A 131,328-nucleotide genomic window follows, 5' to 3' on the forward strand; every position below is an offset into this window, starting at 1 on the left:
ATAAATTACAGTTAAAACATACACAACAGTCATGAAAATATCATTTGGAACGGATATAAAAACAATTTTTGGTTGTTTGATTGGTTTTTATTCACCTAATAATCATAACAAATCGATGCGTTGAATTGCCATTGATACGATAGTCACATATAAAGATACACGAATTTTACTTGAAGTTTTAACTTGAAAATGAAATCAGTATATATATATATTTCAGTACGTACTCTCCGCATATTTGTAGCAGTTTTCCCAAGTCCATTTCGTCGGTATTTGTAGGTGACATCTTGTTTTCGTGAGACATTATAAAAAGCAGCCTTCTGTCTGAATCGTCGTGATGTTGTAACCATGCATAATTGTTTGCGAGATGGCGCGAGATTTTTGGCGTCATCTTAATTGTTATCGAGATATTGTGACGTCATTTGATTTTGAGATCCATATTCTTCATATTGTAAGTATTTTTAAAAAATGTTCCATTTAATATAGATTTTGAGTCTGATAAATATTTAAAGAACATAACTAAAGAAAGCAAATCAAAGATTATAAGACTCTTTTCTGTATGGGTATGTAGGATAGGGATATTCCACCCCGAGGGGTCACAAAATATGGTAAAACCCGAGGCTTGCCGAGGGTTTTTACCACATTTTGTGATCCTACAAACCCATATAGAAAAGAGTTTTTTTCTCTCATTTCTAATCTCATATTATCAAATATTTGCACTCACCTCGCGGTAGCCAGCACTGGACGCCGCCATTTTTCAGAATTCTATTTTTTTCTTGGGTTATATACATAAAAAAATGCTGAAATAGATTCTCCATCCCCGAATTTAGCAAACTAAGTTTGCGGTCGAAAACATAATATGGACTGTGAATGTAAATATCCAACGTCAGTGTTTAACTGTTTTTTCATATCAGAACATAGTAGTCGTTCGCCAAGAGTTACGTCCCCTTCACATCTCCGTCGTAACAGGCTTCCCATTAGAAAGATACGACATTTGGCATGTTTTTATTAAAGTTAAGGTACAAATGGTTGTTGCTACATCTATTACATTTCGTGACAACGACACAAGGATGTTTTATGCATGCTCCTGTAGTTATAATGAAAAGCAATCAAAGGAAACATCCGTAAAATTACTCGAGTTCATCTTGCAGCTTGCTGCTATTACAACGTGAAACACCATGGCGGACGAACGGGTTTCCCCAAGTTCAATATAGGTTGCTATAAATATTTATCCAATAAGCTATTACGCTCGATATGACGCATTAGGGATTTAATCCCATCTGTCAAATGAAATTGGTCAACAGAAAATCTATTTTAAGCCCGTAATTACCGGCATGACGATGCAGTGTTGATGCAAATAGACGCCTTCAGAAATAGTTCCGGGCCAAGGAAAAACGGACCAATGACAACAAAATTGAAACAGTAACTTTATTAACAACAATAAATTGACATTCCTTGTCAAATCAAGCATATATCAAAACTAGATATACATATATCCATTATCAAAAGCCATCACTCCACAACTATTTTTTTATTTAAAACGAAGTCATAAACACTTGCATATTTATATGTAGCCACAATGGCTTGTCTAGATAATTAAGATAATAAAAATAATTTCGAAAAGTCCCTGTGATTTTGCTACTTCTGGTTATTAATTTTGTAAATATGCTTTTTTTTCTCACATGATGTAAAAAATATTGCCCCATTAGGATATTCTGACAAGGTGAAGTTAACGACGCCATCAAAAGACCATGGCTGCAATAGTAATAATGGTATTGACTTATCTGCAAATAAATTGGCAACCATACAACTTAATGCTAGAATCACTGTAATTCCTCCACCAGTATGAGTGATTTACATTATTCTGATAGTGTAACAAACAAGCTCTGTCCCGTCAGTTTATCCTAATAGGGATCTATGAAGGTATAATGGAATGCTGAAAATATTCATATATTGAACAATCATTTTAATTTGTCACACGAAAAAAAAAAAAAAAAAAACAAGAGCCTGTTTCAGGTCACGAAATACGCCTGTGATTTTGTCTGACTATCACCTACACTATTTATGCTGTATATAATATATTGCATTTGTTTCAATGGTAATTGCGTAATACTTTGCAAAGTTATTGCACCGACATTGAAAAGGTTACAGACATTAATGGGCCGTAACTCTAAAAGTTGTGGATCAAAAATCATGGAAATCAAACTCAATCTAGCTTTGATTGTACTTAAGCTTGCAATGAAAGTTAAAAGAAATCTGTTAAGGCTTAATAAATTCCAAAATCGCTGGGACATTGAAATGTTTACGAACAGAGGGACATACGGACGGAAGATGGACGGATGGAAGACGAGAATACCATAATATGTCCTGTCATTTGACGGATGTATAAAATACATAAATATCAAACAAAAGAAAAGAAGTAAATAAATGTAAAGATCATAAATCTAAAATAATAAGCAAAATCACTTGAGGTACGCATATTGTGCATAAAAATACATTGAAAAATTAATTTAAGATTAGAAACAAGAGGCCCATGGGCCTTATCGGTCACCTTAGAATCAATCACTTCACAAGCAATGGTAAGAACTGACAGTATTTCTGATATTGATTTACATTTATTATTAACAGCTAATAGTTGTCTGCTGTTTAAAGAATTATAAAAAAATCATCACATGTTTTGTTTTTTATTTGTCTATTTCATTATATCTAGGAACATTTATCTTATAGTGATATAGTGACAGCTGTCAGTTGCTCACTTATTATGAGTCCATACTAGTTTATGGAGAAATTACTGAAATTAGCATGTCTATGTGTGCTTGATGATGAAGATAATGATGTTGACTGTGTCTAAGAATCTGCAGCATCCTTATGCATGGAAGTTAAAGTGTGTGAAGAAGCTGATAATGAGGATGAGTGATGCTGCTGTGTGATGCTGCTGATGTTGGTATATATGATGATGTTGAGGTGTGACGATGCTGATTTGGTATGTGATAATGCGGATGTGTAATGCTGCTGAAGTGTGATGATGCTAATGTTGATAGGTGACCATAATGATGCTGATGGTATGTGATGATGCTAATGTGTGACGAGGATGATGATTGTATATGATGACGTTGATGTCAGATGCTGATGTTGTTTGTATATGTAACAATGCTGGAGTGCTAGAATGGCTGCAAGTTATAAATATATGTTTAGAGTGATTGTGTTACATAGTGTCTATGATAGTTAAGATATAGTGTGCAACTCAAAATGCTGTGTGTTTAGTGGTGAAAATGATGCATGACTATACTCTGTAAGTGTGTGACGGTGGGAGTTATAGACTGATAGTATATATGAATCTATTTATTCCTCATGTGTTTTTCGATAAATAAAAAATAAACAAATATATATAAATAAATAAAAATAAAATTGATATTATCCCTGTTAATAATTAACATTTAAAATTACTTTTGCTAAATGATTCTCTTGGCATGTTTAAAAGGGTTAAAATTTCCCTTGCACCGGTTGCAGTGCGCTTCCATAAAATTCTACAACGATACTACGCGATCTCTAAAAACTACAGCTCAAGCACCATTTCATCAATTAAATAATATTAATATAATACAAAACTATTACTTACGCATAAGAACTCACCACAGTTCCCCTGTAAGCAATTTCTTTCCGTGAGGTGCGCGTAATACCCGCCATGCTTACATAAAAATAAAATCAAGTAGGAAAGCTCCGTGCGGGGAGGTAACTCTGCACGAACGTCAAAAATATTCTGATATGCTTCAAGCTGGCTGGGTCAAATACCCTGTCAAATATATCACCCAGAGACATGCGTACGCGTTCAAATATAGTGCCTTAAAACACGCAATAAAACAACACTTTTCTTTTTAATATTTACTATTGCTCAATGTATAATATATCATAAACACTTTTTACATCTTTGAACATGTTGGTCAAGTTATTAATACTACTTCACTGCCAATAGTAATCTTACAAATCTTACACATTTATGAATGGGATTCTTGCTTTGCTTGTGAGATGACGTCACTTACGTCACACATTTCGCGCCATACCGACAGAAGGAAAGTTAGTCACTGTCACATTCAATCACACGTTGACGACGGCGGAAAGGCTGAGTCCCAGGGTTGGTGATGTTGATATTTATAGAACAGTTTTGTTAATACGAGCCTGCAAACAATGACTCCAATCGACTATGCGTGTTTGTGGATGAAGCGGTTGACGAGGACATAGTCTATGAGTGCGCGGGAAAAAACTATGAATTACTCCGCGCGCGAGGCTTTAGTACACAGGCGCCTGTGTAATAAACGTCTATCATGACCATGTTTATTGCCCTGGACAGGCCTATCTGACACAAGTGGAAATGAGAGAAAGTATCATAATCCGGATATTTGATTACCGAATCTATAATTAAGATTGCCATCCGTAACCGGAAGTGAATACCCACGAAAACGTTTGAAGTGTGTTTCTCGAAAGATTCGACGATATACACGAACATTTTCACAGACAGACTTTAATCGTTTAACGTACATCTAATTATTTTTTAGGAGGTAAGGTAGTGAGATTATTCTTTTATATATTCACTCAGCGTGTTCATTAAAATACAGCTTTTTTAATTATCAAGTGACTTTCAAATCTCTTCCATCTTACTGTCTCCCTCGTTCGGAGAGATAGAGAAGGAGAGAGATATCAAACTCTGTTAGAGTTAAGTATATGTTGCTAAGTGATTTGCCATGTTTTGACAATATCTTCATTCAAGTAACTATCAATACCAAGAAGTAGTAACTGCAGGTCTAATGGGTTAAAATCATTTACTTTTCTGTATAGAATTACTGTCTGGTCCGGATAATTACAAGCGAAGAAGTGATGGTAAGTGTCTTCAATAGAATGTCAGCATTGGCAATGACGGTAATCTATTAAACTGGATCTGAAAAGGCCATTGTTTAAAGTACTAGAATTACTTCTAAGTCGGGCATGCAGTAGCTTGCCGTGTACCAATCAAATAATAAGTAACTAGTACGGGGGTTCGAATAAAAAAATTTAAAAACTGAATAAGTAACACTACGTCTAATTTCATGGTCATAAGGTGGTTCCAAAGTCAGATAATAGAAGGGAAAAAGATAAGTTCGTTAGTTGTAGTCGGATATTTGGCAAAACGTTTTGTGCATCGCGGAGGTTATTTTGTGAGTTTTCTGATACTAAAGGAGACAATAAAGAGGACACACAATTTTTTTTTGGCTGAAGCGTCGGTCTGATAGAGGTTCTAAACCACTTTCGATATAGACAGTTCTCTGCTTCTATATGCTGGTAAACCTGTAATAATTCGAACGGATTCTAACTGAAGTTTTTCCGGTTTGTCCGCGTCATGAGAGAACAACCACCCCAAACTTCACATCAATATTCTAATAATGAAAGTATGTATGGTTTATAGATTTTGATTAAAGATTGTCTATTCAACATGTATTTAAGTTTTGCGGAGAATACTAACCTGTTTTGATGCATTGTTACAAATATTTTCTATGTGTCGACACCATTTACAATTTTCGTCTAAAAATACTCCTAGACGCTTATGATCACAAGCAAAGTCAAGATTAACATTATTAAATTCAATGTTTGAAATAACTGACGCTTCCGTTTCAAGGGATTAAATTTAATGGGTCATTTTTCTGTCCAATTGTAAATTTTAAAGATCTTTATTAATTTTAGTTACTTTGGTCAAAATTGAAGTTCCGGAATAATAATGAAGTATCTCGTCGGTAAACAGTTTAGGGAGACTTTCGAACTTATCAGCTGTAGCGTTAATATATAACAGACAGTAATGGACCCAACACCGAGCCTTGTGGAACATATGCATTTATAGATTTAACGGAAGACGTACTATTTCCTACAAAGACTTATTGCTTTCTATTACTGATATATTTATTTAACCATTCCAGTAGTTTTTGACTGATACAATAATTTGCTAATCTTACATTCAGTCCCTTGAGCCACACACGATCGAACACTTTGGAATTTATAAAAAAACCCCAAAAAAACCATGTCAACGGCATTTTCCAATATTTTCGCACAATGTATGATATATTTCTTTAATTTGATGGACAGTAGAATGACCAGACTGGAAATTTAATTGGTATTTGTAAATTAATGAATTATCAAGTAAATAGTTATTTAGATATTTTACAACTAAATGTTAAAAAATTTTACCAAGAGCACTAAGTAGCACTGTAGGTCTGTAGTTACAAAATTCACGTTTATCCCCTTTTTTAAATAACGGCATTACTAGGGCTAAAATCTGTTTTTTCTGGTACATATAAGTACCAAAACCCTATATCCTGAAATTGTGTTGAAAGTAGTGAAATACCTCTAATTAACTATCAAAACATATTGTAACTGTATATATATGTATGTGCGTGTTGGTGTGTACGTGTGTAAATTTATGTAATTTATTGCTGTTTATATAGTTGTCTTTGTAAATCTTCATATTTGGAGGAAATAAAGATAATAATAATAATAGATTCTGTGGTACTTTTTAATATAATCTGACAAAGTGTATCACTACTTACGGCTTTGCTAGTATGTAATGATTTAAGAATGTCAGGAATGTCGTCTAATTGAAAAGGTATGTCTGTTAAAGTAGCGTCCGTCTTTAACTCTACTACTGGTATGTCAATGTCCATATCGTCAATAGTAGAGATGGAAACAAAGTCATCATTTCGAATATTGGCTTTACCGTCATCTGTCATTTCAAGATTACAAAATTGTTAAGAAGGGGAGGTATAGTATTGGTTGTGTCAGACGTGTTTAGTTATCTACGGACATTTTTCCAAACGTTTCTGGGGTTCGAATCAGAATAACGATATAAAATAACATATATGTCTGCATAGAAGTTTTCTTTAATACGTTTTAGATTATTAACATGTTTATGTCGTTTCCGGAATTTAGTCACATTGCCTGGAGAACGATTAATTTTAAATTATGAAGTGGTCTATTGCTAATTTCTCGTCGTAAGTCTGAATTGAACCAGGGCTTGTCATTCGGTCGAATTGTAACAGTTTTTGTCGGTATGCACTCCCCAGCAAAAACAAAGTATTTATCTTTAAAAATGTCACACATATCGTCAGGGAAATGCGTTGTTGAAAACAAATCTAACCAGTCATTATCGTCGAGTCTGTTGTTAAAAAATCAAACTTAGCTCCACTATAACGTGCTACTTTTCTTTCGTAATGGGAGAAGAAATTGTTAGCATGTTTCCTAAGTTATCATTCTCTTTAGAATTATCCAGTAAAAGTTGGACACAATATGATGTGAGAAGATCTCATTTAGCTGTGATATTATTCACTGAAGTTGTTCCCTGGATTGAGAATATCACTTACAGTTTTATCGACATTCTGAAATTGCCGACAAATTCACTTGAAGTTGAGAAAAAGTTGATCGAGTATGCCACACAGATCACTATTATCGTATTCCGCACTTCACATTTCGATGACGCATTTGAGCATGTCGTTATAATAAATGTCGATGTCGAACAGCTGCCTCTACTAGAAAGATGACCGCCATATCTAGGCTAAAGTCAGCATATTTATCATGACAACGACTAGGCAATTCATGAGTATATCGGGGATAAGATCCTGAAAAATATTCAATTAAAAAACCGCGTTACATAACCGTTATTTTAGAACTAGGGGACAGTATACTTGTTTTTCTATGAATCTATTGGAGATTGGATCATGCATTTTGGTTTTAACACGAGATTATTACTAGTACACGTATTCCCTATACGCCATGTAGTAGGTTTGTATGCAGCGTTACATGACTTCTTGGAGGAGGTCCAATCGTTTATAAACAGGATTTAATATGGCTGTAACAGTCCCGTGATTTTTCGGAGGAGGTCCAAACGGTTATAAACAGGATTTAATATGGCTATGTTGAACAAATGAAGACATTCTGGGGTCAATTTAAAAACATGTACGTGTGTTGTGTATTATTCCCTTGTAACAAATGTTGAGGAGGGAGTAAGTTCTCCTATGTATTGACGTAACATTTATCATTGTTAGAGCTCTAGCGGTTTCTATTTTGTTTTATCAAACATACTTATAACAGACCATAACATATAAAAAAAGTTCCAGTTTCAGACTGATAGGGTTAAGATCAATATCACATGTTTTCATGAAATCAGTGTCAGCAATCTACTGACTCCATTTTATATCAGGAATAGGAATATTGACATAACTTCACACACATGTATGGGACTATAAAATCTCAGATAGGTTTGGCTTTCATTGTTGCAAGGTCAGCATTACTTTTTTTGAATTTAGGGAAATCTGTCCGCATTGTAATGGCTTCATTCATGTGGGAATTTCGATCAAACTTCAGTCGTATAAGGAGCCAGAATATCACAGACAAGGTCGAGTTTTAGGATTGTAGTATCAAGGTCACCGTTACTACACTTCCTGTATTTTTCAGAATATCACCATTGAATATTGATCATACTTCAGACACTCGCCTATAGTGTTTACCGCGGATATGTCTAAATGGATCAACGAGAAAACACTTTGTATTGATTGCGATACCTTAGAATTTATTTATGTATTTTTAAGGTTACATTATCAAAATACGGTAGTCACGTGACCAAATTACAAAGAACAGTTGCGTTTTTGATGTTAATATTATCTCAGCATACTTAATATTAGGCTAATTCACTTGTCCAGAATTCAAAGCCAAACAATTTCTGTCATGTAATACTTTGTGAACGTCAAAGACAACGCCATCATTGTAGAAATAACTTGAGAATTACGAAATTAATTATGGACACACAACATAATCTTGTTTGTCTGTCACGGTTTTGGCAATTTTCTTGAGAAGAAATTTGTAGTCGCCATCTTGATACACATTGCTTTCGTAGGTCTGCAAAGCCTTGTCCTAAAAAGTAATACATCACACGTTGTACATGAAACACAAAACTGATAAAAAAAAAAACAACACATAACTAAGTGTTTACAGATATACTAAAAATGTCAATTTAAATTCAGTCATTTGACACCCCCTCCCTCTCGAATGACTGTTCTCATGAAGTTACTGAGTCCGAACGGTTCATGAACGATATCACAATATCTCAAGAATACCAGTAACATTGACGCTATACCTCAACCATCAATATATAGCAATATCTGACAAATTACATCAACACACAGCAATATCTGACAAATTACATCAACACACAGCAATATCTGACAAATTACATCAACTTCCAGCAATATCTGACAAATTACATCAACAAATTACATCAACACACAGCAATATCTGACAAATTACATCAACACACAGCAATATCTGACAAATTACATCAACACACAGCAATATCTGACAAATTACATCAACACACAGCAATATCTGACAAATTACATCAACACACAGCAATATCTGACAAATTACATCAACACACAGCAATATCTGACAAATTACATCAACACACAGCAATATCTGACAAATTACATCAACACACAGCAATATCAACACACAGCTGAAATTACATCAACACACAGCAATATCTGACAAATTACATCAACACACAGCAATATCTGACAAATTACATCAACACACAGCAATATCTGACAAATATATACACGTGTCAAAATATAGTTCCTTATGATAACCATACACATGTCTAAATCTAGTTCTATATGATAATCATACACGTGTCTAAATCAAGTTCCTTATGATAACCATACACATGTCTAAATCTAGTTCTATATGATAATCATACACGTGTCTAAATCAAGTTCCTTATGATAACCATACACTTGTCTAAATCAAGTTCCTTATGATAACCATACACTTGTCTAAATATAGTTCTATATGATAATCATACACATGTCTAAATCAAGTTCCTTATGATAACCATACACTTGTCTAAATCAAGTTCCTTATGATAACCATACACGTGTCAAAATATAATTCCTTATGATAACCATACACTTGTCTAAATCAAGTTCCTTATGATAACCATACACGTGTCAAAATATAATTCCTTATGATAACCATACACGTGTCTAAATCAAGTTCCTTATGATAACCATACACTTGTCTAAATCTAGTTCTATATGATAATCATACACGTGTCAACATCTAGTTCTATATGATAATCATACACGTGTCTAAATCAAGTTCCTTATGATAACCATACACATGTCTGAATATAGTTCCTTATGATAACCATACACATATCTAAATATAGTTCCTTATGATAACCATACACATGTCTAAATATAGTTCCTTATGATAACCATACACGTGTCTACATCTAGTTCCTTATGATAATCATACACTTGCTAAAATCCAAGATATTCTCAATAGAGTAAATCTTATGAAATTTCCGGTGTTAGAATAATTCAGTAGATAGTAACATCAGGTTTTTGGTCTAATTACCCGAAGGAAGTCGACTGCCGCAGGGATATGGATGTCCACTCTGTCCAACATCATCCGACATGTCCACGTCAGTATGGCAAACGGCTGTCAAACAGAGTAAGTAACCATGTTAGCCATGTTCCTATGGGATCCCTACACATTTTCTCGTACTTCATTCAAACTCTCTAGATCCTAATAGCCTTAAATATTAACAATGTTGTTGCTGGCAATATAACTTTTATTAGAAATTAACAAATTTTTGTAGAATGACCTTCCTATTCAATGAGTTTATCGTCTGCGTGTGCTTAAATCTCTTTTATCGGTGATATAATTAGTGATGTGTTTTGTTAGAACTTTACAAGTAAACATGCATTGTTGATAGCATTCATGTTTTACGCATCGGGTTGGTTTAGAGCAAGTTAGGTTGTAGGAGTGATGTTATGTCGTCACTGACCAAGAGAATACCTACCTTTTCTTGAGTTAGGTTGTACTGAGCGATGTTATAAAGTCACTGACGCAGACAATACATATCTTTTCCTGAGTCAAGTTGTACGGAGTAATGATGTGACGTCATTGACCTAGACAATATATACCTTGTCCTGAGTCAGGTTGTACGGAGTGATGTTATGACGTCATTGACCTAAACAATACATACCTTGTCCTGAGTCTGGCTGTACGGAGTGATGTTATGACGTCATTGACCTAGACAATACATACCTTGTCCTGAGTCAGGTTGTACGGAGTGATGTTATGACGTCATTGACCTAGACAATACATACCTTGTCCTGGGTCAGGTTGTACGGAGTGATGTTATGACGTCATTGACCTAGACAATACATACCTTGTCCTGAGTCAGGTTGTACGGAGTAATAATGTGACGTCTGAGGCAGGATGTCGCTAATGACCGGAAGACATCAAGCTGACGATGATCTACACATGGATGGTATAAGAATACTGCTGCTCCATGCTACAACAGATATACGATCTGTAGTTAGGACTACAACAGATATACAATCTGTAGTTAGGACTACAACAGATATACAGTCTGTAGTTAGGACTACAAGAGATATACAATCTGTAGTTAGGACTACAACAGGTATACGATCTGTAGTTAGGACTACAACAGATATACAATCTGTAGTTAGGACTACAACAGATATACGATCTGTAGTTAGGACTACAACAGATATACAATAGTTAGGACTACAACAGATATACAGTCTGTAGTTAGGACTACAACAGATATACAATAGTTAGGACTACAACAGATATACAATAGTTAGGACTACAACAGATATACAGTCTGTAGTTAGGACTACAACAGATATACAATAGTTAGGACTACAACAGATATACAGTCTGTAGTTAGGACTACAACAGATATACAATAGTTAGGACTACAACAGATATACAATAGTTAGGACTACAACAGATATACAATAGTTAGGACTACAACAGATATACAGTCTGTAGTTAGGACTACAACAGATATACAATAGTTAGGACTACAGCAGATATACAATAGTAAGGACTACAACAGATATACAGTCTGTAGTTAGGACTACAACAGATATACAATAGTTAGGACTACAACAGATATACAATAGTTAGGATATACAGATATATCTGTAGTTAGGACTACAACAGATATACAGTCTGTAGTTAGGACTACAACAGATATACGATCTGTAGTTAGGACTACAACAGATATACAATCTGTAGTTAGGACTACAACAGATATACAATCTGTAGTTAGGACTACAACAGATATACAATCTGTAGTTAGGACTACAACAGATATACAATTTGTAGTTAGGACTACAAGAGATATACAATAGTTAGGACTACAACAGATATACGATCTGTAGTTAGGACTACAACAGATATACAATCTGTAGTTAGGACTACAACAGATATACAATTTGTAGTTAGGACTACAACAGGTATACAATAGTTAGGACTACAACAGATATACAGTCTGTAGTTAGGACTACAACAGATATACAATCTGTAGTTAGGACTACAACAGATATACAGTCTGTAGTTAGGACTACAACAGATATACAGTCTGTAGTTAGGACTACAACAGATATACAGACTGTAGTTAGTACTACAACAGATATACAATAGTTAGGACTACAACAGATATACAATCTGTGGTTAGGACTACAACAGAGATATACAATAGGACTACAACTGTAGTTAGGACTACAACAGATATACAGTCTGTAGTTAGGACTACAACAGATATACAATCTGTAGTTAGGACTACAACAGATATACAATCTGTAGTTAGGACTACAACAGATATACAATAGTTAGGACTACAACAGATATACAATAGTTAGGACTACAACAGATATACAATCTGTAGTTAGGACTACAACAGATATACAATCTGTAGTTAGGACTACAACAGATATACAATCTGTAGTTAGGACTACAACAGATATAGTTAGGACTACAACAGATATACAATAGTTAGGACTGTAGTTAGGACTACAACAGATATATACAATAGTTAGGACTACAACAGATATACAGGACTACAACAGATATACAATAGTTAGGACTACAACAGATATGTAGTTAGGACTACAACAGATATACAGATATAAGTCTGTAGTTAGGACTACAACAGATATACAATAGTTAGGACTACAACAGATATACAATAGTTAGGACTACAACAGATATACAATAGTTAGGACTACAACAGATATACAATAGTTAGGACTACAACAGATATACGATCTGTAGTAAGGACTACAACAGATATACAATAGTTAGGACTACAACAGATATACAGTCTGTAGTTAGGACTACAACAGATATACAATAGTTAGGACTACAACAGATATACGATCTGTAGTTAGGACTACAACAGATATACAATAGTTAGGACTACAACAGATATACAATAGTTAGGACTACAACAGATATACAATAGTTAGGACTACAACAGATATACAGTCTGTAGTTAGGACTACAACAGATATACAGTCTGTAGTTAGGACTACAACAGATATACGATCTGTAGTTAGGACTACAACAGATATACAGTCTGTAGTTAGGACTACAACAGATATACAATAGTTAGGACTACAACAGATATACAGTCTGTAGTTAGGACTACAACAGATATACAATAGTTAGGACTACAACAGATATACAATAGTTAGGACTAGATATACATCTGTGGATATACAGTTAGGACTACAACAGATGGTTAGGACTACAACAGATATACAATAGTTAGGACTACAACAGATATACAGTCTGTAGTTAGGACTACAACAGATATACAATAGTTAGGACTACAACAGATATACTGTAGTTAGGACTGTAGTTAGGACTACAGATATACAATAGTTAGGACTACAACAGATATACAATAGTTAGGACTACAACAGATATACAATAGTTAGGACTACAACAGATATACGATATGTAGTTAGGACTACAACAGATATACAATAGTTAGGACTACAACAGATATACAATAGTTAGGACTACAACAGATATACAATAGTTAGGACTACAACAGATATACAATAGTTACTACAACAGATATACAGTCTGTAGTTAGGACTACAACAGATATACAATTTGTAGTTAGGACAACAGACAACTGTATAGGACTACAACAATATACATGTCTGTAGTTAGGACTACAACAGATATACGAGAGACTACAACAGATATACAATAGTAGATAGGACTACAACAGATATACAGTTGTAGTTAGGACTACAACAGATATACAAATTATATACAACAGATATAGAGGACTACAACAGATATACAGATATACAATAGTTAGGACTACAACAGATATACAGTCTGTAGTTAGGACTACAACAGATATACAGTCTGTAGTTAGGACTACAACAGATATACAATAGTTAGGACTACAACAGATATACAGTCTGTAGTTAGGACTACAACAGATATACAGTCTGTAGTTAGGACTACAACAGATATACAGACTGTAGTTAGTACTACAACAGATATACAATAGTTAGGACTACAACAGATATACGATCTGTAGTTAGGACTACAACAGATATACAATCTGTGGTTAGGACTACAACAGATATACAATAGTTAGGACTACAACAGATATACAATAGTTAGGACTACAACAGATATACAGTCTGTAGTTAGGACTACAACAGATATACAATAGTTAGGACTACAACAGATATACAATAGTAAGGACTACAACAGATATACAATAGTTAGGACTACAACAGATATACAGTCTGTAGTTAGGACTACAACAGATATACAATAGTTAGGACTACAACAGATATACAATAGTTAGGACTACAACAGATATACAATAGTTAGGACTACAACAGATATACAGTCTGTAGTTAGGACTACAACAGATATACAATAGTTAGGACTACAACAGATATACGATCTGTAGTTAGGACTACAACAGATATACGATATGTAGTTAGGACTACAACAGATATACAATAGTTAGGACTACAACAGGTATACAATAGTTAGGACTACAACAGATATACAGTCTGTAGTTAGGACTACAACAGATATACAATTTGTAGCAAGGACAACATTCAACTATGTGTCAACAATAAATCATGTTTTCCCACCAAAGTTACAACATCAGTAATCAATTTAACGAGAGAGCGTTTCATAGAAGACATTTGTAGTAAAGCACACACCTGTAAAAATACTAATATCCTGTGGCAAATTAGCTTGAAAGTTTGAAAAGTTTCATTTTTTAGGGAGAAATTCTGACTATCGACAAAATTATATCATAGATAGAAGTCAGACTTTGGAATTAATAAACAAGTCATTATATGTAATAGGGTATATATTTTAATTGTATGAGAAAAGTATTGGCACTATTTTTTTCAGACAGAAACCAAATTTTGCCTTTGTAACTGATATTTCAAACTTCGTTGTCACATATTACTAGGAGGTTTTTTGAAATTGATCCTAAGATGGTGTGTAATAGACTCACCTCTAGCGAATGTATCCACCGCTGAGGGGGTAAATAGTCATATTCTCCATACACTGGCCAGATAGGGCGATGGGCACCACTTAAAGACGAATTAGAAATATCACTTATCTTCATTGTTAAAAGCGCGTGCGTCCTATTCAGATACGTATTGCGCTCTGTGGAAATACTTCGGGATTATTAATTTTTATTTTTCAATTTTACACTATTACACTTTATATCTCTCATATCTCTCTTAAACAAACATTTCACTAGTTAAGACACAAGTAAGATATACCAAAATGTCCTTACACATGGGGGCTCTCATTCTCTTCACAAATCATATATACTAACTGTATGTTGCAGGCATAAACAAGTCACGTGCATAGATCAATCTAACATCTACAGACAATATTGGGTTTAACGTAACCCCTAAACAACATTGACATAACAGCCATTAACAGCAGCTGACACAGAGAATGTTGATAATTGCGAATATGATTTCCTGTCGGGTCAGTCATACAATGCAAGATTAAACACCTGCCAATTTATTGTTGTTGTTTTACCATTGTTATTCATAAGGAAAGTTTTTTAAAAATAAATGTTCCCCCACAACGAAATTCTAATTACAAATTTTATTGCTTCTCTGCCATTGTGTGCAATGTACGGAAGGAGGAATTCGGAGAGGAAACCCACACGGAGCAAAAGTAGAGAAATATCAAACAAGTGCGACGTGAGTCTTGACACCAGTGAAGAAAAAAAATCGGCTGCAACAGTTCAGAAATGATCTGAGAGCGACACCCCATCGAATAATGAACGCGGAATATCTAAAGTTCACAAAGAACTTGTTAGGAGAGCACTTAGATCGGCTTGAGACATCTAAACAGGAAGTTGATAAAAGCAGGAGAGCCTACATTCTAGGCTATTATACCAGAATCAAGTGATTAGAAGCCCCAGTAGTTCCTTCCTTCACAAACCACTTAATGATTATTTGTTCAACTTTTTAATCTAAAATATGGAATATCAGTCTATCTGAAGGACTAATCCTTTTGTCCAGACTTGAAAGTATTTTTTTTTAATTTCTCGCAGATTCTAAAAGTAATCAGATACTTTGATAATAGCTTTTAGTTAAAACGCGAAAAAGATGCAGCTACATGTCCCAGTTGATTCGATATTCCAGGCCTTGTTCCAACAAGGATTCAAGTGATACAGGTTGTAGATTATGTGGTAATTTTACGGTCTGATCACATTAGGGAAATAATATATTTCCTTGTATGATGTAAAGTTGGACATGTTTGGTGCTCGTTTAAGTGTCTGGTAGTGCCTTGGTTGTATGCCTTGTTTGTAGACCAAGTCGACGCTTGGAGTTTCCAAGTACATTATATATATATATTGAATAGCTTTTGAGTTTGATATGATTTACCACATAGACTGGACCTCGGTTTTAATCGACAACATTCAATTATTAAAACACATATACATCAACATAGAAATATAAGTTAAAGAACTCATTCAATATCTCCCGGACGGCAATAAACATGGCACTTTCTATAAGACGTAAAGCCAGTGTTATTAGAGTCTACAACCCTGGTAATCAATCATTATAATTCTAGACACTGGTATCCTGGCTCGTATTGCGGTTAACATTTTCGATGGACGACTTTGCCACAGTTTTGGCTCGTCCTTTCATTTCTTCGACTTTTGTAGATCAGACATGCTGGGTCCAGGATTTATGAACTCGGTTGGTTTTCAAGTGAATCAGTATTAGATTTTTGATACCGTCTTGTCTATGGGACCCAGATAAGCTGTGTAAATATATCTGCGTGTGATAAGTTCTATTTCATAAATGTTTACTGGGATGAGCTAATCTTGTGACGTATCTAGCTGATAGCCGGGGTTGAAACCCTGGATAGGGCGGACACAACGTTTATGGTTCTGGGAAGGTTGCCGTAAGGTTGTAGTTTCGGGTAATCTGAAATAGATCGTGTTACCTGTATAACTAGATTGTTTTAGTCGTGTTTTGTGACTCGGAACCATGACATCTTCCATTCTCCAGAGCAGGGTAATGAATAATCAAAATGTTGAAGAATTAGCCTGCTAGAAAAAGTGTGAAGACTTGCAAATCATTTTGGACGAAACTTCATTTGATCTCTCACTGTGTTCAGCTAAGCCAGTCAGTGTCTTTGTGTCAAGGTTGCAAAAATGGCTTATAGAACTGCGCTTAAAACAGGCTTGTAATGTTGGACCTAGTATAGTGGTCAAAATTTCTGGTGAATTACGACGGAGTTTCCATGATTTCGGAATGATCTCAACCAAATGGTTACATAGCGTCCGATGCCTGTTGGTTTGGACAACGTGGTTGGTGCTCTCTTACAGGTCAGTTTTTTATGCCGAGTTTTTTGTCAGATGTTGTGGATATCACTTAACATCACAACGAGTTAGAGCTGCTCATAGTAGTAGCAGTCAAAACATTGTGTCATATGATAAGAGGTAAAGATGTCTGATCCATTTGTGACCTTGAGGCATTAATAACAATCATTAATTCAGAAGTTACTAGGGCTAGCGTTGTGTTGAACTGTCTGAAACTTCTCGAGTGGTGAATTTGAGATTCGTGCTGTACATGACGTAGAACAGTGACTAGTCAACCCTCAGTATATCCGTTTTTGCATTATTAGTAGGTCACGTTAGAGTGATGACTGTTACGTCTGTCGCAAGTTATGAGCTGGTTCTCACTTCTAGAAGACGTAAAAACTCCAACAGAGGAGCCTCCCCGAAGGTACCTGTATTTGAAAACCCAGTAGGGGATCTTCATCACGTTCTGTCAAGTTTTTACTTGATTTCTGCGCCTGCACCGCTACAGTAGTTGTGTTTGTATGGGTCGTAAATCAAATACCCAACATCAGTGATAGTTTCGATGAGCGAAAATAGCTCTCGCGTGGGAACGTTGTACAACTCATTTACTTGTGCGGTAAAATGGGAGAGCTGTCAAGTTTCGGGAAAGAATTCTTTTTTTTATGTCTCTCATCTATTTCAGACCACCATCTCTGCCCATTTCCAGCCGTCCGCCATAAATGTAGGCGATTTCTGGCTGTTATTTCATCACATTCCTGCCTAAAAGTGTTCATGGTGGTGATCTCCCTTTGACATACATGGACTTTCAGGGGACCTTAAAGGCATATGCAAGAGTTGTTCCCAATGCGAAGTAATATACCTCCTATTCATTCCGTCGAGGGAGGTGGTTGCTCTTACAGCAGGTGTGCATAGTAACATGATTCATCTTCAGCGCGAATGACAATTAGACGCATATAAGTTTTACGTGGAGTTATCCTGGAACGACAGACTAACAAATTACAGGTAGAATGGGTCCTAGATCAAAACCTTTCTGAGGTGTTGATGGCAAATCGCGGAGTGACAGGATGATTTGTTGGCAAGAGTCCTGCTAATTGACTTGGCGTTTTTGTTTTTTGTGTCGAATTTTTTTTATATACGATATGAGCTATTCTCAATAGCTATATCTTATATTCTTATTGATCACTGGAGTCTCATGTAAATATTTCAATTAATAACTGTTTGCAATAGTGGAGATGATAACATTTGACATTCGGATATAATCATCAGAAAATTGTGTATTTATTTACATGTACTGAGCTGCCAACATGGTTATTTTGTTTCTAATAATGCCTTAAACACGTGATTTATGAAAAAATCACTGATACAGTAACAGCAGCTTAATGATTATGAGAGATGGGCTATACTACTCATTCATGGTTCATAAGCCTAATTTATTTTTCATGCCCAATATATTTGACAGTAGCTGTGGTTGACAGCAGTGTGTGCATCGTGCATGTATGCTAAAGTGGTGTGTAGTGTGAATACACTGTCACGTGTACGTTGTCATTGCCATCTGTTTAAATTGTAATATCTGTGTCCTATTGTCAGGTCAGTGTTATTTAAGTATACGAGAGTGCGATCAACTCATAAGCGTGTTTTCTGTTTTCCAGTTTCAACGCAGCGATGCTATAGGATAATATCAAAGTGTATTTATAATTGGTTTATTAGCTGGTTGACTGTTCCTATCTGTAGGCGTTGTCTCACCAACAAAAACACTGTTCTGCCGACGTGTGTATATATATTAACGTCAACTAGAGGAAAAGACAAGCAAGCGATTCCAAAAGAAACGGAAATAGAAAATGTAATATGATTTCGACGGAGCGGTTACAACAGCCACCTTGATAAGAGTTTCTGTACTAATGACCAATGAGATCGTAACCAGATTTCTCATAAGATTCCTTTTGACACTACAAAACCACATCACAGACCTTGACCAGACTGTTGGCGTTATGTGCACTAAAAACAAGAGTCTTGTTAAACGAGACTACTGAAGTTTGAATAGCCATCATTCCCGGTCATAATATATTATTTACACACAGCAAACTAAAGAGTCGGATCTAATTCGGGATAAAATATCGCAAATTTTGAAAAAATGGGATCCGAAATTGATATATTGATAAACAAATTCCATTCCTGTTATACTGAAGATTTCCAATATTCTGTGTTTTCCTACGAAGTTCTGTGATTTGTAAATTTCATAAGAATGCAGGCAAATTATTACAAGTACAATTGTGCTTGATTTCTGACTCTTTTATGTACATCCTCATTACATTAAAATGTTTATAAACGACTACCCAATACTTCATGTGTATCACATCCGTGTCTAGTCAACCAGCAAGTCGTAAAGATGGTAACGCGAATAACTGACCCCTCCATCTAAAAATTTACTTAACTTCAACCCGAAAACTCGATTCTTTGTATGATATCGTCCTCCTTATATTTCTTCTTTCTTTTTGACATATTTTTTCACGAAAAACGCGCTCAGTATAGTTCACAACCACACGTTTGTACCGACGTTCACCTGTCTTGGAAAAGAAATTTATCATAACAAGAGAACGAAGCCGTTGTTTCAGTTTAGAATCGGGCATGGTGGTGAACAGAGTGGAGAAATCCAATGTTCTTATGGAAGAATTGTTCTTAGTGAGTGTTGACGACTGGTGAAAATCCCTTTGACATGTTCTCGTTTCACCAATTCTCTTTCATAGTTAACATCTCAATTAACAGTCGGGGTTTCAAGATATTTAAGACCTTTCATGAACAGCGTAGCTTAACATTTTGGATAATGTTTAAATCACCAGTTATGATAAGTGGTAAAACAATACCAAGCTGACGGAGGAGTTTCTTAGGTCATCAACATTCAGTTGTTGCAGCGTTTGTTTATAGCAGTAACTCCCTACTTACAAACTCAACTTTCATAACTTGGCGAAAATCACGGCTTACTGTACGAACAGGTTTTAAAACCCTGGTTTATGCCACAACATTGATTTTGTGAAGTCTGTCACGTAGTGCTTCTGTCACAGTGAATCAGTCGCAGTTTAGTGCAATTTTGTATTTGTTATTCTTTTGGATAATTGAATAGAGACTTAAAGGACATAAAAATCGACAGTAAGTTAACAGAAATAACATGGCAATATCAAAATTTTGTCATGATATCGGCAGATCAGCTTTTTTTCATTGACATTGAGAAAAAAGACATTTAAGGAAGAAACCAAAGGTTTTGAAGACGCTTAATGTAAATCACTAAGTGAGTAGGTCAGGACAAAATCGTCACGTACACATGAAGAAGGTGGAGTATGTACTTACCTTGTCGGTATATCGTCTTTATAAACGATTACTTTGTCCATACACTGGTGAATAGGCTACAACGAAGAACATTGACTTATATAACAATTAACAGTAAGCCAAGCTCATCAACCTGGAACTCATCACATTTATATATATTACAAGCAAGTCGGGTAACTCAGAACGTTGACCAACGTACTTTAAGGGGAAATTCCAAGGTGCTCATGTCGGTTAATTATTCTCGGAAAGCTTAGAAACGGGCGTGTCTGTGCTGACGTGATTGTGTCGATGGACATTTTACCCTAACTGCTCTGGACTGAATGGTATGCGATGGGCTTCCTGTATGTTGTTCAGTGAGGTAGCCACCAGACACGACAAGGAAACCCCGCATCAAGTGAACCCTTGTGTTTCGCATGGCGATACACCAAACAACAAACTGGTTAACGATTTGATGGTCTGGCATTTAAAGTGTTTTTAATTAAATGTTTGTTTGCATCCTGGTGGGTTAAACAAACATGGGTTGAAGTGTACGAGTGTGACATACAAGACATCACTTGATAATGTTATATAGAACATAAATGAGATTTCTCTATCTTGGCTCTAATCTCTTGTGGTCGTCCTTCCGATAGTTACTTCAGTATAGCTTTACGTTTTAACTCATTGCTGTTAGATATTGATGTTTAGTTATTTTACTGTATACGCCTTAGTAGCTACCTTTACGTATTTATATATCTGGATACGGATTCGGAACACAAAAACAAATCCAAAAGTAACATTTATATAAACAGAACACAACACCAAACCAAAAGTAACATTTATATAAACAGAACACAACACCAATCCAAAAGTAACATTTATATAAACAGAACACAACACCAATCCAAAAGTAGCATTTATATAAACAGAACACAACACCAAACCAAAAGTAACATTTATATAAACAGAACACAACACCAAACCAAAAGTAACATTTATATAAACAGAACACAAAAACAAATCCAAAAGTAACATTTATATAAACAGAACACAAAACCAATCCAAAAGTAACATTTATATAAACAGAACACAAAACCAATCCAAAAGTAACATTTATATAAACAGAACACAAAACCAATCCAACAGTAACATTTATATAAACAGAACACAAAACCAATCCAAAAGTAACATTTATATAAACAGAACACAAAACCAATCCAAAAGTAGCATTTATATAAACATACCGCTAACAGTTTAAAGTTGGGTTTTGATGTTTTTTCATCTGCTTTGTTAGAAATGCCTTACCTATGTACATCACATTTCGATAATAAACAGCCACACAATGAATATTAGGTTTACACCTGAATACCAGCATGAAGCAAAACTATGATGAATTGAGAATTGTTCATTCGTCCAAACATATATTGTCTATCTGAACGCTATCTAAACATTGACCTTCAGATTGTCAATAGGAAAGCAATATGGGAGCCGCATAAATAGAATGACGTCCGTTAGGTATTTAGCTGGCACCCAAATTGCTTTCATATTGACAATCAATACATTCTGACCAACTTTCAATGGTTATAGTAACATTCCGGATATTATCTAAAACATTATTATGGTTTTTTTTTCTAATTTAAAAATATTTTTCTACCTGTATGTTTACATACTGGAAAAGCTATTTGAAAATCTTGATCAGCTGAATGATTAACGTCAAGCTATAATTTTCGTTATCGTAGGCGACGCGGAAAGCATGTATACATATTGTCAGCCATCTATACACCTGTGAATATACATAGGTACATACCCGGTGTGCTCGTTTGGTACAGATCGGCTCTGGTGTCTTGACATGAAAAGAAGGATGACTTGTTTATAATTCGTCCATTAGAAAACGACATACTTCAATATCTTACTAGAAACAAAACACAAATTCTGGTTATAGGTAATTAATAGATTTCTGATCCAAATGATGAAACGTATATATCTACCATGACTTGTAGGTGATATGTGACCTTGACATTGATGGTATTAACATCAGTTAATATAATAGTCTTACGTGTCTATTTACACGGTTATCAGCATCAGAATTTTAGAATTAACCAAGTATACAACAAAGCGTATTTATTTGAAATAGAAATTCTTATAACATAACCAGTAGAAGATTAGAGTGTGACGTTTCGGTGACTACACGGTCACCTTCATTAGACAAATGATCAGTGTGGAGGGTACTAGCAATGACTAACATAGTGCACAAGATGGTAAGAAATCGACCAGCTTTTTCGGCTGTGCTATAAACCGATGTACACTATGGTCGAAAATAGTGTGACGAGATGGTAAAAATATTATAGACCAAACAAATTACACAAGTTGGCAAAATGCACTGTAGTCAATTCGTCTACACTTTGTTTAACACTTGCGTTGTCACGGGCACCCTACGAATATTAGAAAAAAATGTGACTACAATCGAAGACAACAATATATATGAAAAACTCAAGAACATATCAAAACGTTTTCAAAAAATGTCTGGTGGCTACCTTATCTACAGTAAAGCATGAAAATAAAACCATCGAATCACAATATAGACATCTGTATCCCACTGCAGGGACACGCCTACAAAGAACGGAACCCATTACTGTCTAATGTGAACTATACTAACTCTATCGGTAACGTTGTCTCCTGTCATTAAAAGCAGACATTCTAGGACCCCGGTGGAAAAGTATGAATATCATCTCAAAAGCTAGAATGACGGTACGATCATGAATTCATTTCACACAATTTAGTGTTTCTTTTCACCGACTCACCCACTGACAATGCACTTGGTATCATTCGGAGCCGCCTAGAGCAAGACCGATCATGGCGAAAGAGCACCTATCTCCTATCTAAGACATCATGGATTTTTGCTTACAACAACATACTTTCCGTTCGAAATAACATTTATATGCAACGGTTTGGCACAGCCATGGCCAGACCAGTGTCTACGATTGTGGCCAACCTACACCAGAAGTTGAGTGTTGTACGAACTTTGCTCAAAAGATGTTAAACGACTGTCACCTCAGAATAAGACATGGAGCAAGAACAAAATCACATCCATAGTGACATAAAAACAAGTGGATACCCTGAATGAGAAATCCAGAAAATAAACAACAAATTTGATGAAAGATTAAACGATGAGACACAAAGGAAAATAACACAACGAAAGAACAAGTAGTCATCCCCTACATCAAAGGCATGTCAGAAGACATTCAAAAGATTTACCGTGGCCATGGCATTGCTACAGCCATGAGACCTTACAAGACTCCCCGAAATATCCTAGTCTGTCCTAAGGATTAAACAAAGAAAGAGAACTTCGCTGATACATATACAAGATTGGAAGCATTGTATATCGGATAAACAGGCAGGAGATTCGGGATCCGACTCGATAAACAACAAGAGAACGTGGAATCCGCAGAAGTCAAATTATTCACTAGATCAGAGCGAAAACATTCTCAATCCAAGACCAATAAATCGGCACTTACATATTATTCCACACAGCAAAATTACATCATCGACTTGGAAAATTCCAAAATAGTGACAGGGGAAATAACCGTTTTAGACGTCTGATTAAGAAAGTCATCTAGATGTCGCCACATGCCAGTATTAACAAGAGTACCGCAAAGCGGAACAAAATACGCCCGTGAATATCCAAAACAAAGAAGATAATTCAAGAATTACAGTCCTCCACCTGGTGTACTTTGATGGCAGTCAAAGGTCGAAAAAAGTAGGAGGAATTTATGAAACGATCCAAAGACGTTTTTATTTCACAGAGCCTTTGGCGAGGTAAAATGACAAATTTGAGGCGAGTTTCATAAATCTCACATCAAATGGAAACGAATATAAGATCCTTTTCATCACATGATCAAATATTCACTCAAATTTATCGTAAAAATATTGAGTGATTGAATACTTTTGGAATGGTTCTGTATATATCATCTAATAAACCTCCATTCAGAAAAATAAAATCATGTTATAGAGATTAAACCTACAAAAGTTCATAAACATCGGTTAGAGGAAATATTCAGACAAGATTTTTATATTTCATATCATGGTGATTAAGCATACAAACTTTCATAAAGATCGGCTGAAAAATATAGGAGGAGATCTCCGGACAAGATTTCTATAGTGAAACAAAAGGGACATAACTCTTATTCAAATCGTCTAATCAAAACTCCGTTCAGGAAAACACAATTTCATTTCGTGGTGATTAAGCCTATTAAGTTTCATAAAGATCGGCTGAAAAATGTAGGAGGTGATCTCCGAACAAGATTTCTATAGTGAAATAAACAAAGGGCCATAACTCTTGATCAAATCACCAAATCAAAACCCCGTTCGGGAAAACACAACTTCATATCATGGTAATTAAGCCTACCAAGTTTCATAAAGATCGGCTGAAAAATGTAGGAGGAGTTCTCCGGACAAATAAAAGTTTACGACGGGCATATAAAAAGGGACGAGGGGAGGGAGGCACAGGCTCTCGCACATCTATGAATACGTGTTTAAAAAAGCCTCGTCGAAATGTCTACCATACATTTCACCATCTTAGTTATTTATTTGTTTATAATCTTTTTATCATCTCGTCACACTATTTTCGACCATAATGTACCTAGGATTATAGTACAGCCGACTAAGTTGGTCGATTCCTTGCCTTCTCGTCACACTATTTTCGACCATAATGTACCTAGAATTATAGTACAGCCGACAAAGTTGGTCGATGCCTTACCTCCTCGTTTACTTTGTACGTAGTCAGAACAAATTCTGAACACAAATAATAATGCATCGTTTACTTACTTTGCAGGAAACACTTTTCAACGAGAATTTATCACGTCTCCAAAGCTTCTATCATGAAAAAACAGAAATAAGAGGAGATTATGTAAATGTCATCATCTAGTCAGCAATAAACACTAATGAAGGGACAATTAGTGAGATTAATGACGCATAATTCCCGTGATATATCTTGTAAGCGTTGTTATTTAAAAACTAATTTTCTACATTCCAATTTTAGGCCTTTTCACATAATAGTATTGCCCTGAAATGAGCTCGCTAAATGTTGCTTCTATATGGTCTTTTTTATCAATTATTGTAGGCGCTAAAACTCATCATTGAACCAACAATGATTGCACCAACTTAAGACAATGAGTCTCTTTTGTTTGTATCTGTAGTATACTTTTGCGCTTGTCTCTCATCTGTGTACAAGTTGTTTACCTTTACATTTAATAATTGAAAGTGTGGTTTTGTATTAATGTCAAATTTAGACACTTAGGTACTGACAGTGTGCTGTTTGCGTTAATGACCAATGATAATACTTACACATGTGGGTACTGACAATGTGCTATTTGTGTTTATGACCAATAATAATACTTACACACGTGGGTACCGGTAGTCTCTTGGTGTTGATGGTGTATACTTACACACGTGGGTACTGGTAGTCTGTTGGTGTTGACGGTGTATACTTACACACGTGGGTACTGGTAGTCTATTGGTGTTGATGGTGTATACTTACACACGTGGGTACTGGTAGTCTGTTGGTGTTTATGGTGTATACTTACACACATGGGTTCAGGTAGTCTCTTGGTGTTGACGGTGTATACTTACACACGTGGGTACTGGTAGTCTATTGGTATTGATGGTGTATAATTACACACGTGGGTACTGGTAGTCTGTTGGTGTTTATGGTGTATACTTACACACATGGGTACAGGTAGTCTCTTGGTGTTGACGGTGTATACTTACACACGTGGGTACTGGTAGTCTATTGGTGTTGATGGTGTATACTTACACACGTGGGTACTGGTAGTCTGTTGGTGTTTATGGTGTATACTTACACACATGGGTACAGGTAGTCTCTTGGTGTTGACGGTGTATACTTACACACGTGGGTACTGGTAGTCTGTTGGTGTTGATGGTGTATACTTACACACGTGGGTACTGGTAGTCTGTTGGTGTTTATGGTGTATACTTACACACATGGGTACTGGTAGTCTATTGGTGTTTATGGTGTATACTTACACACATGGGTACAGGTAGTCTATTGGTGTTTATGGTGTATACTTACACACGTGGGTACAGGTAGTCTCTTGGTGTTGACGGTGTATACTTACACACGTGGGTACTGGTAGTCTATTGGTGTTGATGGTGTATACTTACACACGTGGGTACTGGTAGTCTGTTTGACGGAGGACATTTACGTGTCATCTCACTCATCATTGATAGGTCAACGTCTATACGGTCCTTCAACAATATGCAAATGTTGTGGTCACGTGATACGGGATGAATTGCAAAAACTATTGTCCAATAAAGTCAATTCTTGACATATATTTTAGACTTTGATAAACATAAATATTTCCTAAGATTGAAATTGACATGATAGAAGTTAGTGTACGCCCAACGATATGTCAATTCATACATATCAGAATATGTAAAACCTCATTATTATAAACTTTATAAAATCAAAGTTGATCGACAAAAATGTCAAAATTTAGATGGGAAGGCATGTACTAGCACAATAATTCAACACATTTCGTAATTTTCATACATAGTGATAATTTCAGAAGAACGAGGGGAAATCAACACCTGGATTGAAAAGCTTCTCATCACATAGAGGGCTTGGCGTAATTAGGGAAGGAGAAACGAGTCCAACAGGGTTCAGTGCTCGGACCTTGCTTATTGGTGAATAATATAAAGAATTTGCCACGAGACATCAGATCACGTGTTAAGTTTAATTGTGACGTCACAGAAGTTTACCTTACACTATTATCAGACACTGACTAGGCCCATCTTCATGAACAGAAAGAAACATGGATGATGATGTAATGCCCTATCTATATATGATAAAAGAGAAGTTTAATCTCCTGTAATTACACTCTCCATGATATCTGCCAAATAACCTTGGGTCATCAGGCCACGTGACCTTAATAGGTGCTATACTCACAGTGTAGACATTATCTGAATTCTAAAAATCAGCAATGCATCTCCAAAGAAAATGTTTAAAAACTTTATTGTTAGACTACAATTGCAAAACAAGTTATCAGCTTATATTAATCACTCTTGTTGGTCCGGATGGAAACGGATTGGGTCTTACTGTGGGAGGAAACCGGAGTACCTGTGGAAACCTCATACCTTTACACGTCCGTTCCGGGAATCGAACCCAGGATAGCTAGGTGAAAGGCGAGTGCGTTACCACTGCTCCCCTAACACTCATGCTGACACGGAAATAAATTCAAACTCGAAAGTCAAAACTGAATTGAATTACCATTCTTCCTTTTGTGTCACCTTGTAAACTATGTATCAGAGGTGGTCCGAAAGTAGTTCCCGGTACATCGGAGAAACTAACGGTAGTGTTTTGCTTGAGATACATCTTGATATTCCAAAGCTGAGGTATGTACATTTTAATGACACCTTGTAACAAGAGAAAGTTTGTTTATAAATCGAGATGTAAATTGTCCTGATTCTGCGAGAGGAGGAGAGCCGTTTATATTTTTTTTCTGTTTTAGCTATCTCCATTAATATTCAATTATTTGAAAGGACAATCTACATTGCCACGTCATACTACAATAATTAAGCTGATGCCAACTAATACTGAAAAAATGACTTGTAAATGTCAATATAGCAATATTAATATGAAATTTTGGACTTACTTTTCCGTTGTCACACGTGTCGTCCAGCACTCCCATTTTAACACCTCCATGTATGGAGTTGTGATCTGAATTCACATCCGGTATATGTAAATTTCCGAAAGCTGATAGATCGAGGGAATATGATACAGTAATATATAGCAGAAGAAATAAACTCCACACAGACACACCATTAACCCATGTCATCATTACGTCTGAAAAAGTTTTAAATAATCAAATTAAATGTCAGCATATCGTAATTGCATGGATTTCAGATTAGCAATTGTTTTCAATACCTGATACACAATATGAATAAATTGAACAAGTTGGCGATTGTCTTTTGACAAAATCAATTTAACACAGTAGAGACAGAGAACGATCTATAAACTAATACATTATAACATTACTATAGTTTGTTCATGTTTCTGATATTTAGGAAATGTGTCCTTCATCACAACATTACCAGCACTTTTCCGTGACGAGTATATCACAACGTTAGGGTAAGCCTTCTACCACTAATTATACTCACTAGTAAATAAACATACACAACCTGTTGCATATTTCAGAACATTTAAATTGCCAACGTGCATGTTGTGCCGGACAAATGTCCTAATCAATATCGCATCATGTTCAGAGTGTTTCACCGAGGTGACGATATATATCAACCATTTAGTTTTATGGTCACCTAAGCTACCGAACATATGGTTATTTGTCAAGCTATAACTTAACAGATGGTCAAAGTATAGCACCACTGATTAATCACCACTTCTGGTCCCCTTGTCTCCTGAGTCTGTTTTCCTTTCTTTCTGCCTCGCTCTATCTCTGTCTGTCTTTCCCTTGCCTGTCTGTCTGTGTTTCTCTCTGTCTTTCTGTCTCCGTCTCTGTCCATCAGTCTGTCTGTCTTTCTCTCCGTCTGTCTGTCTCTTTGTCTGTCTCCGTCTCTGTATTTCTGTCTGTCTTTCTGTCTGTCTGTCTGTCTTTGTCTGTATCCGTCTCTGTCTGTTTGTCTTTCTCTCTGTCTGTCTCTGTCTGTCTCCGTCTCTGTCTGTCTTTCTCTCTGTCTGTCTGTCTGTCTGTCTCTCTCTCTCTCTTTGTCTCCGTCTCTGTCTGTCCGTCTGTCTGTCTTTCTCTCTGTCTGTCTCTGTCTGTTTGTCTTTCTCTCTGTCTGTCTCTGTCTGTCTCTGTCTGTCTCCGTCTGTCTTTCTCTCTGTCTGTCTCCGTCTGTCTTTCTGTCTATCTGTCTGTCTGTCTCTCTTTGTCTCCGTCTCTGTCTGTCCGTCTGTCTGTCTTTCTCTCTGTCTGTCTGTCTCTCTCTGTCTCTCATCAATAAGAAATACTTTCTCGATAAAGTGATAAAGGGAAAGGCTAATTCAAACAGTTATGATATGTTATTTATGAATCCCGTTATGAATTCTCCATCTTAGCTAGCCTCTGAAAAATTCTTCATTTCAAAATTCTCATATCAAATGGAAACTTATGTATGATCCTATATAAATATGATTTACAATTCATGCCATCTGACGTTAGTGCTATCTTAATATCTAGACGTCACCAAGAATATACAATATGTCATGTGACGTCACAACTATTTTATCTCCCAGATGTTAAGATAGAATTGATAGAATCTTAAGACCCATGGTGTGAACTTTGGGAATTTGAACTCTGGGGATAGATAACTTCAAAGACTTGACGTCAGTTGATGTCATACCAATGTCCTGACAGGGATATAAACAAAAATATCCGAGGTTTCTAAAACTCCTCCTACTATAACACACATATGCCCACTACAACTATACATCAAAAGCTACTTCATGCTTGGTCACGCTATGTGGCAACTCTGTAATAAAACATTTAATTATCACATTACGGAATGTCACTGCAGAAAATATGTCGGCAAGAGGTATGGTAATAATTTTGCAAACATGTCAACTGATAGTCTAGCTGTCCTTACATAGTATACGTCGACAGGTTGTGTAGTGTTATCGCTACAGAGTATATGTCGACAGGTAGTGTAGTGTTATCTCTACGGAGTATATGTCGACAGGTTGTGTAGTGTTATCTCTACAGAGTATCTGTCGACAGGTAGTGTAGTGTTATCTCTACAGAGTATACGTCGACAGGTTGTGTAGTGTTATCTCTACAAGGTATACGTCGACAGGTAGTGTAGTGTTATCTCTACAGAGTATATGTCGACAGGTAGTGTAGTGTTATCTCTACAGAGTATATGTCGACAGGTTGTGTAGTGTTATCTCTACAGGGTATATGTCGACAGGTTGTGTAGTGTTATCTCTACAGGGTATACGTCGACAGGTAATGTAGTATTATCACTACAGAGTATACGTCGACAGGTTGTGTAGTGTTATCGCTACAGAGTATACGTCGACAGGTTGTGTAGTGTTATCTCTACAGAGTATATGTCGACAGGTTGTGTAGTGTTATCTCTACAAGGTATACGTCGACAGGTAGTGTAGTGTCATCTCTACAGAGTATACGTCGACAGGTAGTGTAGTGTTATCTCTACAGAGTATATGTCGACAGGTTGTGTAGTGTTATCTCTACAGGGTATACGTCGACAGGTAGTGTAGTGTTATCTCTACAGGGTACACGTCGACAAGTAGTGTAGTGTTATCTCTACAGAGTATACGTAGACAGGTAGTAATATCTCTACAGGGTATACGTCGACAGGTAGTGTAGTGTTATATCTACAGAGTATCCGTCGACAGGTAGTGTAGTGGCATCTCTACAGAGTATACGTCGACAGGTTGTGTAGTGTTATATCTACAGAGTATACGTCGACAGGTAGTAATATCTCTACAGGGTATACGTCGACAGGTAGTGTAGTGTTATATCTACAGAGTATCCGTCGACAGGTAGTGTAGTGGTATCTCTACAGAGTATACGTCGACAGGTAGTAATATCTCTACAGGGTATACGTCGACAGGTAGTGTAGTGTTATTTCTACAGAGTATATGTCGACAGGTTGTGTAGTGTTATCTCTACAGAGTATACGTCGACAGGTTGTGTAGTGTTATCTCTACAGAGTATACGTAGACAGGTAGTAATATCTCTATAGAGTATACGTCGACAGGTAGTTGGAGGAGATAGGTGGAATAAAGATGACGTTGACTCTTCCAGTGTCCCTGTGACCTAATTACTCTAATTAAGAGGTTGACTCTGTGACTAATTCTGTTCTAACTTCATTCCGACCTCTGGTAACCGGCCACAACCTTAACATTGGCAAGCAGTGTACGCATGCACAGGTGCCACAGACGGACCAACACCTACAATTAGACCTTTTCAAAGACAAGGTAATTAACTGATGAGTACATTAAAATCGACCTGCTAAAGCTTTATCGTGTAAAACGTCGGATTTCAGTCGCCCAGGTGTACAAAGAGATGGACGGATATAAAAATGCCTTTAAAATGAAGCATGTAGGCACGCGAAAAATCGGAGAATACCAAGTGATGTAAATGAGTTTTCTAACCAACAATAGGGTGACGTACATGTACTGCATATAGTCGTAAAGGGGAGGCATCATGGAGGCTGACATTTAGGCGTTAATCATTCATATGGCAACGTGTTAACAGAACGTGGGCACATGCTTGGGTTACAATATGGTTCCAGACCTACCTTTTACCGTAGGTGATGTCGTCCAACAATCTTAGCAGCTGATGTTATATGCGTCGCCAGCAAACACAAACCTTTGTAGCACAGGAATTCACATCACGAATAATGATGGTCGTGTGTGGTCTTCACGATGTTAGGTACACGCGTACATACGCATGACCATATTTAGTATATTGATCGATGATTCTACCATGCATCTCAATTCAAGCGTCTATGTGAAATGCAGTATGAGTTATTGCAATTAAAACGTTTTATCCTGTAGTGACCAAATAGGACCAACGATATCCATGTAAACAGGGTTCGATTTTCTGGCTGTTGAAGTTGCGTACTGTGATGGAACTTGTTGAATGTTTTCGCCCCTTTATTTTCGGCTTTTCACCACCAAAACAAATTCCATTTTTTACAGATGTTAACTTAATCGTGTTGAAGTTGGTGAGAAATCAGATATTTGAAATAAAATGTATGATTGAGAATCGTAAATAATGACTACGTCGTCATTCCACAATAACTTAAGATTTAATGACATTTGCACCAGCTGACCCTCAAAATATTAAGACATTTTTTTTTAATTTATCCAATGCATTTCTATTTTTGTGACTCATTAGAATTTGTAATTAGAAATAGATTAGTTGTTGTCTTCAAAGCAAAAAAAGGAGAGAAATCCAAACAAAAATAAAATTATTACAAAACCAATCGTTATTGGGAGTTGAATAACACCCATCCATTATGGTAGAATTATGTATCTATTGCTGAATTATCGAATACGATTTTGTTTAAAATTAGATGAAATAATTAGTGAATAAGTGATTGATTTTTTTAGGTATTACAATGTAACAATTTGAGAGAAACTTACATATATCGATCTCGGAACATATATCGATAATGAACCCTTTTCTCGAACATTATTTTTTTCAAATTCTATAAACCTTGTCAACTTTTTTTCATCTCCAAATTCTTCTATTAGATTAGATTACAGCTGTACCTCCCTTTGCGGTTATGCGTCCAAAAGGCAATTGAAAATGACGTCATCTCAATGGTGACGTCAATATACGCCAAATATCGCGTAAAGGTTCCTGAGAGATCGGAAGAGACAGAAAATCTGGGTTGTGCGTGAGATTTTTCGGTTTCTTGAAGGAAGAAAATTTGTCGAGGGAATCAGAGCGATCTCTATCAAGTCTGATTTACAGGTCTTAGGTCTAGTAAAGTAGGTTTGTAAATGATTATACATAGATCTAACAACCTTCTAAACACGTTCGAGCACATTTTGTACATCACACGTCTTCTCTTATCATATCTTCATTTAAAGAGCATTTTTTCCGAAATTTGTAAACATCACGAGTAATGTTTATAAAAATATCGGTTGCTTCTATAATCCTATTTTGAAAGGTTTTGGAAACCGTGAGAGACTGATGAAACACAAAACCACGTCATGGTTTACTTGCAAATTGGGTTTTTATCTCATAACTCATGTATAACCACCATATGAACCCCAGTTTCTCAAGCTAAATACAAACAAGTAGGTATTATACAGTAGGCGCTAAACAGAAGACACCTATCAGTAGATATAAAACAGTAGACACTAAGTAGATATAAAACAGTAGACACTAAGTAGATATAAAACAGTAGACACTAACTAGTAGACACTAGATAGGTATAAAACAGTAGACACTAAGTAGATATAAAACAGTAGACACTAACTAGGAGACACTAAGTAGATATAAAACAGTAGACACTAGATATATATAAAACAGTAGACACTAACTAGGAGACACTAAGTAGATATAAAACAGTAGACACTAAACAGTAGACACTAACTAGTAGACACTAACTAGTAGACACTAGATATATATAAAACAGTAGACACTAAGTAGACACTAAACAGTAGACACTTAGTAGATATAAAATAGTAGATACTAACTAGTAGACACTAAATAGATCTAAAATAGTAGACACTAACTAGGAGACACTAAGTAGATATAAAACAGTAGACACTTACTAGTAGACACTAAGTAGATATAAAACAGTAGACACATACTAGTAGACACTAAGTAGATATAAAACAGTAGACACTAACTAGAAGACACTAAGTAGATATAAAACAGTAGACACTAACTAGTAGACCCTAAATAGATATAAAACTTGTAACTAGTAGACATTAAGTAGATATAAAACAGTAGACACTAAGTAAATATAAAACAGTAGACATTAAGTAGATATAAAACAGTAGACATTAAGTAGATATAAAACAGTAGACACTAAGTAGATATAAAACAGTAGACACTTACCAATGTACGCGTATCAGAAGACACTTACTGATAGATGTTAATCAAAAGACACTTACCAGTAGACACGTACTGGTAAACAGCAAACAATATACACTTATCAGTAGACACTAAGTGGTAGACATTATACAGTATACACTAACTAGTAGACACTAAGTGGTAGACAATTAATAATATATACTAATCAGGCAACATTAGCTGGTAGTCACCAATGATTAGACTTAACACAGTGGTTGTGGTAGTAGAAATACATTCACCACATCATTTTATCTGACAAGTTGTTTCTTATTGATTTCGTGATAAGAAAACACTGAGATAAGTGGACGATGTAGTCCTTGATTTTCAATTCTGGTGGGTAGAAAACATAGATGACATGGTCAACAAATTTCTAGTTATTTAAAGAACAAATTCCTTCTGATAATCATTAGTGGTAATTGGGTTAAACGTCTGTAAATCTAGGAGAGATATTTGAAAATATGATCTGAAGTATGGTTTAATCAATAAAATACCAAAAACTGGACTGAAGTTTATTATTTGATGCTGCGAAAATATTGACGTAAAAGAGAACGTGAAAATTACATTAAAACGATAGAAATGCAAATTAATAATACATGAAATAAACACAGATACATGGCTTGGACTAAAGAGTTACCATGACGAAGATTCTGTGGTTATCATACATTACGATAAATTATGGTAATTTTACGGGATTGGAAATGGCGGCGTTTCACAAGCATCCGTGTCTGGATACATCTCGATTCTAGGTAAATATAGCTTATCGCAGACTTTATACTGTGGGGTTCAGTATCACTAGTTCATAGGAAAAGCCTTCCTTTAATATATCTAGCTTGGTTGTCCCGTGGAGAGGTCGATAACACACTACGTTACGTGTAAGTGACACGGTGCAGATCGATTGTAGTCATCCCTTTGTTTCGTATTTCAATTTCTAACTAATTTTGATTATTTGTAATATATCGGTGGATTTTGCTGTTAGGTTTGTGCTGTGTTATAGAATAAAAAATATTTCAGGAACAACATGGTTTTATATCCAAAGAAATTCAAGTTGAAATTATTTTCACCAAAATTATTGTGTAATAAGGGAGACAACTCCTATTAAACAAAATATGTTTTTTTCATAATATGCATAAATGATGATTTTTTTTTTATCATACTCCATCTGGTACATGCCCCAGAGTCATACAAATCGATAATTAATTTTATTATGCATCGAGATACCGCATACCGGTTTGTTATCGTTTCTATTTCGGTATAACTATCCAATTCTTTTTCCACCGACGTTAAATTACCATATGATAATAGTTGTGTATAGGAGGAAAAACCATATTTATCTGTCACTGCATATTTTAACTAACTTACCTGCATACAGATAGTCATACACGTCAAGTCTATTTCAAGATGGCTCAATTAGTTAATTGATAGGTAGTTATAATTTCTCTGTCTACATGTATATTCGTGATCGATGTGATGGTATTCCAATGTAAAGATTATGTTAATGACAGTAGTCTTTGTAATGGTGATATAATGTTATACCGACATGTTAGCCCGTAATTACCCATTTGCTTATCCCTATGTTTCCAAAATCCATTAAAAGTACTGCTTTCAATGCTTGTTTTGCTTTTAATATCCATTAGATTGAAAAAACTATATTGTGTAATGGTTTTGGTGCATATATTCTCTAATATTGTCGAGAGTGTTGGCCTTTATTTTTCTTCAAATCGCTCTCCAAGTATTGGTAAAATTGCCTTATATATTACCATTAAAAAGGATTACGAAAGAAAACTACTTTAAAAAGAAAATAGCAGGGGAGACAAAGTACTACTATCAGGTAAAGGAAATTTCACGATCGCAAAATTTCAGACTTGTTCTATATTTTATCAAGACATTCTGTCAAAGTCAAAACGTTTGCAGTGATTATAATTTAAACTTCGAGAGGTTGTAAGATAACTGATCAACTGTGTCACGTGACAGTTTGCGTTCCGTTGACTCAGTTTCTTTAGTACGGAGTAACACAATGCGATACATGTTTACAAAACATCAATATTTGTATTTAGTATGACCTTGACGATACATGTTATTTTGATTGTTATTTTTGAGATCCACATCAACATCTTGTAATGGTCATTTATTTTTTGAAGGTAGGAAGTTAGAAATTTGGAATATATATGATATTTGAAAAAAATAAAATCAACACGGCAAATGGATTCCGCTAATGTTTTCAGGCCTAACGGCCATCTTCAGGTGATGCATTTATTGATCAAATATCTTATCGATACACAAAGCGTTTTAAAGATACATCTATATATACATCGATATACCGATAAACGGTAATTTAGTACAGAAGGTATGAATTTAGAAATTTAGAATATATATATATTAATATATGTACAATACATATAGATACATATTAACAATGTGTATATCGTTTACTAGATTAAGTGATTACTGCGGATAAGGAATGACATGCAACAACGTGAAATATTTATACAAACAGGTATGTACATGCCTTCACATGCGCAACTGTTATTGCTGTTCTTGATTTCATTGCAGAACGACGAGAGGACTTTATACATCGAATCCCCAGCACGAAACACATTCAAAATGGAGGAAGCGGAAATGGGATTACCTCCCTTGATATATGATATTCCTCCTGTATTCAACACATCGCTGGCCCGGTCTCTGTACGGAGTGGCAGCGCCCATTATCGTCATCCTTACGTTTATAAATAACATCATGGTAGTCATCACGATGTACTCGGATCTCCCTAAAAAAGGATCAGCATCTCGAATACAGCACGCTGCTATCGCGTGTTGTAATTCTCTCGTCGGAATCGTCCAACTTCCGGTACACTTTTACTTATTTGCTGGACCGAATTTCCCGCCTTCCATATCGAAACCGTGGTGTGGGGTTTTCCGGATATTAGGCTTTGTACTTCCGCATATATTTCATACTATTTCCATGTGGCAGTTCATTGGTCTTTCAATACAGAGATATTTAGTGTTTAGATTTCCGTTTTCCTGTGTTTCTTGGTACAATATTGAAAACATGACAAGACTGGTTAAAGTCATATCCGGTGCTGGCGTTTTAGTAAACATTGTCAAATTATTTGACTTTGAATTAATTGATTTCGATGAAAGTATTGTAATGAATGGCACTGCATACTCTGTCGGGAAGATCTTAACGTGCAGGGCGAGGTATCGTTTTATCAATGGTGCGGACGTGTATGCCGCATTCTGTGACTGGTTTGTGGCACTTGTCGTCCATATAATCCCGTGTGCCATCCTCGTTATAGTGTATGTGCTGCTCATATCTGCCATTTGTAGAAACAATACAAGGCGTCAAAATTTGTCTAAAAACAGTAGGACTGGACGGCGCCAAGCGAAGAATCAAACAGTCAAAGAATGTAGTGTCCTGGTCATCTTAACGTTATGTCTGCTCGTTGAGATACCATCAGCAACCGTTCGCGTCAGACAAATTATTTCTGCTATACCTGACGTCACTTCCGGAGGAGGTGACGAGATTATCATCACTCATTTTTTCCTTCTATTGAGTTATTATTTCTATGTGTACATCTACCTCGTGATGAATCATGACTTTAGAAAGACTTTCTTGTCAATTGTGCGGAAATGGCGACCAATACAACAACGCGATGCCATTGAATTACGGGTGAGGACAAGACAGGTATGAGGACAATTTAATCCTACAGAAAACCATGATTGATGTTTGTAATTGTACAATACAATATAGACAAGGTGGTTCATGAATGTACAAGATCAGGCGCGGGAAGTATGAGGACGCGATGAATAAACGTCACGAGGGAAGTATGAGGACGCTATGTATAAAACGTGACGAGGGAAGTATGAGGGTACAATATACAAATCATGGCGAGGGAAGTAAGGGGTTACCGTGTACAAGAAATGATCGGAAAGCTGGAGATGTTTGAGGGTGTGATGTATATGAAATGAAGAGAGATGAATGAGGGATGAGAGATCATTTGTTTGACTATGATATCAAATGGTACACATAGAGTATCTAATTAAAATGACGTATAAAATTAATTTTCTATCAATTTACAAATATTTTCATATTCATAGAAAGTTACATTAAAAGTTGAATCATTAATATATTTAATTTTTGTTTTTATTGTTGTCCGTTAAATTCATTTGTCTGTATTGTAAAGTTGGTGTTTGTAACAATGATGTCCGTGATATAGAACAGAAGATGTCAGTTTTATGTGTAACAATGATGTCCGTGATATAATACAGATGATGACCGTGATATATTACAGATGATGTCAGTTTTATGTGATGATGACCAGTTTTATGTGTAACAATGATATATTACAGATGATGTCAGTTTTATGTGTAACAATGATGTCCGTGATGTCAGTTTTAGTAACAATGATGTCCGTGATATATTACAGATGATGTCAGTTTTATGTGTAACAATGATGTCCGTGATATAGAACAGATGATGTCAGTTTTATGTGTAACAATGATGTCCGTGATATAGAACAGATGATGTCAGTTTTATGTGTAACAATGATGTCCGTGATATAGAAGAGATGATGTCAGTTTTATGTGTAACAATGATGTCCGTGATATAGAACAGATGATGTCAGTTTTATGTGTAACAATGATGTCGTGATATAGAACAGATGATGTCAGTTTTATGTGTAACAATGATGTCCGTGATATATTACAGATGATGTCAGTTTTATGTGTAACAATGATGTCCGTGATATATTACAGATGATGTCAGTTTTATGTGTAACAATGATGTCCGTGATATAGAAGAGATGATGTCAGTTTTATGTGTAACAATGATGTCCGTGATATAATACAGATGATGTCAGTTTTATGTGTAACAATGATGTGCGTGATATAGAACAGATGATGTCAGTTTTATGTGTAACAATGATGTCCGTGATATAGAAGAGATGATGTCAGTTTTATGTGTAACAATGATGTCCGTGATATATTACAGATGATGTCAGTTTTATGTGTAACAATGATGTCCGTGATATATTACAGATGATGTCAGTTTTATGTGTAACAATGATGTCCGTGATATAGAACAGATGATGTCAGTTTTATGTGTAACAATGATGTCCGATGTCCGTGATATAGTTTTATACAGATGATGTCAGTTTTATGTGTAACAATGATGTCAGTTTTATGTGTAACAATGATATATTACAGATGATGTCAGTTTTATGTGTAACAATGATGTCCGTGATATAGTACAGATGATGTCAGTTTTATGTGTAACAATGATGTGCGTGATATATTACAGATGATGTCAGTTTTATGTGTAACAATGATGTCCGTGATATAATACAGTGATATATGTGTAACATGTCCGTGATATATTACAGATGATGTCAGTTTTATGTGTAACAATGATGTCCGTGATATATTACAGATGATGTCAGTTTTATGTGTAACAATGATGTCCGTGATATAATACAGATGATGTCAGTTTTATGTGTAACAATGATGTCCGTGATATATTACAGATAATGTCAGTTTTATGTGTAACAATGATGTCCGTGATATAGAACAGATGATGTCAGTTTTATGTGTAACAATGATGTCCGTGATATATTACAGATGATGTCAGTTTTATGTGTAACAATGATGTCCGTGATATATTACAGATGATGTCAGTTTTATGTGTAACAATGATGTCCGTGATATATTACAGATGATGTCAGTTTTATGTGTAACAATGATGTCCGTGATATAGTACAGATGATGTCAGTTTTATGTGTAACAATGATGTCCGTGATATAGTACAGATGATGTCAGTTTTATGTGTAACAATGATGTCCGTGATATAGTACAGATGATGTCAGTTTTATGTGTAACAATGATAACAATGATGTCCGTGATATAACAATGATGTCAGTGATATATAATACAGATGATGTCAGTTTTATGTGTAACAATGATGTCCGTGATATAGAAGAGATGATGTCAGTTTTATGTGTAACAATGATGTCCGTGATATATTACAGATGGTGTCAGTTTTATGTGTAACAATGATGTCCGTGATATATTACAGATGGTGTCAGTTTTATGTGTAACAATAATGTCCGTGATATATTACAGATGATACCAGTTTTATTTGTAACAATGATGTCCATGATATAGTACAGATGGTGTCAGTTTTGGGTAGGTTCTATAGACTGTTAAACTGAATAGTAAATGATTTTTCTATTGATTTATTATATCTTTATTCTTTTGAATAAATTGTACTGTTGAAATAAACTGTTGTGTTATTGTTCCAGTTCATTTTCCTAAATGAAATAATGAAGTCTTGAGTAAACCGAATATTGGCTCACAATTTGTGGTATGCGAAAAATCACCGACACCCCGTTGGTAATTCAGATTAACTGATAACTAATGGGTTCACTTGGCCTTGATCTCTGGTAAAAACGTTGGGCTTTCCCTCCCGTTTTAAACCTACAATCAGCAAGGAAGGTTGCCTTGACAACCATTTAAACAATCGGATAGAATATACAGCGTCGTATTTGCGACTATGATTCAATATTTTGCTTTTTTTCATAGAAAAACGATTGTCTCAAATTGCTGCTTGTGGTATTTATCTCGAGCTCTTGGTGCTAAAGTTAATGAGAGAACAGTATCACAAGAAATAAAAATGAGGAACACTTGTTGGTATTATGATAATGTACATTTAATCTCACGACAGTTAAGTCTGTTGAAGCATCACTATCTATCACAGTTAGGCTTGTAATGATAAATATAGGTAGTGAAATATATATGAAGTGAACATATGTAAAAGGCAGTTTGAATGATAGACATTTAAAAATATTGTAAAATTGCAAGTAGTCATTTAAGATCTACAAAGATATATATAGACATATATATCAACATAGATATACAGTTGAAATGTTATTTAAACAAATATAACTAAAATATTTATTTAAATATTTATGTTACGTAGAAAATGGCATATACATAAAAAATTAAGAGAATATTACAAATAACCTATCTTTGTTTCCGTTTAAACTATAATTATGTTCATCTGAAATAAATATCCTGGGATATCACCGAAATGAATTTGGAAATATATAGCTGTGATAAGTATTACATTTAATTTATTGTAATGATGGGGAGATAACTCTGTATATTTGAATCAACAAAGGGAAGACAACCATCTACCCCTTTTATATAATATACATATGGTCTTCCTTGTATGTTAAGTACACAGCCGAAGGGAGACAACTATGTATTCTTTTAATATCTTACTAATGTAAACAAAGCCAACAGGAAAAACAAGTAGTCTCCAGTAAATGGATTCATTTCCCCATAATTGACGGTCACATGATGCAGGCATTTATGTATTGTATACGTTATGTATGATAGTAGTGAGAGAAAACTTCCATTTTTTCAGCAGTTATAATCTACAACATTGTTCAGTGACACATCAGCTGTCTTTTGTATTTATAATCAATAAGAATACAGGTATACATGTTTGAACTTAGCTGTAAATCATTCTGACATCGTTTAAAACTCTGCGGTAATGTTGATATCTTAGTAACTTGACTCTAAACTCCTACGTGTAATTTATTGATAAACTTATTGATATCCAGCTGTTTTTCTGTACATGTATAAAATACATATCATTAATTAAGCTGACACCATTCCATTGACACGTGGAACATGGAGTTGATATCCAGATGTATTTTCCCCAAGATAAATCGCGACGAGTTATACTGTGGGAAGTACAAATTGGTTTCACTTAGTTCCTAAGTCGAGCTTTAAGTCTCTTGTCTTTACTCGTTTGATGACCGTAGACTTTTAAGATGTCCTCCGCTCTTGTAAGGATGTTCAACACAATTGTTGCGGTTATCATGGTTGTTAAGATGTACAGCATTTCTGCTGGCATGTGCGGCCATCGTATAATGTAGTCCATCCCTGTCGACTAGTAATTTTGCAAACTAAAAGTAAGAAAAATAAAAAAGATACCCTACTTTAGACGTTGGTCAGTAAACCTGACGTTCATATGTCACCATCCCAAGCTAAATCGCCTGCTGATAAGGACACAGAGTATGCATTATTAACGCGGAGACAAGGATTGACCGACCAACAGCTAAGCTACAGCAGCAGTAGTATTGCCATATTGACCAGGATTGACAAATCAACAGATGAGCTGTAACAGCAGTGTCATTGCCAGTATTGACTTATCATCGGCTAAAGATCCAGCAGTAGTATCATTGCCCTAGAAACCAGGATTAAACAACAACTGAGCTGTAGCAGTAGAATTTTTGTCATAGAAACATGGATTAACCAATTATCAGCTGAGCTGCAGCAATAGTTTCTTTATTCCTGGACTGACATTAACTCCTTGCATCTTCCACCTGAGAGCCCCGAAATCTGCACACTCAATCTTCTCTTTCATGTAATCTGGCATATCTACCGTCTCTTGAGTTCTGTAACACCAAGTTTTAAGAAAAATGACAGGAACTCGAATCGGGTCATAGCTCTGAATTAAATTACTGCAATTATATGTAAAAGACACACAAATAAAAAATGCCAGTACCAGTTTGAGAGTAGTTATTTAAGCCCTTTTGAATACTTGTATTAAAGACGTTCTGCTATGCTTTACATGCAAATGTTTAGATATTGCACGCTGAAAGGTGTACAATGCTGTGTACAACACAGACTCTGGGTAAAGTAAACAGACCAAAACTTACACAAACTCCGGGTACATCAGGCGTTCTGCCAGAGCAGATAAAGCTGAAAATAAGACCAGATCAATCTCAGCATCAGGGGAGAAGTCCATGTGGTCTACAAGCATGGTGAAGTGGTCATCTGTTAAGGTGTTGACCAGAACGTCCATCAGAGACTTTCGCAGGTCCTGCATCAAAAGCAAATGAATTTCAAATATCTTATGTATTTGTTTTTTCTCAGTGAAAAAATATGCATATGTGAATAGAATCATAAAAAATATGAACAAAATAAGATCTACACGTAGACTCCTGAAAAAGTACATTGAGAACATGATCAGGTGTTCCGGAAGAATCAGCATCTTCTGCTTCATCGACGAAACGACAATCGCTATGCAAATCTTTGTCAACCCAAGCAAATAATGTCACGTTCCCAAATGAGAAGAAGAAATATAACCACTGAAGTAACAGGCAAACTAACGAGAATCAAACATGTCCAGATTAATTAATCAGTGTGATGCTTTTATCCATGACAGGACCACACAAAAGTGATCTCTAGGACAGAATAAAGACCAATTATCTGTCTGACAGTACCCACCTTGAACGGGATCACATATACGTTCCTCTCCTTCTGTTTTGCATTTCTTCTGAACACATCTGAATATAGTTTCTGTCGTCTCTTTGTAATTTTACAGAATTCTCTGATATATTCCTGGGTTGTCATAGCTACAAAAGAAGAAATATCATGACTTAGCACTCCAAAAATTTATATTTCAGCTGATAGGTACCAAACAACCAAACATCATTTTTTGGGTCAAGGCAAGCAAACCGATAAGTTGTTTCTGCATTTAATGGCATTTGATGCTTTCTTTGTTGAATTAAGAATGTTATTATTTTAGAGTCAAAATCAGAGATAATAGTTTCTAGAGACATGTAATAAACTAAGGGACTAACACATCACATATGACGTAATGAACCCAGGGACTAACGCATCACTCATGACACAAAATCAAGAGGATACAACTGGATTTTACTAGACCTTGCCTATTAATCCTGTAACTTAAACTTGAGTTTTCTCAGCCAATTATATGACGTTATCCGTAATTAGCCAATTAATAACTTCAACTTCAGATCGTTTCATGATACTGAGGCCTGGGACCTTTCCGAAACATGGCAATGAAAACAATAATGCTAACATTAAACCATATGAATGCCATGAAGCCTCAGACACACACATTGGTAAACTATTAGTGACGATACACAAAATTAAAGAAATATCAAATGATAAGGTACCAGATCTAGCAAAGCAGTTTTTAATAATTGTCTTACTAGAAACCCAAGAATCTTATGTGTATTGCAAATCACACTTTCGTGTTCGTTGTAACATGAATATTGACATACTTTCTAAGACCCTCATATCCATTGGAAGCTCAAATCGGCTGGACTGCTGAGACAATGCCAAACGACCAGTTACCCATGCTGCTTTTTGCTGTTTCTGAATAAAAAATTATATTTTATATAATAAACACGTCAACATTATCATAATTCAAATTCAAATTCAATAAAACCAGGACAAAGCATGAACAAAATAAAGACTTACACGGAGACTCCAGTAAAAACAAAAGGGGAATGAGATCAGGAACCGTATTCACGAAACCGTTCTCATGCTCAAGCATGAATTTTGTGCTCAAGTCTTATATCTTGTTTCAGTTAAAAATGAAAAACAGGCTGATCTTGTCAAAGTTTTAAAATTTTGAAAGGGCTTAAGCTTAATTCTACATTCAATGTTTATATCTGACATTTGTATTATTGGATATGATTTAGGTGAATTATGAAAAGTTATCCCTAGTAAAAAAATCTGGTGTTCCGAAAGTGTACGCGTCTTCTGTTTTATCGACAACACCTGCCATGTAAACCTAGGTTTATCCAAGTATGCGGTGCCATATAAAACAACGGAAACAACAGGCAAACTAACGAGCATCAAACACGTCCAGCTTTATATCACACAAAGAAATATAATATTTATCAATAAGTCACACTTTTATTTGAATTTATGTACTCCAATTAAGTGGAAGATGATTCAAGAACCTGATTAGTAAGATCATCAATGATCGATCCCTGTAGTTCGTTGACAATAACATTTCATCATCCTTCTATGTGTTTTCAACCGTTGAAGGTATTAACGTTTGTGTAGAAACTGTCTTCAGAATGACTATATAAATAGGATTTATTATTCCAACAAGTTTTTTTTTTATCCGAGGACATTTTTTCTGCACCAAAAATATTAATGTTCAAATTTACATATCAAAAAGAGATACCAAGATCAGCATTCTTCAAAATTCTGCACGAGACCTCAAAGTATATGAATCTGATCTCTCATGGACAGTTGAGATTCTTGATAAACCAAACTTTTATCCGCATAAAAAATAAACGATTTCCTTATATTTGTGGAAGCAAACTTACAAATCGAGGTATACCTGAAACCTGAATTCTCCGGAAATATACCTTAAAAAACTGTGACTGAAAGTAACGAGACCACATATACTATAAAAATCAACATAAACCTGACTACTTCGGAAATATACCTTAAAAAACTGTGACTGAATGTAACGAGACCACATATACTATAAAAATCTACATAAACCTGACTACTTCGGAAATATACCTTAAAAAACTGTGACTGAATGTAACGAGACCACATATACTATAAAAATCTACATAAACCTGAATTCTCCGGAAATATACCTTAAAAAACTGTGACTGAATGTAACGAGACCACATATACTATAAAAATCTACATAAACCTGAATACTCCGGAAATATACCTAACAAAACTGTGACTGAATGTAACGAGACCACATACACTCTAAAAATGTCTGACATACCCCTGGTGTTTCTTTGTCTGACATACCCCTGGTGATTCCCTGACATACCCTCGGTGATTCCCTGTCTGCCATCCCCTTGGAGATTCCCTATGTCTGACACACCCGCAAGGGTTCCGAAATGTCTGATATACCCCATTCCCTCAGGATTACGTAATGTCCGACAAAACTCGAGGAATATCGTAATATATGATATATCCTGATATTTCCCTAATGTCAAACATACCCTCGGGGATTCCTCGGAACCAGTCATCTCCATATTTGACCAATCAAATTCACGGACACGTGCCTTCAACTCCTCATCTAACACGTCCTGCAAAACAAATAATTTATACTGATGTTCATTTATCCTTTCACCAATATATATATATATATATATATCACAATATATCATATTTACTACATTTTTTATATCTAATATCCTTAAAAATCAACATTTAAAATACAACAGTGAATTAATCCTTGTAAAGAATTCAACTTAGCATCTTACAAAATCTAAGCTTTCGAGACAGATGGAAGCGAATCAAAATAAATACTACACTGAGAAAATGTCTTTTCTCCAATGTTCATCATACCAGCATAATAACGAATCTTGACCAGAACTTCAATAATTTGACAGCATGGTTTCCATGGTAATTATGTTCATACTTCTTAACTCTGTAGTGCGTTTAGTATTTACACATTTTAAAAACTTTATCATTAGTGCTTTGACCTTTAACCCCTGCATGCTATCACCTTTACCTCAAGGTAATGGACGTCATCTCTTTATAGCAGTTAGATGATGTAGACAAACTGCTTTAAAATACGTAATGGATATAAAGTCTAATAAGGTAATATTTTCAGTTCCCATGGTGATAAATTACCGACTGACATTATTAAGGTTCATAAAGTTGTTCATTGTATCTAAGTACTGCCTAATATGGATTGAATATCGAATTGACTTTTACAGATAAAATTATGGTAACGGTTGACCTACAGTAAATACATCCATTTATATAGCATGATATGCTTTGTTTACTAAGGGACTTAAACATTTAATATGAATATACAAACTCCTTGACCCTTCAGTTAAAATGTCCATAGAACGAAGCGTAGATAAATAGAACTCAAAAGTCTTAACATGTACACAGTCTAAACAATTAACCCTTGTCAGGCATTCTGTAATTTATTTTCATCTTCAAAGTCTAATACCAACTAAGATTAATCCTGAACTACATGAAAGAAATGAAGATAACAAATCATAGTCATATTTCATAATATACAATTTATGTAATATATTTTTGTTAGAAATATATGTGCTACCTACCACTGGGTCATCCTTGGGTTCAAATTTCGGTTTGACCACCAAGTGGCGTTCTGACTTCCGTTTTTCTTTGGTTTTACGTTGTTTTTCCTCTTTCTGGTATGTGGGCAACTCAGGAACGGCAATATTCACCTTAATGTCTTTTTCCTCCTTACTGTAAATATATAAATAAAAAACCTTCCTCAACAACACTTTCCTCAGTTGAATCTAGGTGTACTAACCACACCAAGTTTACAGCATTCTCAGCCGCAGCATTTGTATTCAGGACTTTCTGCACACAATTGTACAAGCGGTAATATGAGTTTATGGGAAGTCATTTATAGAAACAGAATATAACTAGGGGTTCCTCAAAACATCATATGTGTGACATGGTATATCATATCTTATAAGACTGTTATAACTTCAAACAAATCTAAACAATCCTACCTCCCGCGATGGGTCAAATGAGGCCATAAATATCTAAGGTAATCTGAGAATTTTCTCTGTGTAAACCTTTAGTTGAATCATATGAAAGAAGGCCTTAATTATCCCAGGGTGCACCATGTCCTTGATATATAAATCTTTAGTTGGACACCCATGAAGGAACCCACAGAAGATGTCATAGTGTAGAACTGCTAGGTTGAGACTCTAAGGTAGAAACTCATTAGATAGAAGCTTTTTACTGATAAAATATCACTTCTAGTAAAGGACACGTATATAAGTTAAGTTCACAACCCTTTTCTGCTAACATCAAAACCCAGAATAAAACCAGGTGTTTTCCATGTAAATATGATATAAAGCTTGCATGGTTATTGGCAGATTATCATCAAAGACCATGGAGTGACAAGACATCCCCTAGTGTTAGCCAACCCCTATAGTAGTCGATATAAACATCCCAATCTATCATTATTGATTCTATATTGTCGATATATCCATTGACAGAAAAATGACAGCAAAGGCTGGTATCTCTAAATTATATCTTGTAGCGTTAGTGATAAGCTTATATGTCAGTTAAAATTTAGGCTGTAGTTTTCTTGTTTGTTAATGTCAAAACGCTTTTGTAATAAATATACTCTATACATATGTATTGATTCATCACAAATATGTAAAAATTTGACATATTTTTGCTTTCATTTAAGGTCAGTTTGACAGTTAGTTCGCCTTTTTAAAGTCCGAAAATAATATGTCTCCCCTCCAAACCAACAACACTTTGTGACACAGAATAAAAACTTACAATTTCCAGTTGCACTAGATGTTGTGTTGACACCAACCAAGTATGTTCGCCATGTTGGAACCCTACATACTACACAGACCTTCGTTACTACTCAGGATAACACCCAAATATGATATACAGGAGTTGTTATGATTTCTATTTAGTGAGTGACCACATTATGGTCGCATTTGATCACTGACCTATATAGATCAGCTACACCCCCTCCAGTCTGTGTCAATAGTACTTACACGTTCCAATACATAACCACCTGTAATACTATTTATGGCAATACTTTGACCAAATAGGTGCTATGGTATAGAGTAATCAATACTTATTTAATCCTCAATTCAAACTTTATAACTGACTTTTACCGCCTATTGTATTGACACTGTGCTGTCCATGAAAATTTGAAGTTAAAAATAAACACATTAGCTTAAGGTTGTATGTATCCGTTCCCATGTGTTTAATCTACTATATGTAGAGTTCAAACCAGAAAACGGAAAATTATTTACAAAATACCTTAAAATGCCATCAAAATTGATATAACATAATACTTGATTACTGTTGGTATATTGTCACTAATACTAATCAGCATTTTAACAAATAGCAAAGAACCAATGCTCAAAAGGTTTTTGTCAGCCAAAATGAAATTGGGTAACTGGGGAAATATATCCATTAGAACAGTGTTTCTAAATCGACTACAAAATACCACATACATAATTTTGTGTACACCGAAGTACGCAAATACTAGTAGGAAATACTAACTCCTAGTTATATGTACCACTGTGTAGGGAATACAACTCCTGAATGCTTTTCACCAGTGTGTAGTAAACACAGCGTGTAGGAAATACTACTCCCTAGTGATGTGTTTTAGTGTGTAGGAAACACTACCACTTATTTGTGTTACAGTGTGTAGAATATGATATCCAAAAGTTCTATGTACTACTGTGTAAGGAATACAACCATTAATGCTTTAAGGAAAGGAAACACTACACTCTAGTTATGTGTTACATCGTGTAGGAAACACTACCACTTATTTGTGTTTGAGTGTGTAGCAAGTGATATCCACTAGTTCTATGTACCAGTGTTTAGGACATACGATCATATAATGATTTTTACAAGTGTGTAGGAACCATTACACTCTAGTAAGAGTGTTATGTCATTCCAATATCTAGCCCACAAATTCCACAGCGTTTTTTTAACCCCCAGGAAATTCGATAAACCTATATCAGGCTTAAAATAGTGCACCATGCTACAGTACAATACATGCAAGATAATCGATTGCTTTTGCCTGGATGTTGGTACAAGTAGAATGACTACAAGTGTAATTGGCTGTGTCTCCTTGTCGTGGGCTTTTGATCAATGAATATCACACTTCAGCCTCCTGGGCCACGTCCATACCTGTGGTACTACTGTACACAGGTAAGATAGAGGGTTCCATAACAAGGAAAACAACACGGGAAACCCTTGTACAACAAGTGTGATATGTAACCATGTATTACACTAAACTATAGTTAACCTTTACTCATCCCCAGCAGCTCAGAGTGAAGTAAATCCCAAACATCTGTTACTTCACGATTACTTCTCTTCACCATTCAAATCTCACAACAAAGTCACTTTAACATTCCCATGAACTCATATCGAATTAACTAACTCTTCCCTCTCAATTCAAATATTTTACATTCACTTTCCATATTGCTATCACAGCGAACTAAATTTCATGCCTTATTTTTCAGCAAAACTCTCTTCTTCATGTCAATGGGCCATTTTAATTAACTCACTCAACTAAGTAAACAAATAAACTCATTTTCTCATTTCCTTCAGTTCACAATAGACTGACTTTCTTGTCCCCTACAGCTGACTGTACCCACTCATCTTTCATTTCCTTTCTTTCATTTTAAACAGATGTACAAGTTAAACCCTTTACTCACCCACCGCAGAAGTATCATTAATTTGCCGATTCGGGTAAAAATGAAGTATATCAGTTATAAGAAACTTGTCTATAGATACCGCCAATACACACTAACTTCATTTGCTCATTAGAGAAATAGACCAACCCGGATCAGTCACAAAATGGATGGTATCCCAGACATTCATCTTTGGGGCTTTCCCAGGCTTCACTTTCCTAATTCACTCTAAACAAAACTCCAATCCCCTATAATCCTTTATAGATATAACTACGATTCAACGTAAAAATCCATTGTACTTGGATTTTGTGATAAGATAAGGACCCATTGCTTATAAACTCGTCAGAGTATATCTTAGTCTGTCATTGAGGTGTTGCATATTAACACGGGCAAATTACCTCTCCTGAAAGGTAATGTGATAAGCCCACGTCACGGCTGTTTTCCCTATTAGCAATTATATAGCAGTTACTATGCATTTTATCGGGATTGCAGTGACAGTTGCCTTGTGCTATTGACCCTGTCAGAGCTAAGGTAAACATGTCCTTCCCTTTCTCTGATCAATAACTCGACACACCAAGAAACATGGAAATCTCATTTTAGATGTCTAGCAATGTGTGTGGGTAATGGGAGATCTTAAAGACACGAGAGACAGAGCAGATATTGAGCTCCAATGTAAATAAAGCTTTTTTGAGTTAGATTTATATTAAACATAATATCTTCTAGTTTTGCGATAAGTATTATACAGATTGAAAGCACTGAAAAAAAATCATTAATCATTTTGCAATATTTCATTACGACAAGATAAATATCAAAAGAAATTCAAAATTATTTAGGTGTAACTTACAAACTTCAATAGTCTTTTTTAATTACAATTATTTTTGTAAACTGAAATAGACAAAAAAAGGTTGAAAATGTTTTCCAGATTTCTCGTTTACTGCGTATTAGGCGATAATGTAATGCGTGATGGTTGGTGAAAAATGATTCACTTGAATGACGAATTATTACAGGATAAAATATCTCTACTACTGATAATCAATTAATATATCATACAGTTTCACTGTAAAATTCAACTTATTTAATGCACATCATTAATGTCCCTTTATATATTTATGTAAGGGAATAGGATCAGTTTAGAAAAATATTAATCATTGTTAAATTACTTATCGGACATAGAATAAAAGGACTGGTGACTGATTGACCAATAGTAACACTAAAAGTTATTGGAGCTTAAACATTCACAACAGGTGATTACAACTGAAAATACATCATTACAGAACGGCCAATACCATAATACAGGCATATTATGGTATGTATACATTTATCATTATCTATGCAAATAGCAGCATATCAGCACACTCACGTCAATAAAATATGTTAGCACAATTCATTTGTTCTAGTCTGAATAATATGATCCAGTAAGATATTTACAACCAATATTTCATCTCCATAGTGAGGCAATGAAACGATAAATGATTTAAAATAAAACCTTTCAGCACCACATTTAGTTTTAAATTTCACCCTGCCATAATTTAGTAACTTAATATTTATTCTTTATGATTTTTCATGATTTAATATTGTAAATGATTGTTACCTTAAATTAAGGTATTCTGTTCCATTCTGTAATCAAAAAGTAAACCAATCCTCAACTATTCTACACCGCTGTGGCCTGGTACAACACTTATCACCTGGTGAATTACTTAAAATCACAGTCCCTACTTCAGGTATACGATCATGCAGTTATGCAATAATACAGGTACACAATCGTACAGGTATACCCATCAAATAGTGCCGCAACAGGTACAGTGCTAATGTAAACCACATACTTTGACTTACCTCCACAAATTTAAGTTCCACAAACCAGAGGTGGATTCAGTAATTGCGAAAGAAGATACTATTCAGTCACTCGTAAGTTTACATCTTTGCATTGATAGTTATTTTGGTTAGTTTGGGGCTGTTTTTTGGTTTTATAACATAACTCTTAAGTAGGTAGAAAGCTACATTTATTTATATTCCTAATATCTACCTCTAGTGGGTGGGACGCTACATTGACGTATATCCCTAACACCTCGCTCTAGTGGGTAGGAATCTACATTTATGTATATTCCTAACACCTAGCTTTGGAGGGTATGAACCTACATTTATGTATATTCATAACATCTAGCTCTAGTGGGTAGGAATCTACATGTATGTATATTCCTAACACCTAGCTCTGGCGGGTAGGAACCTACATGTATGTATATTCCTAACACCTAGCTCTGGAGGGTAGGAACCTACATGTATGTATATTCCCAACACCTGGCTCTAGAGGGAAGGAAACATGCATCTTCCTTACGCCTAACTCTAGAGGATGGGAAGCTACATTTATCTAAGTTCCTCACACTTTACTCCAGAGGATGGGAAGCTACATCTATCTTGATGATGCTGTGTCGTTCTCCAAAATGTTCTGACTATTTCAAAATGAGACAATGTTTTAAAGTTAAACAATCGGTCCTATCGAGGATTTGTTAACCATATTAGTTGTTATTTTTGAGAATAGAATGAACTATTAACACACCAATCATATTTAGATTAATACATCATACATATATGTATCTTTTAAATCTCATAACACACTTGTTTATACATATCTTACACATTTTTCGGTAATGAAGCGGCATACCTACCTTTAATTACCTCCTGTATCCTGTTAATGAATTTCCTATTAAATCCGTGTCTTATCCTATTGAATCACTGATAGTTCGTGAACATTTTAAGCATCACTCAGTATCACATTATATCACTCAGTATCACATGATATCTCTCAAGCTCTCAATATCACATAATATTACTCAGTATCACATGATATCACTCAAGCTCTCAATATCACATAATATCATTCAAAATCACATGATATCACTCAAGTACTCAATATCACTTGATATCACTCAATCACTCAATATCAAATGATATCACCCAGTATCACAGGATTTCACTCAATATCACATGATTTCACTCAAAATCACATGATTTCACACAATGTCACATGATTTCACTCAAAATCACATGATATCACCCAATGTCACATGATTTCACTGAATATCACATGATATTACTCAAAAACAATAAATGATCCTCAGTAATTCGTAAAAAAGTAATATCAAACATAACGGTGTCATGACCATAGAATGCTCCCAGATTGACGGAGGATTCATGCAGTGGATGTTATCATATTTTTCAGTAATTTATAACGTAAAAATTATTCAAGCCAAAGAGTCTTCCTGAAACAAGACATGAAAACTGTGACTCCCTGCTATTGATTAATGTAACATTTTTAAGATTAGAATTGTTAATACAATGAGGTATTATCACTTTTAATATAACGGTTTGTCAAACTTCCAATAAAAAACAATACCTGATTGAAAAATTAAGAAAACACTACTCGAGAGAATGAAATATTAATCTGTGCTTGAACCAAAAGCTCGCCAATATATGATACAACTTAAAAGTTATAACAGGAATGATTTAACAAAAATCTCGCGGAATGTTGTTCAGCGAACACCATTTATATTTCAGATATTACAAATGTATGCAGTATATGTATGTTCCAGAAAGCCAATCTATAGTTTCCAAATTACAGTACCTGTGTGAGTATTAATCCAGGAACCGCCGAAGGAGAACTTGGATTTACAATCCAATAGGTAGATATTGCCCTCCTCCCAGACAACACGAAAACTAGTCACATTAAGCAATGTCACCGTAACACTACTACACCCAACACATGGTCACGATTCAAAGTTTGAACAATTCTCACCTGTCAAGTTATATTGAGAGGGTTCTCGTTAAAATCTACCACGGGTCTGTTTGTCTTTAGTCGTAGACGAGAGACACAAGATGACTTAGTTGCAACGTGCGTGAACGGTATATGGTGTATGCCTTAGTAACATGGTTTATTATACCATACAAAACTGCGTGTGATCTCTACAAACATTTGTCAATAGAACCTACCTGTACTTACATATTTCATATAACCTTCACTATCCACTAATTCGTCAGAAGACCTTAAATACCTAATCTGATAAGTTATGTCTTTGTTTTATTTGTAGTTTCGGTGATTATCTTATACAATGATAATTGGTTTAAACATTTGTTTTCAGACAAAACGATGTTCTTTTCTTATGGCCTGTTTTTGCAGAAACGAAATAAAAAGGAAGGTTGGAAATTGGAGCTTGGCCAAGGTTCGTCAATAAAAGCCTTTAGAAAAACTTTAAAGAGTATGAAATGAGATCTTGGTGATATATATATATACATATATCGACAGTGTATATAAAATATTCCGTGGTAGAATGGTGAAAAGGGTACCTGCCCCACAGGTAAATAATGGGAGATATTTGATACGACAGGACAAGATATATTTGTATTAACACCACCTAGAGAGTTAAGTGTTAAAAGAGTTGATTGATCCGTGTCTTTCTATCTTCACTGACTGAGCCAGCCCAGGGATTATGATAATTTCAAATGTAATCATGCTTGACCCGAAAACATATTGAAATTACTAACAAAAGCGACCATATTTATTGGTAGATCGAGAGGCAGTGTATTCAACATATTCTTATTTATTTGCCAATCTTAACAAATGTATTCAAATGATATGTTCTTATTTGTTAATCTACAGGAAGAATTAATTCAATGTTTTGTTGACACTGGATATTATCGAAGTGTAAATGTGTAACACGCCATATACACAGGTGTTCCTCAGATCTACTACAGAGGCGACAGATACACATATGTGATGAAGAAAATCCTTCCATTCAAATTTAAATTATAGATATTGAATATAGGTTCACCTCATTTTTACATTTATTTTTTATATTCTCGACAGCTGAATTTATTTAACATTTTAAAATCTTCGTTAAAACTTGTTTATTTCTGTTATTCCGTTTTCAAACATTCATTTACAAAAACATACCTGTATAACACCAGAGTTTAATTTTTCTCTGAGACATAATGCCAACCTGATATATAAATTATTGATGGCACTACCAAGGTATCATCCGTATCATTTTTACAGATAACATCTGAACAATTTAGATACACTATAAACGGATACGTATAAAACATACAATCCAGACCACTATCTATATCTAGCTGTCTCCAGAACAATTGATACAAAGCCATCCTCTGAACCAAACATATCCAACTCCCCTTGTATCCTTAGCTTATTGTCTCCTCATGTATATAAGACTTGAAGTTTACCATCACACAATGGAAGTTTATGGGTATTAGAGTATTGATGAGATGTAGTCTTTGTTGTTTGTTATGAATATTTGATTCATCATTTTATGTTATGTTGATGAAAACTAAGCCAGTGCGGAAAGTATTTCTTACCCTTGAGTACTGTTAATGTCCTTATCACAGGTCACAATCATCTCCCCTGTATTAGGCTACTATTATTTCTTACCCTTGAGTACTGTTAATGTCCTTATCACTGGGCACTATTATCTCCCCTATATCAGGCTACTATTATTTCTTATCCTTGAGTACTGTTAATCCCCTTATCACTGGGCACAATCATCTCCCCTATATCAGGCTACTATTATTTCTTATCCTTGAGTACTGTTAATCCTCTTATCACTGGGCACAACCATCTCCCCTATATCAGGCTACTATTATTTCTTACCCTTGAGTACTGTTAATCCTCTTATCACTGGGCACAATCATCTCCCCTATATCAGGCTACTATTATTTCTTATCCTTGAGTACTGTTAATCCTCTTATCACTGGGCACAACCATCTCCCCTATATCAGGCTACTATTATTTCTTATCCTTGAGTACTGTTAATCCCCTTATCACTGGGCACAACCATCTCCCCTATATCAGGCTACTATTATTTCTTATCCTTGAGTACTGTTAATCCCCTTATCACTGGGCACAACCATCTCCCCTATATCAGGCTACTATTATTTCTTATCCTTGGGCATTGTTAATCCCCTTATCACTGGGCACTATTACCTCCCCTATATCAGGCTACTATTATTTCTTATCCTTGGGCACTGTTAATCCTCTTATCACTGGGCAATATCATCTCACCTATATCAGGATACTGTCATTTCCTATCCTTGGGCACTGTTAATCCCCTTATTACTGGGCACTATTATCTCCCCTATATCAGGCCACTATCATTTCTTATCCTTGGGCACTGTTAATCCCCTTATCACAGGGTACTGTCATCTCCCCTATATCAGGCCACTGCTATTTCCTATCCTTGAATCAAATCAACCATTTGAACAGAGTGCTATGTGAACACTCTATAAATAAAACAAATAATGAATTAGCCCGTTAAAGCTATATATACATCCTGCACTTGGAAACCGTTCGAGTGTCAGTACGTATAATACACAATCAGTATATTAAATGTTGACGAAAATACGACAATTCTACTTACTTGTCTTCATCCAATATATAGCAAATTCCAGGAACTTTATAGACGTAATCAATTTTAGTCGTAAAGCTGTCGCTTTCAGTAGACACAGCTATCAGGCATGTAGGTACAGAACATCAATGGTAACATCAATTATTTATTTGTTCTCTTACAATATCCGCTTAAATGTCAGTGTCAGCTTTCATCAGCCAGCCAAATACACCGTTTGTTTGAAATCTAAATGTTTAATTACTGCTAGTTTTAACCATTGATTTGTTTTGTTTCTGTACATAGTTACTATAGGGTGGTATCAACTAAACCCGCAGCCAATAAATGAAAGAGCACAGATATACGGTAGTAAAGGCTCTACATTCAGCATTGCCGTCCGTCAATAAAAAGCCTTCTACAGTTAAACAGACAACCTGATATAAAAGAGCCATGCATTTAACATTGCTGTCCGTCAATAAAAAAGCCTTCTACAATTAAAGGAATAGACATTCTGATATAAAATAAACCATACATTTAAGCATTGCTGTCCGTCAATGATAATGCCTTCAACATTTCTAGGAACAGACAACCTCATACAAAAAGGGCTTTCTACAGTTAAGGGAACAGACAACCTCCAACAAAAAATGCCTTCAATCTTCTGGGAAAAGACAATTTCATACAAAAAAAGGCCTTCTGCAGTTCTGAGAACAGGCAACATCATACAAAAAATGCCTTCTACAGTTCTGAGAACAGGCAACATCATACAAAAAAGGCCTTCTACAGTTCTGAGAACAGGCAACATCATACAAAAAGGCCTACAGTTAAGGGAATAGACAAGCTCATATAAAAAAGGCCTTCTACAGTTAAGGGAACAGACAACCTCATATAAAAGAATAATTTTTTAAAAACATTTGCAGACCAGCAATGAAACGGCCTTCAATAACTAAGGGAATTGACAGCCTCATACAAAAGTGATGTACTTTATATTTGCAGTCCATCAATTAATAATGTCTTCATTAGAAAGAAAACTTCAAAAAGAATAATTTTTTAAAAACATTTCCACATTCAACAGTTATGAGAAGTGGACAGCCTCATACAAAAGTGATGTACTTTATATTTGCAGTCCATCAATTAATAATGTCTTCATTAGAAAGAAAACTTCAAAAAGAATATCTCCACATTCAACAGTTATGAGAAGTGGCAACTCTCATATACTATTATTTGATACCTTTAACTTCCATCCAGAGGAGGCGTGGGCGCAGGAAGGAAATAAAATGTTTTTATGTGTGATATATAATATCAACACTTTTCTTCGTTAGGTAGAGATGGAGGGGTAGACCATTTCCCATTAGAAACATAATGTTCCCGAAGAGGGACAGGAGGGGAAGAGTGAGGGAGACAAAGTCACGTTTCCCAATGTAATGAGAGACAGTTAGACACAATTCTTGTCTTTATATCCGAGAACAGGATTGTTTCTCGTTGCAATGTATTATATATACTGTTTGTACCTATCTTATTGAGGAGGAATAGTAGAAGGAAAGTTTCACTTTGTAATTCGTATCTATCTTCCCGATTAGAGGGCAGAGATGATGAAGGATTGGTGTGCTTATCATAATAAAGTGAGATATAAAAATATACCAGGAAACATTCCTAACTTTCTTCCTGGGGAGGAGGAGGAGGAGGAGGGAGGAGGAGGAGAAGGAGGGGTAAGATACATAATAGTCTTACCTTTCGCCCTGGGGAAGGGCAGGAGAGGTGGTATCTTTACTGTTTTGGTGTGTTATAAAAGAAATATAATATTCGTACCTTTCTTCCTAAGGAGGAGGAGGGAGGGAGGGAAGAGGACGAGGAGGAGAGGAAGAGGAGAAAGAGGGGTTAAGATGTGTAATATTCTTACCTTTCTTCCTGAGGAGGGGCAGGAGGTGGTGTCTCCTGTTTAGGAGCTTCCTCTTCTTTCTTCTCCATTTCTGCCTCTTTTGGTTTTCTCGTCTTGGCAATTTGAACTTTTGTCTTTTTGTGACAGGATCTAGGTCTTTTTGTGGCAGGCTTCTCTTCCACGGGTGCCTTTGGTGTTAGGATTTCCGGGGTCGGGGGAGGTTGGGCCGGAGGACCGGCAGTGCCATCAAGGTCTGTATCGGTACTCTGTAAGAATAGGGTAGTAGCAGGTGTGTCGGATTCCCTCTGAAAATTAACAACATTTTAATTAGATGGTACTTACCTCTGTTAATTCTGAGATCTATAAGAATGTTTTAGTTTCAGTGATTAACATTTTCCAGGTCTGTTAATTTGATTATGTTCGATTTGATTGAACTGTGTTTCAATATTTTTTTCGATCTGTATTATTTTGTTTTCGACTGACAGGAGCGGTTTAGAGGCCCAACATTCCTGTAATAAAATGTTAGTTTCATGCTGGGGAGGGGGAGGGGCCATATTTTTTCAACGCAGCTTCACAGATTTATAAGTAGGCATAGTAATTATATGAAAACTTTCAAAGTACTGGTATCATTAGAAAAAGAACTACAAGAATGAAATGACAGTGAAGACCACAGCCTTCAGGTGAGTGTCCTAGGGAGTAAGTTAAAGCAATGATTATATACGTCTTGGAGCCCATCTTCAGGAAGGAGTATCTGTCATTTAAACAATCCTTAATTGAAAATGAAATTGAAGGAAATGGTGTTTGTCATCTAGTCAGTCAGTGAATATGGAAAATATACCCTGTCTTATTCTTTTAAATGGGACAAGCATTGATCCTTCATAGACTTAGCTGATGCGACATTACCCGACATCAAACATCAATACTGAAATATCCCGTCAAACGTGTAAACACGACAACATCAAACCTACGTCAAAACACTCTACATTATGTTGTATAAGACTGGCGTTTTAACACTTACCCAAAAACTCTGTTAGGATGACAACCAAATGCACAGTTCTTAAATCGTCATGTGGTCGCTTAAATCTTGTTTACAAAAATAAGTTTGGTAAGATGGTATTGAAATGGCAACCTTTTACTGGTTCAGAACACAATGCAAATAGACCTGACAATGGCTACACACCAATTATCAATAATGTCAGGCTGCTGGAACCGGTAAATGTTTGATCAAGAATGATTAGCATTTGTTTGTGCCACAGGCTGACACAGCACCCATACAAACTAAGTGTGGGAAATTAAAAGCCAAATGCTTGTAGATAAACGTTAAAAATCGATAATTCTTGTTAATATTTCACTGCTTGGGATCAGAATAGATTACTAACATTAGGTAGCCCAGCTATCATCGTGTCTTTTACAGGCCACTATTGAAACCTTATTATTAATTTCATGCCTGACTTTTTTTCCCAGGTCGTTAATACGTCAGCATACACAAATAACTGATTACACCAGTCAGGCCAATTATATCAACTCTATAGCAATTATATTAATTGAGCTGTGCTAATTTCAAAACTCCAGAAAAACATATTATAGGTACAGAATATAAATAGGTTGTAGAGTAAGCAGTGACAATATACACCTGCGCATAACGTGCAGTGACAAAAATACCTGTATATAGAGAACGGTGACAAATAATACTTGTATACGGAAAAAAGTAACGAGTAACACCTGAATATAGAGGACAGTGACAAGTAACAACAGTGTATTGCTGAGAATGACAGCCACACCTGTGTATAGCCGAGAGTGAAAAGTGACACCTGTGTATAGAGGACAATGACGAGCAACACCTGTTTACAAAGGACAGTGACAAGCAACATATGTGTATACAGGATTGTTTAAGTAACACATGAATATAGCGGACTATGTATAGAGGACAGTCAAAATTACATCTGTGCGTAGATGACAGTGACGAGTACCGGTACCCTGTGTATAACGGACGACAGAAGTTACATCTGTGTGTAGAGCAGTGACAAATACCGGTACCCCTGTGTATAACGGACGGTAAAGTTACATCTGTGTGTAGATGACAATGACAAGTACTGGTATCCTGTGTATAACGGACGGTAAAAGTTACATCTGTGTGTAGATGACAGTGACAAGTACCGGTACTCCCGTGTATAACGGACGGTGAAAGCTACATCTGTGTACAAATGACAGAATAAACCTATTTTTGATAACAGCCTGTTTCTTTATTCCATTTATGAATGGTGTGAGCTATTTTCCCATACATTTGATGATATTTTTAACTCTGACGTACAGGCCATTGTGTTTTAGACAGCGTCGCTAATTACCTTTTAACCTGGTATATATATATATTCTGATCCAAATAAGGGTATTGGTTTATAAACATAGGTTATGGTATCCAATCACTCCCCATTATATGATAATGAATGGAATATTTGTAAGGAAATTACAAAACAAATTCCATTAGCTGTACAATAGGGACCCATGAGGCTGGTAAAGACCAATATGTGTTCGATTTAAGTTCAGTTTACAAATCAGAATAATTCGTCTGCTTTTGGTTTTAGAACCACAGAAGTGAGAAATATTAATTTGAACTCAATTTTACCATCAGAAACAAAAAATCTCATTCACCACATTATACATACAAGCAATTAAATATCTGCATTCAGAAAATACATACAGGTTATAAAAATCTCTCTCCGGGTAATACAGGGAACTCCTAGATAACAGTTCTGGTGTTATATATTAGTGGTAAAACCTATCAAATTGTCTAACTACACTGGCTCTCTGATCATGTTGTTTGTGTTACTCTTTACTTCACCTCAGATACGTACCGTATCAGCAACTGATACCGGGTTGTCAAGGAGACTGTTCAGGTCCTCACCTGTACAGGTAAAGAAACAATGAACTTAAAACTAATCTGATTATTAACGAATGTTAATTAAAAAAAACAATGCAAAATATTTTTTCAATTTGTTGATAATTTAAATCTGAATTTCATAATTGAAAATATGTCAACACCAATGACAGAATTCTTCAGTTTCTTACTCAATATTCGTTATTGTATTCAATACAGTTTAAAATCGCAATGTTTATACTTAGTTTAAAGAAAGTAAACTATATAAATATGTGTATAAATATAACAAAAATATAAAGATTTCTCTTTATTTGACATTTAGCTGATAGTTTTGCATCCAATGCAATTACAAATATGATATATCTAAATCAAAGTATGGTACAATATTGAGTATACACAATCACACAGGTAATTAGTTAGTTAGGCATTCCATAAGCAAACAGCAAGTTGATCTGGCTGATTAGTCTACCTCCTGAGTATAAAATTCTATATAAAACAAATTCTGGTTTTTGTAGCCGGAAACGTTACTTTAATATCAGTATTATCTAGTAACTGATGACGATATCAACAAAGCCAAGACAAATGAGAAGATAAATAATTTGATATTGACAGGCATAAAGAAACGTCACAAGACATACGAGAAATACATAGAATAAGTATGTATACTAGTATGTCAGTTCTCATTTAACTCCCGTCCATAAGTACTATATCACAGCGCCATAATAATCTCCGCCGAACCCCCCGAGACCCCGACCCCACCCCGCACCCCCACCCCCACCCCATGATGATCATCATCATCATCATCATGATCATCATCATCATCATCATCATCATCATCATCATCATCATCATCATCATCATCATCATCATCAAAACTCTACATAAAGTTATTTTTCATCAACAATAGTAAGCAGTGATGAAAGTTTACAACTGGAAAGAAAACATATCAAATATATATACAGTGCTTAATCAATAAATACTTCTGTATGTACACTACCAATCTAAGTTCTACTAGAGATCTAGTACAATATGTAGGAAGGTTTTATGGTATCGTCAGATCAGACAAAGGTTACCCCAAGATTATCTGTTGTCAACTTAAAGATGAAATATTGAAGTCATATTGTACAGATGTTATAGACTCCAAATAAAGATGTATAACGCTTATTTTTACTTATTGAATAAGTATTGTTGTTAAATGCTTGAATTTAATGCAGGAAATGTATGTTTCCAATAGTAACACTTTTCCTTGTTTCTTTTACAGGAATTATCCTAATTCTACTACAAATACATCTTATCAAACGAAGTAACAGTATGTAAGATATCTTCATCACAATTATAGTTTTATGTAAGTATAATATTTCTCATGTATTGTTTTATCGTCATAATTCGCAATGGCTCTACTATATAATATCTTCAAAATATCACAATGCTGTGTTTGAGATTGTTCCCTAAAACAGAGTCGTCTTTTGACTAAGAAAGGTTAAGTGGAAAAAATACGTGATACCCATTTTGTTCAACGCGTCATCGTGGCTAGAAATATTATGTTTTAATATACAGATGTACCAAATCAACAAAGATGATGATAAAGAGCAAACAAAATGAATATCTTATCAGATTGAATCCGTGCAAGCTTATATCGATTTATTCATTTGTAATTTATAACACACACCGAGAAATCCTATAGAAAATTGTAGCCGTGAATGTAGATTTTTCACAACGAAACTTTTCAATTTTGTTTATATTTAACATAACGTGATACAGTACATTTTAGTCGCGTACTAACTAAGCTAAGTTTTTTTTTCATATTTTGTATACAAATAACAGGTATCAGGGTTGTTCAAATCCCAATGAATAACACTAATACTATATACACATATAACCCATTACCAAAAAATGAAAAAAGGTGCAATATTTGATAAGTGTTCGTACAGTCAATATATATATAATTCCTAAATACGTATATATATACACCAATAAAACAAAGTGCAGATATCTATATATCCGACTAAATAATGTTATACAGTGTGTAATACCTTTCTCGGAGTTACCTCCCCCTGACTTGGTTTCTAAATAAGTTACACTAATCTGTGGTATCCACGTGTTAAAGTCTTCCTCTGAAGAAAGTAAATCCAACACTTATATAAATAATGTATTATTCTATTTCTCCTCAGACGAACTATTTAAAACATCAGCAAATTGTTCCTGTAACGTTAATGGCGGCGTATGATTGTTAGGTAAAGCTAATTTAAGAAGCTGTCAATACAATAGATGCTAAAAGCATTTGCTAACTTGATCACAGCCTGTCTTACTAAATCATTGATACCATTGGTGATAATATAGAGTTAATATAATAAATGATATGTTTAAATCAAATCGGCATTGACTCTCCTTTAAAGTATATATAAACATGGACAAATTCAGCTCAGTATGGGATCAACCACTAAACATCTCTTCATGGTCCGATGTTTCTGATACTACTGACCCGACCTTAACACTCTATGCCCTGAAACTACTGAAAAATCTTTGATTTTCATTGTGTGATTTTTCACGCTATAACTATATTGTATACACTTGATTTGATGGATTAATAACAATCAAGATGTCCCTTAACACTGAATTCAACGTCAAGTTTTGAACAGTGAATTAATTCGTAGTCATATGAATTCGCGGATTAAGAGTATCCATCAACGAAAATAAATCACCGTGAAAATAAAACCTCGTGAAAATAAAAGCACATGAAAATGAATTATTTATAGTATTTACTGAATGCGTTGTATCAGATTTGAGATTTACATACATGTATGTTACAACGTACTGAATCTAGAAATTATTGAAATATTTCCATAAGGCTCAATAACTCTATAAAAATTGGGCTAATGAGTTATATAATTATAAATTGATCTGAACTGTTAAATGATATTGCTAAAATATTAATAATTAGCACATGACATAAACCTATTCAAAGGTTTGCTTGATATATTAGACTGATCTTTGTCAGAGTTGTCTCCCTTCCAAAACTATGATCAAGTCATTGACAGATTCCAACCAATATAGAAATATATACTTTATGAAATCACCACACACTTATATATAGAGGTACACACAGAAAATCACAGGTGCACACAGAAAATCTCAGATACACACAGAAAATCACAATCAAACCAGAGCGAGGTGAGATGTATATTTAATGTAGTAGTTTAATTAAAAACCGATAATTCCTTCATAACAAAGAGTCATGTATGGCTATACTTTCTTTATAAATAGAATTTGTTGTAACGACCGAAATGAAAATGAAGCCACAAAAACGATTTTATTGGATTTAGATAGTTTAAAAAATTAGAAATAATGAAAAAATTCAGGGACAAATTCAATATGAAGAAATTGTGTCCAATTGTGAAAATTTTGAATTTTGCCAAAAAAGAAAAAATCTAAAATAATAAGTATTAGTCTTTTCAAACAATTTCTAATCAAACAATAATACAGTCACAGAAATCAGCCTCAGAAAATCACTCCAGATGAGGCGAGAGAAGTGAAGAAATAGCTACCAGTGGCAATGCCCATATCTAGTGCAAGGTTGCGTGGCTTTTTTATCTTGTATGTCACCAACTTACTCTCCGGTACAGATTTAGGATTGATATCAGTTACTGTAGGTGACCAGTTCCCCCTGAGAGGAGGACTGGGGACTTTTTCTAGACCCATAATGGTCACATCTGTAATATAAGGTAGCTAAATATTTAGTTCCTGAACGATATCTATGAAGCAAGGGAAATAACTCTTCAACATTTCTATTCCAACATCAATAAGCATATTGTTCACTGCGAACTGAAAACAAGTAAAGCACGTCTGTAATAATGCTTGAAAATGTCAGTGCCTACACAACTAAATACAAACATGGCTTAGCTCTTATCGATTTCTACACGTCAAAACAAAATACTTCAAACTTAATTGGGTTAAATGGAATCAAAGTGTGACGAAGTTCCCCGCACTCATCTCTACATAGGTTAATAACTGTTTTTATTAACATAAGTCATTGACCTATCAATCTGACGAATATCTACATGTATACACATAATATTACATTGTGTGTGGCCCCTAGTACTTCCTCTAAAACATGTATTTTACTAGAAGTGTGTAAAACGAAGGCAATGTCTCGATATTCATACTACCTGATATACCCTTGAGTATTTACTTGTGATATAATCCCGTACTAAAACGTACATTGTATTACACTAGTATTGATAAATAATGTAGCCATTAAGACATGTGTTGGTGAGAATAGTGGAAAAATCCAAAATATTTATCTCAGCAATATTCTATATTAATTAAGTATCAAATGTAAGAAATGAGCAAACTAGCCAATATAACGATGACCTTAACTAGAAGGTTAAACAATAGAAATAGTGACCTATATAAAAAAACATAAACAATGACTTATATATAACGTGTCTGACCTATCACCTATCAACCTATATAACGGTGACCTATATATATTATGTATAACGAGTCTGACATATATAACAGTGATTTATATATAGCGCGTCTGACCTATATAACGATGACCTTTATAACGAGTCTAGTCTCTATAATGGTGACCTATATAACCAGTCTGACCTATATTTCTGATGAGCTATGTTACACACCTATTTTGGTATCCCCATCCTGAGAACTTGGTGACGTCGGTCGACCTTCTGTTCCGGATGTCTTCCTGTTTCAATAGAGATATATCAAACATCAATACAACAATACACATAATGATTTAAAGTAGGACAGTCTGTCTCCAAAATACATTCCATCAAAACTGGGTAAGCGTTATCTCTCTTCGTTTTCAAATAAATAAATAAATAAATAAATAAATAAATAAATAAATAAAAAGCGAACATATCCTTAAGCAATCTATACCAAAAGGGTCCGGCACGTACATATGCGCGACCTGCAAAAGAAGCTGTAAGATATATGACACCGTTTAACAATCATTACACAAACTTAAGTCTCGTTTAGCATGTCGAGATTGGCATTTTGTTAAAAAAAAAATAGAATAAAATTTTATGTTTCCGTCTTGCAAATGAGGCTTTCTTTATCAACAGTTCAACAATGAAGGAAACTATCATTCCCTATCTTTGTGTTGTTTGTTAGAAAACACGTGCAAATATAAACGGAGATAAACATGTCAACAAACTGATAAACAAAATTGAAACAATTATTTGTATTAGTCATTGTATAAGGAATATATATGTGTGTATCACACAACGTTAAGTCATATATGAGGATATAGGAATATTTACTGTCTGTAAAAGGAGGGTTAGATCTGGGATTTATTGGTATATACACCTATATACACTTAACTGTTGTTATGGACACCAGTGTTACCACTGCCAACGTATTCAGACAGTGTGCTAACTTCAATCGATATCGTTACGGTTATAAACACATCATTCTTTCATTTAAGAAAAAAAATATTATATACATTTTAAGAGCTTTATATTTTCATTATTGATCGTAAAAGATTACGCTGTTAATATTTCTTTTGATGATAAATGCATAATTTTTGGCATAAAATACAAAATTCCACATTACATGTACATATCACATGAACACACATACATACATTCGTAAATTACGAAAATCAGAAATGAAATAAGTGGTAACCATAGTAACGACGGCGTCCAGAGTGTGGTTTCGTGTATGGACAGACATGCAGTGATATTGATGAGGTCACAAGTCCATATGTTACGGATGATAACGTTAGGTTTCACAAAACATAGTGTCATAGACTCGGTATTTATATGTGAATAAAATGGACGAAATATTAAATTTCAACATAAAAAATAAGTGAATAAAAACTTGTTGAAAACGTCAGTACATTTATAAACTTGGACTTACACCTCGGTTACCGGCTGAATATCCACTTTCTCAGCAACGATTCTGTCAAATGAGCCAAAACCAGATACATAATGATACTTCAAAAGATAAGCTGCCTCACTGTTGTCTCGTTAAGACAAAAATCCTCCTACATCTACACGTACAATGAGATTCACTCTCTCTACTAAAGCTTTCTAACGGGAAAAATAACAACAGGTTATTTGTGTATGTTAAGGAATGTTCGTAAATCTGGGATTTGGTAAGTAACATACAGTGTATTACAAAATGAAATAAAAAAAATGTAGGTAAAAGATTTACCTCTACTGAGATGGAATGTAACTGATATTACAGATTTACCTATACCAGGTAAGACAATTGTTTATGTATACAATATATAACACACTTACCAGGTACATGTATAAGTTATCGTACAAGTATAGACAATGTGACAGATTTACCTACATGCATGTATGTAAAAATACCTGTTTACCAAGTTACGATGGCAGTACAGATACACACACTATTATATATGCACTTATCACGTGTCTGGGTGGTAAAACATTCGATATTAAACATAATTTTATAGATATACCGCTTGTTTTCAATACCATCTTACATGATGACGACAATATCAGGTAACAATTATTTAGAAAGTCTTACCAAGAGTTACTGCCCTTATTTTCTCCAATAGGAATACCAGAAACGACGATACACAGCACAATCCAAGTAAAATATTAATAATGATTTGATCCTGTTGTTATTGATTATTAAAAAGACGGAGTGGTATAACTCGACAAATCGTCACCACACTTCTATGTAAAGAAAACTAATATTAAAGTACAAACTAGAAATATGATCAAAGGACACGGTTGTTGGTTAATGAAACATAACATCAGGTATAAGGTGGATTTTAAAACGTCACAAAGTAATTAAATGGTTTAGACAGAAGTTTTGTATCTGTCGTTCATTAAAGGAGAAACAGGATATATCATTCTCCAGATCAATAACCGTGAAAAATATTAGTGTTAGAAATTCGTTATACACTGTTAACTTCTTAAATTAAATGTTAAATCTATATAAACATACACCATTGAAATTGTATACCGCTAACATGTATATATTTTAATATCTACAAATGTAATCTATATATTTCCCAGGCTGTAGTCATGAACATCACCTTCTAGAGACAATTCACTTTGTATGGACAGTTCATATTGTAGTGACAATTTATATTGTAATGACAATTCACGTTATAGGGACAATTCACAATGTAGGAACAATTCACAATGTAGGGACAATACACTATTTAGGGACAATTCATATTATGGAGACAAGGCACAACGTCGGGACAAGTCCTTTGCAGGGACATTAATACAGGTGTCTTTAATTTATTATGACATTACAAGACCTTAATTGTGTCACTAAATATTCGTCAATTCATATTTTGATAAAAAAATATCACTATTAGTTATGGTATCTTAAGTTACCATATAATGAAGTAATGCATCTTATTGTGCGTAATGTTTTATTTATAGACCGAATGATGACTTTGTCTCAGTTTAATTGTCTAATTATAAGTTTCATAATCATAGAAGGATGTAAAAGCTGTAGGATGCAGTTTAATTCATTGCTTGGCTCTACCATATTTAATTTTATATCTAAATGTGCTAATTACAGGCGGTATACCATAATGGTGAGCTTATAGTCCCCAGGGTTTGACATAACACTCATGGCACGTTTTAGTTCATTAGATTAGTGACACGGTGAAGATTTTACGTATATAATGTGTCTTCCTCAAATAAGATACATGAATATTAAGAATTTATTAAACAATAGTGCACGTTAGCTTTGGAATTTGTTTCTGGAACCTCAGAAGAATAAAACAGCTGCAGTATTGTGCAAAATATAAAATTCAAGACTGACGTCAAACTGATAATCAGGAATTTAAGGATACTAACAACAAATCATACAGAATGGAATACATATATATATATATATATATATACATTGATATTTTTACAAAGACGAGTGTTAAGTAATTGAATTGTTAAGTACAGTCAGGTAATCACAGCACGTCTATGTGTAAACATACACAAACGGAAATAAAAGTGATTTGTAACGTTAACTAGACATTGTTATGAATAACGGGGAGGTTAGATTGTCTATATATAGATATATATTGTTAGGTGTTGAGTTACACGTGCACGCGGAACGTTCCACACCGGAATATGGGCATCACTTACTCTTCGCCCTCAACCGGAACTTCGATTCTCCTGAAGTCCACGTCATCAAAACTGTGTTCCTCTGTACCACTGTTAGAACCAATCATATTCATGATTATATTTCAATAGTGTTTACCGGACTAGTTGTAGTTTCGTTCCGTACAATCCACGATGGAAACCTTATATTGAAAAAACAATACTTTCTGACCATGGATATGTCCATGTAAGCATTTTCCCCAACAGTTTCCATGGAGGGAGAAGTGCGCTGATGGCGTCTCGAGATCGTTTATTCCGTCGCTGATTCGGTGTTGCGAAACATATCATTAATTTCAATCTTCAGTCACCTATTACATAGATATTTTGACCAACGGTCAGTTCAAAGTGGACAGAGAAAAGAGGCCCCGACAATTGTATTTAAAGTCAAAATAATGTTTACTTTTACTTAAAGTGAATGGCATACTAACTAAAAGGCACCTAAAGGGAATTAAAAACGTAACCAGTGTTGACATATAATGGAATGAAATTGAATAATTGGTTTGGATTTAACACTATTTTCTGTTAGATCTGTCAAGATCGGTCTCGCTAGCTAGATGTGTTTCGGTAGTAAACACAGATTAAGTACGAATCGTCCACACACCGACTTGTGAAAACATTATACAAAATACACAGGTCGCTAGGGGTGGCACTAGCGAGTCCGAACAATCTGAATGTGTATCAGTATATGGGCAGATACTGCGTAACAAACAATGGCAAATCTATTACTATTTGTTTATTTGATTGTTTTTTTTTTCTATTTGTAAGTGTGAACTAGTGTCAAAATAATGAAAATAACAAAGGATACTTAGAATATATTCGCAGAATGTTTTAGTTACAAGCACAGTAAAAAAGACAAAAAAATGTAAAATAATGGGGAAAAAACGATTAATCACGAAGTACAGCTCACCCGACCCGACGTTTAGATCTGCTGCCTAACTTTCGCTTCGGCGATAAACGTCGATGTGACGCAGAATGTTGGTCAGTAGGTTGTGTATACCTAGTAGTGACCAACTGGTGTGCCAGTTTGCCTGCTGTTTTGGGTCTAAATTCGTTTAAGATTAAAATTTCAGTCAGGAACTAGACTTTAGGAAAATGTGAGATGATGAATGCGTATGATTGACTTGACATATTAAGATTCCAGCTGCAAATGCATGCGTATTTGACACTCCAACAGTACGGATATGTACCAAACTAACTTTGAAATAAACGTTTTTGTTTTGTGCTATAACATCGGCCGAATAAACCAAATATACTAATAAATCAAATTAATGAATCGGTAGTCGTTTTTTTCTGTCTGGTTTGTAAAATCCATCATGAAGGTACTTTGACGTAAATGAAAATACATCACTCTCACCTGGTAGTTTCACTGTGTTTCCGGTGCTGTCTGAGCATATCGCCATCGATCGACTTCCGGATATAGTCAAAATCGTCATAGTCCTCATCAAACTGACGCGTCGGCGTCGGTGACCGTAACTCACGTGCATGGAGTTGCACTTGTTGCACAATGTTACAGAACTTGGGCTGTCGTCCCCTGAAAATCTGCAAGAGATCGTCAGAACCTTACAGTAACTCATAACATAAAGTTATTCCATCTGCCACGTGACCAAAAGAAACATAAATAAAATCCGGATCAAGAGCAAAATAATCGAAAATGTAAAAAAATAAAGTTGTTATGTGATAGTGTATTTTTGTATATATATGGAGATATTAGTATATTAGAGAAACATTCAGAAATACTCTACAAACTTAGAGGAAAATAATAATAATAATAATAATAATAATAATAATAATAATAATAATAATAATAAAATCTTTGAGAAAGTCATCAAATACCGAAGAATACAAAAATAAATATTTTGATCAAAACTAGGTCAAACTAGGTCAAAATAGGTGTCGTAATGTTGAAGTCTTTTTTCACTAAAGGATTAAGAAATGGTCGCAAAACACTGTCATACCGCAAAAGCAAACACTCAAGACAGTGTAGAAAGACGCTGTAGATATGTATAGTATTAAGCCGGTAGATAGACACTGCAGAAAGTTGTTGAGGCAAGTCGATAGACGCTGAGAATATCTCAAGACAGAGGAGAAAGACGCTGCAGAATATCTCAAGACAGTGAGAATAGACGCTGTAGAATATCTCAAGACAGAGGAGAAAGAGGCTGTAGACATTAAGGACAGACGCTGTAGAATATATCAAGACACTGAGGACTGACGCTGTAGAATATCTCAAGACAGTGAGGACAGACGCTGTAGAATATCTCAAGACAGTGTGGACAGACGCTGTAGAATATCTCAAGACAGAGGAGAAAGACGCTGCAGAATATCTCAAGATAGTGAGGACAGCCGCTGTAGAATATTTCAAGACAGTGAGGACAGCCGCTGTAGAATATTTCAAGATAGTGAGGACAGACGCTGTAGAATATCTCAAGATAGTGAGGACAGCCGCTGTAGAATATTTCAAGACAGTGAGGAAAGCCGCTGTTGAATATATCAAGACCCTACATAAGTATAAATAAGACAAATAGGATACAGAGAAGAGTCACACAGAGAAGACACGGGGAGGTCAAGTAGACAGCTGGAAAGGCACGGTTATAAACATCATGTTTATAAACAGACAAACGATCCAAATAGGTTCCATTAAAATGCATTTCAACACTCCAGACACTTGATCTAGACTTTCTGAAGTGTTTTCAAAAAAGGAGATCGTAGTGGTGCATTTGTTTCATTCAGTTTTGTAATTGGACCTACTCTCTAAATTCTGAAAACTGATCTTTTACGATCACTCATTTCTCCGTTTGATAATATGATCTTACTTTTGACTTCGGTAAAAGTATTCCGCGGAACACAAAAGCATCAAGAAAAAAACACATAGAGCGGTTATTAAGTTTTCAGAGGCTGAAGTATTGAAGACGGCTATTTATTACATAGGTATTTTTTTCCCCGATTGATGTAAAATCCATACCATCACCATTAAAATGTAAACACGTAGACCGCTTAATGTTGTCTGAAAAAGGACAAGTACATTTTAATTCGACAACCACCAACAAGGTCCTGACCAAACATAATCTACTGAAAACGAGATCAATGAGTTCCAAAACCAATTCATAAAAAAGTGTCTACATAAACTGGGAAATCGATTAACGAATGTATGTGAAACTCTATACTTCCCCATTCTAATGATTAAATTTTTAATGAATGAAAAAAATCACTTGTCGCGCATTGGACGTATCAGGGAACAAGTAAACAGTAAACATGAAAACAAGCTGGATTTAGTTTCAAATCGGTGTTACATATCGGCTCTCTAAATACCGTATATTGATCAGAGCGATTTCAATTTCTTTTTTTTATTGACAAAGGACATAGTATAAATATACATATAACAACACATGTCCTCGCGATTTTGATTTCAATATTTCTTGTAAACTTAAAAATCGAACTTGTTTGATTAAAGTCGTCCGGAACGAAACGGTGATATTTCTCCCATCCAAGACAGGATCACGGCCATTTCGCACGTACGGACTTAACCTGTCCACAACCGATGGCAGGTGCTAACCGGAAGAACGGACAGCTTACATTTGACTTGTAAAAATTAAGTGTTCTTCAGCTTTTGATAATATCGATGTGTTATTTTGTTGACCTGCGTCCGTCACCATGTTCGTTCGTGCAAACAAAATCCGGAACAAATCAACAGAAAAATGGGACAGAACAAAGATAACTACACATACCCTAACACGACGGTGAGACAAAATCTCAACATCCGGGTAAGATGCCACATACTGAAATGTCCAGAAAGAGGCTTAATACAAAGCTTGGCATTTCAAAATCTTATCCAATGGGTTAAGCGGGAAACAGTTTATACTAGGCAAGAACCGTAAGCCAAGGGATACTATAAGCACAGACTCGTAAAATTTCTACACGTGCAGGAACTTGTATACATACGCTTGAAGTACTCAGTGACGTGTTTCCGTGCACGCGACCGTACAACTGTAACAAAGTAACCAAAAACCAACTCTCCACAAATCCACACAGGAAACTGTTTTAGCTTTAGCTCTTATGATATTGGGCTTGAAGATATAATTTTAAACGTTCATCTATATACACGATGTATCAACATAGGATTTATAGATAGAATGTGAATATACGAGATTAAGTAATATAAGTATGGCATTAAGAATTATAGTGTATAATTATCGTATAAACATATGTACGGTTTATACATGATATTAATATATGATAGTATATGAACACATGTTAAGACAATATAAGTGTCTGATATTTACATATGTAGAATATATATATGGTATTGATATATGACATGACATGAACATAAGTACAGTCTATGTATGTATGATATTTAGATATGGGAATGAATGTGACCGTTGTTTTATCGTCAATACTATCACAAATTTCAGATACTTACGTAGTGCGACCTCGGCAAGTTTTTCAGTTCCTTTCTCTGTAAAATAAGTAAAATAAATAAATAAATTTCATATAAAAAAAAATATTGTCATTATTATCATTTTTTGCGACAATTTTTTTTTCAAATCTTCGGTTTATACAGTTATTTTAGGATAAAAAATCCTTCAACTAACTCCTAGTTTATAGCTTCTGAAAAAAAGACTCATTACCTGTACTTGAGATCGAACAAAAAGTGTGAAATTCCAGCCATTGTATCATTTAACATTGTGTTAAATATCACATCTGTGAAAATGTGATTGAAAAGGACGAAACCTTTTCATTTCACTCATTACGTCATTATTTCACCATCTCTGACGTCACGATGAGTATCAGTTTACATTAATAATTGTGAGCACATTTCCAGTCGAATAATTACGTTTAAAATAACGAGTTGTTTGCCTTGTGGTTTCTATTGAGTGATAATGCATCTAAAAATGAATGTCGGGATATTAATCGTTACCAGATCTTGACATAATCCGGAAACCAGTCAATAACCAGTCATAATTTAGATTTTACGTTACAACAGGATTGATAATTGACACAAACAGACCAAATTACCTATCTAGGGATACGTGTAAACAGTAACTTTAATGCTTTAATAAACAACGTTTAAACGTGTTTCACGGAAAATAACCGAACTGTTTCAAGTATATTCTGTATAAACTTTACTGTATATAAAAAAACAGTGAAGATATGCGATCCTTTTTTATTTTTGAGAGGAGCAAAATCGAACAAAAGTGTAACGTTTTGTTCAGCTTTTATATAAAACAAACTTTTAGGAAAAATTGTTCAGAGAGAATTAACATCACTATTTTATAGCGAGTACAGATTCGGATGATTATTTTTTAAATGACCGAGAAAGTATTCGCGGTAGCCCCTAACTACATATACGATATGGGGGTTATAAACAGGTGAAAATTGTGTCATATCTTATCCAAGTTAGACATCTGAACTTCTAAACAGCTAAATCAAGACAGAATGTTACATTATGAATATGGCACACAAAGGCAGCTCTGGATATAAAACCACAGATGTAGAAAAATTGGAAATCTAAAGCAATTTATAAGCAAATATTGTGAATTTAAATGCATGTTTAGGAGCTTATAAATCAAAACAAGGAATCACACCTGACGATACCCCTGACGAACACCTCTGTCAATATTTCTCTGTCAGTACGTAATAAAGAATAACACAGGATACCCCTGACAAACTCCTCTGTCAATATCTCTCTGTCAGTACGTAATAAAGAGTCACACAGGATACCCCTGACGACTACCCAAACACCTCTGTCAATATCTCTCTGTCAGTACGTAATAAAGAATAACACAGGATACCCCTGACGACTACCCAAACCCCTCTGTCAATATCTCTCTGTCAGTACGTAATAAAGAATAACACAGGATACCCCTGACAACTACCAAAACCCCTCTGTCAATATCTCTCTGTCAGTACGTAATAAAGAGTCCCACAGGATACCCCTGACGACTACCCAAACCCCTCTGTCAATATCTCTCTGTCAGTACAAAACAAGGAATCACACAGGATACCCCTGACGACTACCCAAACCCCTCTGTCAATATCTCTCTGTCTATACAAAATAAAGAGTCCCACAGGATACCCCTGACGACTACCCAAACCCCTCTGTCAATATCTCTCTGTCAGTACAAAACAAGGAATAACACAGGATACCCCTGACGACTACCCAAACCCCTCTGTCAATATCTCTCTGTCTGTACAAAATAAAGAGTCAAACAGGATACCCCTGACGACTACCCAAACCCCTCTGTCGATATCTCTCTGTCAGTACGTAATAAAGAGTCACATATGATACCCCTGACGACTACCCAAACACCTCTGTCAATATCTCTCTGTCAGTACGTAATAAAGAGTCAAACAGGATACCCCTGACGACTACCCAAACACCTCTGTCGATATCTCTCTGTCAGTACGTAATAAAGAGTCACACAGGATACCCCTGACGACTACCCAAACCCCTCTGTCGATATCTCTCTGTCAGCACAAAATAAAGAGTCAAACAGGATACCCCTGACGACTACCCAAACCCCTCTGTCGATATCTCTCTGTCAGCACAAAATAAAGAGTCAAACAGGATACCCCTGACGACTACCCAAACCCCTCTGTCAATATCTCTCTGTCAGTTGGAAATAAAGAATCATGCAATAACCCGCCTATAGTCAGCTTTTTGTCTTTTCTTTGGCCCTTGTGTTCATACTCCTCCCCCTGAACATCCTTGTGTCCATTCTCTGATCTCTCTATCCGTACTCTCTATATCCTGTACATATGTATTTGCATTCACTTCTTCATCTATATCCCGCCTCATGGACATCCGTGTGTCCAGTCCCTGACCTGTCTGTCCATTTTCCGTCAATTTCCTGTTTCCGAGTTCATACTCTATGCCCTGAGCACCCACATGTCCATCAACTACTCTCTCTAAGGCTATATTCCTCCCCAGGATATCCTTGTGTCCATTCCCTGTCCTCTTTATCCTTACACTCCCCACTGGACATTCGTCGACAACCTCTCACACATTTCTTAACACACTTCACCATACTCCGCTAACGTCCCGTCATGATCAATCCCCTTTTTTCTGATACCCAAATGTTTTTTTTTCGCACTTCAGTCAGGGATATCCCACGAAATACCCCATCCTTGATTTACGTGCGTTTTCGCGGATTATTTTACGCATCGGTGTATTTACCCGCATGTAGGCGTGGGTGTCGCCTTCACTCGTGCATTTCAACAAAAACCGTAGGTTATTTCAACGATATTCTATTAAATTAATCATTTTCCTGCCATTGTAGATAAAATAAGATCTTCATTGTAAAAGGTAAGTGCTACCTACATTGTTTACGCGGCACTATCCAAACGTTGTTTAAAAGTGAAGAGGCTGTGTAGGTAGTTTGAGGCTCCCACGGGATACGCCAAACTCTGATGAAATATTGAATAAATTTTAGTGTAGTAGGTGCGAGAAAAAAAATCTATTACTTGTAACTGAGCGAGATTGGGGTATCTCAGTCTCAGGCTAAGATCCTGTAACATAATTCAACCGAAGTTAGGATGTTACCAGGATCTTGGCCCTCGACGGAGATATCCCGATCTCACTCAGTTACCGGTAACAAATTTTATCAATCCTACCCGTCCTAGTTGTTATAAGCGTCCTCTATCATCCCAGTATTTTTTCCCCGCCCTCTCCCACTAACCCATTTCTCTATACCATGACCAACACGTGTTTATGCAATATATGTACGTGTCCAGTTCCGACACTCCTATCAACCAATCTGACGTAATTATGTCCGGAATGTTGGAAATCTACCAAACTCCGAAAAACATGACCGGCATGTGACAAGCTTAAGCAGGTGAAAAATACTAATTTGGATGTTTATTAATGTGAACATGTTCTGGAAATTTGCCAGGAGTGTATAAAATCTAAAGAGTTTTCTTTCAGTAACGCTTCGTTTTTTATGAACCCATTAAATCCGTAGCTATCCAGATTTTCGAAAGTCGTCAATCATTAACGATATGTTAATATATATTTCGCCTAAACGTTAATTTTGTCGCAAAAGACAGTCTTTTAATTTCATATGGAGATAGTATAGTAACGTTAGTTTCAGATAAGAAAGGGACCGTTTAATACATTAATACAGGTTGTCATTTCTGTACTCATTGTATAAAAGTATTATTGAATCTTGTAACGCGTAAACCAGACAAATTGAAGTGAGAACGACCGAAGTGCAAAGTTCGTGCTCCAAGTTCTTTATTTCTCTGATCCATTAGACTCATCAGAGTAAACAAACACAAGTTTGTACGTGCTGTATTTCATGAGATGTAGAATATCTGTTAGTATAAACTTGGTACTTCTGTGCATTTAGACATTATGTTAAAGGATACAAATGTCTTATGGCTAGACGTTACAAAAACCGACAGTGAAAGCCGATATACATATACGTATGTGATTCTGAAGGAGTAAACACGGAGCCACAAAGACTTGAATATAAATTATTTTTAAATTATAATACATTCCGTTTAAAACTAATATCGAGTATTTTAAATGAGATATTTCAGGAGATAAATCATTTTGCCAGTTTATATTAACTGCCGAATCAATATCAGAGACCAAATTACCTATACACAGGGCACCTGTTGCTTCACACTAGGTCATGTGACACCATTTATTTACCAGTCATTTGATACCTCCTAAAGAAAACGGCGTCTACGATTTAGTCATAAAAAATTCTTAACGGAGCTGGTATTTTCTGACGTCGGAAGAACTCCAACCTCATTGCCATTCAAACTTACAGCAATGCCGAAAAAAACGTGGAAGCATTGGAATTGATGGCGTGTCAAGCGATATAATGTTATAAATGTAACTCCGAAGCCCATTTCTGCTGAGACTTGTAACAAACAATGTCATGTACAAGTGGATGCTACAGGTCAGATTTCACAGATTGAAGGTCCGTTTTATTGGGGATCCTCAATCTGACACTGGGAACGTTTGCGCGAGAACAAGTCTGGGGCATATGATTATCGTTGAACGTCCTTAAATGTTTATTGTGAAGCAACATGTTAAAACAATTACCTGCTTTCAGAATCAAAATTCATTTAGGCCCTTCGATAATAATGTAATCGTTAAGTTTTGAAATGGTGAATGGTAGTTCAGTTTCGGTATGTTTAACCTGACTGAGAGCTATTTTTCAATAAAGAATTCAAATTAGATAAAGTGACCTTGACCTTTCACCCCCAAATATACAATTCATTATATTGCAGTGTTGCTCTGTATTTTTGGCCCTTGGTGAAAATGACAGACCGATTGGGTTCCGGAAGAAAGAGGCTCACTGACCAATCGGGCAGCATTTAGTATCTAGTTATCAGCGGTTTATGACTTCTGACACCGAGGTCGTAGGACAATAAACCTGCTATCGTCACTATAACCACGGACTTATATACACATGTGTATATAAGTCCGTGCTATAACTCAGTGTATTTTATACTTCTTCATACTGAGACTGAGAAAAAGGTGCTAACGATTACTGTCCATACACATGTTGCTTTAAACAGTACGTGTTCACAGGTTATATAAATGATTTTATAGTTCAAGAGCTTACAGAACACATAAAGATAACACATAAACATACATACATACACCTAAATGTTTATGTTAAAACTTTATATATATATAAGGAAATTTTATTTCCTCTGTTTCCGGTACATATATATATATATATAAATATAATTGGAAACACTTCTGATAAGTAAAGCATCAGCGTCTGTAGATTTAATATTATTGCGCTTATACTTTACTGATAAGAAATGTTTCCTGTTTTATTATCTATAAGGACACAGAGAATTTACACTTTCTGAAATACATCTATCTATCTATCTGTCTGTCTGTCTGTCTGTCTGTCTGTCTATCTATCACAACTATCCACCTCTCTATTTGGGCTAATATATAGTAGTAATTGTAGTGTCCATGTCTCTCGATGACCTAACAAATAAATATTTGAATGAACTTTAGTTCATCGTTCTGTGTCCCTATTAAACGAAACAAAAATGATGTTTATTTTGGTTTGTGGTATTGGTAGCGGCGGGAGAAAGACGTAATGATTTTTTGAGAAATAAACATTATTGGGTTGTTAGGTGTAAAATGGCGTTTGTCACAACTATATTCGTTTAAATATCGTGCTGGGGCCAATTTGTGTACATTCGCTTTTTAAAGTCCGCTTTGTTTACCGAAGGGATTGGAAAAGGAACATGACTGATGTTTTATGTGTGTGCTACCAACCGTGTTTATAACAACCGAGATTCCACACATTAGTCACAAACGGAAATATACAATAATGAAACGACTGAGGTTCTTCACAAAAGTACAAATAGGAAAGTAACAGACAGAAATATGATACCCTAGGTTCCCCAAAATAGTCACAAACAGATATATAACACCCTAGGTTCCCCAAAATAGTCACAAACAGATATATAACACCCTAGGTTCCCCAAAATAGTCACAAACAGATATATAACACCCTAGGCTCCCCAAAATAGTCACAAACAGATCTATAACACCCTAGGCTCCCAAAAATAGTCACAAACAGATATATAACACCCCAGGGTCCCCAAAATAGTCACAAATAGACATGTAACACCCCAGGGTCCCCACAAAAGTCACAAACAGATATGTAACACCCTAGGTTCCCCAAAATAGTCTCAAACAGATATGTAACACCCTAGGTTCCCCCAAATAGTCACAAACAGATATACGATGGTGTAAAATGTATCGGTATGAATTAATGACTGAAATGGTTTACTATTTAAGATGTCGTTGTATTATTATATGCCAAAGCCTGAAGCCATATTAGGGATATGCTTTCAATCAATGGTGAACAGATTGTCAAATTGTTTGGTTTGTGACCATATTTGGACGCAAGTTCTTATGACAAGTAGGAAAGTTTGTGGTGGCCAGTAAGTCTGTTCTCAATGTACTCTGCTCTAGCCTTACAAGATATGCTTGTCCATTGGTCCCACTCAAAGCCTAATGCCTAACGTAAGAAAAAGAACGCTAGTGTTATGTCTGGAGGAATCTTAGTAAGAGGTATTCCCAACACCATTATCACTAAAGTAAAACCAATGCTGACTCTATTTATAAAGGTATGCTATTACCCAACCTTAAATGATTTCCTGAGAAATCCCACTAGTGTGAGTGACATTACCGTGGAGGGGGCTGTCTTGGGTCTATGGAAGTTGATGTAACGCTGGGGTTGATCCATTACATCCGGGTCTCTGTAGCCTGTGGATGCTGCCGACAAGGGACGCCGGATACCATGGCAGTATCTGCCTGGTTCACAAGCCGTTTGGGGACGTTCCCAAAGGAGGGAATCGTGCATATGTGTGTGATCCATACAACGGGAGTGTCTGTCAAAATAACGGTAGTCGGGGGCTGGACTCGCCGGATGTAACGCGATATTTTTGCTATGGTGGCCATTTTCATAGAGTTTATTCACTAGAGTGAATCCCTGTCGCATTTTTGCCAAAGCCCTTGCTCTGGCAGCCACCGAACCTGCACTTCCTGCCCTTCGTTGACCGGATGTGGCTTTCGATCCAATTGAAGCAGCAGAAGGGGGTCGCCCACTTCCAGGGCGGGAACTCGAATTACTTTCATTTCCGGTCCAACATGTGCGGCTTGACCTGGTAGGTGGCGCGGTGCCTGGCCGCTGTGATTTTTGCTGAAGTCGAAATGATGTAGCGCTTTGCACTCGCCTCTGATTTTGGGCAAGGTTCTCGGGAGTCGACACTTTTAATCCGGCATAACTGTTCGTTTGTTCTGCTGGGAGAAGATTGAAATTATCCGAATCACACGGTAAAACTGTGTCTTTGTCTTCATCGCTGATATGCAGTTTATGTTTATAACCATCCGCAAGCCAGATAAGGTCTTTGGATATTTTGTACTCCTTCTCGATAACCATGTTTAAGTGTGGGAGATCACTGAATGATGTGTTGTAATCATCAAATAAACATCACATATGATATATTAGATGAAATTTTACATAACCAACAAACAAATATCCATAAATAAACACATGAAGCGCGAACATGTGCTAGTTTAAACGTGATTTCGTAAGCCTTAAAACACGCAGATATCTGCTCACTTCACAACGTCCTAATATCAGAGTGTCTCTCCATTGTAGTATAATTGTATCACATGTATTGTGTCTCCAAATAAACTTCCTTTCGGAGAATCTTTCTCAGTAATCCGAAAAACGATATATATCTGCCATCAGTGAATGCAAATGCCTGAATCCCTTGTGTTGATAAGAAGCCGACTGAACGGTATAAACCTTGGTTGACGTCTGACTACTGGGTAATGGAAGGCGTAATTAACTCCAATTGGCATTGTTTGAGAGTCACAATGGGGCGTCCTTTGTGTATTGGTATTTGTGTTGGAAATTTAGATGTAACCACTCATTAAATCCACGAGGTATGTTCGGCCACGAAAGGCCAGTCTACGTCCTTGATCTCTCCTGTAACGGCCGTATACACAAATCTTACCAATCTTTCACAAAGCCAGCACTGCTCCAGCAATCAACACTGTCTTAAGCAGAGAGGCAAATCATTAGAATCAATCAAAATAGTGATCGATCATCGATCTTTGTCCCCGTGTATCACGTTGTTTAAATGTGGCCTACTCACCCACAGGCTGACGTCTATTGCCAAAATTTAAAGATCCATGAAATGGCGATCAGTATCGGTTAATATACTGGTCCGATTTTTTATATACAGATTCAAAGAATTTATCAGCTGGATGTGTGCAGATCTTTTGTTACGAAATCTAATACATTAGTATAGGAATCGAACACGCCTATCTATATCCAAGGTCCTCGCATAGTACGGAATAAACTCACGTGCACCCGAACTAATACAGGATAGCCCGTGTATATAATCCCTGATTAAAGGGCTTATATCGATTTTGGCCACGACAATGTACACGTCCTGCTGTGACTAACTAGCCTAGGATGTCATGTATTTTTAAATCTTTAGAAAATCACAGGTATATTCCACAGGTCTCGTGGGTATTTGTCTGCTACCGGACACAATCAAGTGGTAAATATTTAAAAGCGAAGACTATGATGTATAGGGTATATATTGTATGTCAAACTGCCCGATTCTGGCACCTTTATCCTTTCCTATCGTCGTCATAAATATATATATATATATAGACGTATATATATACCTTGGTAAGTATTTACACAGCACACCTGATAAGGTATAAAACGAAGGATTCTTCATGTATTCCAGTGTTGTTTTACACAATACCACAGTAACTAAATCTCCTGAAGGAGAAACAAACTACTTTTTAAGAAAAATATATGTCGTTACAGTAGAATTTAAACTCCATTCTGTCCGTGGAATTCACAGTGTCTGAGTGAGAACTTGGGAGTTCCTCCCCACTATATCGTTAGTAATCACTGTTATGAAGACGTTATTATAAAAATCCCGTTCACATTTGTTTATCAAGCCTGATATAATCCACCTGTTTTTCTACCCGAGAATTACAGGTAATGGACTACCGTAATATTTCGATGCAATGAATATTTATAATCCAGGTTTAAAAGGCGAATCGAGTATTAAGGTAACAGCGGTACTAGTATGTATACATTGTACTGCTACAGGTGGAGAGCACAATGTCCCACCACTTTCATTAACACAAATCTTACCATTAGCATAGATTGTACAAGTTCTTATTTGAAGTATATTTGTTTGGCCTCAGTTTGGGTTCAGATAAAAACCAATTATCCCGGTAGAAACACTGGTTTAGAAAATTACATAGGGTATATATTGGTAGTCGCGTATAACAGTATTATCTTTAAACCGCTAGAGGAAAAGTTGTATTGTGTTATCAAGTAATGATGTCGATTTAGGGTCGGCCGTCATGCTTTGGCGTGCTCGCGTCAGATTTCAGACTAAATAATTGACTATTGTTAGAGAGAATTACAATATATTGACTTATATTGATCCACTTTTAATATCAAGAGTTTTATACGGCCGAATATGTGACAAGTAATATACACGTAGATATCCAACAGGACACGGAGAGGACTGCAGACATGTTAGACAGAAAGTCTGATAAAAACACATCCAAGAGATACCAACATTGCAACATAATCATAATTCAAACTCAAGTTCCAAAAAATAGGGCAAGATATGATCAAGAGAAAGATGTACACGGAGACTCTTGAAAAAGTACAAGGAGAATACGTCCAGGTGTTCCGGAAGAGTCAGCTATTTCTGTTTCATCGGCGACACCCGCCATGCAAACATTGGTCAATCCAAGTAAGTAATGTCAAGTTCTCAAATAAGAACAAGGTATACAACAACGGAACTAAAAGGCAAACTAACGAGCATTAAATACGTTCAGCTTCATGTCGCACTAAGGTATAGAATATTTTTCTCAATGAGATCACTATGGCGACCATAGAACTGCCCAATAATTTTCATCAACCTGTATCTTTTTGACACTAGTGCTACGAGTTTGTCAGTCAGCTGACAACTTCTTTCGTGAAAAGAGTATATTACTGCCGTAAGTTATCTATATTGAACATTTTGACCTAAATGTGCAGTGTTTTATAAACTACAACCCCTTTTTTGGCGACATATACTTCAAATAACACTTAATAGTCATGTTATAATGGCAACTTATATACTTACATTTTCTTAAATTTCACAACCACATTATCTTTAATCATTTACTAAGTGAGAATGGTTATTAAATTCAAAAATAAAGGAATAGATTCAAATGACAAAACTGGAATTTTCATTTAAATACGTGTACATCATTTCATCCCACTTAAGTATTAACTCGAGGTTAACACATGTTTTCCGTTATCGAAATATTGTTACTTATTTAATTAAGATAATAGTCACAACAAATGTCATGCTTGCTTGAAGAAGTGATGAAAGGAAATCAAGAATTTTACGGTAATGAAATTGCAATCAAAACTTTAGCACATGAGGTGTTACTTCGTGTGTTTAACATTTCCCCTGTCCAAATGCAAATTGATGCCGTAACCCATGACTTCAATACATCCTAACATTAGACGAACTCCGGCAGCCGACCCGCCGAGGTGCGATACCATTCCTTTCAAGTGAAGTGATCGGTTCTAAGTATTCCCAGATGATATCAGTCGATCGATCATTTTATTTGATATCAAAGAGATTATGCTCACTGAGATATTTCCAGCAGCTTGACTGACAAATTTGTGTCAATTCGTCACCAACAGATTTACTTAGAGAAGGGGATTATCTGCCATATCGCACACCGTATCATTTATCAATGGAACGTGTTCTGTATAAAGATTATGCTATTTACCAAGTAAACACTCTCACCGCTGTCACATTCGTGTAGGGACACGCTTTTAAATAAACTACCCAACATCACGACTTCTTTTCTTCTTTTTCTTAAAGTTTACATTCAACCAACAATCTAAATCAGAAAATATTATTTCTCACGAAAATTACATTTCATTTCAATGATGAATTTTAAACAGAAAGAAATGAAAACACAGCCCAATGATTTTTTACTATGTGTATAAATAGTTTTTTCTATCATTTATCTCACCTGTAGCTAAGATTAACCACTGTTCACATACAAGATCGGGAAATTGACCGTGAAGAGGAACATCAACAGATACATGAACCCCGAGAAAACTTTATATTATTCAGAAAAACAATCGTTTTCACAAATGTGACAAATTTTCTTCTATTAACGGATGGACTATTCCAATGTCCTTTCAGAACAGAGTATATTTAAAGTGGCACCATGGCAGCCATTTTGAGTGCGATATGTATCATCATTGGGTTCATTAGTGGAGGTAGATCCTCTTAGAATGATTATTCCTATTCAGAAAGTAATTAAAGTATAATGTAATTTATACATAAATGTCATATGTATCAAAAAACTTTTCGCTTTATTAATTTTTTGAATTGAGAAATTGTTTATAATTGGTTTTGTATTTTTATCTGTCCTTTATGTCACTTAACATGACCATGAAACCACAAGAATACCTTAACAATTTAAGGGATACATTGTACCACAGAAGAAATATACTTATAATCTAATGAAATGCTCAACTAATTTAGACCACAGATAACCGCATTTATAAAAAAAAAACATTTTCTTTTTCCTTTAAAATTTTCATTTCACGTTCTTAGCATTGGATTTTTTTGCTTTGTTAACCTGTAAAATCACACCGGTACACAGGTGATTAAAGGTACACTCAGGAAAGGGTTGCTAAAGACGGTGACTAACATTTCTCTCCGCATGTTGATTTCAAACGCTGTGTTACAGGGGAAAAACTTAAAAAAGAATTACTTAAACCGGTATATTTCAGCTACTAATCACGACTCAGCTCGAGATCTAACCTTAAAGACATACCTTATGAGAATATTGGTATGATTAGCGATAACCTATCCTTGACAGGTTGAAGATACACATTTATTTTGCTGTGATATTCTTAAGTTACATGTTTTATCGTGTCGTGTAATATGATGGATGATTCAATTGAACCATAACCTGATATGATTTATAAAGTATTAATTGTCTAAGTTCTGACGTGCTTTATGTAATATCGAAATTCCGATCAGCTGTATGATTTAGTACAAATATAAATGTACTGTATACATCACTGAAACATGTTGAGATCTGGGTGGTTAACTCTAATGGCGGATTTTTCGTCCCCAAACTTAAATGTCTTGATTTTCAGAATAGATAATGAATTAGACAATCTGGGAAATTATCGAAAGTCCAAATATAGTTATAGTCTAACTTCCCTTCTGTACTATGATATTTGTTGATATCGAGAATATTCATTGGACATCCGTTAAAGAATTCCATCCTTTCCCCTCTAACATTATTAGGAGGTCTAAATTAAAAAAAATCTTCTTAAGATAGAATCCAATCTCTGACAGAAGAAAGACAACTCTTAACTAAAGCCGTGTCAACACACACAGCGTATGACTGGTATCTAGATATCTCTGAGACGTAACTGATAAACAAACAGTGTGCTCAGTAACGACGAGACAGAAGAAAGACAACTCTTAACTAAAGCAGTGTCAACACACAGACAGCGTATGACTAGTATCTAGATATCTCTGAGACGTAACTGATAAACAAACAGTGGGCTCTGTAACGACGAGACAGAAGAAAGACAACTCTTAACTAAAGCAGTGTCAACACACACAGCGTATGACTAGTATCTAGATATCTCTGAGACGTAACTGATAAACAAACAGTGTGCTCAGTAACGACGAAACAGAAGAAAGACAACTCTTAACTAAAGTCGTGTCTACACACACAGCGTATGACTGGTATCTAGATATCTCTGAGACGTAACTGATAAACAAACAGTGGGCTCAGTAACGACGAGACAGAAGAAAGACAACTCTTAACTAAAGCAGTGTCAACACACACAGCGTATGACTAGTATCTAGATATCTCTGAGACGTAACTGATAAACAAACAGTGGGCTCTGTAACGACGAAACAGAAGAAAGACAACTCTTAACTAAAGCAGTGTCAACACACAGACAGCGTATGACTAGTATCTAGATATCTCTGAGACGTAACTGATAAACAAACAGTGGGCTCTGTAACGACGAGACAGAAGAAAGACAACTCTTAACTAAAGCAGTGTCAACACACACTCACAGCGTATGACTAGTATCTAGATATCTCTGAGACGTAACTGATAAACAAACAGTGTGCTCAGTAACGACGAGACAGAAGAAAGACAACTCTTAACTAAAGCAGTGTCAACACACACAGCGTATGACTAGTATCTAGATATCTCTGAGACGTAACTGATAAACAAACAGTGGGCTCTGTAACGACGAGACAGAAGAAAGACAACTCTTAATTAAGCAGTGTCAACACACACAGCGTATGACTGGTATCTAGATATCTCTGAGACGTAACTGATAAACAAACAGTGGGCTCTGTAACGACGAGACAGAAGAAAGACAACTCTTAACTAAAGCAGTGTCAACACACAGACAGCGTATGACTAGTATCTAGATATCTCTGAGACGTAACTGATAAACAAACAGTGGGCTCAGTAACGACGAAACAGAAGAAAGACAACTCTTAACTAAAGCCGTGTCAACACACACACAGCGTATGACTAGTATCTAGATATCTCTGAGACGTAACTGATAAACAAACAGTGTGCTCAGTAACGACGAGAAGAAAGACAACTCTTAACTAAAGCAGTGTCAACACACACAGCGTATGACTCTTACGTAACTGATAAACAAACAGTGTGCTCAGTAACGACGAGACAGAAGAAAGACAACTCTTAACTAAAGCCGTGTCAACACACACACGTATGACTAGTATGACGTAACTGATAAACAAACAGTGGGCTCTGTAACGACGAGACAGAAGAAAGACAACTCTTAACTAAAGCAGTGTCAACACACACAGCGTATGACTAGTATCTAGATATCTCTGAGACGTAACTGATAAACAAACAGTGTGCTCAGTAACGACGAAACAGAAGAAAGACAACTCTTAACTAAAGTCGTGTCTACACACACAGCGTATGACTGGTATCTAGATATCTCTGAGACGTAACTGATAAACAAACAGTGGGCTCAGTAACGACGAGACAGAAGAAAGACAACTCTTAACTAAAGCAGTGTCAACACACACAGCGTATGACTAGTATCTAGATATCTCTGAGACGTAACTGATAAACAAACAGTGGGCTCTGTAACGACGAAACAGAAGAAAGACAACTCTTAACTAAAGCAGTGTCAACACACAGACAGCGTATGACTAGTATCTAGATATCTCTGAGACGTAACTGATAAACAAACAGTGGGCTCTGTAACGACGAGACAGAAGAAAGACAACTCTTAACTAAAGCAGTGTCAACACACACTCACAGCGTATGACTAGTATCTAGATATCTCTGAGACGTAACTGATAAACAAACAGTGTGCTCAGTAACGACGAGACAGAAGAAAGACAACTCTTAACTAAAGCAGTGTCAACACACACTCACAGCGTATGACTAGTATCTAGATATCTCTGAGACGTAACTGATAAACAAACAGTGTGCTCAGTAACGACGAGACAGAAGAAAGACAACTCTTAACTAAAGCAGTGTCAACACACACAGCGTATGACTAGTATCTAGATATCTCTGAGACGTAACTGATAAACAAACAGTGGGCTCTGTAACGACGAGACAGAAGAAAGACAACTCTTAATTAAGCAGTGTCAACACACACAGCGTATGACTGGTATCTAGATATCTCTGAGACGTAACTGATAAACAAACAGTGGGCTCTGTAACGACGAGACAGAAGAAAGACAACTCTTAACTAAAGCAGTGTCAACACACACTCACAGCGTATGACTAGTATCTAGATATCTCTGAGACGTAACTGATAAACAAACAGTGGGCTCAGTAACGACGAGACAGAAGAAAGACAACTCTTAACTAAAGCCGTGTCTACACACACAGCGTATGACTAGTATCTAGATATCTCTGAGACGTAACTGATAAACAAACAGTGTGCTCAGTAACGACGAGAAGAAAGACAACTCTTAACTAAAGCAGTGTCAACACACACAGCGTATGACTGGTATCTAGATATCTCTGAGACGTAACTGATAAACAAACAGTGTGCTCACGACGAGACAGAAGAAAGACAACTCTTAACTAAAGCCGTGTCAACACACAGACAGCGTATGACTAGTATCTAGATATCTCTGAGACGTAACTGATAAACAAACAGTGTGCTCAGTAACGACGAGACAGAAGAAAGACAACTCTTAGCTAAAGCCGTGTCAACACACAGACAGCGTATGACTAGTATCTAGATATCTCTGAGACGTAACTGATAAACAAACAGTGTGCTCAGTAACGACGAGACAGAAGAAAGACAACTCTTAACTAAAGTCGTGTCTACACACAGCGTATGACTGGTATCTAGATATCTCTGAGACGTAACTGATAAACAAACAGTGTGCTCAGTAACGACGAGACAGAAGAAAGACAACTCTTAACTAAAGCCGTGTCAACACACAGACAGCGTATGACTAGTATCTAGATATCTCTGAGACGTAACTGATAAACAAACAGTGGGCTCTGTAACGACGAGACAGAAGAAAGACAACTCTTAATTAAGCAGTGTCAACACACACAGCGTATGACTGGTATCTAGATATCTCTGAGACGTAACTGATAAACAAACAGTGTGCTCAGTAACGACGAGAAGAAAGACAACTCTTAACTAAAGCAGTGTCAACACACACAGCGTATGACTGGTATCTAGATATCTCTGAGACGTAACTGATAAACAAACAGTGTGCTCAGTAACGACGAGACAGAAGAAAGACAACTCTTAACTAAAGCAGTGTCAACACACACAGCGTATGACTAGTATCTAGATATCTCTGAGACGTAACTGATAAACAAACAGTGGGCTCAGTAACGACGAGACAGAAGAAAGACAACTCTTAACTAAAGCCGTGTCAACACACACAGCGTATGACTGGTATCTAGATATCTCTGAGACGTAACTGATAAACAAACAGTGTGCTCAGTAACGACGAGACATAAGTAAAATAATTCCGATTTCGACCCTGTACGTGCCACGACTGACTTACACCGAAATAATCAGACTGAGCCGGCTAAGAACAAACGTACGTTGTAATTATACCACGTTACTGATGGCGCGTGTTTGTAGGCTCGGTCAGGGAAACACTTGTTTAGTAACAATTAAAATTACATGCTGACTGGGCTTTCCACTAGTATTACATACATACATGTGGGACATTCTGAAGTAAAGTTAATTGCCGATTTACTGACTTTGTTGTGGAAACAAACATTTAACACTCACCTGATAAATGGCGCGATAAGTGGTTGTTAGTTATCGAACTGTAGTTTTCCCTATTCATTCTTTGTTCATACAATTATTTTTCAGTTTGTCTCAAGATTGGTTTATGTTTCCGAACACATTCGGTCAGAAAATTGTTAACTTTTCGGTGTTTTCAATCGTTTAAGTTAATTGATCTTTAACAGTCCCTGATGAATATTTTAACTTCTAGTATACAAACTGTAATTCATAATGGAATATTATGAAATTCGTAAAGCATGCCATAACAAGATTTTTATGGACCATACAATCAAAGACTCACAAGGTAATTACATAGTCATAAAAACGGATATTGAGCAGTAACTAGAGTACTGAAACATAACAAACAGTGTACACATATCCCAGGAGCAATATCGAGTCCGTATTTCATTATACCAATATAGGAAATTGTTTTATCAGATAATGCATATTTCAATATTTCTATTTTTTCATATGAAAAGTTATTAAATTTGACGAGGAGTTAATTAAAATCTTGTTTCCGTATATCTCATGCAGAACCGAAAGTTTGGGATATTTCGAAATGTTCATAAAATATTTCCAAGTGGATCACTGGTCGTATGATAACTTGTTAACACATATATAAGTGTACAAAAGTGTCCTTATTTCAAATCCCCTTCAGTGAATACTCCGTTTCTTTATAATAACACTACTACATTGTTAATCTAGGCTTTCTACATGTCGTACTTAATTCAATGTTTTAACAGCTCACTCCCAATATTCTGACTTGTATTGTGTCGAATGTCGAAGGTTACAGTATCAACAGGTTTTTCGAATATAGGTGATGAAGACTTCTGGGGATTTTAATGGCTACTTTCTTTATTTTAATGGTAAATAATTAAATCGAAATTTACATGTTTGTTGCTTGTCAGTGTGCTTGACGGATTCGATATCAATTAAAATATGACATTACTTTAATTTGACCTTGACGTACTAAACGACTACCACAAAGCACGTGCTCTTAATCCGTTTTGATCTTATTGCAAGTTTTTGTTTTGTTCATGTTTTACCATCGTTTCTTTAATTTTAGATTATAAGATTTTTCAGTATAGAATTGATATTCTAATACCACAGACAGTCAGAAAATCATGATGACTGTTGCCACTTTCATCAGATAAATGGCCTGTGTGAAGCTCATTATCATGGACGTTCAGCAAGAATGTATCCAGTTTTAGAGATGGTTACAAATCAGCAAGACTCTTTTACTATAATCTAAGGCAGTGGTAATAACGGAGATTAAAAATAACTCGAGGATAGGATAGGCACGGCCAAGAAAAGAACTAAAAATAATTCATTTCCTTCTAAAAATGGTTATGAGAGACAATCGGAAGAATGTGTCTCAGCTACCGAAGACATTAAAAGACCATGTAAAGTTGATTCATCATACAATGATATGTTACACCAGAAACCGCCTTATAATATACAACTGCCCCATATACTGTAATATATATCACTTACATCGAAATACGAGATATTCTGAAATATATAAAAAGCTGTCCAGTTTATATACGTAATTACCTAACAATACCTATAGATATATTCCAGAAATTATATTTTTTCTGAAGTGTTACATCCATTGACAAAAACATTTCTGTTAAATTAATCTGAGTCATACTGTATAAATTTCCCTTATGTAAAATGTTTGTATTTATTGTGTGTGTTGTCGAGACGATATAGACTATAAATAAGATTGCGAGGAATGTTAAAAAGTATTAAACGTGTAGGCCAAGGCAATAACAACACTTGTACCGAGAAAATACATTTATATTCTAGTTTCGATCGTGTGAAAAACTCGCCCGAACACCGTTTGAAGTGTCTCTTATTACGCCACTCCTACAGTAGAAGTCGCTTTAACCACTCGTCGGCTCATATAGTAACATGTCCAATATGAGTACACGAGAGGAAAAATCCTAGTTTCGAGGTAATAGTAAATATTTTGATATCACTTAAAATCAATTTATGTGACTTTCGATTCTGTTCTCAATATTGTAAATGTCATGTTATAAATGCGATCTTTAAAAGCCCCATTCTCGCTAGGTGATTTGTAGGTAATTTATTTTCTAAGTGGAAGGTTTGGTGAATTATGACTGCCCTTCTGACACGAGCATTACTATGTAAACATCTGTACAGTCGTGTATAACAGATACTTGATACTTGTGTTTTAAACAAAACTACGGAAAACATTCCTATTAAGATATCAAGCTTGGAGCCAAACTTTATAAACATACAAGAAAAAGCTAATGATATAATTTGTAAATATACTTTTATAAGTACTCAATAAAACACCCAGTAAATAACGACCTGTAAACAAACCAGTAGACAACTTCACTTTGTAGACATTCCAGCTGATATCATTTCACTAACACGCCCAATTCATAGTTATCAAAACAAAAAACAAAAAAAAAACAAAAACAAAAACCAAAAAACCATTACGAATATTTAACGTTTTTACATATATTTTGTTCTCGACATACTGAAGAAAATAATGCTGATTTTAACCATTCAGTATACAGAACACTATCATCAAAAACATGTAATGCAGAAATCACCACTTTGATTTTTCGCTTTGAATTATTACATTTCATTTACGATCTCGCATTAATTAAAAACAAACAAAAAATAGAAAAAAAAAAGATAATAAAAAACCAAGAAGATTTTACTGGAATTCAGAGTGTTTCAATCTTACCGAACTCCGCTGTCATAATTGGAGCTACTTACATTTGTAATAAATATTAAGAGTATACAATTTATATATAATCAGAAAACTTTTACTAAATGGTGTGATGTTTCTTTCTTACTGAACTCCGTTATCATTATTGGAACTACTTACATTTGTATAAATATCAAGAAATTAAGTTATAATTGATATATAATCAGAACACTTTTTACTTAGTTAATAAAACATACTCATTCAAGCAACGATTCATGTAAAAAGAAATTAATATTAACGTCCTTCAAAGTTTAATAAGTTACGGAAGGAGTCTGATATGTTGTAATCCAGTAAGGAAGCTATAAAAAATCATAACGTACGCCAACTAAATTGTTTAATTAAGTCATTGAATGATTTGATCAATTTTTGAAATATTAAAATATGCCTTATCAAATATAAAGCAATTTTAAAGGTTGATTTTGCAAGCCAAAATTATACTGATATTTTCATAGATAATTAGGTAGTAAAACTTAATTTATTTAAACTTTAGATATGTAAGAATGCGAGGCTTCTGTAAAGGAGATTGAAGTAGAAATTCTTGGCTATATCGATTATTGGTTCAAATATTCATTTCCTATTGGAAGATAATTATGATACTTTAAGCAGAATCCTGATTAACTAACCAACTTTATAATTACAGATATCTGCATCACGACAGCTGACTGATCAGATATCGAAATTGCTGGTCAATTTCAAGATTTGAAACTGACTACCACAGACATGGACACAGAATATTTCTAATTTTGAGTTATGGCTGATGCATTGTGTACACGTAGAGATGGTGTACCTTTAAATATCTGATCTTCAAGCTGCCTTGAATCCGCAATGTACCGTATAAAGCCATGCATGATTAAAGTCAAATCGAATTCATTGTAGATCGACATATCTTTGAATTACATAAAGAATTCGTGCGTAAAAATACCCGGACGTGTTATCATTCACAATCAGAGAAATTATATACTTGACTTAGTATTTTAAAAAGGTGTTACATAATACCACTGTACCGATAATCTGCCACACGGTACAACGCGCCAGGTTATTTTGTGTGAATGCCTTAGTCTCACTGACCACAGAACGAAACAATAAGGGCACTGACCATTCATAAGCATTTAATCGCCGATACTGTTTAACCCAATAGATTAGCTGGATACCAGTATAAATAAGTGCCATGGTTAAATATCACTTCGTCAAAATTGGAATTGTTTTTTTCAAAGTTTGTTCAGAAAACAGCTACAATATAGTATATCTAACACAATATCATGATAGAGTTAGCACATGTAATAACATATCCGTTTCATCAGCTGTAAAATTGAAACATTGTTTTTATAACATTTTCACTTGTTTGATGTTTGATATTTTCATGTCCCCGATGTATGTAGTGACTCGGTATGCCACGGTTTGATACATTAGAATAGTGACACGGTCCAAAATATACACGTCATTGAAGTTCTTCAGAAATCATTCAATAATAGACGGTTATTAAATTTATTGTGCTTTCCCATCTTTATATTTTTACATTGACTTCAGCCAATTTTCATCTTCATTAGTCACCACAAAATATTAACTTTTCTAGCCCATAGCATTGAGTTATAGGAGGACGAAACAATTTTACAATGCTGTTTGTAATTTGAAATTGGTGTAAGAAAATGACCTTTACTTGTGTGTCAATTCGACCATTTACGAAGGATGATCAAGTTACAGAAAGAGACAACTCGCGATGTGGGATTCTTGCCCTTTTTAAGTTTGGAAATTTCATAATACATGCTATAGTTTCTAATAATTCGTCTTTAAAGTCGAATACTGATTTAAAACATCTATGTCTGTTTTATATTGCAGTGTTTATCTACAAACCAATAGAAGTTTAACAGAAAATGGAGACAATAGCTTGTATTACGTGTTTTCTTAACATCGCCGTGCTTATTTAATATTGGAATCCGTCAATCGTTGTTCGAACCGCAACTGTGTGACCATCATTGTAGCCCTGTGACCATCCTTGTAGCCAGTGTGACCATCATTGTAGCCCTGTGACCATCATTGTAGCCAGTGGTGACCATCATAATAGCCAGTGTGACCATTATTATAGCCCGTGGTGACCATCATTGTAACCAGTGTGACCATCATTGTAACCAGTGTGACCATCATTGTAACCAGTGTGACCATCATTGTAGCCAGTGTGATCATCATAGTAGCCAGTGTGAGTAACCAGTGTGACCATCATTGTAGCCAGTGTGAGTAACCAGTGTGACAATCATTGTAACCAGAAATTAATCAAGTTAAAATCTTAAATATTCTAGTGAATTGTGGAAGTAGTACTTCATCAGAATACTGCTTAAACGTTCTTTGATGTATAACTTCAGGGTGAAGTGTATTCCTGTGAATGTTTTAATGACTACAGAATAGGGGAACAATACTTCTACTTAATCTTTATGTCGTACTATGATGTATTCGTAGTTTGTATCTCAACAACACATGTCCGCTTTCATTGTCCCTATTCTCCAGAAACTAAATTAACCACATTTCCCTTTTTGACACATCTTTGATGATACTACCTACAGCACGGTTATAATGAAGCCGGACGATTGTTGCTTATAACCAGAATGCATTCTCATTGGCAGTTTTCCCTGCTTACAAAGGTTTTATTTCGCAGTTGTCTCTCTACGGCAAACCTTTCTAAGCATCAAGTGTTCTGGATAGGTTTGTCGAATTGGATAATCGCCCACATTGTATAACTGTTTCAGAATTGTTTCAATATATGACATTATAGTCCAAAATGATGTTTTTATAATTACATTGTATGGTTTTCCATTAGTACCAACGTATGAAAATGTGATATCGGTAATAATTTGGTGTTTACAAAGTATGATATTTCATTGTTTACAATGTATGATATTTCAGCGTTTACAATGTGTGATTTCGCAGTGGTTCCATGTAATAGTTCAATGGTAACCATTTATTATAATTCATGAAATATATCACAACAATTTTTTTTAAAGTTTTTGAAATATTTGTAGAAGTTTCTACTGGTAAAGGTTAAAGCGTTTGAAAGAACCCGATTTGGCATGCGATAGTAATAGTGACTGTTGTTCCGTTTTGGTATCTCCTCGGTTCTCTTGACTTGGTTCCTTTTCATTGAAAAGTTCCTTCTTAATTATGTGTTTTGTTTTAGAGTTCACAAAATATCTATTTTGGCCTTTAACTTATCTCCTTTAAACTAGATATTCTTTCTTTAATAACAAGAATTCAAAATGTACACCCAAATACATGTATCTATAATTTTCCTTATTCAGTCGTGTGCTCATTTTTTTCTCAATGTGAGCGATTTTTAGTGGTCGAAAGAATGTATGGAGTTGTTAGTTAACTTTTTTACTGAAAATATCGACAGTACGGGTAAGAGGGTGTATTGAAGAAAGGAGACATGAGGCTATTTATGGATAAGCTCAAAATTGTAAACAACCTACTAAAACTATCTTCTGATGGAGTCACAGACAAGTATATAAGGTGAGAACATCTTTCTCAAACAAACGTTGCTAAACACAACCTGACCAAAGACTATTAGCACAAGATATCAATAAAGACTTCCAACCCCTAAGTGTCTGTATATATTAGGAAAACGACATTTCGGTAAACGCACTAGGGGGCTCTTGATGTCGTAGTAACCTTCAGACATTCAAAGGTCTCGTCCGGACTACTTAACCGTAACGTATTGACTTTTGTCTAAAATAAACCAAAATCACACTCCTAATGTGTTAAAATAATTACAGCTTACCCTATTTATTCACCAGTATAAACAAACTGGGTCAGGCATGCGACTTCAAGTCAACATTTACAGCGGGGTTTCCTTCCCGACGATGTCCGATTGTATACCAACATAAGGAAACATAATGACAACGACGCTCATTATGCTTAATTCAACCTTCTCCAAATATGGTTAAGACTAAATTATATTGACGCAGGGTTTACATCAATTATGGAGTTTACATATGCTGTGAAAAATGGTACGCATTAACAAACACGTGCTTACTTTTTACTACATCATGCTAAAATGTGAAGCTTGTGCAAAGTATTTCCAATTGTATTCAGCAAATATGATATCTTAATGGGAAAATTTCTTAAGATATATACTATCATATAATGAATTTAAGAAGCGAAAATCTTAAAAGATTCAACAAATATTTGTTTTGTGCTATTGTGTCACAAAAACCGTATTGGTAAATAAACAATATTAAAAGCTAATCTGTTGTGTCTTGTAACAAAAAAACAACTTACCTTTCCCCATTTTGAGAAAATCCAGTCCAGGAAATTTTGTACCCCACCGAAGCACTTTTGAATACGTTCCCTGTCGGACATAAATCCCTTACATATAAGGCACGAGTCTTCGTGACATGGTTCTATGTTACATGCCGGCGTATTTGGTCTAGAACGATTCCGCCGCCAAGAGTCTAAGAACTTGTTCCTCTTGGATTTTTCACGATAAGGTTCTGCGATGGAGGTTGCATCACCGTAACTGTCTAGATGTTCTGGTAAATCACTATCAATAGGAGGTAAGAAAGAGGAGAAAGACATCGTTTCCTCTCGAGACAGTGACGGTGATCGTTTCACGTCCTCCTCGTCAGAATAAACGTCTAAATCTTCAGTAGATTTGTACACTGTCGACTGACTCAGGCTCAGGTCGTCGAACGTGACCCCTCTCCTGAGGGAGCCAAATCCGCTATCTAGATCACTCCTTGACGAAGGTCGCGAGCAACGGCTTTTACTTCGGAACGACACACGTGACATGTTGTGTCGAACGCGCATGAAGTCCGCGTCGGGATGCAATGTTGACAGGTTTAAAGCATTGTATTCCTGATCGGGGATTACACATGTGTCCCCGCGAATATGCATAAGGTCATAAGCAGTCCTGACTTTAGCTTTGGGGAGAAGCATCATCGGAACTTCATTGATAGTGAGGGATTTCTCTTTTCGTTTCTTATCGACCCTCCTTTTGAGACGGAGGATATTGAGGCGACTGTCTTTCGAGGGTGCTCCTTCCACACGTGGGAGACGACATGCAATAGATGTTTTCGGTCTCTGCTTTTCTGTCACCGTCACAGCAGATACTGCCGCCATCTTGAAACAGCGAATGTGTTTGATGAATTATATCCTTATATGTCAAAAGACTACTTAAAGTACGATCCTTCGTATGTAGGAACGTTTTAAATAATCACGATCCATCTATATGTCACACTAGTCTTCAACTTGGTGGGCGAAATCCACATAATCTGTGGGGAGAGATAAACAGACGTAATCAATCTTTTACAGTGGTTTCGTGTGTAAAGTTGTTCATTAATAAATGGAAATGTCTTCCCGTCTCATTCATCAAATTTGAAATATAACGCAGATACACGATACTGTTTTCTATATCCGCTACAATTATCGTTATTCTGATTACAAACAAAACAGTAAACATTGTTTAATATAAATACAATTTTACCAAAAAGAATATTAAAATGTATTCGTTTTAGAAGATATATTTGATTATCTTTCTATATATTATCATTAACCTGTTACCTTGATCTTTTCGGAATCTGCGGAATGAAGGGTCCAAACTAGTCACATAAATGTAGAGTCTAGACTAGTCACAAAAATGTAGAGTCCAGACTAGTCACAAACATGTAGAGCCCAGATTAGTCACATAAATGTACAGTCCAGACTAGTCACATAAATGTACAGTCCAGACTAGTCACATAAATGTACAGTCCAGACTAGTCACCATATTGGTCCTCATGTATCATCCAATGATAATCCAATGAATGCTGATCTGTTCTGATTGTGTTTAATTATTCCCCCAGATCTAGATACACGCCGGGTAAAAAAAGGACATACCTGTGTTCAAAGATTTACACTGTGTACATAAAAGTGAACCTTCTGGTTTATACAAATAACAGGATTACGACAAAAAACATTAAATCTTTCCTTTGATAGGCTGAGCCCGTCCGATATCTCCTATGGTCCGTATTTGTCTTGGATGACAACTTTGTTTGAACAAGGTTGAATATTTCATGACGAAACAAAAGTGTTTGATTATTGCGAACTATCGTCTCCTTGATCACTCCATATTCGACGTGGTGTTTCCTGGCAATATCGAAGAGTACTGGATCTCCTATCTGTTGGAAAAACGTCCACGTGTCGTCCTGATGATGATGAAACACCATACGCCATGTTAGTGTAGTGTAATAGAGTATAAATGATTCCTTGTTTGTTTTACTAACTTCCTGTACACTGATCTGTCCATCACGATTGACCCAGCACTATCCATTACATATTGACAAGTAAATGGTGACGTCTACATTCGAGTTTCGGGTATCTGTTTAACTATCTGGGTACGTCAAGACCTCATCTATCAATTTTAGCCCATTACTCAAACTTATTATCCGCAAATTAGAAAAATGTGTTTGCAGAAACCTATCACGGGGAGATGTGTTTATACTGCCCTTTGTTCGGAGATAGAGGGCCGAGTATAACTGGTAGAGATCCAGGAAATATCTCCACGTTTCAGATAAGGCTATTTCCTGTTGGTCTTCCTTCTACAAAGCAAAAACAAACAAAATATTACATACGGAGCACATCGATTGATCTTATAGACGAATGTTTATGGATCGATAATTTCACGCCCATTGGAACACACTCATATATACGCTAAACAGCTGCGTATAGAGATTACGGTAGATAACTATCAAATATGAGTAAAACAAAACTTTTATATCAACGCATTGCACAGTCAGTGTACACCAAGAGATACAATGTTAATTAGTTCAATCGATAATTAAATCATGAATAAACCCATTAAAATCATCAAGCCTGCATTGTTCTAATACGTGTTCAGAGAGTGTCTAGTTCACACTTGTTAGATTTTTACGAGACATAAGGTCCTTGCTACAGCCACTGTTTTATGAGGATGGGTGTAAAGGAAGATACCAAAAGTGAAAAAAATAAACACATAAAGATGAAGTAAGAAAAGAAAGAAAAATATCAAGATCCCAAGTAATGGGAGGCGTAGATTAATTTTGGTCACCTCAATGTACCCTTGGTAGATGAGACGGAAAAAAGTCCCGATTTTACACGTCCACTTTTAGTCGTCTCGAACAATTATGCAAGGTTTACAGTAGATCGTATAATTGGATTCTCTGATGTCCCCTTATCAGATAACATCGGGGAAACCTCTACCTAAAAGGTGGCGCTCTACAACTGGTCGCCTCTAACGACATGTAGTGAAAGTCAGTTCTCAGTTATCGTCATCTGCATGGTTACAAACGCACTTATCATACAAGCTATCTTTGAAATTCGCAAGTACTGGAAAACATTTAGAAGAAAACATTTACCAGACGTATCATTTGACATACTTGTCAAAGCCTGTAAAGTCATGCCAGACGCAGTGAAGAAACAGAATAAATAGCAGGTTTTGAATTAATATAATTTTGGTGATATGGAAATTTTAAGTCGTTTCCCTTTTATTGTTCCCTTTGGAATCCGAACAACAACACCGCAGTCATGGCAGAAATTTCTGATAACCAATGCTTGAGAATACATACCACATAATAAGGACGAAAAATCGAAAGGTATTGAGATGTATGCAGCTTGGAGTCTGAGGAGCCGCCTAACAAGGAACTGTTATATGCTGCTCAGTATCCGAACATACCGAGGACAAATTGTAATAAAACTGTTACACCTCAGATTTAGTTCAAAAATCAAACTCCTATGCTTCAAAATTAATGCCCTTATCCTCATTTTCGAGTGCTAGAATGACAAAACAGTTGTTTGATGCAATAGTTGTATTAAAAAATGTTGTTCACCTGTGTGTGTTCTGTACAATCCTATTTTGTCATTACAGAGAATTTTGAAGTCAAATTCAGATAAGAAACACTAACGTGTACGATGATGAGGATATACTTCTATCATACTTTCCACAAACCCACTCTTCTCAGTTCCAATGACAAATCTCGAGTAGACCCGAAAAGCTACTTGGTGGATCTGTTACATATCACGTGTTTCATGTTAGTAATGATAATGATGTAAGATACATAGCCACCGGATGTTTGATGTTCTCTCTGGTGGAAATTGAATAGCGATACGAATTTTAATTGCAATATCTTGTTTCATTATTGGTTACTATATTTATATAGTTTCTTGGTTAATCGAGACTTTTTATTTATCATATAATTATTTTTTATTTGTTTAAACAGGATTGTTACAACTAGTGACAGATAAACCCAGTTCGAAAAAGGGTTGTACAAATGATTCCAAGAAGAGTGAGAGTTCGGGTAATACCGATATCAATAGTGAGGATAGGTCGCACAGACCATGTAGTATTGCCAATCAATCACCATGTTTTAGCTATCACTCGCCCAGGTACAAAGCCTTTCATCTCACGGGATACATTATGGTGCAGACAAGTATACTTAGAAACATGAAACAATCAATGACTGCTGTTTGGGGATCACTCAGAGTTGAGTTTACACGGTGCGGATACCTTGTCAGACCTAACTGAATTGAACAGGAGATGTGCCGAATGCATATGGGATACAAACTTTGCTTGAAAATAAAATGAATATTCTAATAACCATAAGATTTGTCGGTCTGGTATCAGTTATACATTGAACAATTACTCGTAAATTCGGTAGACAACGCAAGAACCTGAAGCATTCCTTCTGGTCGGTCTGACTACATTCAGACAGAGGTCAGGGACACTGGATGGAATATACTTCTTATCACTTTCCTAACTAGCACGGTAAACAAAAAGCTCAGTAGTTTCAAGGCAACATCACCTCGGAACCAAGTTACAGACTATATTATGTTTAAAAAAAGCAATTGCTTACATTGTGCTGATTTTGAATGTGTAAATATGACTGTTTACGAACTAGCAATATGTTTTATGTCGTCTGTTCCGTGTGATTAGATAAGTTTTCAATTACAGAATTAATCACGCTTCTTTGACATCTGTATTTTAAATGATAGCAAACTGATTTTTATTAAATTGCAAGAGGTTTTTAATTTACAATTATTTCTGTTTTTGTGCAATTGGAAGTTGACAATTTTTAGTTATTACAGTAAATTAAAAATAATCTGGAATAGATTTGTCGATCTTTAGGGTGTCATAATATGCACCACATGTTCAACTAGTTTAATGTAATAGAAACAGGTATAAAAAGCATTGATTAAAATGGCAAATAGGTCACAACCAAACAGGTTCAGAGGTATAATGCATTCCTTTTCCAAATCTTACAGACATGCTGGAACCGTGTTCAGTGTTTTATCATTGGTGAAAGACACTTAGCGATGAAAAGGTAACCAACAATATATGTCCTAAGTTGTCGTCGATCGCATTTTGGATGTGAGGATCCCAAAACGAAGGACAATAATCACACACTATAACTCTTCATTAAAACAAGAGACAAGTTTAGTGTTTTTCTTCTTGCAGATCGAAGCCACGAAAAATTGTTTTTGACTTCGCCAATGAGATTTTGGTGTTTGTTTTCAATAATTGTATTCCTAGTACTTAACGGTATGAATGGTAGCGTGGAACATTTTCGTTCTAGTAACGTTCTAATTGAACCACTTAATGATCCATTGTTACGCGTTTTAAGTCAGTAGATCTCACTTTAACGATGCTGTTTAAACAAACATTTTACAGACATTTAGCCATTAAGACTTAACACATTTTTGCGGTGACCGTTGCTAATTGCTCCGCTATTTCGATGACGTCATTCAGCAAATATCAGCCAGGTATGCTTTATCAGAATATACAAATACAGAGATATGCTGGTAGGATTTTCTGTAAGAGTTGTAGGGAATATTGATCAAACTTGAATAGGAGTTACGTACATTACAACTAGTAAATGCTTAGAAGATGAATTCGTTAACTAATGCTGAAAGCTTGTTTTTTTTTAAATGTGTAAATGAAACGAAAACTGTCTATACAAGTGAGTATAATTAGCCTTCAATTTTACCTCGGTATTGATTTTGGGGTATTGATTTGCATCGTGTAATAGACCTCATGGTTCATTACTTGTCGAGTAATAGGACATGATTATACAGATGTAGGAAAATCAAGAATGACCAGGATCAATGAAATGGTAAAACTATTTCATCATATAGTATGTTTATAATTATGTCACGATCAATGACAGCATCATTGCATTTTCATGTTACATCTACATGTGACATAGGTCGTTATTTATTTTACTGCCTCACACTTGTCTGATGATTTTTCTAGCTGAGCTATATTTTGTGTGGTTTTTTTCACCAGGGTCACATACAAGTAACTAGAGTAAACTTGTCTAAAAAGTTCAAAGTTTATCTATTTTACAACAATTGGGAAACAAGCTATAAGCTTGTATTAATCACTCTTGTTGGCCCGGATGGCAGCGCGCGAGGAATCTTATTTTGGGAGGAAACCTGGCTTCGCGGGGAAAACCAACATGTTGGGGTAGGTAACCTCATAACTTATAGGGAATCGAACCCAGACCTAGAGGAAAAGCAAATGTGTTACCAGGCATCACCTGACCAATATTGTTTTCTCAGTGTTTTCTGATGTTTCCTAGTTTTACACAATATTTTAGAAGTCTACTTACAGATCCTATTTATAAACCAAACACAAGATATCTCAAAGATATCGGACTAACTTCGTTACAGATCTGACGCTTTACGTGTTCAAGATAGAACGTTTGAACACACTATCGTTTGAAAGAGAACACAGGAAAGCACTTCCAAGTGGACATTTACCGTATTTCGTCAATTCGCGAGTATCGTTTCAATGTTTGTTCGATAAAGCAGATCTTTGTCATGCAATACATTGTGTTTGATATCTCGAAGATTCTAACATAGTTTATGAAATTAGATATATGAAAAAGTATTACCTTGTGCGAGCTGTGTATAACACGTGTTTCGACACAGTCTTGTTACTATGTTGTTCCCACACGGATTGCTCCTTTAAATCATCCTTTCTGATCCTGATATGACAGGTACATCCTGAATTACACCAACACATACATAAGACACTGAGATGAAACACCAATAAGACAGGTATTGACTATCCTACCAACGCCGGCTTTTACTTCATTGAAAGTAGAACGTTGTGTTTACTTACAGAAGTATACAGGGTAGATTGGTTTTAATCCACAATAGAATTAAAACCACTATTGTATGCAGTGTCCATGGATTGGACGAATTAGCACGAACTCACTGGTCACACTATGGTAGTAGTGGTGTAGATTTTGAGGTGTACCATAAACAAACGGAAACGATGGTCAGTCTTTAACAGTACAGTAAATTTGGCCACATACTACAATAAGACATTAACGCACAGATAGTCGTTAGGAAGGATATACCGACTATTTATTCAAGTACCACGGAAAATATGCCCAGGTATTTTCACGATACCAATTTTAAACGATTTTTGACTGACTCTTTTTTTGACAGGGTCCTGGGCTGGAGATAGAAACATGTGATACAGCTGTGGGTTGAGAAAAGCACGAAAAAGAGTAGTAACACTTTAACAGGTGACAGAGGTCTTGGTTTGGAATATTACCACGTGACAAACTCATGGATGACAGTGGCGTGTGACAGAGTTAGAGTTGGATATAGCAGCACGTGACAGGGTTAAGGGGTTAACAAAATACTGTTACGGACGGATTAGGACCGCCCTCAGAAATTGTCTGTAATTATATAATGTTACCTACACTAACAGTAATGTATCTGTGTTGTTAGATTTAAAAGTCTTGTATATTAAAATGTAAACATACTCCTGAGGGCTTACCTTAGTCTTTTATCTTGGTAAAACAACTTTATAAACATCAAGGGGTAATTTTATAATGTTTAGTAATGGTTTACGGTTGGTATGTGTGGAGATCGGTATGTAACCATGTACTTAGGAAACATGGACAATTCATGTTATGTTCAATGATAGACATTATCTTTGATTATTTGAAAACGTTTTAATTGAAATAATTTCTAAAACCTACAAAATACAATGTAGGGATGATTTGTCTCGTCGACAATGTTGACACTTTTGAGCCTGCTCGACCAAAATGGTCGAAAGTGTTATATATTCCGACCAGTAGTGGTCATTGAAAGCCATGCTTTAAGTGTTTACGGCACTACACAAAGCTTGGTAATTGGATAGTTTTATTGTGTACGTGGGAAATCCTTAAAAGTTAATTTAGACTAGGCACTCTCAACTATTCTTACGTAAACAAGTGAAATAGCAGAGAACTGCTGTTTACTGTCATACCACCACCACCAGATTTGTCTGACTACATGTGTTTACTGACCAACACCACAACAGCAGTGCGTGTAAAGTTTAGCCAAACTTCCTGAATCAGATGTGTAATAAAAATGTAAGCTTCCAATATGAACTATAGTTACCTTTACCCCACCACAAGGGAAACTTGGAGCCGGGGGTGGGTGGGGGATGTATTTACAATTTTAGTAAAGCGGGCCAAGACCCTTCCATTTAAGAAAAGCACTTGCTTTAGCAGATTTTGGTCCGGAAAAGAAAGTTGTTGATATTTAAGTCAATATTACCCCTCTCTGGTCCCGACCCAAAGTCTCTGGGGCAGGTCAATGTCAAAATTATCATACAATATAAATATCATCTCATGTTAATGATATCATATTTTAATGATTTCCAATTAAAACTGAACAGAATATACCCAAAAGTATCATTTTCTTTTTGATCAACCAATTACTTGTACAGTAAATTTCGTCTCATCACAAGGAGCAAACGTAGAGCACGGGGTTACGAAATAAACAATTTTAGATAAAGCATCTGAAGATCCTTCCATCTATGAAAAGTGTTGGTTTCCAGCATAGGTTGATCTGGTGATGAAGATTGTTGTAATTATAACCATTTTGACCTCTTCCGACCCCGTACCTGTAGATTAGGACTATCTAATTAACAATTTGGGTGTATCTTGTAAAGACCACTTCACACCATTACACTGTATTAAATGCCTTTGACTGTCATAGACAATTTTAATTTTAAGTTGATGTAGAATTTAATAGAACGTCATTTAACCATACTTGTAGACGTGAATGGCGTGGGCGGGTTAGCTAGTCCAACGTGACGTCATGATTCGGCTGTTAAAATTGTGTTCGATAATCGTATTTATCGCTACTTTAGACTTCTTGCTTTTAATTAAATGGCACATTCAGTACAGCTTTTAGAACCTTAACAAAATCCACTGTAGTTTGTTTTTTAATTGGAATGTCAATTAGTGTGTTTTGATTAATGTCAATGTTTGCCTAGGGAAATGGTGACTGTCAGTATAGAATAATGTGGTGTGTCACAATTTCCTGAAACAGTTGCCCTTTATACCACAGTAAGTGTGTCAATATTAATTTACCGGGTCAAATTAACACAGGTACAAGGTGAAGTCGACTGTCACAAACCATTTTTTAGATTGTATCAGAGACTAACACCAAATATAAAAGGACGTATGTATATATTGAATGCGGCTGGTATAGACTGTGTAACACATAATTCTGAATTGTCGTTTATGAAATAATCTAGACAGAATATGAATGGATGGGATAGAATATATGGAGGTTACAATTTATACGGCTAAAATGTATAGAGATATATTACTAGGATGAAACCTTTAGGGCTCGATTTTTATAGTACTATAAATTGTTGGATGAGAGCCGCACATGTGAGAACTTAAAATTATTGAACACGAATTATAGCGAAATCATTTTCGCATGAGAATTCTGGGGGCGCTATTTAAAGCAGTATATGTACATGATAGAAAAAAATATTTATAAAGAGAAGAGAATATTGTAATGTCAGTGTTACGGAACCATGAGTGTCATAGGAATTAATTTTATAGAAACGGTACGGTATTCATAGTGATAGATGGTATAGAAATTTGTTATCACTAGGATGAGAATTTTAGGAATTAACAATGATTTTATAGGGATGAGAATTTGAAGGATTAACGATGGGATTTATAGAGATAAGAATTTGGAGGATTAACAATGAGGCTTATAAGGATGAGAATTGGAGGTGAAATTATGAGAATTATAAAGATGGGGATTGGAGAGTGCTAACGATCACATATACAGAGATGAGAATCCTAGGGATAAGAATTATCATGAGCGATTAACGATGATGTCTATAGAGATGAGGTTTACAGGGATTAACGATGATGTTTATAGAGATGAGGTTTACAGGGATTAACGATGATGTCTATAGAGATGATGTTTACAGGGATTAACGATGATGTTTATAGAGATGAGGTTTACAGGGATTAACGATGATGTTTATAGAGATGAGGTTTACAGGGATTAACGATGATGTCTATAGAGATGATGTTTACAGGGATTAACGATGATGTCTATAGAGATGAGGTTTACAGGGATTAACGATGATGTCAATAGAGATGATGTTTACAGGGATTAACGATGATGTTTATAGAGATGAGGTTTACAGGATTTAACGATGATGCTATAGAGATGAGGTTTACAGGGATTAACGATGATGTTATAGAGATGAAGTTTACAGGGATTAACGATGATGTTTATAGAGATGAGGTTTACAGGGATTAACGATGATGTTAATAGAGATGAGGTTTACAGGGATTAACGATGATGTTATAGAGATGATGTTTAGTTTGACAGGATGATTACAGGGATTAACGATGAGATTTATAGAGATGAGGTTTACATGGGTTAACGATGATGTTATAGAGATTAGGTTTACATGGGTTAACGATGATGTTATAGAGATGAAGTTTACAGGGATTAACGATGAGATTTATAGAGATGAGGTTTACATGGGTTAACGATGATGTTATAGAGATGATGTTTACAGGGATTAACGATGAGATTTATAGAGATGAGGTTTACATGGGTTAACGATGAGATTTAATGGATGGAAAATACGGAACATTATTTAAACTTTGATATTTATAGATATTATTTATAGTTTTTATCGTGTAGCTTGCCTGAATCATATGACTTTGTCCCACCATTTTTGTTTATTAAGACGTCGTCCTGTTATCCTGTTACTGTGTTATTTGACAAGATCAATGGAGAACATTATTTAAACGATTATTTATAGTTTTTAAGATCAAACTTTCTCCTGGTGTTATCCTGTTACTGTGTTATTTGACAAGATCAATGGAGCCGATTAAAGATCAAACTTTCTCCTGGTGAGATTTATTAAATATATAAGATGTCATCCCCACTAACATGAGAAGGGAAAAACATAAATATCGTCTGTAGGTTCGCTCATCCGTAGTTCACCTCAAACGTGAAATCTTTCATCCTGTACAGTCGATATCATTTGAGGACATGCTTGGTTCTAATCGCGATCAATTTATCAAAGAAAAGAAGTAGAGAAAAAACAGGAAGTGGGAAAAATGAATGACTGCAGTCAGTTTTGTATTTACTTATTTCGTGGTGTACCTAGTAAAAATCAAAACATGATTAAAGATGAAGAAAAGTTTTACCTACCTACAGTCACAGTGAGGCTCGGAGAATCGTTATCTCTGTGGTCTTCAGTCTGTGGAAGAGTGGACGCTAAGAGAGATATACACTAAACAGTACATATCACACACGACTGAACTTTTAAAAGGTACAATCCCATTTCATTTCAAATATGACACCGGTATCTTTTTTTAAAGGGATTTCGATCTCCGTTAAACAAAGTAGGTTTTATGTTGTGTGAAGTGGATTAACCTTGAGACTTTTATAACGGGCGTCAATGGTGTAGAACTTTGATACATTACTACTGTTCTATATACGTACGGCCCACCGTCATTACTCCATACTTATGTAGTATAAATGATGATCTTAACTCAAAGACTCAAGGTTGTTGGATAATTTACTTTTAAAAAGAAAAATAAATCTGTAATTTAAATTCCAGTATTTCTATGTATTTCATACACCAATTTGTGTTGTGGACACGAGCATGTGAGCTCTGATGAGTGGCTGACAACAACTTGTTACACAATCAGTGCTGACCAATTTGACCCCCCAGTAATAAAGACTTTTATATATACAGATAATTTGTATACTTAGCACAGTGTTTGTTTAGACTAGTCTCACACACGTAAATTATTGACAGTAATCTGTCAATTATCATACTGAGAAAAGATTTACAATCAACTTACAACTTCGCTGTGTAAATAATTTACGCTTCGTCCTAAATCATTAAGGACGCTCGTGTTGATTTTTTCTTTCCTTGTCTATTTCTGAAAATTCGACACATTAATAGTACTCACTGCGTTACAAACTGTAGGTAGTGAATTATGACGTCCTATGCTGATCTTGATGCTCTGTGTCTGGAGTCGTCTGTTCGTCCGTACACATTTTTCTAGCTAGATGGACTGTAATACTGCGTACTAATACAGAATGTATGCAATGAGATCTCTGCATACTTATTCACATGCTGACAACTTGTGTAGCCTAAAGTTATGACATTCCTGCATACTTTAAAAAGCGTCACTCTTTTCATCTAGCTGCAACAGAGAAGCGACAGTTTAATAGATATTAGCAGGGTCGTATAATACGTCCCTGATATAACATACACATCGTATTTTCATCGAATCCAAAAATGTCATTTTGCAAAACGCGATCTCAAATTGAATAATTCATAGAGATTCTTTTCATGAAGCGTGATCGTTTTAATGTGTCTTTATTTGCACGTTCTTATCTGTCAGGTAACAGGAATTGCTGGATAATATTTCTAGATCTGTGTTGTACGTACTCTAATGAAACGCAGCCCTTCCCTACAGGTTGGTGGTGAAGACCTATAAGAAGTTATAGATCTGTTGGTTGGCAACAAGAGAAATAGAGGCAGATTTGCGTCCAAGCGGCATTTAGTGACGTTCAGAAGAAAAAGAATGGCGTTAAGAGCAAAATTGAAATATTAAGAAATAGAAGTGACTTATATACTTTTGTTGTGTTTGATTCTAAAGTTGTAACTAATCAAGAACATGTGTTTGAAATCGAGGCCGTAATTCTACGTCAACAGCTTAAAACCTTCGCCTGGGACCATGAGAAATTGTGAAAGAATATCGGCCCACATCCGCGATTATACTCATTTCGGGATGAGATCTGAGCTCTCATCGACTTTCAAAATTATTACTAAACTATCCACACTTTTTTATCATGTACACCAAAAATGAAGGATTCCTTTATAGAAAGCAAATAGAATCAATCACACATCTTACAGAGACTCAAAATTTGATAAAAACAAAATGTACTCCTTCACAGTGTACAAGAACAAGACATTTTTTTATACAATTATGAGTTAGTTGTCAAAATGTGTTAACTTAAAATGGAAGTTATTGCAAATTTGCATTTCTACTAATAGTGAACGGAAGTACATATATCCGTCTCCAATGAATGGTTTTGTTCTGTTTAAAGAATTCTAAATCCATTGTGACATACGGCTAACTTATGACGTCACGCGAATCTATATAAACAATGTTTTATTGCTAGCTCGTTTAGCTGTTGAACCAAACCTTTGTCAAAACTACCATGCAACCATACTTAGTGCTATCAAATCTGGTGTACAGTCTCACTGTCATACTGTTGACTCAAGAAGTGAAATAGATAGTACAGTGGTATGTCGATTTTGAAGAGCTCCAAAGAACTTTTGGCCAACCTTCAACGCCCTCTTTTAACAAACATTTCTTCTATAAGAATGTTTGATTTTTTTCCACTGTGTACAACACTAAACCTATTCTAAACAGAAAGAACGTCTTTTTCACTCGTTATAAACGTTTTCTTTTCCAAGAAAGGTGATATGCGGGACAAATATATTGTTGTGAACTAAACTGAAGTGTACATTTATTATACCATGCATTCCAGAACAATACGTCCTAATAAAAGAAGAAATATACGGAGGACGAAATCATAAAAAATGATCAAGTTTCTAGTTGACAACACCTCCGTCGAGTTTGGAGATACGATCTTCCAACAGACGAATGGCATACCTTTCATGAACTAACTGCGACCCTCTGATTTGTTTTTGTTTTCATACGAAGCTGAATTTACCGAAGAGCATATAAAAAAAAGTCACAAAGACCTTGAAGAGTCTTTCAGTCTCATTTTCAAATACATCGATGGCGTCTTGCCTACAGATATCATAGCCAACACGATGAACCGGATTTACAGATTTCTATAGCCAACGCGTTATTGGTTTTCATTCATCTACAATATGTTGGCAATAGGGCGTTACTCTATATTGTCAAGATGATGACTCACACAGTTAATTACGTAATGTATTCTGAATATCATGTTAACACGTCTTTTCTCGACAGTGGAATTCGTTGATTTCCGTTTTGAAATATCTTTGAACAACTAATCATAAGATTATCGATAATAAGAATATTGATCATAAGATTATTGATGTGGACTTTTCTCTTTGGTATTCCATGTATTTCTCTCTTGCATTCTGAATTTTATTTGTACCTTATGATTTACCGATGTTTTTGCACGTGATTATCTTGTCACCCTTTTGGTTAAAGCCATGACCACGTGCCTGAGACAAACACTGTTGACCAACGCCCAGTTTGTTTTATCAACAACTGTACCTGTATTGAGAACAATTTGCAAATACATGATAGATACGTATTAGTCTTCATCACGAAATTCTCATACGTTAAGGATAATCCTGTATAGTTTTACATATCGAAATCTGTGCTTATCATGTTCCCAGTAACATTCTCATTTCTAGAAGGCTTATTCTGACACAGTCGATTTCACAACGCATATTGTCGCGACGACCCATCAATGTATGATGTCACACTTAAATTAGAACCTTACATCGAATATATTGTAGAAAAGGTGGAGCTCCCGCAGACGAGCGCAACCACCGTCTCGTTTTTTAAGTAATGCAAGGGACATAACTCGAGTTTAAATAACACGTTTTCATTAAATGACAGACCGGTACCGTAAGGTTAAGACTCAAATAAATTTAACTGCTATGAAGTAAATAATTGTAATGGTTTCCCGGTTGGGAACGCCCTTACACTTAAAAGTCAAATCTTTGGCGTATCCTAATTCATTAGTTATTAGGCTCATTGATTTGAGCACCAAGACAAACTGTATAACCCCCGATACTTCACATTAATCAACAAGAGAAGAAAAGCATGCACATAAAACAGTGGCATCTACAGTTTCTTGACTTCTTAAGATATTTTATCATATAAGCCACAATTATTCAAGATGATCCATTCACTATAAGATATCACATATAGTTACGTATAGAGTCGAACCATTGCAAAATATCTTATTTGTTACTGTTGCTGTAATTCAAACTTTGCGGTAGCAGTCCTACAGTAGTATCTCGGATGATTCCGTAATCTGACGGAAACATCCGACTGTTCCTTTCTCTACAGAATGAGGTAATATAAAACGCATTTTGTCTTGTTTTGAATCTATATTTTCATATTTGTCTGGTAAATGGAACTTAATGGGGGTGTTTACAATACAATTTGATTCTTTATACAGGTTTGAGGTGGATTTATTTGCTAGGCGTTGTACCGGAAGTACATTTGTGACTAAGGTAACTTGGAAGTAGAAAATCAGCGGGAACGAGCTACGTATGGACGAGTCGTAAACAACAAATTTAATCCACAATCATCTTGTAATATGGCTGATTCCAAGGTTCGTAATTAAAGAAAACAGTATATGTATAAACACTTGCATTTAAAAGTGTGTTTTAATTTGTTGACACGTTGGGATGGGTCTTATTGATATAGCTGTTTTCGCATGTCATGCTTCTAGATACATTGATTGCAATCGGACATTTAAATGCGAAGTGAATTCCAACCTACAATATTGCTTGAACGTAGTTGTTATTTAAACAATGTGAAATGAAACTCTCTGCTCCATTATTTTGTGACTGATTATATGTTTGGGGTTAATGGGTCTTCGTCTGTGTTGAAATATAATCGATAATATAGTCTAACGATTGAATAGTTACCATGCTCGTCCCAACTGGCAAAAGTGTTCAAGAATGTTGTCTATGTATGAACTGAAATGGCGTATCTTTGATTTCTTTCTGGTAACTCGAACACTCTTGCATCCTACAATTCGTGGTGCAGGCATATTTTCAAGGCTAGAGTAATTCGCTTGCGTTACAAGATAGAATGTTAGTTTCAAAATGAATTGGGGGGGGGGGGGGCGTAAGTATTATATACGAACTATGACAATTATGCAACTGAAATGGCAGCTATACATATTTGCAGAAAAACAAAGAGGAAAAAATGTTTCTGCAATTTTCTTAGTGTTGTAGCAATATTCCCACGATCTCACCCTTTGTTTCATTCACATGCACGCAGTAGACGATTAATACCAAACTTGATTAAAACTGGTACATTTTGTATAAGGTTTATGACACTTTGTATTGGGTTAATGTTATGAATATGTTTTTCATTTACATTATATGGACTCCGCTAGCAAATGCATTATTCTGAGAAATTGAAAAAAATATATAAACTATGAATCTAATGTATTGCAATTTCAGGAGGAGCATGATGAAGTGGAGAGTCCAGAAATTCACTTTGAACCACTGGTACAGCTGGAGAAAGTAGAGGTTAAATCTATGGAAGAGGATGAAGATGAAATATTTAAAATGTAAAGTGAAAAGGCACATTTTACAGGTTTATACATTTTGGCCATAATTTCATGAAGGCACTGCATTGAGATGCAATGCCCCATAGTAATCAGCTTGTCCGTTTTGAGGATTCTGCACAGTATCTCAAATTCTTTTGGGCCAATGGCACTTGTACTTTATGCAAAGTCCCCTTAAAGGAAGCACTTGCTGGCCATTGGGGTATGAAGTTTTTCATCTGTCAAAGTTAAAGGTCAAGGTCATTTGCAATAAATAGTAAATAGTTTCCATGTGAAAACTAGTGTTTGCTTTGGTCAATCTAACCCATACTTCATATAGTACTTTTTTACTGAAAGTGTTTGCTTTGGATTGCTTTACAGTTTTGAACAAAGTCAAGGTCATTGTTACTATAAATAGAAAAATGAGGCTTATGTTGCTGTTATTGAAAATCCATTTGTGAAATAACTTAATTTTGCTGAAGTCAAATCTAACTTGAACTTGATGAAATGCTCTTTAACCATAAGTGCTTGTTTGAGATAGATGGTCATTCACGTCCAAAGGACAAAGGTCACTGTAAATATAAGTTGATATCAATTTCTCTTCGAGTTGCTTGAGTTTGCTTTGCCCAATCGAAAACCAATCTTCAATACAATGCTTCCTTACCAAAAGTGCTTACTTTGGAAATTGCTTTTTATGTCCCAAGTTCTAAGGTCAGTCACTTATTATAAATAAAAAAAAAACCAGATTTGTTGGGATGCATTTTTTTTTTTTTTTTTTGTAACACTCCTTACTTTTGTGGCAGAGTGTGGGAGGGATGTATTTAGTCGTATATGTGGTAGAAATGAAAAATCATATAGTCATTTGAATCAACCAATTCATATAAAACTGCGTATGTTTCTACTTGCAGAAATTAATGAGCAACATACAAAAATTATTGTATGTATTGCTGTAGTGGAGGTAGGGTTATTGGAAACGGGGAAATCATTTGTAATTGGTCTTGATGTGATTTTTCATTTCAGTCGAGCCAAACTGTTTCGATTTGATAGCACAGTGGAACCCCCAGAGTGGAAAGAACGAGGAACAGGAGATGTCAAGTTTCTCAAACACCGAGAAACTGGTCTTGTACGAATATTGATGAGACGAGACAAAACTCTCAAAGTGTGTGCCAACCATTATTGTGAGTTTTTGTGTTACTTTTTAATTAATTAAAAACATGACCATACTTTTCTTTTTTTTAGCATTGGGATAGATTTACACACATTTCACAAGTAATAAAAAGAACTGGACAGGTGATTCCCTTGCTTCCTTAAATTTTTGACAAGATGTATCAAATTAAGAAGGTTCTGCTTTTTCAAAGAATAAAAAGAGGATGTAATATCATGATGGTTATGTACGAGTGTATTTCAGCAATGTATTGAGTGATGAAGTCTATGTGACGGGCGGACTGAAAATTTCTGTTGAGTGTCACATTATCTTTCTGACTACATCTGAAATACATAATTTCATAGATGAAGAAAGTCATTCTCCCTCGATACTTTCGAGCTTTGATGTTTCATAAGGAGGTGTTTATGTTGCAAAACTTATACAAAATTGACATGTTGCATTTGTCCATCTATGCTACTAATATAGATTTACAATTACAATGTGGATCTATGCTTAAACTACCTTATTTCACAGGTTTTTGTTTTCAATTTATTTTATGACCAAAATCTGCTAAAAACAAGAAGGTAATAACGAGGGCAAATAATAAAAGGTGACTTATCTAAATTAATGCAGAAATCTGGATAGAATTTTTCTCACGGACGTCCATGGAAATATGAATGGGTGCGATTTTGAGACCAGGGATATTAGTGAATTAAATGATGAAAATATTGTGACAGGCGGACTGATAAAGCAATGCTGATTGTCACATTATTTTTGCTGATATATAAACTTTGATACATGAGTTTACCAGTAGTAGAATCATAAATAGGAAAACAAATTAGAAAAGAAAGGGAATAATTTAACTATAGTACTCTTTTCCAATGTACAGAAAATCAATTTGTTGAGCTTTATTTTATTAAGAACAAAACTGGTAAATATTGAAATGTTGTAAATAGTTCAAAGGATTGTATGATGAAAATATTGTGACGGGCGGACTGAACACCAATGATGAGTGTCACATTATTTATCCTGATAGCCTTTGGATTGCATTTTTTTTTTGTTTTTTTTTAAGCAGTAACCTTTCTTTATCACTGCTTGAATATTATACATCTAAATGTAAATGATGAATTACCCTTACATTGCACCGATACAAATTCCATGGTAATTCATCCTGATAGAATCTGTTTCAAATTAAATGTCGTGGTCGTTTTAAAATTTGTAATTTCAAAATAACATTATTGTACTTGTGTATTGAATTTTTACATAATTTAGATAACAGGACAAAAATGATGATTTTTACTTCTGTTTACAGTGTCTCCACACATGCAGTTAAAGCCGAACTGTGGGAGTGATCGGGCATGGGTTTGGAGTACCCCTTGTGACTATGCAGATGAGGAACCAAAACCAGAGTTATTGGCAATACGATTAGCAAATGCAGAAAGTATGACAAAATTTTGCCTCATTCTATACAATTGCCATTGTTTAAACATCAGTGAGATGGACACACTGTAAATGTAGATATCAAAATTAGATGATGGACACACTGTAAATGTATTGGTTAAATAGGATTATATTGAATCATCAACTTATAGATTTTTTTTGTGAGTATCTGCAAAGAACAAAGAGGAAACTATGAAAGTACTCCAGTTTATAGTTCATTGTCATGCGATTGATAACTAAATGTTGCCGTTGCTTGCGTTACCTTGCCTGTTTTTTCAGAGGTACATGAATTAATGGATTTTACAAGGTGTATTTTTTGTTTGTTTTGTAGATGCTCAGAAATTTAAGTCCAGTTTTGAGGAAAGTCAGGCTATAAATGAAAAAATTGGAAAATCAAGTAAGTCATAATAGTTTTTCTACCCGACAATAATTGCCTTAGGTTAAGGTAGGGATTTTTTCTCCGAAAATTCTAAATACAGTCGAAACTTATCTTGAAATTCAAAGGACCATGGAAAATATTTTGACTTGTACAAATTTTGACAAAAACAAAATGTCCAAATAAGTCAATATCAGTTTACTGACATTGATGGTGGTACGATCAAAATTTGGATTTTCGGTGATTGAAATAGGAAAAATTATCAGCTGACATTTCTGATGGAAACTAGCTATTCTGTAGTGATGGAGGTGTGTCAGTAAGGTAAATGAGCATCACTGCGTTAAAACATTGCTTTACTTTAGTCATTACTACCTAATTGAAGCAACCACACAAGATCTTCATCTGAAGCATTATAAATCTGCTACTCCATTGACCAAACAATTGTGGCTCCATTTTAAAAGGAAATTGGATTTGATATCAATTGAAGTAAAGATTTCCGTGCTTTTCAACCTCTACAGCACATCATGACTGAACCTTACCAGTGTAAATCACCTTGTGTAAAAGTTTTGTCTCTGTATGATGAAATCTTGGAATTACCGTTTGATTAAAATGAAAACAAACTTAGCGGCACTATTTCTGACAGAGGCTTTTCTGTATTTTGAATATTTTGAATGACTCCCCAAGTAAAAACCAAGAAAATTGTCAAGAAAAATTACTAATTTGTAACTCTTGAAAGTAAATTGAAATCTGCTTGATATCTAATTTACAGTTCCTACATCATGACCTTAAAAGTATATTTTGGATACTATTTTATGACAGATTTTAAAATTGAAACAAATGTTTCGCCATGATCTATATTATTAGGTCATTTCTGATTGACTTTATTTGTGGTAAAACACTGAATCTTAGAAGTAAAAATCTGAAACTCTATTGACCAAGCAATTTTGACCATGTTTTAAAAGGAAATCAGGTTTGACCATAATAAAAATTTTAGTGCTTTTCAATCTCGACAGCTCATCACAACTGAACATTAGCAGTGTTAATCCACCTTGTGTAAAAAGTCTGTCTCTGTGTGATGAAATCTTGGAATTACCGTTTGATTGAAATGAAAACAAACCTAGCGGCACTTATTTCTGACAGAGGCTTTTACGTATTTTAAACATATTGAAAGACTCCTCAGTAAAAACGGAATATTGAAATGAAAAATTAATATTTTTGGAATCCTTGGAAGTAAATTGAAATCTGCTGAATATTTAATTTACAGTTCATAAATTACAACATTAAAAAATAAATTTTTTATACTTTGTTCAATACCAGATTTTAAAAATGAAAACTGAAGTTTTGCCATGATCTATACTATGAGACCATTTCTGATGACTATATTTGGGGTAAAAAACTGAATTTAATGAAGTAAAAATCGAATACTTCGTGGACGAAGCAATTTTGACCATTTTTTAAAAGGAAATCTGGTTTTATATCAATTGAAATTCAAATTTTAGTTCTTTTCAAACTTTACTGCACATCATGACTAAAGTAAACCTGTGTTAATCCACCTAGTGTAAAAAGTTTTGTCTCTGTGTGATGAAATCTTGGAATTACCGTTTGATTGAAATGAAAACAAACTTAGCGGCACTTATTTCTGACAGAGGCATTTACGTATTTTAAACATTGAAAGACTACTAAGTAAAAACAGGGAACATTGACATGAAAAATTAATATTTTGTAACTCTTGAAAGTAAACTTACATCTGCTTGATATCTAATTCACAGTTCCTACATCATTAGGTTAAAAGCATATTTTGGATTATGTGTTATATGACGAATTTAAACACGGAAAAAGTTTTTCCATGATTTTTATACTATGAGACTATTTCTGCTAGCCTATATTTGGGGTAAAATACTGAACCTTCGAAGTGAAAATCTGATACTCTAATGACCAAGTAAGTGAGAACCTGTTTTATACGGAATTCAGGTAGTGCTTTCCAACCTTTACCACATAGCATGACTGAACCTTACCAGTGTTAATCCACCTTGTCTAAAAAGTCTGTCTGTGTGTGATGAAATCTTGGAATTACCGTTTGATTGAAATGAAAACAAAACTAGCGGCACTTATATCTGACCGAGGCTTTTCTGTATTTTAAACATATTGAAAGACTCGAAAGTAAGAACACGGAATATTGACATAATAAAAAATTAATATTTTGTTATTTCTTGAAAGTAAACTTAAATCTGCTTGATATCTAATTCACAGTTCCTACATAATGACATTAAAAAGTATATTATGGATACTGTGTTTTATTGCAGATTTAAAAATGGAAACAAAAGTTAACCCATGATCTATATTACGAGACCATATCAGATTGCTTATGTCTGGCTTAAAACACTGAATCTTAGGAGTCATACTCTATTGAAAGGAAACAAGGTTTGACGAAAATCAAAATTTGATTGCTTTAACCTTAACCGCACATCATTACCGGATCGTTTAGTGTCAATTGACCTTGTGTAAAAAATTTGCCTCTGTATGATGAAATCTTGGAATTACCGTTTGATTGAAATGAAAACAAAACTAGCGGCACTTATTTCTGATAGAGGCTTTTAAGTGTTTTAAACGTATTGAAAGACTCGAAAGTAAGAACAAGGAATATTGACATGAAAAATTAATATTTTGTTAATTCTTGAAAGTAAAGTTAAATCTGCTTGATATCTAATTCACAGTTCCTACATAATGACATTAAAAAGTATATTATGGATACTGTGTTTTATTGCAGATTTAAAAATGGAAACAAAAGTTAACCCATGATCTATATTACGAGACCATATCAGATTGCTTGTCTGGCTTAACACTGAATCTTAGGAGTCATACTCTATTGAAAGGAAATGAGGTTTGACGTAAATCAAAATTTCATTGCTTTTCAACCTTAACCTCGTTCAGTGTCAATTGACCGTGTGTAAAAATTTGCCTCTGTATGATGAAATCTTGGAATTACCGTTTGATTAAAATGAAAACAAACTTAGCGGCACTTATTTCTGATAGAGGCTTTTCTGTGAAGTAATTTAATTGGTTTAGAAGAAAAAAATCTGACCAATCACAGGCTGATACGCTCCTTTTGAAGGTTACCAATAAGGACAACCAACTTCAAAGCCATTAAGATCTACCATTATGCAATCTAGAGACTCGTTTGATGAACATCAAAAGATCTTAACTAGTCTTTCTTTTGAGAAAAAAATGTGTTGAAAATGCTCTGGTGGTGTTGGGGTGTGGTAGAAAAGTATACAGTTAAAATGTCATCCATCGAAATTGATATATTGTATTTCACTGTATGACATTCACACATTTTTGTGGTTATCAGATGCTGCACCAGAGAGTGAACAGAAGAAATCCACTTCAAGTGACCAGAAAGAATCGGCTTCAAATGACAAACCAGAAAGTAAAGACAGTGAAACTGACTCTGTGGCTGAAAAACTTGGAGAATTGAGTGTAAAATCAGAGAAAGTATCTGAAGACAATGCAAAACCTGAATGTGATCAAACTAGTAGTAACTGTGTTGAAAAACCACAAGAGACGGTGACTAATGAAAAGGAGGCAGAGTCTTAGCGTTCTGGATCTGTCAAAAGTGACCAAAGCATTGGCTTTAGAATTTCGTTTCGCCAAATTTCTCATGATGTGAATAATTGGCATCAAAAGTTTTGGTATAAAGGATGCACAGTTGCACATATACCTAAACTGTCGCAGAAACATCAAACGGCAAAGAGGAAATGGCATTTGGATATGTATCCCAATGGTGTCCATCCCTCAATTATAATTGAAGTAAATGTTTCAAGTTGTCGTAACATTAATTTATTTTAATGCTTTGAATGTTTCTGTACTAATTCACATGGGAAATGTGCACCAAATGCACATGTTGGTGTGAGATTGTTAACAGGAAATGAATAAACTGGTGCAATGGTCTGGTTACACCAGTATAAAATTCGAAAGTTGTACATCTTTTTTAATTTCCTGAAATTCTTAAATCAACTTGAAAGGAAGAAACTTGCAGTGTTTTTTAAGGGGAAACTGATGACATTTTGTAGGCATGCATTGTGATTTGTAGCGAGTGTCCATTGTATTGGGCAAATACATTATTTAAAAAGGAATGCTTGAAAAGTAGTGAAAATAATCAAGTTGTGAATTCTGAAGAAAGATGCAAAATCATTTAAGCCTTTCTTCACAACTGGTAGAAAATTTTATTTATCTGCCTAAGTTTTAAAACTTCTGCCATCTGATCTATAGGACTGTTGAGATCACTCATTCAACACGTAAATCGGTAACATTATTCTGTATTTCAGGCAACTTACATGCAATATGTAAATAACATCAGTGATGCATGTATTTTTTTTAGCAGATAAACGTTTTGAACCCTCCTATATAGCACTGATGATTTGAAAAGTCATTGGAAGAGATGGCTTTTGTATTGCCTTGGATGGCACTGATCATGTTAAAAGTCCTGCTTATCATGATGAAGCAGAGACCAGAGTACAACCGTTTTTGTAGGGTGTTTTGTATGAAGTCTTTCAAATCAAGGTTGAAGCATTACATTGTATATTGAAAGAACGTAAAATATGAATTACTAATTCATAACTGCTTTGTTCTTTGTCATAATGTACAGTGTTGAGTTATTAATGTACAATATATTTAAAGTAACGCTGGGATGGCATGTCTAAAATGTCTTGCTGAACATCAAAAATGATTTTTAATGAAAGAATTCTAGTTCAAGTCTTACATCATCTGGTGTCTGTCGGTCTATCCAGATACATTTGTTATTGCCACATTTTTAGCCGTCTTATTTCGTGCGTTTCCCGTCGTGCCATAACTTTCCATTCAAATGGCTGCTCAATAACAAGAAGAGTACCGATATTGGGCCAGAAGCATTAGGTATGTAGGGCTACCAAGTTTAACATGAATGACTGACCGGGGTCAAATATGTTGAAATCTTTCAACAACTTCTCATTAACCAAGAGACCTAGGGTGTTGATATTAGGCCTGTAGGATGCAGGGATACCAAGCTTATTAATTACACGTACTTTGATCCGCTTTTCAAGGCAACAGGATTCAGATTGTATGCAGAAGAGTTGCACCGTGTTTTCATAATATTCGACCTGTCCAGATCTCTCCAAACAACCGACCTTTTCCAAATTTGGTAGGCTAATCACCATATTTCATTCTCTTGAATGGCAGTATTAATCTTGTCCGGAGGCCTTCGTTCAGGTTTTGATTTCCTTCAAACTTCGTAGACGTAATCACCGTGATATAAAGTTGTCTTCGTATACAGCCGTTCGATTCAACAATGTTTTAAGGACCCTTTGCTTTTGAAGCATTTTGCAGAGATGTCGCAGTCCATGACTGTGTTCCACCTACTGCTGCCATCTTGATGAGGTTTTTCACTGTGAGTTTCAAATTTTTATACGCCCGTCGAAAGACGGACGTATTATGGTATGGCGCTGTCCGTCCATCCGGCGTCCTTCGTAAAATTTTATTTGTCCAGAGATCTACATTTTTCAGCCGATCTTTATGAAACTTGATAGGCTTAATCACCATGAAATGAAGTTGTGTTTTCCTGAACGGGGTTTTGATTTGGTGATTTGAACAAGAGTTATGGCCCTTCGTTTATTTCACTATATAAATCTTGTCCGGAGATCTACATTTTTCAGCCGATCTATATGAAACTTGGTAGGCTTAATCACCATGATATGAAATTGTGTTTTCCTGAATGGAGTTTTGATTAGACGATTTGAAAAAAGAGTTATGCCCCTTTGCTATTTTGGGTATTCACGGGCGTATTTTGTTCCGCTTTGCGGTACTCTTGTTGTGTTAATCAGTTGCCTTGATAAAAAGGACTAACAAACGTGTTGTACAATGAAAAATACCATCTTTGTTATGTCAACCTATTTTGTAGAGTTGAAGGACGCACTTTGATTTTGATTGGTTGCATTTCAATGGGAGGAAAGGTCAAAATCTTTAAATAACTTCTTCTCAAATACTAGAAGGCCTGGGGGCTAATATTTGGCCCATAGCATGCTGGCATGGAGCCCTACAAAGTTTGTTCAAATGAATGACCTTGGCCCACTTTCAATTGGGCCTGGTGCTTGTAAAGGACCCTGCCTTTTTCTTTGTAACATTCGGGTTTTAATGAATTGCATCAAATTACCTAAAACCATTTTTAAGAAAGGAAGGTTGTTTTTTATGATTCGATAAGATATTCTGGGACTGGTTGATTATGCTAACAGGGGCATTCCCTGTTGTTCCGCCCAAAGACGGAAGTTTGGGCCAAATTGCTCTGATACTGTGATCAATATCTCATTGTGTCGTGAACTTGCGATTCATGACGCCGAAGAGTTATGTCCCTTAGTATGAACGTCTTTGTTAGTTTTGAAGTTTTGAGCATGTGATAGTAACTTACATAGTAATTTGTGACTTAATATCTACGCCCTGTTTAAGCATGGAATTTATTTACAAATTAAGTGAACCTTGTGGTTAACAAATCTGTTTCAAATAAAATGTCTTAATTGAGGAGAAAGAAATTCATATTGTTATCTCCAAACAAAACCCTGGACAATTAAGCCTGGTTTGTGGTCCTTTGGGGGTCTAACTTTTAAGACAGGTGGCAAGGGAAATCTGCAGCTGTTGTAGCTATATTGACACTACCGAATTTACATTTATAAGGGCACCGAATACTTACATTGTCACTACCAGTATTCAATATAAATTGGACTGTGCAAAAGACAAAGAAAAACACATATAGATACAAATTAAGCAGATGTAGTATAATCAAATAGGAAATATAATTGTGTCCAAGTGCTGTTTCGTCCTTTTTTTTCTTTGACTGCAAGGCCATTTTTGAAAAGTCGAAATTGACATAAGTTAAAGCCCCGTAATATATGTAACAAAACAAATACTTTCCTTTAATTAAAGAAAATAAAACTGACTGTTTTCAATTTAATGCGCTTATTCCGCATGTGTAAACATGGCAGACACAGCTAAGAAAAGAATTTCCCCAAAAACTGAATGTTTATCACAGGAATACCTCAAGTCTACGACAAGACTTCGCAAACAATGTTTGTAAACAAAAACTTATCGTAGACATATCTGCATGTGCTTCCTCTATAAGTGATCAGGTTATGAACTTTCCGACGTGGTTCGGCAACAATCGTAATTTCGATGGCGGCGTGTTTAAAATGGAGGTGTGTTTACAAATAGCGAGTTTCAACTGCTCATATATCAATACTTTATGCACAAAGTCATGGTAACTATCGTTTGAATAACTTAATTTTAACTACATCTTAGAGAATATCTCAATAATTATGTGTAATTCTACACTAAATGTTTGGTGGATGTTACGTATATTGGGGCTTTAAATGATGAAAATTTAGATGAGAGGTGCAGTTAGCTATCGATGCTGGATATTTAAATCCTGATTTTATCTGCCATACTTAATATCATGCCCCTTTGGAAAGTGTTATAAACTGACATCAGATCTTGTAGATCTAACGATCGCAAACTTGTGATCTGTGATTCTAGATAGATTTGGTAATAGTAAACCTAGCATTACTAAACGGGAAGGAGCTTTTAGATTATAACGACACACTGACACTCAACAAATAATTGATTATATGAAGATACGTACAGCTTCAAAAGAAAATAGAAAATATCTTTCTTTCATGATTTTGGTATTAAACGTTCATTTGGTATTGAATGGAACCACGCATTTCTTATTCTCGGGTCTCTACATATTGTGCAATATTGTTATACTGCTAAATATGCCTAAGTTGAGAGTCCATACCTACTAATTTTGTGGACTCTCATTCCGAATCATGACGAGTATTGACTATAAAAGTTTGGACGTGTACTTCTGCATCTCATGAAGAGAAAACGTTTCATCCGGATGAGACTTAAAATGTCTACCTAGCCATTTCTTCATATTTCCGATTCGAAAATAACGGTTATGTAACGCTTCTTTTAATTGGATAATTTTCATGATAATGACACTTTGTCGATAAAACGGTACACTGTACTTTATCGGTACAGTACTGTAGGTGATAGTCTCAATCCAGGGATCAACTTCTGTTATTACAGCTAAATAAAATCGTATTCCATGGTGTTGTGTCCTATCTTATAGTTACACAAATGTAATGTGGAGAATACTACTTAAATTCCAATATCCATTTGAAAGAAACGCACTGACAACTTCGGATGAGTCTCCATTGTTCTATGTCCATTGTTTCATCCATATTCTATATTGAACAAACGCCTTTACAATTCAGAGGGACCGTTTCAAACAAAATTGTTGAAGTCTTGGCTTTATTGCCGAATTTCGCTGATATTGCGATAATTACAACACTTTGGGACTTTTTAGAATAGTGATATTGGGCTTGTTTTTACTGCCTCTCGTGTTAAAAACATAATTCATGATTTAATAACCAGTATATTTATAAAAAACAAGCATACTATCCTTTAAATTCATCGGGTCATATTTTGGTCAATACTTAGCCGATCTCCTTCACATAACTGAAGAAATAATATGTGAAGTTTTCGCCGGCTCGGGAGATGTAATTCTTGTCACAGAAACATAAGATTCAAGCCAAGTCCCTGTGGCTCTGTGGATGCGAAATTGTATCTAATCAAACAGATTTCCAAGGCAGGTGTTGGCCATCATACACAATATCTAACAACGTCGTAAGAGGGTTTGGCTCCTGACGCAGACATCGCTCGATTGCATGCCAAAAATGCTCCGTTGGAGAATGCTGCTTGTATCATGTCGTATAATGTGTCTGGTATGACAATATGGCCAAACCAACAAGCCTTAGAAAGTTGGCAACAATATGTTTCTTTTCCACGATTGTATATTACATTGTTTCTTATGAAATCTGTCATGAATGGTCTTTTATCTGAACACTGTTTCCCCTTTTCCCTTGAAGCCATTGAGCTATATATTTCCTCTGAAGCCATTGATCTATATTTTCCCCCGGAGTCACAGAACTATATTTTCCCCCGGAGTCACAGAACTATATTTTCCCCTGAAGCCATTGATCTATATTTTCCCCCGGAGTCACAGAACTATATTTTCCCCTGAAGCCATTGATCTATATTTCCCCCCTGAGTCACAGACCTATATTTTCCCCTGAAGCCATTGATCTATATTTCCCCCCGGAGTCACAGAACTATATTTTCCCCTGAAGTCATTGATCTATATTTTCTCCCGGAGTCACAGAACTATATTTTCCCCTGAAGCCATTGATCTATATTTCCCCCCGGAGTCACAGAACTATATTTCCCCTAAAGCCATTGATCTATATTTTCCCCCGGAGTCACAGAACTATATTTCCCCCTGAAGCCATTGATCTATATTTCCCCCCGGAGTCACAGAACTATATTTCCCCCAAAGCCGTTGATCTATATTTCCCCCCGGAGTCACAGAACTATATTTCCCCTAAAGCCATTGATCTATATTTTCCCCCTGAAGACATTGAGCTCTATTTTACTTGAAGCCATTGGACTATATTTTCCTTGAAGCAATTGGACTATATTTTCCTTGAAGTCATTGAACTATATTCCCCCTGAAGCCATTGAGCTATATTTCCCCCTGAAGCCATTGAGCTATATTTTCCTTGAAGCCATTAAACTATATTTTCCCTTGAAGCCATTGATCTATATTTTCCCCCGGAGTCACAGAACTATATTTTCCCTAAAGCCATTGATCTGTATTTACCCCCGGAGTCACAGAACTATATTTCCCCTAAAGCCATTGATCTATATTTTCCCCCTGAAGACATTGAGCTCTATTTTACTTGAAGCCATTGGACTATATTTTCCTTGAAGCAATTGGACTATATTTTCCTTGAAGTCATTGAACTATATTCCCCCTGAAGCCATTGAGCTATATTTCCCCCTGAAGCCATTGAGCTATATTTCCCCTTGAAGCCATTGAACTATATTCCCCCTGAAGCCATTGAGTTATATTTTCCTTGAAGACATTGAACTATATTCCCCCTGAAGCCATTGAGCTATATTTCCCCCTGAAGCCATTGAGCTCTATTTTCCTTGAAGCCATTGAACTTTATTTTTCCCTCAAGCCATTTATTTTGACGTATATTTATTACATCATGGTGTATTTATCGAAAAATACAAAACATCATAAGTTCCTGCTATTAGTACTGAACTTGTTTCTTAATAATTCAACATGTCTTATTGGTAGTGTTTGGGTTGTTAGAGTTAGGACCTTATATTGCTGTAAAGTAAGGAGCTGTTCTCTATAGTTATATTTTATGTTATCTAATTTCCAGGAGGGAATATGTTATTTTTTGTTTTGCTTGTTTTTTTTATTCATAGGTATTATTATACAAAATTACTATACTATTGTTGTTATCAAGGCGCGAACAAAAACACAAATATAAAACGTTTTTCCTTCATTATCAGTATGGACAATTGAGGTCTGTATTTGTTACGCTAGTTTCATAAACAAATACTCGGATAAGATACTTCTCCTGGAATATAGAAAAAATATTGAAGATTCTTTTTATTGATGATATAGAATTGTGACCTTGGTATCAGCAGTAAGTCAGACCTTTAACCAATCTTTTGTCATTTTAATAATTTTTGGAAAGATGAATGATTGACATTGGCAGATTTACCAGAAAAACTGAAATCCTTCACAATAGTATAGAGCATATTGGCATAAACTTTACTAACTTGATAGGCAACGATAGTATAATCTTGACATTCCGCAGTTGCAAACACAAATAGTTACTAGATATCTCGTTAGACTTTACAAGTGCTATTTCAAGGGAATCCAAAAATTAAGAGAAAGTGGAATCATTAATCCAGGGGCACATGTGATTGTGGATCTGTCAAATATTAAGTTAAAACTTCTATCAGTTCTATGTCATTTGTAAAAACTCTTTCCATACTAGAAATGGGCATGAATAATCAGAAACACCCAATACAAATGCCCCAATAGAATGAGATAAACTTTTAAACAACTCTTAATATCTTCAGTTACAAACTTCGGTATATTATTCGATATACACATACGTTATATAGATATAAGATCGATGATGCCAGTTTGTGTTAATTCTGTCTGTATGATACTGAGTCTATAACACATTTGTTTTGGTATTGTGACCATGTGAACATCATTTGGTTCTGCCTTATTGGAGCAAAAAATGCCAAACATACTGTTGCTTAGACTCTTAGAGATGCATTTTGGTAAGTTAACCAGCGATCACTATGATAAACAGTATTTGTGCATCCTGCTTATTAAAAAATATACAGACATACTTTGATGTGATAATTATGTAATTTCTTTACTTGCAACCATGATATCCATAGCTTCTGTAAACGATGTTAAAGTATATGGTTACGAATAGTTTTCTATTCATAGTGAAAATAGAATTGTTTTAAAATGGAAAAAAATGAAGATATTTTCAACTAATTGATGTTGTGGGTAAGAGTTATAGGTAATAATAATACTTTAAAAACAAATGGAAATAAAAATCTTTTATATTTATAAATGTGGACATATATGCTTTAATGTTGCAGTTCAGTTTTACTGGAAATATGTCGTGTGTAATTCAATTACTACTAAGCAAGACATTTTGCAGAGCCGTCTACAAATTATATTAATACTTTTATGTTGTATTTTGTATGAATAACATTTCAAATGAAAAAAAAAAAAAAAAAAAATGGAAGATGAAGCAAAAAGGTTCAAAGTCCTCGCCAACACAAGGTGCTTCCCAGTTATTACATGGAGCTAGAGCTACGGGTTTATGTACGAATTTATTGAACGAATTTTAGTCATAGTCATAAGAATTGAGTCAATCCGAGAACCGAACAGTCATGTTGTGCGCTATTGTGGTCGTGTTAGGATCTCTTGCAAATTTCCAAATCGGTCGGTACCTATTCAGCTTTCCTGCTCAAACATCTATTATACCACTTTATCTAATAGACTGTACCATTTCCCATAATCGATTCTTTGCATTTATTCTTGTACAAACTACACATTCAAATTTTGTTTCCATAAATCTTTACCAGGAAATCTCTTTTGCATAATTTCATTAACATCGGTATCTAAATATAAAAAGATTGGCAATAGTTCGATAAAAGTCCTTACACCATGTAGCCTTAGACACATCATAGCAACTCTGTTGCAAACATTTCCATACATACACTGTAGCACAGTATACTATATTTCAAACGAGCTTTACTTTGCCCAATTGGTAAACGATGTATGGTATAACCAGATATTTGTATAACAGGAGAGTACAGTATGTAGGCTCCTTTAGAGTTTCTATAAAAGATACATATAACGAGTCTCAGAACTTTATATCTTAATGTTTGTATGGCCTTTGGTGCAAATGTTTTTTTTTAAATGTGTAATAGGTGTACTTTTAATGGTATTTGTGATTAAGTAAAATATCTAGTATAAAAAAGCTAAATAACTTTCAACAATGTAAGAAATTTTGTTTAAAAGGTACACAAATTAGATAAATTGTGAATTAGGCAGAAAATAAACCAAATAACTCGCTTCGTTTAAATATGTAGTTCATTGATTCACATCAAGTTGGTAAACCTTAGAAAGTAATATACTCACTGCGGTCTCTTTAGATAATTAAAAGTAAATTAAAAGTAGATAAATCATTTACATCCAGTCAGTAAGCCTTCAGTAATTAATACTACAAAGGGAAACTGTGAATAATTAACCAATACAAACCCTTCCAGACATATCTACTTTGTTTGTAAATAAAAAAAACTGTAATTACGATACAACCAGAGAATAAATTCCAAACCATTCATTGATGACGTAAGTCTATGTCTATAAACTCCACGAATAACTTATATTAAATCAATATTAATCTTTTGATAATTTTTGACACTCGCTTAATAATTTGTATTACAATTACGCCATCATAAGGATTCTCTGATTCTCTAAAAATAACTTATATCATCAATTTTGTGAACGTTAAATTAGCATGATAGAGTTTAGTTCATGATTATGTTCTTCTGTATCTAATTCTATTTTTTTTTCTTTTGTTTGGATTTGTTTTGATTTTGCAGTAAAATGAGATAACGTTTTTCCTCCTTTTATGAATACGTTTCATTTTTCAACTAAAGGAATGTGGCCATATTAAGGATTTATTCGGTTTTACAATATATAATGAAGGATCATACAGAGAGGAATAATGATTGCATTTGAGACTATCATAATAAACGCATAAAGCTTGTGACATGATCCTGTTCAATTTACAGTATTGTTGAGCTCGACGAAGATTAAATAGACTAGGAATTTGTTCTGTAGCGTATAAGTATTCATATAAGACATTGGGGAGAAAGATCTGTCAGTTTACCTATCATTCCCATTGACGTATGTTCTTTTTTTAGATAAAAGATAGACAAATGCATATTTTCAATGTGTATACTTTCGTCTTGTCATCATTAATTGTAATTTGGTGTTTAGTATATAAAAATCACATTCAACTTTACGCTACTTTTCTGAGAAAAAACTATGCATCGATAGCAAATCTTTTCTCGAAAATTTTCAGCATTGTGATGTCTTATGAAGTGGCCCAGGATAACGGGGGATTATAATCATGAATAAAATTACAGGTATTCTTATTGTTGTAAATTTATAGAAATCTTGTTTTAGTTTTTCTGTGCAAAATATGTTGTTAAACGAGTTGGAAAAGAAACATTGTTACACTTCATGTTGTTAATAACTAAGTTCTGTCGTTTCAATATAATTTTTACGATGTTTTAAGAAAGGGTACTAATTAAACAGCATGACAGGTGTTTATTAATAATGAGGACGATGTTGTAAGGATTTAAACTTTATTATCGATATCACCAACACTTTATGTCCATAAAGGAATTTAAGGAAAATTGGAAATAATGAATGAAAGACGTTCTCATTTATATGTAATAGTTGTTGGACATTAGCAATATCTTCAGTTCTACTCTCGCTCACGTGTTTTCAATCAATATCACGTTTCACTTACAATATGTCATTCCTCACTTCCGTCGGCCCAGTTGTTCAAAGCACGATTAATTGGTTAGACTTAACCAGTGTTAAGCAAAAGATTCAAGTTGTTACCACCGAAAAAGAAAAATGGCCTTAAAAACAAAATTGACACTCACTTATATCAACCTTGCTTCAACAAATCCACAACTGTGCCATGATAATAAATGTACACATTGTTTAGTATTCGTACGTTGAGTGTGAACATTCGTACTACCATCAGTTAACTCTTACCAATTTTTGAACAACTGGGGCCTGATTGTCACGTC

At 35.3% G+C, this 131,328-nt stretch overlaps 4 protein-coding genes across 4 annotated transcripts; 2 read left to right on the forward strand and 2 right to left on the reverse strand.

Annotated features, from left to right (window-relative positions):
* Positions 1 to 8,607: 8,607 nt before the first annotated feature.
* LOC132560887 (uncharacterized) lies at positions 8,608 to 32,441 on the reverse strand. The gene is made up of 10 exons (XM_060225588.1): positions 32,309 to 32,441; positions 28,702 to 28,892; positions 27,212 to 27,295; positions 25,856 to 25,903; positions 22,839 to 22,874; positions 21,077 to 21,132; positions 15,407 to 15,485; positions 11,249 to 11,374; positions 10,429 to 10,512; positions 8,608 to 8,922 (listed from the first exon to the last, which is right to left on the reverse strand). Exons 2-10 carry the CDS (start codon positions 28,885 to 28,887, stop codon positions 8,806 to 8,808), a joined length of 816 nt encoding a protein of 271 aa, XP_060081571.1. The 5' UTR covers positions 28,888 to 28,892; positions 32,309 to 32,441; the 3' UTR covers positions 8,608 to 8,805.
* Positions 32,442 to 35,286: 2,845 nt separating this feature from the next.
* LOC132560888 (sex peptide receptor-like) lies at positions 35,287 to 38,292 on the forward strand. The gene is made up of 2 exons (XM_060225589.1): positions 35,287 to 35,351; positions 37,156 to 38,292. Exon 2 carries the CDS (start codon positions 37,207 to 37,209, stop codon positions 38,290 to 38,292), a length of 1,086 nt encoding a protein of 361 aa, XP_060081572.1. The 5' UTR covers positions 35,287 to 35,351; positions 37,156 to 37,206.
* Positions 38,293 to 42,927: 4,635 nt separating this feature from the next.
* Positions 42,928 to 98,560, reverse strand: LOC132560889 (uncharacterized). Its single transcript, XM_060225590.1, has 16 exons — positions 97,721 to 98,560; positions 74,259 to 74,294; positions 73,778 to 73,822; positions 71,193 to 71,377; positions 69,824 to 69,892; positions 67,602 to 67,643; positions 66,362 to 66,426; positions 65,333 to 65,431; positions 61,699 to 61,748; positions 58,868 to 59,151; positions 47,489 to 47,639; positions 46,409 to 46,495; positions 44,702 to 44,795; positions 43,899 to 44,026; positions 43,328 to 43,491; positions 42,928 to 43,063 (listed from the first exon to the last, which is right to left on the reverse strand). Exons 1-16 carry the CDS (start codon positions 98,558 to 98,560, stop codon positions 42,928 to 42,930), a joined length of 2,475 nt encoding a protein of 824 aa, XP_060081573.1.
* A 14,439-nt stretch (positions 98,561 to 112,999) lies between these two features.
* Positions 113,000 to 121,625, forward strand: LOC132560885 (ran-specific GTPase-activating protein-like). The gene is made up of 6 exons (XM_060225587.1): positions 113,000 to 113,107; positions 113,970 to 114,079; positions 115,076 to 115,233; positions 116,512 to 116,640; positions 116,971 to 117,036; positions 120,365 to 121,625. Exons 1-6 carry the CDS (start codon positions 113,093 to 113,095, stop codon positions 120,607 to 120,609), a joined length of 723 nt encoding a protein of 240 aa, XP_060081570.1. The 5' UTR covers positions 113,000 to 113,092; the 3' UTR covers positions 120,610 to 121,625.
* Positions 121,626 to 131,328: the final 9,703 nt, after the last annotated feature.

This window comes from Ylistrum balloti, unplaced genomic scaffold (genome assembly GCF_031769215.1).
Source record: "Ylistrum balloti isolate Yb309-2 unplaced genomic scaffold, AGI_CSIRO_Ybal_v1 Utg371128, whole genome shotgun sequence".
NCBI lineage: Eukaryota > Metazoa > Mollusca > Bivalvia > Pectinida > Pectinidae > Ylistrum > Ylistrum balloti.

Excerpts from the sequence above, each read along its gene's own strand:
- LOC132560887 (XM_060225588.1), bottom strand. The coding sequence starts at position 28,887 with ATGATGACATGGGTTAATGGTGTGTCTGTGTGGAGTTTATTTCTTCTG. Across the intron at positions 15,486-21,076 it reads AAAGACGATATACCGACAAG|TGGTGCCCATCGCCCTATCT; the intron begins GTAAGTACATAC and ends TTCGTCTTTAAG. Across the intron at positions 11,375-15,406 it reads GGTGGATACATTCGCTAGAG|CATGGAGCAGCAGTATTCTT; the intron begins GTGAGTCTATTA and ends TATCTGTTGTAG.
- LOC132560888 (XM_060225589.1), top strand. The coding sequence starts at position 37,207 with ATGGAGGAAGCGGAAATGGGATTACCTCCCTTGATATATGATATTCCT.
- LOC132560889 (XM_060225590.1), bottom strand. The coding sequence starts at position 98,560 with ATGGCGGCAGTATCTGCTGTGACGGTGACAGAAAAGCAGAGACCGAAA. Across the intron at positions 67,644-69,823 it reads GTTCCGGTTGAGGGCGAAGA|AATCGTTGCTGAGAAAGTGG; the intron begins GTAAGTGATGCC and ends CTCATTTGACAG. Across the intron at positions 65,432-66,361 it reads GGATGGGGATACCAAAATAG|ATGTGACCATTATGGGTCTA; the intron begins GTGTGTAACATA and ends CTTATATTACAG.
- LOC132560885 (XM_060225587.1), top strand. Across the intron at positions 115,234-116,511 it reads AGTGTGTGCCAACCATTATT|TGTCTCCACACATGCAGTTA; the intron begins GTGAGTTTTTGT and ends TTCTGTTTACAG. Across the intron at positions 117,037-120,364 it reads TGAAAAAATTGGAAAATCAA|ATGCTGCACCAGAGAGTGAA; the intron begins GTAAGTCATAAT and ends TGTGGTTATCAG.